Source organism: Sinohyriopsis cumingii, chromosome 8 (genome assembly GCF_028554795.1).
Source record: "Sinohyriopsis cumingii isolate HCF-2022 chromosome 8, ASM2855479v2, whole genome shotgun sequence".
Classification (NCBI taxonomy): Eukaryota; Metazoa; Mollusca; class Bivalvia; order Unionida; family Unionidae; genus Sinohyriopsis; species Sinohyriopsis cumingii.
In genome coordinates this window covers 64,940,914-65,054,672 of record NC_142968.1, presented here as the reverse complement: position 1 = coordinate 65,054,672, position 113,759 = coordinate 64,940,914, and the positions used below count along the sequence as shown (strand labels likewise).

The window sequence follows — 113,759 nt, the reverse complement described above, 5'->3', positions numbered from 1 at the left end:
CGGATTTGTGTAACATAGATATTTATATGTACACTGACTCGTTTACAAGATTATGTACTCATTTATAAGTCAGATCCAAGTCTATGCAGTTTGTTAAAACAACACTGACCTAGACCTGCCAATGCATCATGCGATAACAGATAAGGCTTTATCTTGTCTGAAGAGAGTAAATACAGCAACAACAAGGATAAAACGTGCATAAAGTAAACATGAATCACTGAAAACCTTTTAAGATTTATTAAACAACAAATGGGTTGCTTTCAAGTAAACATTCCTTTACTTAATAAATCTTGTATAGAAGTGACATAAATATTTTCACTATTCAAGCAAGTACAAAATTTGATAAAGCTGAAGCACTACATCTTTGAGATATCCAATCTAACTATGTCCATATACAAACCTGCTGAACTAAACTGTACATGTGTTAGTGTAATATTTTACATCAATACTTTTAAAAATATCACATAGAATTAACTAGTGCAGATAATAAATATTATTCAAAGAATTGGATGTAACAGATATAAAACAAGAATGTTTGATCACAGACGTGCTAATCAACACTAAATTCACTAACTTTATTCATGAATTTGTTTTGCATATTTGAATATCTTCAAATCGTGTCTACATTCAGAGTGCCCGTAGTTGTGTGATTTTTGAACCAACTTCTACCTATTATGAATGCAGTTTAGGCCATGACCTAAAAAGCTTTGATAGAACAACTCAACAGAAGAGCTGGATCTCATCTACTTTGCAGAGAAATACTTTAAATACCCAATGAAATAGATGTACTTCTTCATGACTGTACATTCAAAAGTGTCAAGAAGCTGATTTCATTGCAAACACTTGATGTTCATGCCCATGACAACAACAACAGTGTTGGAAAGGTGATACCTATCAGATATACTCGCATACAAGTCAGGTTAAACTTTTGATCCTGATCTGCATACACATAATGTTCTGGCAGATCAGGGTCTATATTATTTATTCTCCTGATTAGTCCCAACAAACTGACTCGACCCAGTACTGCTGGTGCATTATGTGCCTGCAGATCTGGTTCTATGCAGTTTACAGTTGGATCCAACTTATAAGTGAGTATATGCAGTGTATGTTATAAGTGTGTCTGGTCTGTGCTGAGATTCTGGCTAGATTCCAAAAACAGTCAAGCTTTCTTACCATAGTTTAGTACAAGAAACTGACAAATATTCAAGGTTCACAACCTGAAAGATCACTTTCATTAAAAAAACCTATGTAACTGAAATTGTAGAGTTCCCCACATGCCCACCAAAAAGTTAACTTGTTACAAAGACAAAAAAGTGAAATGTATAATTTTAAAATATTTTTCTTACGATGCAAGAGGTAGTGTTGTTGCAGTTCCACACTGTAGAATCCATGTCCCACGGTTTGAAAAATACGAACTGTATTGACAAACCATGCCAAAAAATGATTATGTCCTCATCACTTACATTATAAAACAATTAAGTGCATATTTCTCTAATTACATATTTAGGCTCTTTTAAAAGAAATAATAATGTCTGAATAAGAGGGTAATACAGTATTTATTCCAGGCAGGACAACATTTCAAATACTATGGCCAGGCAAAGTCATTTAATACTGCCCATAAAATGGTCGTCTTTTGTTACCAAGCAGTCACAATGGTGAAACAATGATTTATTTTTTAAAAAGTATTTTTCTTTCAAAGTCACACTGCAGACAATTAACACCAAAACCAGCCTGTTTTTCTTTCCACTTATTCACTCCCACTGGTACAAATCAAAACTTTGGTTAACATTCCATTATGGCAAAATAAAAAAAAAAAACAAGTATTTACATGAAGCATAAAGAAATTATTTTTATCCTTAGATAACATCCAACTGCAAATCTTTGTTGTTAAAAATGTTATCACAGTTAAAATATGACTAGGAAAACAAGGCAATCTGGACAAGGGAATTAACTCCACACAACCGTTCTTAAAATTATTCAATCTGCTACCTGAAAATGCTGACACATCAAGAGTGCATCATTTAATTCCATTAAAAAACAAAACATTAAAGTGCTCAAAAGATAGAAGATCTTGTATATTTTTTTTTAAAATGCTGAAAGATGCATCACACATTAAAAACATTCATTTCATGTATATCAATAAATTTAATACTTATAAATACAAAAGGTAAAATATACACATGAAGAAAAACAACATGATATTACCAGGTATAATTACAATGGCTTATAAATAATATTTTTGATGAGATATCTACATGATATTTTTGAGATAAAATGTGATATATTTTTTACATTAAGTACATTTCAACATGCATGTGATGATGTTTGAATGCTGATTGCTTATGGAACAAACAGAAACACCTTAGTCATGGACAGGAAGAATAGCATTACAATTATTCCTCCATAAGAGGTGGCTTAACAACTACGAGAGTATCAACATGTGTCTCAGTACATGAATTTTTCTGATGATATCGTACAACAAACAAATTTGGCAGATTTAATTTATGCATTTTTCAGTCTGAAAATCTGTGCTAATATTAGGTTTGGATGCTTATATTTTAATATTTGCCAGTGGAAACAATACTCTGACATGATTTCGACAGCGTAAAAGTTATACTGGCATTTTGTAAGAGTATTTTTCTGCCATTTTTAAACGATAATTCATTCAAAACAATTGAAAAAGTATACATGTTAGAACAGTTACAATCTCTGGGCACTGTTACCAAGTCGCTAAAAAATGTAACTTGGATTTCAAACACTTTTGAAATTCATTCTCCCTGATATTTATGCATTATTTTGTGAATTTATCTTTGGAGGTTACAATCAGAATGCAAAAATAAGCAACAACTAGAAAAATGAAAAAATACTGAGTTATATAAAGGATATTTGCTTGTAACGAGTGAATAATGGATATATTTCAGTGAGTGGGTGAATGTGAAATAAATCCATTGTTCACATGGAACAATCAAATATTCTTTTTATTTTATGCTCAAATGTATTGTATAGCAAAATGGATAACAGACTGAAGTAGCCGATTTCTTACGGTTTGCTGTGTGATAATTCCAGCTGTTTACCATTTTTAATATTTGCTCTGTGCTATTTTGAATGGAAAATATCAGAAGTAATATTATTCTCTTTTGTAATTTAAGGCACAAAAAAAAGGTAATATAACGTAAGAAAAATACAAGCATGTTCCTGAATTTGAACCTGGTACATTTGCATCAAAGGTGCCCATACTTACCACTTGACAATGCAAGTGACAAAGTGGTAGACCACATTTTATGTTAATAAAATATCTGTCTATTTAGTGCAGTGAAAAGTATTTTTGTATTACACTCCAGTGAACAAACATTAAAATTTCTATTGGAAAATCATCTACTAATTCAAAGATGAGGATAAAATAAATAGTATTTTCAGCTTTATAGTTCCTCATAAAGTTACTGTTAAACCAATAGCAACACAGTTCCAGTTTCTCATTCAGTTGTACAGCTCATCATTAGGTTATTGCTAAACCAATGGCTATGTATCTCCTCATTAAAATATTGTTAAACCAATAGCTACAGAGGTCCTCGTTAAGTTATTGTTAAACCAATAGCAACACAGTTCCAGTTTCTCATTCAGCTGTACAGCTCATCATTAGGTTATTGCTAAACCAATGGCTATGTATCTCCTCATTAAATTATTGTTAAACCAATAGCTACAGAGGTCCTCGTTAAGTTATTGTTAAACCAATAGCTACAGAGTTCCAGTTTCTCATTCAGTTGTACAGCTCATCATTAGGTTATTGCTAAACCAATAGCTATGTATCTCCTCATTAAAATATTGTTAAACCAATAGCAAGAGGTCCTCGTTAAGTTATTGTTAAACCAATAGCTACACAGTTCCAGTTTCTCATTCAGTTGTACAGCTCATCATTAGGTTATTGCTAAACCAATGGCTATGTATCTCCTCATTAAAATATTGTTAAACCAATAGCAAGAGGTCCTCGTTAAGTTATTGTTAAACCAATAGCTACACAGTTCCAGTTTCTCATTCAGTTGTACAGCTCATCATTAGGTTATTGCTAAACCAATGGCTATGTATCTCCTCATTAAATTATTGTTAAACTAATAGCGACACAGTTCCTGTTCCTCAGTTGTACAGCTCTTCATTACATTATTGCTAAACCAATGGCTAAATAGTTCCCCATTAAGTTATTGTTAAACCAATAGCTAAAGATTCGCATCAAGTTACTGTTAAACGAATAGCATTAGAGGTAGTGAAACATATGACTATATAGTTCCGAAATAAGTTCCTGTTAACCCAATGTATAATTAGGCCTGCATTAAATTACTGTTAATCCAATAGCTATAGAGCTATTGTTAAAATTTGGCTATACAGTTCCTCATTAAGTTCTTATTAACCCAATGGATACATAGGTCCTCATTAGGTTCTTGTTAACCCAATGGATACATAGGTCCTCATTAAGTTATTGTTAACACAACAGATATGCATGTCCTCATTCAGTTAATGTTAACCCAATGGATACATAGGTTCTCATTTAGTGTTAACCCAATGGATACATAGGTCCTCAATAAGTTATTGTTAACCCAATGGATACATAGGTCCTCATTAGGTTATTGTTAACTAAATGGATACAGAGGTCCTCCATAAGTTATTGTGAACCTAATGGATACATAGGTCCTCATTAAATTGTCAACCCAATAGATACATAGGTCCTCCTTAAATTATTGTTAATTCAATAATTAGATCCAATTTTAATCATTAAAATAGTATATACTTATTTATGAATATAAACAAAATGTGGCACAAAATGTATTCCCAAACAATTCTAAAAGAATAGTATGTTACTTTTTTAATACCAAGGTCTGCAAAAATGTTGAAATAGTATGGCCTAATGATAAGCAACCTAAACTCTTGACCAAATGGTCACAAGTTAATGATCTGTTTGAGGTCTGATCTGTTTGAGGTCTTGTGCTCTCTGAATGAAGCCTTTAACCTCAGTTTATACAGTTTACCAAGCTGTCTTGACCAAACAGTTCAATTTGGGTGCTAAGATACATTAGACTATTGTCACATCAAGAGAAGTCTTGTACCCTTGGCAACATTAAAACAAAATGAGTTCCAAGCATCTGCTTTGGAATCCGCTATTTGCATCAGGAAAGCTACCCTTTTGTGTCTATCTTTATATTATTAATTGCTGCAGATAAAAAAAAAATAAAGCCTGAATATAAAGTCTCAATGAAAAGAACATTCCCTGGGTGTATATTATATGCAATAAATATTTATACACATTTCTAACAGAATAAAATCTTCATTAGACAAAGATAAACTTAACCTGTACAACAGTAGAGATAAGAAATACATTTCAATGGTCAATAGCTTATGTAGAAATATACCAAGGTTGATGCATATAGATATATTAAAAATTCTAGGTAAGAAAAGAGGCTTTGTAGACACAATCCGTTGTATGCAAATAAAAAGTCAGCCGCCCATGGAAGGATTTCGTTGTAGGCTCAGAGCCGAGACTGTCCACTTTTGCCACTCAGCTCATAAAATAAGACATATGCTTCATCTGAAACGGCCTGATTTGCTCCACAAGGAGATACCCTGAAATCAAAGGAAATGACATTTTTTACTGAGAGGACACCATTTTAACAAAACTAGAAAATAATTATTAAAATCAAATTTTTACAATTGTACATTGTGTGGATATGTCAATATTGAATATGGATGTTAATTAAAGTTATTGTTATTGCATTGGTAAAATAGTCTGCATTGCAATTATTCTGACAGCAAGAGGCTCAAGTGGGATTATGCTCAGCTTGCTGACTTTTGCCTGATATCTGACAGCTAAATGCAGAAGCATGAAGTGTGATCTAAAAGGGTGCTTTCTGTCACATTTAAAAAAAAAATAGTCAGTCATGAAAAAAGTAGGTTTAAAGTTTTATCTATTTTTTAGTATCTTGTAATACCTTGGCAAATCTGCGTCTTCTGTATAAAAAAATTAAAAGGTCTTCAAGCATTGATGCTATCAATCAAATCTGGTTAAATTCTTCTGATTAGTTTTTAATGGTTCTATTTTTAGTAACAGTGGCCATACTGCATGATCTATATAAATATAAAAGGCATTAAAGGCAAAGTTTTCTGGCAAATTCAGTTAAATGCTGTAGAGGAGGCTTTGAGAAGTCATTTCAAGGTTTTTCTATTTTTAGAAATCATGCGAGAGCATCTAGGGCATCGGCTCCATTTCATTTGTACCAAGTTAGGCTAAACTCGTCAGTCGTATCATTATAAGAGGCAGAAAACAGGCAACTGTTAACAGGTTAAACCAAAACTTCACTAGGATTAAATGGCTAGGTGAATAACAATACCACAATAAAAAATCAGTCATGTGTAACTTATCTCTCATGAGTTAGGACAAACTGAAAATAATAAAACAAAATTTACTGACTTCCAATCAGCAGGGTTGTGCACATATGAAGATGTATTTTTACAATACAGTCTTAAAATATCATCGGAGTCAAATAGAAGAAAGGAAATCTGTTCCTATTGATTATATTTTTGATGTATGCAAATTATATTGTCTAGTAACAGTAAAGAATGGCTGTCAATTTACGACAAAGAAAAATCCTTACCTAGTATCATTAAAGCTGTGCCATTCTCCAGTGTAGGGGTGTTTGCATTTGGCTGTGTAATGCCCTGAGTGGGTACTACCCGAGTGTTCACTGACAGCATACAAATTGTACATCTGAGTATCGTTACCTGCAATTGAATCAAAGTCTCATACTGAAATAATGATACTAGCTCAAATAAGCCATCCCTTTTTCTCTCCTCATATATTGACACATGCGTTTCATCTTGCATACCAATAATCACCAGTAAGACTGATATGCAGCGACGTTTGTGAAATCCACATTCTAATACAAGCAGTTTTAGTCTGAATGGAATATTTTTTTGAGTTTTAAATTCCATGATTTATTGGAGATAGTGGCAATATGAACAATTGATGAATCTATGACCCTAGTCATGGCTAATTTTCTAAAAATTAAATAACAATTGCAGTCTAGTGTGCTTAAATATTTAGCCATTATTTCATCTCAGTGATATCACTGATATAATGTTTCTTTAAAGACTCCCAGAAATCAGTCTGCATTTGGCTTGTGCAGCATTATAAAGAACTCCCTCAATTTAATGCTGTCCATGGAGGCCACAGATTGTAAGACATTATAATGAGACCCTTGATAATAAAATATATTGTACGCTGCATTCTCATTATACTGATGTCCATGAAAGCCAAAGTATACTGCCTTATAATGAGACCTTGGAATGAAATACACGATAAAGTACTCCCTCATTATAATGATGTACATGGGAGCCATACAGTATATTGCCTTATGAGACCCTCTTAGAATAATGTGCATTATACATTACTCCCTCATTATAATGTCGTACATTGGAGCCACATAACATACCTTATGGTAAGACCTCCCTTAAATGAAGAATATGATTCAAGTAATTTAAAGTAATTTTATTATTGCATAATTAAACTGGATCCATTACTATACCTGCCTTAAAATTGGAATTGTGTTACAATGAAAAGCATTCTAGTGAGAGAGTGCTCTATATTTTTAGAATATAAATGATATAAAAGACCCCACATTGAAGGTCATAAACCAAGGAGACAAACCAGTAATACATTTTTAAAAAGTGCACTTGCCTAGAAATAAATTTATACAATAAAACCATATAACTAATTTCAATTTCTTCAATCAGGTTTAGAATAAAACATTTTAAAATTTGAACAATTACTCATTTTTCTCACTGTTTATGAGTTTGCTCTTTCCAAATATGATGGCATTCACATTTGACAAATTACAGTAGTCCCCCTCTTATAAGGCCACCCCTAATGCACCAGGAAAGTGGCCTTATAATGCGGGTGGCCTTTCTAGAGGGGGATGACAAATGTGAATAGTAAATACATATGAAAAAAGTCACAAGTGCATTTAATTTTAAATATTTAATATTTTAATTAAAAAATCACATGAATGATGTGAAATAAATGTAAAACAAATTTTGTCATCATTTGCAAAAGAATGCTATGAATAACCATTGATAGTTTTAAAACTGTCTTTATAATTATGTTACAGATCACATCATCTGTCACTTTGTTGGTATCACTCTAAAAAAAAAAAAAAAAAAAACAGTCTCGTCACATTAAAAATATCCTTGCTGTCATATCCCCTGCATATTTTGTTTAGTCTTTTGTTCCAATCTTCGACAACTTCATTATTAACATCAGCTGATTCGCCACTAATGACAAAACTCTTGATATTGTGTCGCACTTGAAATCTGTGCAACCATCCGTTACTTGCGATAAAGTCGTCATATTCCAATTCAACTGACAAAATTTTTGCTTTTTCTTGTCTTTCAAATCAGCATACAAACGTCTCCTGGCTCAATCTTCCTTTCTCCGTCCATTTCACCTTTCCACTTCTGCAGAATTGTTTCATTATCTTTTACGATATTGTTTATCTGAGTCTTCCTGACGTTATTTTTCTGCGACATACCCCCCCCCCCCGTTGAATAACTTTCACGTTCTCCTCTAAACTGAGAATTATTTTTTTTTCTCGATGACATATTGATCTTTTTGCAGTATGTTATTCATGTTGCGAACTACAATACTGATAAAACAATTTTGTATGCATCTAAACAAATTGCCGTGTTTTCAAAGGAAGTGATCTTGTCACGTGATTCGTTAGTCGCAGTCTGGTACCCTATTGCATTTATACATTTCTTTACACTAAGTGAGAGAAGCCAAAACGGCTTCGATATGTACCATTAACATCACGCAGATTTGACCTCGCGGCCGCAAGGATTCGTAATTTTGACAATTATTGTCAGCAGTAATAGCCACTGATTACCAAAGTGAACAAGCTCAATATCTTACAAAGGGAAGCCATAAAGGCTATTAAACCATTTTCCTGCTGACTTGGGTATTGTACATCGATACTGCCACTTCTCAGCTGTTACTACTGTATTCTTAACAATTATCAGAGTGACTAAACCGGACATCTTATGATAACACAGCAGTAAGGCTAATTGGATAATATGTACGTACCCTTTTGTATGGATTAAAATTTGAGTCTTTCTCGGTTTTTATGGAATAAATTTGGCTTCTCGTGAGGCGTAAATGATATAATATTAACCTTAGTGGTAAATGTACTTTACTCAACACTTCTTTCAGTAACGAAAACCTGACATCGGCAAACAGAAATCGGATTACTTAACATACGTCATGAATACAATACTGGTTCTGGATACATATTCAAATAAAATGCGGCCGCTTGTGAGGGGTAAATTTTATAATTTTGCACTAATATGCTGGCCGCTGGTCGCGTTAGGCGGGTGGCCTTTCGCGAGGGGTACTTTTGAACACAAACTCGTCGGTGCCAACGGATTCTGGCCGTAAGGAGCGGGTGGCCGCTGGTCAGGGGGGCCGTTCAAGAGGGGGACTACTGTACTGGAATTTATCAATCAATAATAATAATAATAATGAGGACTTTGTATAGCATCTAATCTTTAGAAGCTCTAAGCGCTTTACAACATTAGACAACACCTATAAGATAAAAAACATAATATTATTACAAAAACAAACACCATGAAATTAGAAGAAAAAAACATAAAAAAATAAAAAAGCATGCTGAGAATATTTCAGGTAGGAAACATTATTAGGTCTTTAAGTTTGTTCTTGCAGTCGAAATAAGTGAGTTTTGAGAGCACTCTTGAATGTGATTACTGTGTCTTTGTGTCTAAGTTCAGTGGGTAATTCATTCCACATTGCTGGGCCCTGGTATGCAAAAGAATGCTGTCCATATGACTTTGTTTTCACAGTGGGAATAATGAGTATACGATTATCAGAAGAGGAGTGTAAGTATCTTGCTGGTGTTTACACATGGGTGAGATCGGATAGGTATGTTGGACTAGAGTCCGACAGTGAAATGTAGCACAGAGAACAAATTTTGTGCTTGATTCTGGATCAAATGGATAGCCAGTGTAGGGTACAGAGCAGTGGGGAGGTGTGCTCTGATCGTGGTACTCTAAGTATGATCCTAGCAGCTGTGTTTTGAACTTTTTGAAGTTTCTGGAGTAGATATTGAGATGAACCAGACAGAATTGAGTTACAATAGTCCAGTCTTGAAAGTACTAATGAACACACAAGTGTTTTAGTGGCATCAACTGAAAGATATTTGCGAACTGAGCTGATGCATCTCAGCTCAAGATATGCAGCCTTGCATATGTTCATGACATGTTAGTGCAATGTGAGAGTACTGTCCAGAGTAACACCTAGGTTTCATACCGATTGTGTGAATTTAATGTTGGCTTTGCTGATATTTATTGTTTGAGGTAAAGGATGTGAATGAGAAAGTCTTTGTGTTGTGATCAGAATGGTCTCAGTTTTATCATTATTCATCTGCAGCTTGTTACATGTCATCCATGATTTCACATCAGAAATGCACCTCTCTACACCTTGGATGGTAGCATCAACTTCAGTTGGGTGGCTAGATTTGTATATTTGGGTGTCATCAGCGTACAACTGGTGAGACACTGGATGATGATCTATGACATTTGAGAGCGACTGAGTGTAAAGAATGAAGAGAACAGGTCCAAGAACAGACCCCTGTGGAACACTGCAACATAGATCAACTGGGCTGGAGTGTATTCCATTTGCAGATACAATTTGTGTTCTGTTGACCAAGTAGGACTTGAACCACAGTAACGCTGTTATCATGAATGCCAAATACATGCTGGAGACAGTTAAGTAATATATCATGGTCTATTGTGTCAAATGCTGCAGACAAATCAAGGAGGGTGACGAATGTAATCTTTCCGCTATCCAATGCAGAGAGAATGTCATTAACTACTTTTAGAAGAGTAGTTTCAGTACTGTGGCAATGGCAATGTGCAGATTGTACATTACTAAAAAGACTGTTTGAATTTAGATGAGATACAAGGTGGGATAGAACAACCTTTTCTAAGATTTTTTTATATGAATGGGAGTTTAAATACTGGGCGGTAGTTCTTTAAATCGTTATGGTCTAGTGTTGGTTTTTTCAGCAGAGGCTTTACAATGGCAGTTTTGAAAAATGATGGGAATTCCCCGGATGAGAGAGAGGTATTAATAACATCAGTTAGTGAAGGCAATACTGGATCTAAGCACTCAAGCAGCAGTGATGTTGGAATTGGATCAAGTTCACATGACTTTGGTGCACTCTTCATCAGGATTGTACATACGAAATCCATAGCAAATTCTGTATCCCAACTGTATGGTGATGATGAGTCAATTGAAATTGTGGTGTCAAGCTTATCTCTAATGGTTTGTACTTTGTCACAAAAGAAATCTGCAAACATGTCCGGAAGGTCGACTGGAGAGAACGTAGTTGGAAGTGGTGTTGATTTGTTCCTTGACATTAGCTTGTTAGTAATCTCGAAGAGCTCTTTGCCGCTGGAACTTTCCATGATCTTAGTAGTGTAGTGGGCTGATTTCGCTGCATGGACTATATTTGTGACATTCTTCTTAGCGACTTCATAGATTTGCTAATGAATAGTGAGTCTGGTGGAAAGCCAGAGTCTCTCAGCTTTATGGTGGACTCTTTTAGCAGTGCAAAGCTGGTCCCTAACACTGCTATACCATGGAGAACACTTTTGAATTGATACTCTGCACTCGGTAGCTGGGGAATGTTTGTCAAGCAATAAACGCAGACAGTTATCGAGTTGTTCTGCAGTAGGAGGTAAGCAAGTTGTTAGGTTAGCTTGGATGTCACGCATTAGTTTGGTTATATTTATCATACGGAGGTTTCTCTTAGTAGCAGATAAAGGTGGAGGGTTAGGGACTGATACGTCAAGATGGCATATAATGCAGAGGTGATCTACCTGGGAGGACCGTAGAATGTTATCATCAGGTCTATGAAGAATCCAATCTAAAATGTGACCATGTTTATGGGTGGGTTGGTTAACTGACTGTTTGAGGTTGAAAACATCAATGGAATCTATGAGTTTTGATGTATTTGAGTTTCCGGGACAGTCAAAGTGAAAGTTGAAATCTCCAAGAATAATCAGGTTGCCACCTATCGAAATTCCATAGTCCAGGAGATTCGGAAACTGCTCCAAAAAGAGAGAGTCAGCCAGCTTGTTTTTTTTCTACTTGGAGGAGGTCGGTATAGGCAGAAAAAATGGACTGACCTTTGCTCCAGTGTGAGTGTGGTTTGGACTAGTTCAAACGATGTGTGGTCGAAATTGAATGTTGTGGTGTAGTTAAGACGTTTTATCATGGGGTTCTTTGTCATGACAGCAATTCCACCTCTGCGAGAATTATGGGGGAACAACTTGATGGAGTAACCATTGGGTGTTAGATCCGCACACTTGGGCTCATCGCCTGATGTTTTTAGCCACGTTTCTGTCAGACAAAATACATCAATATTCTGGTCGTTGATAAAATTACCTATTTCTGTGCACTCTTCCGGTGGTCCTACTGACTGGGCATTGAATAATGCAATATGCAGAGGTATTTTTTGGATAGCTGACACAAAGGTTGTCAAATTAATAGGGATTTGAATAAGGTTATCTAAATTAACGGTTGAATTTTATTTTTTTTTAAATTGTTGAGTCAAAATAAGGGAGATAACTGGAATTCTTCTTCCTGTTCTATGCCGGCTAGCTTTGAAATGTTTCTTTTTTTGCTTCTGTTTACATTCAGGTAATGATGAATGTAGTCCCAGTTCGTCTAGACTAGAGCACAATGTAGTGTGGAGAGCCAATGAGTGATCATTTAAAGCAATTAATGAGGGTCTATCATAGCATAAACAGGTTGACTGGCAAGTATCACGTGATGGCAGTTTGTTCAAAACAGTGGAGCAAGACAGCTGAGAAAAAGTCTAATTGTTCTCGTTTCCAAAACAAGGAGATGAAGAAACACATACGAATTTAACAGCCAATACATAATAAACACAATAACGAAGATGAAAACAGGCAACAAGCATAAATATCATGAAACCGGCACAAAAAAAAACAGAACAGCTGCTTCAAGCCGTTTAAGCGATAGCGGCCATCTTGTCTCCATCAAGAATGCCTAAAGGCTACAAAAAAAAATCCAAGCAGAGAAAAGGAGAGATTACTGCTTGTATCTGCCCCTGGTAATTCTCAAATAAAAATATTCTTTTTAATATATTAAGTAAAGAGGTACAAATGGTAATATCTTCGACTTCATTCATTAATGGCTGTACTACACAAGGAATAGGCAAAATGCGGCTTTAAAAATCACTTATCCAGCCCACAAACTTCTGGAAGTTGCCCATGCTGGTACAACACTGTGCTTATCACACCATTTCAAAGATGAAAGATTATCCGAATAGATTACCTAAAGAATCTACCAATGTTTTTTTAATGAAGTGTAAAGTGTATCAATCAAGATCAATTGAGGGTATTAACTTTCTGCATACAAACTGCTTGGATAGAAACTACGTGTACCATATTTTCTGGTCATATTAAACAAGAGTACTATAACTGTATGCATGCCCTGTGTTTAATAGTCCCTATGTAACAAATTTTGTGCAGAAACCACATGTTCCTGAGATGACATTTTGGACTCCCAAGCTAACTGACTTTTTCCTACCTCATGAGTAAGCCATCCACAAAGTTTGGTCTAAATCTGTGATACATAACTAATGCTATTGTGCAGAAATTATTATCTTCTTTCAGTCACAGTGACTGTCATTAATGTGACTTTTGATCACAAACTTCTTTTTTACTCAAAAAGCAAACCATCCACAAAGTCTGCTAATTGTAAATGATGAAAACCCCAAGTTACTGTGCAGAAATAATTTTTGTTCTTTGTCAGTTACTTTAACCATTGGCCTTCTAACCCAAAAATTGATAGAAATCTTTCTACCCCACATTCAAACAAAATTAGGTAGCCGTACACAGTAATGAACTCTCAGTATTCTGAAAAAACTATTTTTAGTAACAATAACCTTGACCTTTAATCTTTTGACCCTGAAATCAATAGGGTTCTCCCTTGCCCGAAGTGCAAGCCACCCATGATATCTGGAAACTGCAGATTGTGTAAAACATGAGCTAATGCATAAAAAACATTTTTCTTCTTTCAAGCACAGTGACTCTGACTTTTAAGCTTTTATCCCTACAATCAATGGGGTTCTTCCTTACAAGTCATCCAAAAAGTCTGGTAACTGTAGATGGTAGACAATTTGGGTTATCATGCATAAAACGAAATTTGTAACAGGTGACTGGATGGACTGCATTGTAACATAATACACTCTGCCTGATATCTGGCATATTAATGTTGGAACTAACACAGTGAACCTAGATTATGCCATCTGGTGGCAAAAATGTCATCAATCAAATCAATATAATGTTCATACGCTAATACCACTGAAGGTTAAGATATATATTTACAGAGACTCTATGTCTATTTTATGTTTCCTAAATTAAAGAAATGAAATTGTCATTGTTGATGAACTGGTATCCTCTGTCCATCATCTTCATAGCTCAGCAATGAAGATTAGACACCAAAACATGGGCTTAGGCTTATGCCAATGAAGTAGGTTTTCTTTTGAAAAATATGCTGTCAAAATTATGATAAAAACTGCTTTTATGGTAAATAATGTGATTTAAAATATTAAATTCCATTTGTTTTAACAGTACCATAAAAGTAGTGTATTACAGATTGTGTTATATACCCTATTCTCTCACACTTTTCTCAGCAATGAAAAAGCCATATTTGACACAAGAGATTGATCCTATATAAATTAATATAAGTTATATAATGCCACTTATCTATACCTGACAAAATAAAAGTCCTGAGTACTTGAACAAATGTTCAAATTTTTACATTTCAAATTTTATGAAATATTTTTAGACTAAAATGTTTTTTCAACAATATATGTCATTAGGAGTACATCCATTACCTAGCAAAAACATCCCTCCAAAGCTAAAACAGGCATTTGCTATTTCTTTTGACCTTTTTAAGCAACAGAAATGCTAAAAGATCATTTGCATAACAAGAAGGAAGTCAGTCAAAAATCAAGGAGGAGGATGGTTTGGATATGGAAGTGAACCCTCCTGTCTGATAGAGTGTCCTAGTCACCCCAACAAATTCAGCAGAAGTAGAAAACCTTGCTTCATCATGAAGCTGCCAAACTATCTGGAAAGACAGCTGCACTAATAATACATGTCCCAACAGGTCAAACGAGTCCTTTGGGATAAATGGTCTCTTAAGTAAACGCTGGAGAATGTCATCTCAGACCTAGCTGGGATCATGTCAGTTTGGGAGCAGATGTGCTAAAAAACTATGCTTGTGGCAACTGCCCTAACCTTGTGAGTCCACACGTCATCTGGATAAGTTGGCTGATTGGATCACCTATCATATCCAGGACGACAGAGTCTGAGTAAAAATATCCTTTCCTTCTTTAAGTGGCAAACACAAGCAAGATCTTCTTCAGACTGGCTCATTTTCACCATAGTACCACGAAAGAGTCATAATGTGATGGTGTTCTGCAGACACCCCTGGGACAAAGGGTACAACAACAACTTCAAGACAAAAGGACTGATTACCCATAAGAAGTCTATTTTCGGCACTGAAAACAGAGACAATTAGGAGAGAAACCGAACCCTTATGGTGGAACTGCACATTGGATCAACCTACAAGACATTTATCTCACTAAATCTTCATGCTGTAGTATTTCGACTAGAAAGTAGTTTTATATGAGTAGTGAGAAACGCAGTTTCCTCATAATGGTTTACGGGGTGTCTTATTCAATCACATCACAACCCAAATAAGTTTTCCTTTGGGTGAGACAAGTCAAGGTTTGCGAGGTCTTTGTTCTGGAGTATATACTTGCTTCCTTAATGTCAAGATTTGGATTTTCATGACTTAGCACTACAATGATAGGTACAACAGCGTTGTTTCACAGTCAACAGCATATGATGCTCTCATCGGTTTTAGGAAACCAGCCAACAAACACAACTCCTTCTGTCTTTTCTTCTTTGTCGGGGTTGAAAACAATTTGTACTCTATCTGTAGACATTTCTCAGCCATCATGGTTTTAAAAAAATAAAAAGTCAGTTTTGTGGAATAATCAATGTAGTCACTGACTGCAGTGCTAAGACATCAAGTAAAACACATTTTGCCTAAAAATTATGGACGCTGGTAGTGTTCAGCTGGTGGTCACTCACAGCAGTGAATTTATATAATAAAACTACAATAATGATTTTGGTGTAAATGATGTTGGTTGCTCATAGCAGTGGATGCCTCAGGTTTTACTGTATAAGCATTAAATGGCCTATAATCATGCATGCATTACAAAAAAAACCTACGTAAGTATATAACTGAGGATATAGCTAATCCTAGGTTATAATATGGCAAGAAACATGCAACCTCCATAAACTGACCATCTCCCCTCTCAAATCCACCTTTAAAAATTGAAATTTTATGATTCTGTCTTCAGGTTATTTCAGTATTAAGATTAGCAGGTCCCAGTTTCTTAAAATGAAAATTTGTAGGTCTCTGCACAATAAATCTCTAATATATGACTTAAGGTCTAAGATTGTAAGAGTTTCTCATATATGGAGATATACTAAAACACATACCTTCTGCTGAGAACTCTCTAAGATCCAAATTCGTAATTGGAAAATTAACATGTGTGGACATCTTGCGACTGTATCTTTCTTGGCTAAATCTCTTCAAATCTAGCATGTGTTAAGGAGGCACAAAATGCACTGGTTCCTATGACAATTGTGAATGCACTGTTTAATCTACGGATTTCACCGACATGGAATCCTTAACAGTAACAAATTTATTTGCACACTATCATTTAAATTTACTTCCAGGCCTTACTAAAGGATTGTAATTTGGACATTACAGGTGGATATAAAAGATTTCTTGTTCCGATTGTTTTTAACAACTGATATAGAAGATACTTCCATTTAAAAGACACCTACCCATGCAGAGAAATTTAGGAAAACCTTTTCTTAGTTGTACTTTCATATTCAACCATTATATAGTTGTCACCCATCTACAAGGGAAAAAATGTTATGGTCTCTGCAATGTCATTTATGGATAGACTGTGCTGGACTAAAGAAAGACATCCTGTTTATGGATAGACTGTGCTGGACTAAAGAAAGACATCCTGTTTATGGATAGACTGTGCTGGACTAGAGAAAGACATCCTGTTTATGGATAGACTGTGTGGACTAAAGAAAGACATCCTGTTTATGGATAGACTGTGCTGGACTAAAGAAAGACATCCTGTTTATGGATAGACTGTGCTGGACTAAAGAAAGACATCCTGTTTATGGATAGACTGTGCTGGACTAGAGAAAGACATCCTGTTTATGGACAGACTGTGCTGGACTAGAGAAAGACATCCTGTTTATGGATAGACTGTGCTGCACTAAAGAAAGACATCCTGTTTATGGATAGACTGTGCTGCACTAGAGAATTACATCCTGTCCAAGATCTTTATTGTATTTGCACAACTGACTCAGACTCATAACATTGCTGTACTTACACAACTCATCCTTTACTTATCAAGTTTTACATGTCCCACACTATTCCTGTACTTACACAACTCAACCTAAATCAGCTCTGCTCTTCCTGTACCATTACTGTACTTAACAACTCAAACATCCTCAATCAAGTTCTACGTGTCCCATACCATTAATGTACTTCCACAACTCATCCTTTACTTGTCAAGTTTAGGGGCCCCAAGTGACCGAGTGGTCTAAAGCGCATTGTGTTACGGATCACTGCCATCTCACCTCTGTCTGCGTGGGTTCGAGTCTCGGAATCGGCCAATGTGGGTATGTGAGAAAGCTTGGCAGTAGCTTCTCGTGGGTCGGTGGTTCTTTCCGGGACTTTTCCGGGTTCTTCCTCCACCATTAATACTGGCCGCCATGTATAGCCTATCGTGTGCTGCAAAATGGCGTTAAACTCCACAACAACAACAACCTGTCAAGTTTTACATGTCCCACACCATTACTGTACTTACACAACTCAATCTGAATCAGTTCTACTTGTCCTGTACCATTACTGTATTTAAATTCTCATCCTGAATCAGTTCTACTTCTCGCATACCATTATTGTACTTACACAACTCAATCTGAATCAGTTCTACTTGTCCTGTACCATTACTGTATTTAAATTCTCATCCTGAATCAGTTCTACTTGTCCTGTACCATTACTGTATTTAAATTCTCATCCTGAATCAGTTCTACTTCTCGCATACCATTATTGTACTTACACAACTCAATCTGAATCAGTTCTACTTGTCCTGTACCATTACTGTATTTAAATTCTCATCCTGAATCAGTTCTACTTGTCCTGTACCATTACTGTATTTAAATTCTCATCCTGAATCAGTTCTACTTCTCGCATACCATTATTGTACTTACACAACTCAATCTGAATCAGTTCTACTTGTCCTGTACCATTACTGTATTTAAATTCTCATCCTGGATCAGTTCTACTTCTCGCATACCATTATTGTACTTACACAACTCAATCTGAATCAGTTCTACTTGTCCTGTACCATTACTGTATTTAAATTCTCATCCTGGATCAGTTCTACTTGTCGCATACCATTATTGTACTTACACAGCTCAATCTGAATCAGTTCTACTTGTCCTGTACCATTACTGTATTTAAATTCTCATCCTGAATCAGTTCTACTTCTCGCATACCATTATTGTACTTACACAACTCAATCTGAATCAGTTCTACTTGTCCTGTACCATTACTGTATTTAAATTCTCATCCTGAATCAGTTCTACTTCTCGCATACCATTATTGTACTTACACAACTCATCCTGAATCAGTTCTACTTGTCCTGTACCATTACTGTATTTAAATTCTCATCCTGAATCAGTTCTACTTCTCGCATACCATTATTGTACTTACACAACTCAATCTGAATCAGTTCTACTTGTCCTGTACCATTACTGTATTTAAATTCTCATCCTGAATCAGTTCTACTTGTCCTGTACCATTACTGTATTTAAATTCTCATCCTGAATCAGTTCTACTTCTCGCATACCATTATTGTACTTACACAACTCAATCTGAATCAGTTCTACTTGTCCTGTACCATTACTGTATTTAAATTCTCATCCTGAATCAGTTCTACTTGTCCTGTACCATTACTGTATTTAAATTCTCATCCTGAATCAGTTCTACTTCTCGCATACCATTATTGTACTTACACAACTCAATCTGAATCAGTTCTACTTGTCCTGTACCATTACTGTATTTAAATTCTCATCCTGAATCAGTTCTACTTGTCCTGTACCATTACTGTATTTAAATTCTCATCCTGAATCAGTTCTACTTGTCGCATACCATTATTGTACTCACACAACTCAATCTGAATCAGTTCTACTTGTCCTGTACCATTACTGTATTTAAATTCTCATCCTGAATCAGTTCTACTTCTCGCATACCATTATTGTACTTACACAACTCAATCTGAATCAGTTCTACTTGTCCTGTACTATTACTGTATTTAAATTCTCATCCTGAATCAGTTCTACTTGTCCCGTACCATTACTGTATTTAAATTCTCATCCTGAATCAGTTCTACTTGTCCTGTACCATTACTGTATTTAAATTCTCATCCTGAATCAGTTCTACTTGTCCCGTACCATTACTGTATTTAAATTCTCATCCTGAATCAGTTCTACTTGTCCCGTACCATTACTGTATTTAAATTCTCATCCTGAATCAGTTCTACTTGTCCCGTACCATTATTGTACTTTAGCAACTCATCCCGAGTCAAGTTCTATTTGTCTCATACCATTATCATACTGAAAATCATCATGAATCAGTTCTACTTGTCCCATACCATTACTGTACTGAAACTCATCCTGAATCAGTTCTACTTGTCCTATACCATTACCGTACTGAAACTCATCTTGAATCAGTTCCACTTGTCATCTTGTTTAATGGAATGCAACTAAAAGCAAAGTCTGGTCAAAATCCATATGAGCAAGTTACTGTGTTCATAAGCTCAGTTAAGTTCAAACATGCACACAATGACCTTTAACTTGACCACAGTTATTTAGGTTTGGTTTTTAAAATTTCTTCACACAGTGTGGATATGATGGTGGTCATGTCTGCACATTTTTCATTTAGAACCATTTAAAATATGGCAAGAAACCTTTCAGTGAAACTCCCATGTCAATGCCACCATTAATGTGATAGCTGGTGTGAAAGGATGTTTGAGAAGGATATGGCCATGGTACTGTTATAAGTCTGGTGAGCACCATTTTTATTCAGAATTAGCGACATACTGCTCTAGTCCTTATAGCAAAAAAAAACCCCATGCTGATATGACATATCTGTTTAGGTGAGGTAGTCATGTTGATATGACATATCTGTTTAGGTGAGGTAGTCATGTTGATATGACATATCTGTTCAGGTGAGGTAGTCATGTTGATATGACATATCTGTTTAGGTGAGGTAGTCATGTTGATATGACATATCTGTTTAGGTGAGGTAGTCATGTTGATATGACATATCTGTTCAGGTGAGGTAGCCATGTAGATATGACATATCTGTTCAGGTGAGGTAGCCATGTTGATATGACATATTTGTTTAGGTGAGATAGCCATGTTGATATGACAAATCTGTTCAGGTGAGGTAGCCATGTTGATATGACATATCTGTTCAAGTGAGGTAGCCAGAGAAAGGTAATATTAGCATCAGTCTAATACAGGAAAAACCATATATTTTAAGACAGAATAAGTTTAAAAAGAAAATGTTGAGACTTTCCATCCTGGAGAAGTAATCATTACATGGTTTATCAAATTTTGGTCAGTCGCATTTGTATCGTATTCATTTAGATCCAACTAGTGAGAAGAGTGTCCACCAAATTTGGCTGCAATTTGTCATGTGGTTGTTTACAAGAAGATTTAATTAAATAATGTTGACAGACAATGGACAACACTCACTGGATGCAGGTCATACCATAACCTCAATTGGCCTTGTGGGCATTTAAGCTAAAAACTGGATATATTTTTTTTTACCAAGTTTTATTAGATATGACTTTATACCGATCAGCAACAGAAATGAAAAAGGATACGCAAAACCAAAATCTGTGGAAACTTCTGTATAGAGAAACTCTTTGTACACGCTCTTCTTGTTTTACACTTTGTACAGGTCTACAATGAAGAAATGTATTATGAATAAATGTAAGAGACCATAATATATAATACAAAAACAAATAAAGGCCAAACATTTGATTAATTTCCACAATTTGCAACATATACACCATATTTTGGTACTTTACATTTGCAAATTTTCCATTTTATATCCAAAGATGAGGTTCATCCTTTACTTACATCTAATCATATCATTTAAGTTTTGAATCAAAGCAACAGCAAAATACCATTCAGAAATTATAAACCAAGCTCTCCTATTCTAACAAACTAGCTGCATCTGAGAATTATTATTATTATTATTTAATCTTGTACTTACTGGTCTCTCATCATCGTCAAGTTTTTCAGCTTTCATAAACAGCTGTAGACAATCTCTAATGTCAACTTCTGAACGTCCCTACAAGTATACATGGATTCAGGTGTGAATAATTAAATTTGTCTTGCTTCATTACAATTTCCAGCAATCTAATCAGTCAGGTGCTTTTAAATCTTTTTGGTTCACACACGTATGAATAGAAGAAGAAAAAAATAATTTGTTAGTATTAGGATATGGTACTATGTTTCAGACCATTATGGGGGCCCCGAGTGGCCAAGTGGTCTAAAGTGCTCTCCATTACGGATCACTGCCATCTCACCTCTGTCTGCGTGGGTTCAAGTCTCGGATTCGGCCAATGTGGGTATGTGAGAAAGTTTACCAGTAGCTTATCGTGGGTCGGTGGTTCTTTCCGTGGGTTTTCCGGGTTCTTCCTCCACCATTAATACTGGCCGCTATGTATAGCCTATCGTGTGCTGAAAAATGGCATTAAACCCTACAACAACAACAACAACAACAATCAGACCATTGTAATTATAATGACTAAACAGTTTACTTTTTAACTGAAATGGCTCATAAGCAAATTAAGAAGCTGTAAAAAAAATGTACTATTATATCATCTGTACATCATACAGTTGCAAAACACAATGTTTCAGCCCATTCACTTAACTAAATAAAGTTTAAACGTTGATCCTTAAGACATGTGAAATACTTGCATGATTTTTTTTAAACATTAAAAAGGAATGTCAATGTTTTAAGTACTTGGCTGGAAGTGTATTATTATCCTGCAGCAAAAATATACCATCATTTAAATTCTTTCACATAACTTTGAACTGGAGGCATAGGGGAACGGCTTTGGTTTTTGCTCTTTTAACAATTCTCCCTTTGGACCCTTACTTTTTTTTGGCACTGATAGATATTCCCAATTAAATGCATGTAGACAAGTATTTCACACCATAATGTACTCTGGACCAATACAAACTTCAAAGCAAAATCCCTGGATGATTGGAGAAGAATGCTTTGATTCAAATTGGTCTACTTTCAAAAGACATCCTACTGTGTATTGAAAATGGCAAACGTTTCCAAAGTAGAAGTTGTATTGTTTTGTATGGGATTTTGTTTTATTTTTAATAAGGAAGCAAATGGTCTAATTGAAGATCTTGGTTACATGAAATCAGTGATAAAATGGTCCAAGTTAAGACACTGGTTACATGAAATTAATGATACAAAAAGTCCAATTTAAGACCTTTGTTACATAAAACCGATCATATAATAATAATAATAATAATAATAATAATAATGAGGACTTTATATAGCACCTAATCTTTAGAAGCTCTAAGCACTTTACAACATTAGACAACACCTATAACATAAAAAACATATAATGATATGATTACAAAAACAAGCACCATGAAATTAGAAAACATTAAAAAAATATTTAAGGTAGGCAACATTATTAGGTCTTGTTATAAGGGGTAAAATTTCAGACCCTGGTTACATGAAATCAATGTTATAAATGGGTATAATTTAAGGTCTTGGTTATGTGAAATCGATGTTATAAAAGGTAGAATTGAAGACCTTGATTGTATGATATTAATGTTATAAATGGTAGAATTTAAGACCATGATTGTATGATATTAATGTTATAAATGGTCTAATTGAAGACCTTGATTGTATGATATTAATGTTATAAATGGCAGAATTTAAGACCTTGATTGCATGATATTAATGTTACAAATGGCAGAATTTAAGACCATGATTGTATGATATTAATGTTATAAATGGTCTAATTGAAGACCTTGATTGTATGATATTAATGTTATAAATGGTAGAATTTAAGACCTTGATTGCATAATATTAATGTTATAAATGGTAGATTTAAGACCTTGATTGTATGATATTAATGTTATAAATGGTCTAATTGAAGACCATGTTTACATGATATCAATATTTACAGAAATGAAGGTACTATAAGAACCATTAAAATAATAGACAGAACCCTTTTTTACTTGTCTCAGAGCCAGGATTGTGCTGAGCTTGTCAAAATTACCTGATACCTTTGTAGTTCAAGGTTCAACCCCAGGAACCACCATTAGTAAGAAAAAAATATTGCACAAAGTTGGTTGGCAGTTTTCTTCAAATTTTCATTTTATGCCATAAACTTCGCCATCTGAGATATTACATGTAAAAATCAGTCTAATTAACTGTGCATTGTTTGGGATCATAAAAGATCATGCAATAATGAGAAAAAATTACAACATAATTGTTAAAATTGTTGTCAACAATGACAACAACCCATGACCAATTCCAGATTTGTATTTCTCTAGTTAATTTCTGTACATCTAAGATTACATCAATAGTGATAATTTGATTTAAAGAAAACAGTGACGAACAGAAGTTACCTTCGGAATTGGAAGTGAAAGATCCCAAAAAGGATCAAATGTCACTGAGCGATGTCCACATTCTTCAAATTTCAATTCACTTCTTAACTGGCCAACAAATATATCTAAAATAAAATATAAAAAAGATTAATTATTCAGTATAAGTGAATGCTGTGACATTAAAAAAAAGACTCATACAAATATATGTACATTATAAGGGCTGTTTAAGTAAAAACTATGTTGGTCCAGGGAAGGTATTTTTCAATGTGGCAAGTCAACCACAGGTGCAATTTAGAATTTTGTTTCATTTTCATATGAACTCTGTGAAATCAAAAGTACCATGGCATACAATTTGAAAAATGCCTTCCCTGGGTACCATGTATATTTAAAGGGAACAGTCCTTACGACATCTCATAATGTGCTGATATGAACACTGATACAATTACATATACATTATTATGACATCTGACACTTGTGTGCTAATCTTAACACTGACATAGCATACATCATTATAACATGACACTCAACTGCTGATCCAGATGATACAGTTGTATATAAATCATTATGATATCTGAGATTTATGTGCTGATCTGAACCCTGACACAGTAGTGCATACATCATTATGACATCTAACTCTCATGTACTGATCTGAATACTGACACCATTGTATATACTGCACAACATTATGACATCTGACAATCATGTGCTTATCTGAAACACCAACACAGCTGTATATATATCAATGACATCTGACTCTCACATGCCGTTCTAAACAATATAAATAGATAGACTGCTCTGTTGCTACCTAATACATTAAAACCTGTCTTAAGAGACCACTGCTATGAGAGACCACCTGTTCTGAGAGACCATGATCTCCATGCAGATTTATTGATTACATAAAGTTATGACCTGTTATGAGAGACCACCTGTCTTGAGAGACCATTATTTTTTGGCAGAAGGGGTGGTCTTTCAAGACAGGTTCTACTGTACAATAGTAAACCAGCCACTACAGTTTTACACAGACATTTTTATGATTTCATGCCAGTGAATCAAGGGTCTTCACTGTTTACAGTACACTGCATGTTAGTTGATACAGTATAATATGTGTGAGACATTCTCTTTAGCAATAAATGAATGACTGGATGGGACTTGCAAGGCATTCTAAGTTCCATTATTATAAACCATGCATATGGAAGACTGTTCCACTGGTACCACTGTTGCATCTGCATGCAGTGTTACTATAGCGATTTAGTTGCCTCAGGAAATCAATACTGCAATTAAGTTTATTAACATTTCAATTGTCATAACCCATTAAGATGATTTCCAGTGGAGCCTTAATTCCATTAAGGTTTCTTGCCTTTTTTCACATTTCAAAGAATAGCATAGAGTGTTATTAACACAATTGTCATACTGGTAGAAAAACAAAACCCCTTGAGGAATATGGCCAATAGCATCAAATTAGATTTATTTATTTTTAGCTTTTCAAAGGGGACCATAATTATAGAAATTGCCTGTGTCATCATGTAGCTGTTTACTACATTTTACTACATTGTCCAGCATTACAGCCTTAAGTGAAACTCTTTCTCTTCCCCTTTTAAAAAAAGAACACATTTCTAGCATAATAATAATTTGATATAAGGCACAGAGTCATGATCAGTAAGCGTGTTTTTTCCATTTCCATCATCAACAAAATGTAAACTTGTACATGAGAGAAGAATTTTGCACCTGATAAAAGGAAAAAAAGCATTTTTTTAAAAAAATATTGCTTAAAGGTTCCTGATAATTGTGAAAATTCATCTACAGTGGAGCCTCGTTAATCCAGGTTCCGCTTATCGAGAAACCTTGCTATCCGGACATAATTCAATGGGAACTGAATTCCTAAACGTTAATTTGCTTCGTTAATCAAGAAATCTGTGTTCCAGATCCAGAAATCAAAATCTGGGACCATAATGTAAAATTACTTTAAAACTTGTATCGATAATCCGGAAATACTCTGTCCAAATATAAGAAAATTCAAAAAATTGTATATGAAAATACAGTTAGTCGGATAATACAGATTCATCTACGCAAATCTGGAGGTGTGTAAATTCAAGTGTTATGTTAAAGTTATCAATTGATCATGTGTGTGGAAAAACTAAGTAGTGTGACCAGATTGTAACCAATGTCTGTTTAAGCTAGTCACCGATGGGGTGTTAATAATAAAATAAACAAACTGGGCTAAAATCGTAAACGCTTTTTGACATAACATATGGTAAATAAATTAAGTGTGTCATTAAGCCTCTTTACCAACTGTATGTAACAATACAATTTATTGATGGCTGTACAAATACAGTTGATTGATTTAAGCTGTGGACAGTATAGGACTTCATTTCCGAATAAAATGGTGACATCAATTATCAGCTCGTTAGCAGCTATAACAGCTGTAAAATACGACTTATAAAAATGGCAGCATTTTATTAGTTTACCATAACATATTTAACTGCGAGATATCAGTTTGTATTTGTTGTACTTTTTACATATATTATGGTGACACCATCAAGCAAGCATAGAAGAGTAGAGATACTGGCCAGCATAAAGAAGATTTGCCAGCACAAAGATCACCCAAAAGTTGCCATTCAAAATATACACCAGCACATACATGTACATGTATACAGTGCGATGACATCGTAAAACATAAATGTGTGTGATTCAATTATCTGGAAAACTCGTTAATCCGGACATATTCACTGGGAAAGAATGTGTCAGGATTAGTGAGGCTCCACTGTATATAATCATAAATATTGCCATAATGGTACCTAAAAAGTAGAAAAGTTCCCCTGCCTTAACTCATTCGGCCCCAGAGGTTTTTGTTGTTTTGGGCTGAAATGTGCATAAGAAAGACATTTGGGGGGCTATTTCTGAATACATCGTAATACATCAACTTTCAACAGATTTTCCATGAGACTAATGCCTAGTTGTATTAGAAACATTATTTTCCATTGTTTATTTTGCTTGTACATGAGCAGAAGAGTAAAAGTTGGAGGGTGTTTTTTTTTTTTTTTGCTTAATGGACCCATCATTTTCGTATGGAGACCGCAATTTATTCCAAATGCCCACCTTATCTTAGTTTTTGCAAAGGTTCACCTGTCTGTGTGCAGTTAAGACTGGTATGCCTTAGATCCAAGGCCAAAAGGTCTAAAATCTGGACGCAAAATCGCATTCCATCTCAAGCGAATTTTGGGTGGAAAAAAAAAAGGGTCCAAAAAAGGAGGTTTTTCTCTCTGTATTTTGTAGTGCAACTAGAACTTCCTGATTATTTGATACCATTTTAGAACTATATCTGTCTGCTTTTTTTTAATACCATATGTACTTTATGTTTCACCTATTATATATTTACTTGATGTTTCATCTATTATATATGTACTTGATTTTTCATCTACTCTACATGTACTTGACTTTTCATCTATTATCAGTGTGCTTTATTTTTCATCTATTCTACATGTACTTGATTTTTCATCTATTATATATACTTGACTTTTCATTTATTACAATGGCATGGTTCATTTAAGCTGGTTATGATGCATTATTTGTACTGTGTATACATTCACTGAGAATGGAAGCAATCTACACAATCACTATGTAATACAATGGAAACTAAAAATTGCATATATATATATATATATATATATATATATATATATATATATGTGTGTGTGTGTGTGAGAGTGTGTGTGTGTATATATATATATATATATATAGAGAGAGAGAGAGAGAGAGAGAGAGAGAGAGTGTTTGTGTGAGTGGTGACTTAGTTAAAAAATTGCTGGCCAATATTAATAACCTAGTATATCAATTTGTTCATCAAACAGTGTTTTCAGTTTTCATTCAAAATTTTAAATGAGCATGCTGTGGTTGCATTGGATTGTAACAGGTGAGCTGAAAATGCATCACACTGATGTTTTTTAAAATAGATGACTGTACTGCATCACACTGATAAAATCTTACTGTTTTGTAACCAGCTACTGACTTGCATCACAATGTCTACAAAATCCTTGCGATGGTATAAAAATCAATATATATTTTTCTCCTGGAAACTGGACTTACCAACAATTTTGCTATCATCACATCTCAAGTAGGCTTTCCAGTATTCTCTTGCTTTATCAGAGTCACTAAAACAAATTAAAATATTTGATATATCTATTGTTCATTCACACTCTTAAAAATATGTTAACCAAACTGTGTTGTCTTATGTGTAATAGTAACACCTAAGGCACCCTGAACAGCTCTGCCTGAGTAGAAATGTGTGTTCACGGAGCACAGATGCCCTACCTCAGTGCCTGAATACTAATTTAAATGCAAAACTTCAGTGGAAAGACAATGAGAGATGGACAAGGGTAGTTCTATATGTCCTACCACATTTGGGAGAGGGCATAACAAAGCTAATGCAAAACTTGACCTCATGTGATGCTGACGAAATGTTGCTGTTGTTGTTGTAGGGTTTAACGCCATTTTTCAGCATAAGATAGGATACACATGGCGGTCAGTATAAATGGTGGAGAAAGAACATGGGGAAAACCCTGGAAAGAATCACTGACTCACGGGAAGCTACTGGCAAGCTTTCTCACATGCTCATATTGGCCGAACCTGAGACTCGAACCCACACAGACAGAGGTGAGATGGCAATGATCCATAATGGTGAGTGCTTTAGACCACTCTGGGGCCCCCTGACAAAATGATTTCTATGTTTCGATACAATTAGCTACCACAGGCATGTATTATTCAACATGTTGTTAATCTAGGTATTAGGAGTGAGTATTATCAGCTGAAATCATATTGCAATACAAATGATCATATTGCAATATGTATCAATATGTATTTTTGTACTAAACTGACCATTTTGAAAGTCAATATGATACCAACTCTCAGTGTAATTTGCCGAGCCTGAAAGTTGTATTATAATAAATAACAAGCTGACAAGCTGTTTCTCCTTAATGAGGGAAAAAAATGAGAAGGACTGTCAGTGCATTAAGAAATTAAAGTCTGCAGCTTAAGACCAACTTTTGCAGATGGATGATATTAACAGGTTCATGGCCAGATTACATGTAGTCCCTTCAGAATAGCTCAATGGCATACTGCTGACGATTTATTCATTTCACAATCTTCCTTTCATTTAAAACTGAAGTGAGTGCAAACAGTGCTCTTTGTCTGCTTTTGGAATATATAAGACCTGGTTCAGGTTTGTTCAACAGTGATTGACCCTCATGATCACTAAACTATGTGCTTAACTGGTTATAGTGTTCTTTCATAATCTTAAGAAATATTCTGAGTAACATATCCACAGCCAGTCTAACAGACAGACAGGGTTAAAGTACCTTTATGGAAGACTTTGTACAGATACAAATTGGGATACAGTAGTGTACTGATATGCACTGATACACTGATATATCTCTACACCACTACTAGGTATATTCATGTTCCAATAAGATGCATCTAAAAATAGAAATGAAAAAAATCCTTTTTATTAATTAAAGAAAACAACACATGTTAATGGAAGTTTCTTTCCTGATAATAGTGAATGATAAATAATAACAATTCAAATAAATGAAAAAAATTCAGAAAAAAATTAAGTTGAATTTTTTTGCATCAAAACATATAATGTTAAAGTTTCAAGTTTCACCTCCCACCTCCAATTAATGATTGGTCTTCCAGGTTACATTTTATGGCCATCCATGCTTAACTCATTCGGCCCCGAAGGTTTTTGTTGTTTTTGCCTGAAATGTGTGTAGGAAAGACATTTGGGCCTCTATTTCTGAATACATCGTAATACACCGGCTCTCAACAGATTTTCCATGAGACTAATACCTAGCTGTATTAGAAACATCATTTTTCATTGGTCATTTTGCTTGCGCATGAGCAGAAGGGTAAAAGTTGGGAGTTCTTTTTTTTTTTGCTTAATGGACCCATCATTTTCGTATGGAGACTGCTCTATATTCCAAATGCCCACCTTATCCTTGTTTTTGCAAAGGATCACCTGTCTGTGTGCAGTTCAGACCAGTCTGCCTTAGATCTGAGGCCAAAAGGTCTAAAATCCAGACACAAAATCACATTCCGACCACGAGCAAATTTTGGGTGAGAAAAAAAAAACTGGTAAAAAATTTTAGGTTTTTCCCTCTGTATTTTGTAGTGCAACTAGAACTTACAGATCATTTGGTATCATTTTAGAGCTATATCTGTCTGCTTTTTTTTACCTTGATGCTGCAGAGCATGGAAGTAGGGTACAGCCTCATCATGCCTACTGACGGGATAAGGGCAGAATCGGTTAAAGCAACACTTATGTGTCAAAAATCCAATTTGTTTAAAATGAGTTTTCTTACAAAAGATAAATAAATGTGTGGAGACCTCACCAAAGAATGTCAGATGATAAACATTGTAAAAAGAATCATTCAGCTTAAAAGGAAAAGGAAAATGGGGGAAAGAAAGAAAAAAAATTGACATGTGATCGTAAGTTTAAATTTCAGCCAATCGTAAGCTTAAATTTCAGCCATAACTATTGGAGTCCAACATTTTCCCCTTCAAAATTTAAAAACAAACTTCTGTCCAAATCTGTGCCACTAAATGTATCACATTTGGAATTTATCGAGATAAGGGCAGTTCTTTTTAAACATACACAGTAGCCAGGGAAGGCAGTTTTTAAAAAATATATGCCAGGGTACTTGGATTTCACAGAGTTCATATTAAAATCATAAGAAAATTCTAAATTGCATCTATAGGTGAGTATACCACATTGAAAGGTCTTTCCTGGGTCCCATGTATGTTTTACTAAAACAGCTGTAAGATGATCATTTGTCAGGGATCAACATCAATAGTTGTCCAATCTGCCCAAAGCACTGTGCAGGAGATGTTTGAATACTACTGTGAAAATAATAATGACCCTGAAGTGGGTAACATGAACCAAGAATGGAATGCAGAAGGAACTGAGAATGCACATGTGAAAAAAACATAAAAAACAGATTAATGACTGATCCATAAATTGTTCCTAAAACAGCCACTGGTAGTTGTATCTGTACAATTTTTATTTAAATAAAACAAAATATAATTTTCTGACAAATATTCTACAATTATATTTCTACAATTACTGTGGTTGTAGTTATATATCATAAATTTATTGCTATTACTTTTAGTCATTTTCTATTTCAATAAAGAACACTTTTAACAAGACAAAATATGAAAGCAATAATCCTTACTACTGAATAATAGTACCTACCAATGAATACAATCAAAAACAGAAATCCTATCTTTGGTAAAAGCATTCCAAATGAACAAAAAAATGAAAGGACGAGATCCATGGAAGTGTTAAACACAAAATCAGAATTTATTACTGAGACCAAAAACAAAAATCTGACAAGATGGTAGCTGAAATGCAACATAAATGGAATGGAAATGAAATGAAAGTGCAAGCAAATGAAGTGCAAATGAAATACATATTTGGTAACATTACCCATTTCTGAGTGTGAAAGAGAACAATGCTTGTAGAAATTGTATTTCAATGATATGATATAGGAAATTTTCATTCCACAACATTCTGCCCTTGCTCACTTCATATTAATTACAGAACCTTTGCTGAAATATTCCATTCTTTACTCAAAACAAAGGCCAACTCAAAACTAAAGCCAACAGACCTACTCAAAACTAAAGCCAACAGACCTACTCAAAACTAAAGCCAACAGGTCTACTCAAAACTAAAGCCAACAGTCTACTTAAAACTAAAGCAAATAGACCTACTCAAAATTTAGAGCAACAGGCCTACTCAAAGTTAAGGCCAATAGGCTTACTCAAAACTAAGGCCAATAGGCTTACTCAAGGCCTACTCGAAACTAAAGCCAACAGCCTACTGATAAGTCATTTTTACCCATATAAATCTGACTGACACTTTCATATCAGACATGTGATAAAAAGGAATCACATTTGTTCTGACGCTTACACTATTTAAAGTCAATATAATTTAAATATGAGTTTAATTCTTGCATTTAGATTTATCTGAATTAATGTGAAATGGTTAAACTTGTCTCCCTCAATCAAACCCTCAGAGACATACATTATTACAATGGTAAGAATTTAATTCTACTCACCTTGAAAAGTTGTGATCTTCAATTGTGATAGGTTTGGGTTTCTTTTCAATTTTATTGACATCCTCGTGAAGACCTTCTAACAAGTAGCGCAAAAATTCCTGAGCATCTTGTTGCCTGCACACACAAAAACCAAACAACAGGTTGTATTAATCCACAATTATGGATGATTCATGGCAATAAGATATGATTTCATGTAATTAATTAATTAATTAAGCTATTCAATACAATATAAACACTCCCTCTCAAATATAACATCAAAAAGACTGGAATGAAATGGAAAACAAAGCTGCTTGATTATATTAGCCAAAACAAAACTGCTAGTTCAAATATTCTTTAAAATAATAAAACTGATTACGAGGTGTCTACAAACTTTTTCTTTTTCCAAATAATACTTTTGGTGGCCTTTATTATTTTACATGTGCTTTTAATCTACTCATTTCTATTATTCCCTCAATTATGTTCAGGCTTACTGTATATACTCACTTATAAGACAAATTCAACTGCAAACTACACTGACCCAGATTTGCTGTTACATAATGAGTCAGCAGACCTGGGTATGTGCTTTTTTTTAAGGAATAATCAGTAGAACAAATAGCACAAACCCTGATATGCAGGTGCGTTATGCGATGGCAGTTCAGGATCTATGTTGTTTGCAGTTTGCGAGTATATATGGTACTACTCAAATTAACTACTGTATATACTCACCTATAAGACAAGTCCAACTGCAAACTTCACAGACCCAGATCTGCCATTGCATAATGCACTGAATCTGGGTCTGTGCAGTTGATCAGGAGTAATCAGTAGAACAAACAAGAAACACCCTGATCTGCAGGTGCATTGTGCTATGACAGATCAGGATCTTTGTTGTTTGCATTTTGACTCGACTCACAAGCAAGTGTATACAGTAACTAATCCTAGGAGTCAGTCAGATTTTAAACCTCAGCGCATATCTACAAACAGATATCAATCATATACTTTAGACAAAGCCTCTTAATACATATATGGGTGGTGGGGTGAGGAGGGGGTGGGGATGAGAGGGGAGGTGTGGGGCGGTTGTGAGTGTTTAATATATTTAGAGATAGCCAGAGTCACTTAAAACCACTTAACCAGCAATATAATGTGGATTAAAATATAAGCAAGAGGCCCAAACGGGCCTGAGACTGCTCATGTAGTCCAACACAAATGCAGTTGGCCAAGAAATCTGTAGTAACAAAAGATACATACAGTCAAAATATATGTGAATGATTTTCTGATTTTTCTAGGCTGGTATTTTCATCTATATGGACAACCAATCAACACTGTGTTTTTTTTAACACAGCTTAAAGATCTTCATACCAAGATGCTAATTTCCTTAGATCTGGTGAAGCAATTATGGAAAAATGTAATTTGCTAGTGCTTCCATGATGGGATAGTTTCTATAACATTTGGTCAAATTCTGTTCAGCAACATTTAAAGAATTCAATTTGAAGTTTTTCTATTTTCATTTTATGAACAGCTGCCATTAAAGATGGTAGATCTGCATCATTTGTATAAAATGTAATGACATTTATATGAGAATGTTTTCTATCAAATTTGGTCAAGTGCTTTTTGAAATGAAGTCAACAACAGAATTATTAGTCGTGGCCATATTTAATGGCAGACTTGCATCATCTGTATAAATTTGAAAAAGCTTTGTTTCAGGATAAATTCTCAACTTTAGCCAAATTCTGTTCAGCAGTTCTTTTAGAAGAAGCTGTTTAAATGTTCTTGGATGCATGACTTTTCTCAAACTTAGTCAATTGTTTCTGCAAGGTCATCTTTAAACAGGTTTTCTAATTTTAGTAACAGTAGCAATGTTGGCCTCAAAAGTACAAAAAGGGAAAGGTGTTTATGAGAAAATGTTTGCTTTTGGTATTCATATGAAAATGTTAGCTGTCAGATCAAATTCTGATGCACAGTTTTTGAGAAGAAAAAATATTTTTTTATAGCAATGTTGGCAATATCTGATAGTGGATCGATATCGTTGTATTTAACTGAAAGGCCTACATACCATGACATGTTCTGGTAACTTTGGTCAAATTCTGTCAAAAGTTTTTGAAAAGAAGTCATTATAGTTTCTTCCATCTTTAGCACTGGCACCCATTTTTGATGGTGGATCGATATTATTTTTAGAAACCTGAATAGTCTAAATGCCATCATGCTCTCTGTCAAATTTGACTTAATTCTGTTGAGCAGTTTTTGAGAAATCTTTTTTAAGGTTCTGAAGGTTCTTCTCTTTTAGTAGTGGTGGTGGTGGTCATATCTGATGACAGTTCGAGATCCTGTTGAACAAACTATAAGAACCTCCATTACAGAATATTCCCTGCCAAATCTGGTCGAGTGGTATTGAGAAGAAATTAAAAACAGCCAACAGTCTCATGACGGATGATGCACAATGGATTACATGGCCCAAACATACTCACTCTTGGAAATCACTTGCCCTTGTCCTGAAAAAAGACATACAAATTATACCATAAGAGTTCTATGTGATACTTACGCATAGCCTGTAAATCGAGGAGCAAACTTTTGGATCTGTGACTTGAATGAGTTGGGAGAAACATAGCTGTTGGCTGTGTTCTTGTCCTTCCACATTGAGGTCATAATATTTGCATAGGCTACAAATGGAAAAATGACAGTGTACATACAAGCAATCATTATGCAGTTTACAATCTTATAACAGTAAACACAATAGGGATTATTATGCAGCTATTCTAATGACAATGTACATACGAGGGATGATGATGCATTTACTATCTAATGACAATGTACATACAAGGGATCACTGTGCATTTACTATCTAATGACAATGTATATACAAGGGATCATTATGCAATTACTATCTAATGACAATATACATACAAGGGATAACTGTGCATTTACTATCTAATGACAATGTACATACAAGGGATCACTGTGCATTTACTATATAATGACAATGTAAATACAAGAGATCATTATGCATTTACTATCTAATGACAATGTACATACAAGGGATCACTGTGCATTTACTATCTAATGACAATGTACATACAAGGGATCATTATGCATTTACTATCTAATGACAATGTACATACAAGGGATCATTGTGCATTTACTATCTAATGACAATGTACATACAAGGGATCATTATGCATTTACTATCTAATGACAATGTACATACAAGGGATCACTGTGCATTTACTATCTAATGACAATGTACATACAAGGGATCATTATGCATTTACTACCTAATGAAAATGTGCATACAAGGGATCACTGTGCATTTACTATCTAATGACAATGTACATACAAGGGATCATTATGCATTTACAACTTAATGACAATGTGCATACAAGGGATCACTGTGCATTTACTATCTAATGACAATGTACATACAAGGGATCATTATGCATTTACTATCTAATGACAATGTACATACAAGGGATCATTATGCATTTACTATCTAATGACAATGTACATGCAAGGGATCATTATGCATTTACTATCTAATGACAATGTACATACAAGGGATCATTATGCATTTACTATCTAATGACAATGTACATACAAGGGATCACTGTGCATTTACTATCTAATGACAATGTACATACAAGGGATCACTGTGCATTTACTATCTAATGACAATGTACATACAAGGGATCACTGTGCATTTACTATCTAATGACAATGTACATACAAGGGATCATTATGCATTTACTATCTAATGACAATGTACATACAAGGGATCATTATGCATTTACTATCTAAAGACAATGTACATACAAGGGATCATTATGCATTTACTATCTAATGACAATGTACATACAAGGGATCACTGTGCATTTACTATCTAATGACAATGTACATACAAGGGATCACTGTGCATTTACTATCTAATGACAATGTACATACAAGGGATCATTATGCATTTACTATCTAAAGACAATGTACATACAAGGGATCATTATGCATTTACTATCTAATGACAATGTACATACAAGGGATCATTATGCATTTACTATCTAATGACAATGTACATACAAGGGATCATTATGCATTTACTATCTGATGACAATGTACATACAAGGGATCACTGTGCATTTACTATCTAATGACAATGTACATACAAGGGATCATTATGCATTTACTATCTAATGACAATGTACATACAAGGGATCATTATGCATTTACTATCTGATGACAATGTACATACAAGGGATCACTGTGCATTTACTATCTAATGACAATGTACATACAAGGGATCATTATGCATTTACTATCTAATGACAATGTGCATACAAGGGATCACTGTGCATTTACTATCTAATGACAATGTACATATAAGGGATCATTATGCATTTACTATCTAATGACAATGTACATACAAGGGATCATTATGCATTTACTATCTAATGACAATGTACATACAAGGGATCACTGTGCATTTACTATCTAATGACAATGTACATACAAGGGATCACTGTGCATTTACTATCTAATGACAATGTACATACAAGGGATCATTATGCATTTACTATCTAATGACAATGTACATACAAGGGATCATTATGCATTTACTATCTAATGACAATGTACATACAAGGGATCATTATGCATTTACTATCTAATGACAATGTACATACAAGGGATCATTATGCAGTTTACTATCTTATGAAAGTTACCAGTAATCAAGCAAAGATGCTGAACCTCAAGGTAAAAAGTATTGGTATAGATCTATCCTCAGCAGTTACAGGAAATTATACTTATTTTAAAAGATTGCTAACAACAAATTTAAAAATTTTAAAAGATTGCTAACAACATATTTTACAAATTTTAAAGTTCACTGACAACAGGTCTCAAAAACCATTATTGTGTATTATATCACTGTTTTTTGATGTTGTTGATTGACACTTAAACAAGGGCCCTTTTTATCAAAAACAAGGGACATTCATTTTATGAAACAACTGTCAATGTCTAAACTTAATACTTTTTATTATTTTCCTATTAGTAAAATACTGATGCCATGACTTCATTGCAAGTAATAGCAAAACTTCTAATCCTTGAGGAAATCGTGCCAACTCAATAATTTTAAGTTACAACAAACTCTGGAATTCACTTCTCCATTACGAACTGTATCTGTGAAACAAAGGGTTTAATTCATGAGGTACTCATTTCGCTTGGTTGCCTGGCTATCTTTGATCACATCTGTGAATGAGTAGGCTAATTTAAGGTAGTTTTAGTATATTAATTACATAATATATATTTATAAGAGTTTGATTGATGAAATGAAATGAGTTGACCTAACATACGACTGTGACTGCTTGCTCTTACACAGGTAGGATTTGCATGCCTTTTAACTTTTCTTTTATTCCATCTCAAATACCTCTGCCAACTGGACATCAAATCAAGGTTGGCATTTAATTGTGACCGTAGAGTGACATTTTTCACATTTGAATACAAAAGGGCATATTGCATTTATGAAGATTACACTGAAACCAAATTTGTAAAAAAAATGGAATTAAAGCATGAATTTCACCTAATAATATGAATTTAACTGGTATTTATTTATTAAAGTGTTGCCACCTGTAGGTATTATTGCCATTTTCACTGACTGAAATTTTGTCAAATAATGTTACATGTATTTGCAGTGTACTAAGAATCTTGTTTGGAAAGAAAATTTAACAAAATATATAACATCTTATTATATTGCTGAGAACAACATGATGTTGATAAAAATGTCCAGGTACAAACCATTTTTGATGATGTAATAAATGATATATCTAGGTTTCATTTACCAATTATGACCATGATTTTCTTCCTATTCATCAAACAGGGGCCAACATTTTTGGTATTTTCAAGAACAAAATATGGTCCGCATGCCTGACCCACATTTATAAATAGGTATGCAAGTTATCTAGACACAGGTTATTGTGAGACTGGTGAATATTTCACACCAAGTTTCATTAAAGTCTCTCCCAGCATTACAAAGTCTTATACTAAATAAACAAGTATTGATAGATGGATAGATAATGTCATAATATAATACACCTGATTTAAGATTTGCATTAAAGAGCATACTGAATATTCATGTTTTGTTAAAGGATATATAAATCTACCTGTATGTGAGTGGACATGTAGTCATATCTCATTCTTTGGTGAAAATAGAGAGATTATGTCAACTGAAAAGTCAAAACAACTGAAAATTCAACAGTCAAAAGGGTTTTCAGTTTTAAGAAGTTGTACTGTAGATGGATATAGACTCTGTCATATATGTAAACAATTGATCAAGACGTTTTAGTTCCCAGCTAATAGTGTGTGTGTGTGTGTGTGTGTGTGATTTGGATTTTTAACACAGCCTTTAAATATTTTTTAGTCATATTGCTAAGATGTTTGCAGAGTGGCATCTATAGTGACGTCAAGCACTGGGGCATCGTGCCGCAGACATGTAGCGTGATGTCCCACCCAGTCACATTATCCTAAAACCAGGCCAAATAGTCCTAACACTAATGTCTTTATGCTGAGAGCCTAGTGAAGCAGCTGTTAGTACCATTTTTATAACTATATGGTATGACTTGGCCGGTGCTCTAACAACTAGACCACCGGAGTGATATCTCAGCTAAAACAGACACAGTTACAAAACATTATAAGGATTGTTACCAATCATGAGAGCTCCCTTCATGGTACTAATGGTGGTGTTCTTATCCAACATGTAGTCTTCTTTCAGGATGTACTCTAACAGTGGGCGAGTGTTGCTCAAGCATTGCAGGACTGAATTCATGAAGCACTGGGGGAAAATGCAAAATTAATTTATTTAATCAAAATTTGACAATAAAAAATGAATTTCAATACATTTCTTGAATATATAAATGATCTCTTAAAACGAATGACTTGTTTAACAGTTTCTATCAATTTTTATATTAAATCTGTAATGTTAACATTTATTACATGTTGATAAACAAAAATTTATAACAAATGTTGATGAGATATTACTAATATACTTTAATGAGCAACAACTGGAGTTGCACAGAAGACTGCATCAGCTTAATTAAGTTAATGATTAATAAGATAATTGAATTATCTGCCAAAGGAGAAAATTCCATTTGGGATTAACTTGTAGCCTGACCCAAGGAACTAATGCAACAGCTTGATGTCTTAAATGCGCTCTCTTTCTGTTAACCAAGCATGCCATATTTTACTAATAATTTACAATGATGTTCATTTTTTTTTACAGTTCTTTACATTACAATCACTACAAAAGTTCTGCATTTTCTTAAGTACAAGTGCACATACTTTCAGATCAGGATGGTTGACTCCTGAAACCAGAAACTGGGGATTACAATCAAAATTAGGGAAATATTTTTGGGCTATTGTAATACCCCATTTTAACACATTAACCCCTAGCGATGACTTAACGAGGCAGGAGGTAGTAGCCTACTGCTGAGCTCTGTAGCATCATGATCATGCATGATACACTAAAGTGGGTGGTAATCTAGAAAGGTAGACAGATGTAGCTCTACAATGATACCAAATAATCTGGAATATCTAGCTGCACTACAAAATACAGATAAAAAATCTCATTTTTTCGATCCGACTTTTTTCTACCCAAAATTGGTTGGAATCCGATTTTGTGTCCTGATTTTAGACTTTTTGGTCTCAGATCTAAGGCACACCGGTATAAACTGCAAACAGACAGATGAGCCTTTGCAAAAAGTAGGATAAGATGGGCATTTGGAATATAGAGTGGTCTCCATACAAAAATAATGGCTCCGTTTAGCAAAAAATTTTTTTAAAAAAAATTCCAACTTTTATCCTTCTGCTCATGCGTGAGTCAAATAGCCAATGAAAAATGATGTTTCTAACACAACTAGGCAGTATATTATTGAAAGATCACCAGGGATTTGGTGTTTTCGAGTCTATTCAGAAATAGCTTTCAAAATGTGTTTCCTATTCGACTTTCAGGCCCAAATGACAAAAAGCTCCAGGGGTTAATGTGTTAAGAAGCATCCCTCTATCAGTCACATTGTGGCTACAAATGCAGCACAGTCTGTACTATTATCTCTTTATCCACATGATTTATCTCTTTATCCACACAATTTGTAAATGAAGACAACTGATAATTCAATAAGTTTGCATCAGTGGAACCTGAACCTGACAAAGTCATGATGTCTGCACACAATAAACAGAACTTGAATTTTAAAAAATCCAAGAAAAGAACATATCATGTCAACAGAAAATAACAAAACATGACACATATGTCAATACATAAACAATAAAATAATTGAGATAAATTATGGTAGATGGTGGCTAGTGGTTATCACACTGGCCTCTCACAAAAGAGGTCCCAAGTTTGAATATCAGTGGGGGCAAGAGAGGGGTATGATGCTTAAGTCAGCTACACATTGCATGGGTACATTAAACAGTGGTTCACTGTGCAAGGAGAGTCATAAACCGTGCAAGTAAGAAATCCCTCTCACGATGTATTAAAAAACAGAGTAGGTTTATGTTGCCGCCATGAAAAATTCTCCCTGTACCCCAAAGTATGCTTAACCACACTACCCATAATTCCATATATACAAAAGGTTAGGCAGGTTTTCATAGATTGATAGATAAATACATAGATAGTTTAGATGGATATACAAAACATCACAATTTTAACAATTTAAGCAAAAGTTGAATTTTGGGGAGAATGGGATCTATCTGTACAGTACTGCTATTCAGAATTAGCGAATTTCTCATTTAGTAAAGTTTGAATTTACATTGAATATATAATACAAACAAAGGTACCATATGTAACCGCTTATAAACTGAATCGAACAGCAAACAGCATAGACTCCAATCTGTCACAGCATAATGTACCAGTGATCAGGGTCTGTTGTTTGTTCTACTGATTACTCTTTAAACACTGCATAATGAAATCTGCTAGTGCATTATGTAATGGTAGATCTGGGTCTGTGTGGTCTGCAGTTGGACTTATAAGCATGTACATATGGTATATACCAATATATTGTTCTTTATTTACTTTACAAGAAATTCAGTTCTAATGAAAAATGTCCAGAATTCACTTTACGTTTGAATAGGTACTTTCCTTGTCATTATATAAAGAGGTTAAACTGGTTCTAATGCAAATATCAAAATGACCCTGCAAAACCTCTACTGATATGTGCCAAAATTCCGTGTACATATACATTTTTCAATTTAAATTACATGTACGCATACATACACGAGTTCAAATTACCTCCACATATACATCAATGAACGTAAATTACACATGTACACCTCACCAAATTTAAAAGCAATGCAGTATTTTCTAAACTGAAAGGATCAAAATGCCCTGCAGACATCTAAATGTAAGTAAATATAAACATACCGTGTTGCCAATATTCCTCAGACCTACAAGACCACCAGATGCATATTTTGGGTTGGAATATCCCTGAAGGAAAAAAATCAAGACACTAAAAATTAATTTTTTTTTATCAATTGGATACAAGAAAATATTACATTCATAATTCAAGATTCCAGACCAATACAAGTAGGTAAATGTAGACAGACAAAAGGAAGGACACACAAAAAGATAGATACATGTAAAGGATAGAAAGACAGATGTAAACCAAAGAAATATTTTAAGAAATGAAGATATTTTTCTTAATACTGCTGTTGACAGGATCTACAAAAGTATGTTGCTTTATAGACAGTCCTGTGAAAAAAGTCAAAATGATGAGTCTAAATCAGTAGAAGCAAAACTCTTTACAAGCAAATGGTAATTATAGTAGCACAAAAAGTAATTTATTTAGCAATACAAATGGTAATTTATTATAGTAGTACAAATGGTAATTTATTATAGTAGTACAAATGGTAATTTTTTATAGTAGTACAAATGGTAATTTTTTATAGTAGTACAAATGGTAATTTATTATAGTAGTACAAACAGTAATTTATTATAGTAGTACAAACAGTAATTTATTATAGTAGTACAAATGGTAATTTATTATAGTAGTACAAATGGTAATTTAGTAGTACAAATGGTAATTTATTTAGTAGTACAAATGGTAATTTATTTAGTAGTACAAATGGTAATTTATTATAGGAGTACAAATGGTAATTTATTACAGTAGTACAAATGGTAATTTATTACAGTAGTACAAATGGTAATTTATTACAGTAGTACAAATGCAGATTATGACTCAGGGTATGGTCCTGTGACATTACACATCCCACTCTGGCAAAGGTTGACACTTGGTCAGTGATCACACATCATGTCTGAGTTCTCTCAACATATGAGACATACGACTCGGGAGTTATTTATCAATTTATCTTCTTAGCCCACCCACCCATCCAGGGCATGATCAAGTTCTACAAGTATTGGCAACATCTGTACCCATAAGATCATAACTGACCAAAGTTTATATCCTTATTAATTAAAGAGTATGTACACAATATTAAACTCACACATTTTCAATCCTATCAATGAATTTTAACAAAGAAATTGAGTGGTCATATAAAGAAAAATCACATTTCTAATAATAGATGCACCCACATGGCATGAATGGCCCCATAATTGTTTTTGGGATGCATGCACCATGTATTCTAGCCAGATGAATTAACACATAAAAATAGACACTCTATATTTTAATTAATTCTAACTAACAGGAGTACCTATATCAAATCATGCTAATTACAAACAGGTATACAGTAATACCTCGAACATTCGCGAGGTTAGGTTCCAGAACCAGTCGCGGATCAGGAGGAATCGCGAATGTTTGGTATGAGTCACTAAAAATGCTAATAAATGCTTATTTCTAGGGTTTAAACCCTAAATATGACCCAAATCATGCTCCCAAAGCACTTTAATTTCATTTAAAAGTTAGCTTAATACAATACCCTTAAAAAGAGAAATAAATGGTTGACGTAAAAATAGAGTACAGTATCGCCTAATGGGTATTTGCCACACTAGCACATTTACAGTACAGTACATGTATACTGATATTACCTCTATACTAATTCATTGGCTGCCGTTTTCTTTTGCACTCACAGTAAGGTAAAACCAAGTAATGAATGAGACTGTAAACTTAATGACTGATGTTTTCTTTGTCATTGTCAGGAAGGTAAACTAGGTAAACTTCATATGTCACAGAAGTCATATAACAAAGGTACAATTCAATAAAATAAAGAAAACATGTACGTAGAGGGTACCAATGAAAATTTCGCGAATCCGTGAATTCGCAAATCCAGAAATGCGAATTCACGAGGTATTACTGTCAATAGTTAATCCAAAAGTAATTGAATATTTCTACATGCACATTTCAAAACTTCACCAAAAAATAAGTCCCAATGATTCACATTTAATTTTGAAAGAACACCCTGAACATGTAATTGTGAAGTTAGTGTTACCTGTCTTGTACAAGAGAATTTGTTACCTATCTTAAATGAGGGGCAGTATTAACCTGTCTTATATGAGAGACTTTGTTACCTGTTTTATATGATAAACTTTGTTACCTACCTGATACAAGGGACAGTGTTATCCATCTTACATGAGAATTTGTTACCCATCTTTTTACAAGGGACAGAGTTACCTGTCTTACATGAGAGACTTTGTTACCTGTCTTATATAAGGGATGGTGTATGAGAGACTGTTACCTGTCTAAAAGATATAACAAAGTCTTCCATGTAAGACAGGTAACACTATCTCTTGCATAAGACAGGTAAAACAATCACTTGTGTAAGAAAGGCAACACTGTCTCTTATACAAGACAGGTAAGACAGTCACTTGTGTAAGATGGGTAACACTCTTATATAATACAGGTAAGACAGACCCTTGTGTAAGACAGGTAAAACTGTCCCTTGTGTAAGACAGGTAACAATGTGTATATGCCAAGTAATAAAGTGTATAGGGGGTTTCACGGTTAGTATCTCCCCATGAAAACACCAGAGGGCATACCAGTGCAACTCACTTCCAGGTAGTTCAATCAATTAAGATGGCAGATGTAGATCAAGAAAATGTAACACACCGCTCACATTATGCAAGCATGATCGATATCTCACTATCTTAAAAAGAAATTATATTATTTTTACATCTTTTATTTTTTTCTCACAAACTTGTGCTGCTCCCAGCTTTCAAATAAATATTATCTGCCCATTTCAGAACTGCATTATCTTTCCATTACTACCTTATGCTCTAGTTTGTATTATTCGATTGTGTGAAAGTGTATCGCTGCGTAAAAAGTTCTTGCAAGTGATCTCGGTTGAAGAATATTGAAAATATGTTTGTTTTGTACAGCTTCAATTATAGCAGTTAATGGAGGTTGAACGAAAACGAGAAAAAAATTCTAACTTCTGAAGGTTCTTTTATTATTGATTTTGAATGTTGCTTTTCTATTAATGTTCATTATATTTTTCATGAAGTAACTTGAGTTTTTTCAAAATGCACAAATGTCAACCACGCTTGAACAGACAGGCGCATGTACGAGTCTCCTTGATGATTATTTTAATTTTATTTCCTTGGCTTTTGTATTAATGTTCATTATACTTTTCATGAAATAATTTGAGTTTTTTCAAAATGCACAAATGTCAACCACGCTTGAAAAGACAGGCGCACGTATGAGTCTCCTTCATGATTATTTTAATTTTATTTCCTTGAATGGCTGGAAATTTTAGAGTATACAATTTGGAAAAATATATTGATGGTTAAAAACGAGTATAAAATGATGCTAAGTTAGAAAGAGTGACTGATAGATAAAGACAACAAATATGAATATTTGTTAGTATCCATTCATTACTGACTTGCTAAGTATGTTCTTACAAGCAGTCTCTTTTTTAAATCATACTGTTTGTAATGTCACATCCGGTCATGTGGATCAATATTGATTTAAAAGGCGAACCAAAGTAATATGACGGAATCTGTGAAATAATTGGATCTTTCAAACTTACATATTTGATGCAAGGAAAGTTAAACAGAATTAAACTAATTTTAAGAAGGCTGTTCTAGATGAATTTGCTGGTGGCAATCAGAAATGTTGTCTACAGACCCCAGCAAATTTGAGTTATTACATGTCAGCATAAGCAAAGAAAAATCATGCTGAAAGTTATTTCATGTACCGTTCGATACTTGATGTTTCAAAAGTCAAAAAGAAAATGAAAACTAAAATCATTGGGCATGTTAATTAATCTGAATATTGTATGATATTTACACCCAAATATGAATAAATATTCTGTCCGCATTAATTACACTCCTTTATCGTTACGATAGCTACTGTAATTATTGCTTTGTTAAGTTCCTCTGAATACATTAAAATACTGTGTTCCATTTTTTTTTAAATAAAAAACTTCTGGTTTAAAAAATTCAGCATTACAAATCAGCTGACGCATCGAATTCATATTATAATTTTCTTATCGAACTTGATTTATAACTTTCTTAACTCGTGTTATAAACGAACTATTAGCCTTGCGAAAGTAACTGAGAAAGAAAGATATATCAATGTACGAAAAATGCAAATTGTTGAGCTTGTTTTTGTTGAAGTTATATAACTAAAAATGTGCAATAAATGGTTAAAATCGGAGAGTAGAGTGAAATGTTCCTACAAATGTATCTGAAATTATGGATAATGAATCTATATTATCAGGTATGGACAGTGTATTTAATTTATTTATTTGATATCATTTAAGTATGGAAAGTAAATATTATTTAATTATCTGATATAATTTAAGTATGGACACTGAATCTAATTATCTGATTTAATGTCTATAATTATTCTCCTAGTATGAACAAAAGATGTTTGACATATATACTTGATTCATTCGTTTAACCATAATGATCTGTAGTACAGCTAAGATACCTTCCTTCATTGACTATGGTTCGCCAACCAAGTGTAGAACGGTGAACTATCCAGAACTGGAAATTTTGTGTAGGCATGCGCATTGGAGCTAAGGGAGGTAATTTTAGGCGCTATGATCAGTAACTCCGTTGCAACCGTGAAACCCCCTATACCACAGGTAGCACTGTCCTTTGTACAACATAATATACAGGTATATACTGGCTACATTTTGATATGGAATTTGTAAACTGATACCTAGTTTATGTGTTTACATGGATTGTATTTAACTTAATTGTACTAACTGGTTTGTTACAATTGATTATAACACGATTTAACATAAAAACGACCCTATAATAATTACATTTTGCATACAACACACCTACAATGATGTATGACATCATTTTCCTAATAGTCTACCACAGAATTCGAAACCTTGCCTATAAGACAGTACACTTCTATGACTTCCCTTAACTGCACTATACCACTCTGTCAGGCAGGTGTAACTTAGTAAATGAAACACATTATTAGCTCACTGTAATTGGCTGCAACCCAAAATTAAATTGCAAGGAGGTGCATGTAACAGTGAAATGACCAAATCTTGGTCATACTTAGATAATGTGATCTAGTGGAATAAAGTAGGACTTAAATCATTATCACTACTGAGAACTCTATCTACAAATGATAACACTTCAGCATCACTCCTTTTGTACACTTGCTTTATTTAGTATGCATATCACTTTTTAGGTACTGATATGTGACTGAAATGGCTTATAGGTCTATCAGGGGACTGTGGGTTATATGCTTGACAAATAGTATGGTGGATATGACTAAGAGGGCACTCACCAGTTATTGTGTACTTTTGAGAAAATGATGTATGTAAGGTGAAGCTGTTTGCATTTAAAACATGCACAATGGAGAGAATGGTGGCATACCTTTATGCTACATTAATGTAATGTGGATGATATTTCTTTGGATATTGTACTTTTGGAAACTGTACATGATTTAAGCACATTACTAACTAAAATGACTGCTCCCTTGTGCTAAAAAATCAGCCTGAATTAGTCTAAAGTACACTATACATAGCAGCTATTAAAATAGGGAAAATGAATTTTGCCAGATTAGACAATACCAGCTTCTGAAAGTGCAATGAATGGGTTACCAAATATATTAAATGTACAAAAAGTTATCAGCTCTTTTTTTATACAATTTACCTCTGAAGTTCAGGATGTGAAAATGACCAAGTAGAGCTAACACTCTGCTACTTTGATGTAATGTGGCTGACGTTTCTTTGCATACTGTACCATTCCAGTGGTACATGATCCAAGCACACTGCGAACTAAAAAAAAGTGCTTCCTTGTGCTAAAAAAATCAGCCTGAATTAATCTAAAGTACACTATCTTTAGCACCTATTAAAACAGGGAAAATTAATTTTGCCCATCTAGTCAATACCAGCTTCGGAAAGTGAAATGGATGAATTACTACATATATCAAATGTAAAAAAATGTTATTGGCCCTTTCTTTTTTTTACAATTTACCTGTGAAGTCAAGGAATTAAAAATGACCAAGTGGAGATAGCAGTTTTTGAAAGGTGCAAATCCGGAGTAAAGCCAAGCTGTATACTCTATAACCCATATTACACCCATCAATCATACACCAAAATAAAGGGAATTAAGATTCTATGAACAATACCAAAGATATACAAGGTCTTTTTTAAATAGCCAGTATAACCAATGAGGACACCCAGGGAAATTCTTTTTCTTTAAAATTTTAACCTATGCAAAATACAAAACTGTAGAGTGCCATCTTACTGAGACTGCATTTCGTGAAACCATGAATGAACTCCTATCTACCCCATATTTCTCCAATGATAAGTCCATTTCAATCTTTTTCAAAATGTAGGCCAATTTTTTAATGTAAGAAAGCTAAATTTCCAATAATAAATAAACCCCTACCCCAAGTTTTCCCCACATTTACCAGGCTGGATTCATGGGCTTTTTACATAAGAGATACTGTTAACATATTTGGCTTTTAAGAAAACTCACAATCTGGACAAACTATGACAATAAACATCCACACAATTTTGAAACAACAAACCAGAGAAATACCAAGTTTCATGGCAATTTATCAAAAGCTGTGGGACTACTATCCATACAAGTACATGACATACTGGTACAGATTCAACACAAACAAGGGCAAAACTGGGGGAAAACACATCAGAGCATAACAACATAACCATATGCACATATTCACTTATGTCAATAATGTCTGCAAAGTAACAGAGCAATTCATATAAAACTAGGGGCCTGCTTGCGTACACAATAATGAGCATATTGGTAAAATAGTACATGTACAAAAATTTAACATAAAAAGGGACATAACTCTGGAGAAACTCACCCAAAAATGACAACAGAACCATGAACACATGGTGACTGCAAGTCAATAATGTCTGTCATGATTCAGAGAAATTCGTAAAATGATGTAAGACAAGTTACACACCTATCAATTATCATATACAGTACATACACCAAACAAAAGAAAGGGGCATAACTCTGGAAAACTGCATCACAACATCTTGACAGAATAATATGTGCATGTTGATCTCATGTCAGTAATCTCTGCAAAGTTTCATGGCACTTCATTAAAAGCTGTGCAACAAGCTGCACAACCAAGAATTATTATATATAGCATCAATCAGAATGTCCTCGACCATCACATGCTATAAAGAAAACCTTGGACATAAAAATGTCCTTTCTGAACTGCCATCAAGCCCATGGTTATTATTTCAGCAAAATAACTTCATAACAATATGTCATCACTAACAGCAACGTATGCAAAAGTTGCCGACAACTGGAAGCAAAAGATTTCTTCAATTTGTTTTCAGCACAAAGTTTCAGAAATAATATTAAATTTGCAGGTATTCTAATGATTGTTTTTGACATGTCATTGACTGTTATTTTCAAGACCTTTTTGATATATGACTATTTTCTTCACACACAGATGCTCATCCACCAAAAACTGAACAATCTGGGTAATATTACTACAGTTACCTGAAAAGACCAAAATGGAAATAATTTTGAAGAAACAAAAACACACTGGAGCATAAAGACAAAATGATATGTACTTGATGATTATGAGTCAACAATATCTATCAAGTTTCAAAACAATCCAAAGAAAGGTGCATAAGCACATTGAGATATACATACAGGATGGAGACAGAAACATTCATGTGAGACTGATAAATAGCTTCAAACACTTGGCCAATGTAGAATAATAGGGTCTGTATTTGTAGATTTCAGGAAAGCTTTTGACATGGTGGATCATGAAATTATTTTGAAGAAACTGAAAATCTACCAATGTGATGAAAATACAGTTTGATGGTTTACTCCATACTTAAGTGAGAGAACACAACATGTTTATATAAATAATGTTCTGTCAGAAACCTGGAACAATTAGATAAGGAGCACCACATGGCTCAATTCTATGTCAATTACTGTTTATTTTATTTATTAATGACCTACCTCTTTTACTAAGGGACTCAATATCATCTACAGACACAACATTGTCAGACATCCAAAACACAAAGCAGGAACTCAAAATTTCTTTAAGTTTATAGAATGAAAATAAACAAACTGGACAACTGGTGCACATGCAATGGCATGGTGGTAAATACTGGTAAAACTAAAATATTACTTATCTCAACACAGCAAAAAAAGGATAAATCTTGATAGTGATGAACTATGTCTGACATGGAAGGATAAAAATTTGCAAATGCAAATGTCTGTCATGACAGACCACTTGCGTTTTGGTAGATAATAACCTATCATGGACTGAACATACCAAATATATCGGCAAAAAACATCAATTCAAGTTTATAGCTTCTCAGTAGGATAAAACATTTTCTCCCTGAAAGGCACAGTAAACTATTTTATAACAGTTACATACAACCCTATTTAGACTACTGTAATACAGATTGGGGTAATTCAAATTATAAAAACATAGCATAGCTGGCACATCTTCAAAAAAAAGCAATTAGGCTAATATCAATCCAGAAAGAAAGCAAGGAAAATTTAGCTTGTAAGTTAAAAATATTACCTAATAAAGACCGAATCCTTTTGAGAAAAGCCAAATTAATGTACAGGATATCCAATAATAGTACTTCAGAATATCTGCAATCACTATTCCAGTATAGGCTACCTGGTAATACTCCCCACCTGCGATCGATGTCTATCATACTGTATAAAATTCCCAACCAAATAAGGAATTATTTAGAAAAAGTTTCCTATACAGTGGAAATTTGCTCCGGAATAGTTTTCCATTTGAGATTAGAAATGCCCAATATATTTCCTTCTTCCAAACCCAATATATCCAGTGGCTTCAGAGATGCAGCTAAAATAAATAAATTCCTTTTTATGAGGGCCTCAAGGTAGATTAGTTCCCAGCTAATTGTTACCATCTTTAAATAAAGTCATTATTATTTTTTTATTATAAATGTACACTATATGCCTCCAATATTCATTGTCACATACACAAATATTGTGAATACATATCTGGAGATAGCTTATCAAACTCACTATCTTTTTTTATTTCATTCCACAAAACTTTTCTTTTGTTGTTTGTAAAGATCAAGGACAGCGCTCAAGTTAAACAGTGGGGAGAGGACATAAAAATATATATTAAAATGTCCATGTAATTAAATATTTGTACATATGATATTTGACCACATCCCAGTGACCCCAGTCACTGGAGCCAACAAAGACACAATTCCTGTAAATGGTCACCATGCAGCCAGGAGTTGGAATTGTCATGACAACCTGCATTAGCTGGACCAGTAAATGCTGAAAGCTTAATACTACAAGCCAGTGGTAAGACTAAGGTGCAACATAACTACAAAGACTTGTGAATTTCCACCCAGTGGTTAAGGAGTTATGGAAATGGCAGATGCAGGACATCTATACTGCCAAACACTATGTGTCACATAAAAAAATATTTTACTCTCAAACCCAAAGACATGGTTGCATTTAAAAAACATGCTTTTCAATAATCTTGAGAGAAAAAAAGACATTTTTTGACCAACACTATACAAGTCAGAAGTATGCATTCTGTATATACGGTAAACAGTCCTGGTTAGAGCCCATATCAAATGTTCCCCAGGGCACCTTATATACCTCATTATCATGGAGTCAGCTGAAAGGTAAGGTGGACAGAGATAAACAAACGCAATATCACGGACTACTTAAGTGTTTGCAGATAGCTAAGATCATGCCATGTCAAGTCCTCTGAACACTGGTGTGGGAAAGCCCATTAGGTTAACTTTCATAGGTAAAGTACACAAAGTGGAACAAACCATTTTGTAATATGTATAATACTACTTTTGGTTTGTATATACACTATTATTTTCTTTATTCTTATCAAATTTTAATTTCCAGTAATTTTATATTGGCTTATATGAAAAGATAACTTATTTTCAATCGGATGTGGTTTCATATACGGATCCCTATAAGGACCTCAAAACATACTTTTTGAGTCCTAAAATCTTGTTGTTGTTGTTGTAGGGTTTAACGCCATTTTTCAGCACATGATAGGCTATACATGGCGGCCAGTATTAATGGTGGAGGAAGAACCCGGGAAATCCCCGGAAAGAACCACTGACCCACAAGAAGCTACTGGCAAGCTTTCTCACATACCCACATTGGCCGAATCCGAGACTCGAACCTACGCAAACAGAGGTGAGATGGCAGTGATCCGTAACGGAGAGTGCTTTAGACCACTCGGCCACTCGGGGCCCCCCTAAAATCTTCGCAACACTGTCTGGAATATGGCAGGTATAGATAACACAATATGTCTCATGCATTTTAAGAAAAAGTGGGGTTAGTTACTTATTACGTGTTTAAGTACTATGGAAATAAACGATACTGAAATTTAGCATCATACATACCCCTGATAAAGAACTGCTTGAGCTTTGCCTTGAGAGAGACTTCACTGTTGTTGAATCTATTAGACTAGCTCTTCTTTTCATACCTGAAGGTTCCAGAATATCTTTTGAAGTGGTGCTACTACCTAAATTACTTTCATTCTCATGACGTGTAGAGATGTAATTGTCTCGTTGCGATGTACTGAACCTATCCGTAGCTACACTTGAATGCCTACTAGTCCGTGATGAAGTTCTTGACAAATCATCATTTGTACTTTGCTCAGAATTGTATTTATCACGTCTTGATAATCGACTACCTGCATTTTCTGTATGAGAATCAATATGATCCGTACCATTTAGTCGTAAATTCTGCAAATCAGAAGAAGCATCATTTATGTTTGCAAGACTAGATGAGCGTTTTCCTCTCAAGGAACTACTGGCAATGGTTGTACTTGTTCCTCCATAATTACGTTTATGAGGCATTGTTCCATACATATTTGAATATGAATAATCTTTGGATAAGACACTGTGATCAGCCTTTACAGGACCATTTCGCAGGGATGAACCAGATCCCTGCCTTGAGCCAACAGTATAATTTGGTAACTTTCTTCCACTGGCATCCAGGGGTCCTGGTCCAGGAGGAAGGGTTCTGGAACCACTAGAACCATAAGGTATTTTACTGACCGAGGATGATCCATTATAGACATGTTTGCGTGCTGTAGCTGAAGGCGTTCTGGTTCGATTATAAGATGAATTGTAGGTGGTGGAATAGGTTGAGCCCGGCATACTTGCCATGGGTGAATATAAAGTTGCTCGGTAGCTCATTGAATATGTGGGTTTACGCTATTTCTCATTGACAGCTCTTAGTGAAGGTTCTTTTGATGCATGTATTCGTATGTGTACCTATATGCTATAGATTCTTGTCAGGACAACATCTGAAAAATTAGATATCAAAATATATCAATACAAATGCTCAAAACAAAATGAGTGGATTTTGGAGAAGAACACATGTTGCATATTATTAATTGTCTTTATGTGATAAACTGTAAAAAGTTATTTTAACATGTGGATTAGAGATGGTTGCGATACAAAAATACTGTAAAACTTCATGTACTATGTTCCAGAAAAAGAGCAAATTCAACATCAAAAAGAGGCAAATGACAAGAGAAATTGAAAAATCTACTCAAATTATCATAAGACAGTGTCAAAAAAAGAGTGTACACTTATGATTACTATAAATAGATTTGGAACCAAATATCCCAATGATTTAAACAGTTTACTTGTTTATTCAATTAATAACTTGAACAAGTTTTACTTTATTTGCTCTCAAAAATGACTAAACATTTCTAAAATACTGTTACACAAATAAATATATATAATATAGTATATAAGTGATACAGGAATGTTTATTAACAGCTACAGTTTGTATTACATGACCTTTTCTTGTTACATTACAAAAAAAAAAAAAAACCTGCTGACATTTGTATGAAAAGCCAGAACCAAGCCATGTTACACTGCACTAATAATATCGAGTCACAACGAAGCTGATAATGCATAAAACAGTGTTAAAACAATGAATAAAAAGAGGTAAGAAAATATGGTTCCAATGTCATGAAATCCAATATCACATTATCACTGGCAAGAATTCTCTATTGGCTCGACATGTTTTGTGTACTAGATTAAAAACTGACACTGAGTTGCCCAGGTTATTACTGGACAGTTTTTTGAGGTTTTTTTTCCACCAAGTAATAAATGTTACCTTTGTATGATTATATTCCCAAAACATGGGAGATATGATGCAAAACTAATTAATGGGGCCAAGAAATCAATGAAAATAATGTGAATTAATATTGTATATGTAGGGATGCATGTATAATTTTTTATGACTACATAGTACCAATTACATTTAGGTATCCCACAAAGAAAAGGACAAAAGAGGATGAAATCCAAAAAATATCAACTCAAAATTTCCATGTAAAACACACCCTGTTAATATGTCAGAGTGCTTCTATATAAACAAAATGTTAAAAAGTCACAGTTTCTATATAAACCACACTGTTAAAATGTCAGTGTTTCTATAAAACACACTCTGTTAAAATGTCAGAGTATTTTGCTACAAAAAATACTTCTAAAATGTCAGTGTTTCTAAATAAAACATACTACTGAAATCTCATCATTTCTATATAAAACACACTCTGCTAAAGTGTTTGAGTGTTTCTATATAAACACTTCAAATGTCAGTGTTTCTGAATAAACACACTCTGTTCAAATGTCCAAGTATTTCCATACAAGCACAATGTCAAAATGTCCAAGTGTTTCTACATAAACACTCTTAAAATGTCAGAAATACCACTGATCAGTTACAATAGTAAAAAAACTGAGGGTGACTAGACCACCCCACCACATGGGAGGGTACGCCTCCATATCCTACAACTTTTTCTTCAGTTAATATTTAATCGAAAGTGAAGGCAACCCTCTGCGGGATACCAATCTAACAGATCCTAAAACCACATGGAGAACAATGAATTTCTAGGGAAGTGCATGTGAACACTAACAAAAAGAGAAAACTGGACATTCTGGTTTCAAAATGCTAACAAGCCTAGCTTTTGCTACCACCTAAGTGTCTATACACTTTAACCTATCTGAACACAATATAAACCATATTCTTTAAAACTTTAACAAATTTCTCCACAGCAGGTTTAGGATCAAAATCTTGAAGTTTGGGACCTGGTGTTCCTTGGGTTGCCAGTGCAATTTTTCCTTTCAAAGTTGCAACACCATGTGCATACATCTAATATTTTATTGTTTTCTCATTTTTCAGCCCATGGGAATATAATATACAATGATTCATTCCATAACCATCTGTCTCTCTTTGGCATTACATTTTCATTATCAAAACAAGACACTTAGCACCAAAGAAATTATGTAATTTTCAGAAAAGAGCACATAAGAAAATCACTCAAAAATAAAAGTATATACATATATCACACTGAAAAACAGCTAATTTTATGATGATTTACATACGAGTTTGTATTCATCCAACAAACAAGTCCTAAAATCTTGGCAAATAATGTTTCTTAATATGGTATTCAATAAACACAAGTGTTCCAAATATCGCTGAATAATGTTTATCAAGGGGGTACTGAAAATCAATTAGCAAATGTCTAAATCTCCTTTTCTGCTAAGATCTATTGTATTTATTTGCTTATAAGTAGAGTTAAGCTGCAAACAACAATGATCCTGATCTGCCATAGCACAATACACATGCAGATCTGGGTCTATGTTGTTTGTCAGTGCCAGATTAAGGCCTTCTGGGGCCCTAAGTACTGAAAATGTTATGGCACCCCCTCCCCCAAAAGATGTGAAACACCAAAAAATAAACAAGCGTTATAAGCTAAAAAGGTTGGAAAATGCCAGTGTTGCCATCATTCCAAATCAAATAACTTGAAAATGTTGATCAAAATGGTCATATATATTCATGCAATTTTATCATCAACAACTAATTTGAACTTTTTCTAGTGCCCCTGTTGAGCTGGTGCCCTAAGCACGTGCCTAATGGGTAATCCAGTTCTGTTGTTTGTTCTACTGATTGCTTCTAAGAAAATGTACAGACTCAGATCTGCTGGTGCATTATGTGATTGTAGACCTAGGTCTGTGCAGTTCGCAGTTGGACTCATCTTATAAGCAAGTATATTCATTAAGTGGCTTCACCTGATTCCATTACTACTGCTTGAATTTCGTTTGAAGTTTGCAAACTACATGTACATGACTGGTACTCACTTCATAGAAATGGACCAAATAACAGAATTTAGGATAAAACTAACTAGTATACCAAGGTCTCAACTGTTGGTATTTTCATGAAAAAAGCGTATTTTATGAAGATTTTGGCATCCTGAGGAACCCAGGCCATTCTACTACAAACGAAGAAAAACTGGACTATTTTTACAATAAAAATTACTCTGTTCATGTAGAAGGTGATGAATTTTTCATGAATATGGAATTATTGCATTGCATTAATCAAATTTCACCAAAAAGGCTACAAAAGTCAAAAAATTATGGCATCATTGAGGGATTAAACCACAATATTACGCTGCTTATCACAGATACCCATTCCCGATCCTCCATAAAATCTTGATCTTTGGTTTTCAAAGATTACACCAGAACTGACATTTATACAACTATACATATTTGTTGACAGTTTTATCTGTTTGTATGTATGTCTGAAAACAAAATGTTTTAGCTGGGTTCTCAGCATATTTTCAGGATAAAGAGTCCTGGACTCCAGTTTGTTATGTATATTTAATTTGTATTATGTGTTGACTTTTGTTCATGATTATGTGTTATATATATATATATATATATATATATATATATATATATATATATATATATATATATATATATATATATATGCACTGGAGTTATCGATACTTGAGGGTAGGAGCTGGGTCTATGTCTCTAATGTCAAGGAGAATAAACATGTTTACTAAGTTAGAGTTCTGGATACAGCTTTCATTCTGACCTTAGAATTATCTATACACAAATTTTGTTTACAGTTGGACAGAAATTTCCATTAAGATAACAGAGTAGTAGTGATCTATATAGGATTGTTTATAATTTAAAACTGTCTGGAAATGAACTTTTGCCCCTCATTGTGGTTCTCAAATTGTGTCTAAGTGGAGTCAGTCTTATTGTTGTGTTTAGTTTTATTCTGAGAGGATTATTTATTTAAATTATTCAATGGAATTACAACATGACCATTAATATGCCTTGGACTAAATCACTGTGAATTCATTCATCCTTCATTACCTAGTATAGGCTTTATAATCAACAAATATTGGAGCCTCATGCTTATAGAAGACTCAAGAATTTGCAAGAATTTCTAATTAGAACTAAACAGACAGAAAATAAAAAACAATTTTCATCAACAGACACCGTTATACTCAATGTGTAAACATAAGAGAAAGTAATTCTTTTAGTAGCGTTAATACAAAAGAGATATTTTCCTTATGTTATAACACTAACTGCTTATCAACTGATGTGATTTATTTGATAACCTGTAAAAAATGTAGCAAGCAATATGTTGGACAAACACTTCAACAAGTTTCTAAGAGAATGAATAATCATCACTTTCATATAAAAAATATAGAGGTCCTCAGTTTTCCTCTAATATTTCAACACACTTTAACACCAGTAATCACTCACTACTCAATTTTTCTTTCATACCAATAGATATTGTGCACGAAGACATGAACAGACTCATAAAAGAAACTTGTTGGATTCATAAGTTAGATACTTTGTATCCTAATGGCCTTAATACCAATGCACTATATAAAATTGTATAATTTTTTTTAATTTTTATATTGATAAATTGTATATCATGTATAACAGTATAATTAAATGTATGGCTGTTTGTCTCTATTTTATTATTTTACGAATTCATTCAAAGGCATTTTGAATTATATCATTATGATACATCAAGACTGTTGGCACATTAGCACACTTAAGACAACTGTCGAATCAGCACATTCAATTTTGGAATTTATTTGTAACACCACCACTGGAATTTATTCAGAACTCTATGATTTGGACTTGTGATAGAACTTTTAGGATTTTTTTTGGATTCAATTGACAATAAAGTTTATTTCTGATTCTCACTTTGTATTCTAGGGAAATAAATTATCTGCTGAATTTGACAAAACATGTTGGTTTTAACTCTTTTCTGTTACTTAGTTTAAGATGATAGCGTTGTAACAAATTATGGAACTCAGGCAGCCACAGCTTAGTTCTGAGAGTCCCTGGCAAACATGCAAGAGTCCCTCACTTTCAAAAGGATAGAGAGGACAATGAAAAAGTATATATCATTATTTATTACATATCAGGATTTAATTACTGGCCATTTATAATATCACACTAAAAAAAATATGTTTTATTAATTAGAATGCTTTAGTTAAAACATTATAAAAGTAAATTTATAATTTTGTACCCATACATCAACATTAAAAATAAAAATAAACCACAACAATAAATCAACAACTCGTTTCAATCCAAAGAAAAATCATTTGGACTGCTGTGTTGTTTTCTCTGCAAGTAAAATAGATTTCCCATCATACCAAAGAAACTTATGTGAGTACACATAAGGCATTACATAAGTTCTACTTATATGAACGTAATTTTTTATTTAAAAAAATTAATGTAAAACTAATATAAAACTAACTGCTAATTTGCAAACAGTGTTAAATGTCTTAAGAGCTGGCTCTAAGGATTACAGGTGAAATATAACATGGACTTTATAGTATAAAAGATGATTTGATCTTGGTGTATGTATCATACCTAAGCAGGGTATGACTGCAGGTATGAACTGTTGTCAAGATGAATTCACACAAGGCTTAGGCATTTATACTCAGATCACCAGCCAAATGAAACGGTTGCATATTAATTGTCTTTTGTTGGCATTAGGGTCATTTTAAACTAACTCTATCAAAATCAGATCTCTACTATCCTAGGTGAATATCTGACAGCAACCGCTTAGGGGTCATGTTCTAGTGACTTTTGAATTATCAAGTGGAAATGCAGTTTCAAAAATATGAAAGAGAATCAAATCATTGGGAACACAATGATGCACTTCAACCACACTGCTCCATCTCCCAAACGCAAAGAAATAAGACTTCATTGGACTAGCTGATAAAATTAGTGATTATGATAATAACATAGGTCACCAGAACATGACCACTAAGCAGTCACTGTCAGATCATCACCTAGGACAGTGGAAATCTGATTTTAATCAGATTTTAAACATAACTCTCCTGAAAAAGAACTGATTTAGCTGGCCCATATTTAGAAAACAATGTACTTTTCTGCACTCTTTAAAAAAGTCTCTACTGGTACTATAGTGCCATAGCCTAAATCACACATACTTAAATAGCAGTTATAATTATTATGGTGTACTGATGTGCCACAAAAATATGTCCTTAAATTACACAACAGAAAAGACCAAAACCAACCATTTTTTGTAAAATTCAACAAATAATTTATTTTTCAGAGATACAAATATTACAAATTTAAAAAGAAATGCAGTATTATGAGTTAACTCTAAATAGTCCTAAAAGTTCTATCAGAAGTCCAAATGAATAGAGATCTGAGTGAATTCCAGTTGTATTCAAAATAAATTCCAATTTTCAATAGGCTGGTCTGTCAGCAGCATCAAACGTGCTAATGTGCCAACAGTCTTGATGTATCACAATGATATAATCCAAAATGTACTAAAATGAATTCACAATAATCCCAAAAGTAACTGACTCCAAAAATCAAAGAGTATCTTGTAATTCCAGTGAATAATTTAAATAAATAGTTTCAAACACTAACTGAAACATAACTAAAACTGAATCCTATAAGTAATTTTGTTTACTTCTTCCTTATATAAAAGAATTAAGTCCCAATATGAGGACTAGGTTGAGAGTTAAAAGTTAATTTTTACTGTTATTAAATATTTCTTTAAACATCTTGAATAATGCAATAACAACTACACAATACCACCAAAAAAATCAAAATACCTACTCATCTGTTTCGCTGAAATCATTTTTTTTGGGTCAGTTTTACCTTTTTATCTCACCTCTGGCAAAGATCTGTCAACATTTTATTAAAAGACTTCAAAGCCATCATGGACCGCCTTTAATCCCTTTATTACTTGTAACAGATTTGCCTTAAACTGACAAGATTACAACATCCATGAAATCAATTACCAGCTTGATGTGTACATATTACCAGCTTGTTGTATACACATTACCCTACATAATCTGATTACTCAGTCACACATCAGCAGACTGGTTTCTGTAATGTGGCAATAGAACACACACATATACCAATATTTTGTCTAAAAACATATATAATAATAATAATAATAATAATAATAATAATAAATATCTTATTTCAAATGTTGTACATTTCAATTATAAAATGGTATGTGGACCCAGTCACTGATTATAACACTCCCCAAAAAAGGCAATCTCCAGCTGTGCCAAAATTACAGAACAATCAGTTTGATCAGCCATGCAAGTAAGGTGATGCTGAAGATCATCTTGACCAGACTGAAACCACAAGCATAAGAAATAATCGCTGAAGACCAGGCCGGGTTCCGGAGTGGAAGAAGCATAACAGAACAAATATTCAATCTCAGGGTTCTGTGTGAAAAGTACTCGCAATATCAACAAGACATCTATCATGTGTTCATAGATTTCAAAAAGGCCTTCGGCAGAGTGTGGCATTAGGCATTGCGGGCCACAATGAAGAAGTACAACAAGGGTCAAAAGTTAACCAATACCATCAAGCAGCCATACGCCAAGGCTACTAGTGCAATAATTGCCCAAGGTTCTGTGGGAGACTGGTTCCAGACAACAGTCGGAGTACATCAAGGCTGTCTCCTGTCACCCATGCTTTTCAACATTTACTTAGAGCGCATCACGAGCAAAGCCCTGGAAAACCACTGTGAAACAGTCAGCATTGGAGGGCGTAACATCATCAACCTCTTCTTTGTCAATGACATTGATGGGCTGGTAGGCAGTGAAGACGAGCTTGCCACCTTAGTGAAGAACCTGGATGAAATATCTTCCAGATTTGATATGGAGTTAAGTGCTGAGAAGACAAAGCTAATGACAAATAGTGGCAAACAAATCTCAACCAAGATTAAAGTCAGAGGACAGGAACTGGAAACAGTAAACCAGTTCAATTATCTTGGTTCCATAATCACAAAAGAGGGATCAAGAGCAGAAATTTTGTCAAGAGCAGCACAAACAATGGCAGCTATGTCAAAGCTAAGACCCATCTGGAGAGACAACAATATGTCTGAAAACTAAAATCAGACTATTGCGAGCACTAATCATCTCAATCTTTTAGTATTCATGTGAGGCCTGACCCTGACAACAGAATTACAACAAAGAATCCAGACACTTGAAATGAGATGCTACAGAACCGTCCTTGGCATCTCTTACATGGACCACATCACAAATGAAGAAGTGCAAAACACCATCAGGCACAAAGTATGCCAATATGAAGACCTCCTCACCACCGTCAAAAAGAGGAAGCTGAAATGGTATGGCCACGTCACTAGAGCCAACAGTCCCGCAGGGCAACATCCAGGGTGGCAGAAGGAGAGGTAAACAGAGAAAAAACTGGACTGACATCACAGAATGGACCAGGAAAAGTTTTGTGGAGACACAGGCACATGATCGATACAAGTGGAGGGAACTGGTCAGAGGTTCAGCAGCACAGTGCCTCGACGACCACACTAGGTCAAGAATGATGATGATGTGGAGTAGATGACCTTTAAGATGGTATTTTTGTCCCAATGCCAGTAGAATCATGCAAGCATGTATGTTGATGGGCAATCAAAATAATGTCAATATTTGATGAAAGGTTAAGTCAATCAAGTCATAATTGATCTTTTCTTCCTCTGACTATCATAAATGTCAAAGACAATCTCAAAACAATCTAACCTTATGCCCACCTGACATCAGTGACCTGTCAACACTTCCCTGTTCATATTCACGTGTGTGATATTAATGGCCAATAAGGTGTAAATAGTATTCTAGCAACTGTTGATCACTCAGTAGAAAATTATGCCAGAGGCAAATCAAAGGTTAATAGGATCAATGCTCTGGCCCAAATCAATGTGTCTCATAATAACACACAGGTTGGAATTTCCATGTGTCAGAAATCCATCTAATTAAATTCCAAGTGTCAAAAAGCATGGGTACACATTTAATGATAACTGCGTCCTGTCCAAATCATACTCTGAGAAAGCTTTTGGTTACTTTCATGATCTATATTTGCAATTTCACCAATTTAATTTAAACAATTTTACAACAAAATTAACGCACTGTTTATTTCATGACTAATTAATTACATAAACATTCAATAGAACATCAGTGTCTTTGAACTCATGCCAGAGTAGCCTTCAGAGAGGAAGTCCTTTTCACAAGATAATTACAGTTATATAGATTGTTTATTAGTCACTATGGCTTGGCATCTGTTTACATGTACATGGGGCCCCGAGTGGCAGAGTGGTCTAAAGCACTCTCCGTTATGGACACTGCCATCTCACCTCTGCCTGCACTGGTTCGAGTCTCGGATTCAGTCAGTGTGGGTATGTGAGAAAGCTTGCCAGTAGCTTCTCATGGGTCGGTGGTACTTTCCAGGGTTTTCCCGGGTTCTTCCTCCACCATTAATACTGGCCGCATTGTATAGCCTATCGTGTGCTGAAAAATGGTGTTAAACCCCACAACAACAACAACATGTACATAGGTCTAGCCTTGAGCTATTCTGCAGAATGGTCATAGCTGACCAAAAAAGCATCCCAAGGGTGTGTCCATTAAGAATTTCAAGCATATTTGACTCAGAAGTCAACAAATCTGAATGACTCATTCATGACACAGAAATATTTTCTCACTGAAATAAAAAGGCAAACAAACAACAACATAAAAGACAAATTTCTTGAGATGACCTATTTCTGTAATGTTAACAAGGTTTTAATAGTTTTACCATTTACCCTATGATTTACTTTGCTAAGTCTCATTTTACCTAACATTTAACTTACTAAATCCTGCATAAATATACTTTTAAGTGCATTTATTGGTGATAACTGTTTATATATAGACATCTAACTTCTCACAAAGGTTGACTGGGTTTAAATCATCAAATAATTAAATTATACAATAGTAACTTGATAATACAGCACTTAGCAACATAGTTTTGCAGAAATATTTATCTTTATCTCTAGCAATGAGTGCATTTTAACGTGTAATAGCAGGAAAGGCTTTGAATAATGAAAAGCAGTGTATTACTTAAAAACAACATACTTCACTGTTTACTTTTGTTGTTCTTGGGTTTGACACCATTTTGCATGATAGATGATACATGGTGGACGGTTTAACTGGTAGAGGAAGAAACTGAATATACTGCAGTAAGAATCACCAACCCACAGGAAGCTATTGGCATTCTAAAGCCTGGTAAGAATCCACTATAAACTACTGGTAAGCTTTCTCACATACACACACTGACTAAGCCCAAGACTCAAACCCAAGTGGACAGAGGTGAAATGTCAGTGACAGGTAAAGGGAATGCTTTATACCACTCTGCCAGGTGAGACCCAACTTTATACAGGTAAAACCCATTACAACGCAATTCATTATAATGTGATTCTGCTTATAATGCCAGAGGTCTCGCTAGGATTTTAAAACTAGGAGTCCAGGATTCCCAGTTTGGTAAAAATAGGAGTCCCACCATCAAAAGTTGCATTCTTTTCTACAGAATCAACACAGACGTGAGTGCATCTATGTTTAGATGGAGAGGTTTTTGTAATGTAATCACTCACTTTAATATAGCTTCATTACAACAGTCCATTGACAGGACTGCAAATTTATGGCTTATTTATTTGTCTATGTCCTTGTAATAATTTTAGGCAATGGTTAAATAATATCTGATTTGCTGTTTTTTCCCTGCATTTTCGCAAATAAGTGTCAAGTCGGAAAACAGCTTAGACCTTAAAGCGCATCTCGCGAATTTCACAACATAGCATTGTTTTATACGTTTCTGACCTACATAATTTGCAGTTTAAAGTTAAGTCTTTAATAAAATAATACCTTGGCTTTGCTTTCAATGATTTGTATATTTTTCTGAAAATATTTACCTGATGATTTACGAAAACAGACAATCTAATAAATTGGTACATCCCAGACTAAGCGAAGTCCACAATTATTTCCTGTAAGGCCTACTGGTTTACTTACAGTTTCAAACTATTTTTTTTATAACGAAATAGTGTACAGGAGGCAGTTAATATATATCCAGATCACTGATTCTGATCTTAAAACACATGTTTGTATGTTTTATCATCAAAGGATATCATGCAGGAAATTGATAGTTGCTACCTTACTCGGAAAAGGGTTAATGGTCAATCAGCTATCAAAACATAAATCTTGTGAATGGGCAAGAGTTTGTTTGTCAACATAATTGATATGAAAACTAGGCCTAGCTACTGATACCTTGATGAATACATTTCGCTACAACACTATAACTAACTGGGCTAAGGCGAGGGGCTTTTAAAAAAAGTATGGTCAGTCAGTATACCTCTTAAATAGCTCTTGTTCATCCGTCCGAGTGATACTGAATTTTGCCAATCGGAGTAAGGACTTATTCCACACACTAAGCTAGGAATCACACACTTTCTTACACGCAGCTAGTGTCCTATCCGAACTATCATATCTAGCAGCTTTAGCACTCTTCTGAATCTCGTTACAATCTTCATAAGTTTGCTGTTTAACCACAACATACTTATCCAAATTTACGAATGGCATTTGGTCTAAGTCTCAACATGTCTTGATTCTTGTGCACTACTTATTCTGATACATTCGGAAATGAAAACAATAACAAAAGCTAAAATTGTTTATTTGATGTATTTTTATAAATGACCACATGTACGTCTCTGGTTCTTTCTGACTTTGAATTCAATCACTGTAAATATCAGTACATTTTCCCACCCGAGCACCAGTCAAAGCCTTTGAAATTGCCGCCTAGCTATTGCATCATGTTCTTTTTGATGTACTCTTATAATGGCCTCATGTATGTACATCAAGGGGTCTTTCACTCACTGAATTCTGTCATTGTAAATATCAGCACAGCTAATTGATCAACACATTTTCCCACAAAGCAGGTGGCTGAAGCAGGACTGGCAAGTCTTTGAATTTTGCCGCACACCTATTACATGCATACGGAAGACTCCCACCTCAGTAATTTTCTACGTCCCAGATAAAAAAAATTGGCATCCAAATATGCTTAATTATGCGTTTCCGAGATCTCTGAATGCGATGGCATCATGGCTCTCATTTTTTAATTTAAGTAGAGCTCTCTTTTTAACTTCCTAAATACATGCTCTCAGAAAAGCCAATTATTTATATCCATCTTAGATTTTTAATCCCAGCACTGAGTTTAATGTTCCCCTAACTTCCAAAATTTTCTTAAATATATTGCAGTGTTATATTTAGTAATGAAAATAAAGAAAAGCTATCAAGTTCAAACAAGTTAAAAGATTTCTTAATATAGTCAACACCGTTTAATGTTTGAAGGATGTAACATGTAGCTCGTTTGACTTCTTCAAAAACTATCATACTGTTCAAACATCTGAATTTGATGATCTCTTTGTAGCCACTGACTGAGAAGTTCATTCAGATCCAACAATGAGCCGAATTTTGTAATTTTGTTTGATCCACCACCTGTGTTAAATGAATAAAATTGATACCAATGATTGTCATGTATACAATTAAAAACTGAAGTATATTTTATGTCTGATGAAACCCAGCAAACAAAGCAAACTATATATGATCAATAGGTTAGTTAAAACTGAAGACACTGAAATTTCTATGCACATTTTCTATGGGGAAGTTTTTTGAAAAATTTGTTAACGCAATCCCACTTATATCACGATGTTATTCTCTGGACCCTGAGCATCACGTTATAATGGGTTTTACCTGAGCAAGCTGTAACATATCATGAAATTGTTGTGAATGACCACTTTACATAATTAATTCCTAGTCATGGCAATAAACTTAATCTGTCAACTAAGGAGCCTCAACATAGATGGCTACAATGACACTATGCAAAGTCAATGATGGGCACAGCATAAATCGATTAAATTTAAGTAATCGTACCATTGATTTCTGAAATGATAATGTATGTACAGTAATGAAGTAAAGTAAGATATGACCTTTAAATGTGATACAAGATTTTCATGCAGTTTGTTATATTTTTGGCATCATTAAAAAAAAATAACATGAATCTTGCAATTGTACAAACCCTGATATTCTAACATACTGAAGACATATCTCAAGATGTTCCTTTGAAAGTCTGATAGCTGGGAAAGAACTGAAGCCCTGATCATCAACCAGTTTCTCAATAAATCATCTGATGGAAAATTAGAACATTCTTATCAAATTAGCTTTTGTGAAAATGAAACTTACCAAAAATGTAAAGCTTATTTAATTTTTTAAAACTCAAAACAAAAATGAATATTCAATCATACAAAATTCCATCTATCCAGAAACAAATGTTAAATCCAAATAATTTCATCATTCTTTTGTAAATTATGTTTTCTTTCAGGGCATCTTTATGTGTTAATCAAAAGTTATTAGACAAACTAAAACAAGCGTTAATATACAAACTAAAACAGCTGATTATGTGTTTCTGGCATCTCCCAATCCATGAGTGTCAGTCAGCACACATTAATTCAGCATCAATTCCAACATGCTTTAACCTATGATAAATATTTTCTAGTGTTTTGTCTTCAGACTATTCTCAACCTTTCTGGGGTTAAATTCACGTACCCTATCCATCTTCAGGCCTAGGCTGACCAAACATATTTTGGAAGCGGGCCAAACTTGAGGGCGGCAACTGACCCTTAACTTTATATATCTACATTCTCATGTTTACTGAATGACCCTTAAAAGGTAATGAAAGATACAAAATAGTAATACTACCAAATTCCCTTTATATCAGTTCCTCTTATCACTAGATCATGACTAACCCTATATGGTAATGCTGGCTGACATGCTACAGTAGATTCCTCCAGTTATGACGAATGTGTGCAAATTTTGTACTCCCATAACTCACGTTATGAACTCCTTTTCTACATGTTAATAATTTATCTCCAATGAAAAAAAGATTACGAATCGAATCCTTCTTGAATGAGATGAACAAACACACTCACAAGGACTCTTTAAACCTAACTCTAGGCAAGAGAGCGACCATAGTAATTCGTCTTCTCTGACATTTCTCCAGCTAGTCCGCCATGTTTTACTACGATTTTTCGAGGCTGTCCGGATGTGTAACCATAACAACAACTCTTGTTGTCTATCCGTTATTTAAAACTAGTAAGAATCGAAATGATACAGATATGATTATTTATTTAATTATGAAAATACGTCAATACAATAAACACGTTTAGTAACTGTAATGGAACGATTATTTCAGCGAATGGTTTGAAGACAAAAAATTTACTGCAATATAATCGTATCCTATTAATTCGTTCGACGCAAAATCCGAGAGTATAATCTACTTTTGTATGACACTGCATACATGATTTGGTACAACTGTATAATATTTAAAAGCAAGAAGCTAACAATTTAATATCAAGCTCCATATATATATATATATATATATATATATATATATATATATATATATATATATATATATATATATATATATATATATATATATATATATATATATATATATATATATATATATATATATATATATATATATATATATATATATATATACAACTGTATTACTAAATTATACATGACCACAATAATTACATCCATGACGATCCAAGAAAAGATTATTTTTGTTTGTTTGTGTGAAAATGATATAATAAATGTATTGTCCAGGAAAATCGATTATAGAAACGTTTGAATTGCGCACGTAAAGACCTTGCTAGGACCAGGCACAATACAAATAATGAACTGATCCATAGATAAAGTCTTGGTTGGCAAAAGCTCCAAAGTTCCATTATGTATGCATGCATAACATGAACACTATTGGAAGTAGAACAACAACTATCTACTGGTATCGATAATTTACCTCCATCCATACATTTTCCCCAGTTTATGACGAAAACCACACCCTAAAAATGCACATAAAATTTTAGCAGAAAGTCGATAGTAATTATCATCTATCGTCTGGTTTGGATAATGTAAATTAAGTTTGACAAAATAATTGGAACTGTCAAATCTGGCCATTGCAAAAAGGAAAAAAGTCGTTAAAAAGACAAAATGAAATAAAATTAATATAAAAGTGAAATAAATTATCCAAGACGTCACCATACTGCATACAAATATGAGAATGGTCGTGGTTATTCTATGACTTTAATCAGAAATTAAGAAAGGTTTAATTGCAAATATGTTGGGCTGATAAAATATATATCGTTTAACAAGCATCGCAAAACGCAAGCAGTATACAAAAAGAAAATGATAATAGCATACAGGGACGGCACTACCATATAGGCAAACTAGGCAGCCGCCTAGGGCGCTGATTTCAGGGGGCGCATTTTTTTTTAAAAAAAATATTGTTTTTAAATTCTGAAATTGGTATTTTCCGGGGGGGGGGCATGATCTAACGTTGCCTAGGGCGCCAGATAGTCTGGCCGGGTCTGGCTCCGGCCCTGATAGCATACACATAGAGATAATGAAACTGATGCCTTAAAGATTGAGAAAGGCTAAGGCGTAATTCCGCAAACGATTAGAAGAGGAAAGAAAGCAATACAGAAATGTATTATTGCCCTTGACTTAGGTGACGTACGGAATCTTTATATAATTTAATAATTACGTTCAGATTAAAAAAATAAAAATAACAAGCAAGTAGTTAAGTTGGATACTCTGGAGTCGATGGGAAAAATACATTACAGATCCCCTTGGGAACGTTTAGTGTCAAAACATTTTAGCACACACTGGGAACGTTTAGCGTCAAGGGGAACTGAACATGGAGAATATTGGGTCTGTATAGCGACAAGGGAAAGCTGGATTGTTGTAGCGGGTAGCGGGTATGTTCAGCTAGTTCAGTGGGTAGCGGGTAGCGGGTGGCGGGTAAGTTCAGGTAGTTCATAAACTATACCAATAAAACAGCGATTGTCGAGGCGGGACATAGAACTTCTTTATAGACAGAGACATAGACATACGACACATACATAGGTTGATGAACATCAATCTATCACACAAACAGCTATACAACCGACTGAAAAATGTAGGCAAGAAAGCAAATCTTTCGAGGCAATTGAGTGGCCTTGAAAAGGGAATTTGGATTTCTTCTAATTTCTTCTTTTCCTCCACCAACTTCTTTTTTTCTCTCCTACATTCTTCTTCTTTTCTTTCTTCTCCTCTTTCTCCTCCTCCTCTTTTTCCTCTTGTCATTCTCCTCTTCTTTTTCTATTTTTCCAGTCCAGTCTCGCATCCTCTTTTATCCTCTTCATCATCCTTCTCCTCCTTTTCCTTTTTCAATAACTCTCATAGTCTTTCTCTCGTCTTTCTCAAAATATCTATTTCCTTTTTCACTCGAAGATTAGTGATCATCATTTAGTTTGACGAGCATCTCCTCCACCATACCGAGATCATCTACTGCTTCATGCAACGTCTTCATTTTGTCAGTTGTGTTGCAAGCCATCTTCTTCTTTGGCTATTCCGTAGAATGGTGCGATTCAATCAATCAATTTTTCGATTTAGGTCGCTTTTGCCCATTGAGCATGTGCGATCGGTTAATACACTCACGGAGAATTGGTTAATTTTTTTGGGGGGGGGGGCGGAATAGTGCCACGTATCGCAATACTTTATTACACATCCTGTGTGCTATTTGATTAGTCCGTTTTCGAGAAATGTTTTTCTCATGGGACTTTTGCTGAGTGGGAGTAGACCGCACACACTCAGTCACATGATACATGTCCAGCAGGGCAAGAGATGTCGATCTGAGAGGAGAGGAGGTGCAATTGCATCCGGGATCATTTAATTTTGGTCCCAATGTTCCGAATAGTAAATGGTGTTGTCTTGTCACATTTATTAAGTTTGAAAAACATTATTTGTGTTGTTTATAGAAAGGTGGATCTGCCTATTCTAGTTTGGGGGTGTTAATTATCATATAGGCAGTCTTACTGTCATTAACTTTTCTGCCTTGTGAAGGGTGCCTGATGGCTGCGATTTAGTAATCTGATATTGCTTAATTATGGGGACCATACATCATAGGTGTTTAATTTTTAGTGCCACGTTGTGCGGCAGGACCTGATTGGCTGGAACACTCCCCTACTTTGGCTGTAAACCGTATACCACTACTGCACCTAGTTCTCCACCCAGACAGATCCATCGGGGTGTCAGGGGGTATATGCCCAACTATGTGGAAATTGGGTAGTTGTGGAGAAATTTACGGAGTTATGTGTGTATTTGAACGGTATATGGTTCAACAATAGTTGCATTGCAATGCTTATATTTGATTAATGGAGTGTCAAACCGGTCAAAATATGAAAGGTAGTATAGATTTGTCCAATTTTGTCTATCTCCCTAAGGAAAGTCAATAAGGCCTCATTAGTTGGATTAGGGTTTGGGTTGTTCAGATATAAAAAATCGGGATAAGTGTAGAGTGAGCCAATGTTCTTAAGAGAGTTGACAAGCTTTCTTCTTGATGTTATGTATTTAGGGCAGACGTTGAATACATGATGGAGGTCTTCAGTAGTGGAACAATAGGGACATTTTCCTCCGTTTTCCCTATTTGCTTGATTATGTTTCCCCATACTACCTGCAAGTAGGTTTTTTTCCTTCCAGTTTTGATCCAGTTTATAATCCGTTGATTATGTTTGTTGTTTTTTGGTCGAGCTTTGACTTTGCGATTCACTGTTTTTGTGTAGAATACAGCGTACGGCCGTTGCAGCTTGAATCTCATTCAGTTTGCCATTCGGAGGTATTTTTTTTGGATATCACGCTGTATAATTCTGGTATACTGTATTCGATCTGGGCCGGGTTCGGGTCACTGAGTTTGATCTTTGCTTCTGTGTCGGCCCATTCATTGCCGGAGATGTCAATATGGGACGGCACCCACATGAGTTCTACGATTTGGTGTTGTTTCTCCATGGTTTTGAGGAGCAGATTCGTTTCTTTTATGAGATTTTCTATCCCATTTGAGTTTTCGGTTTCTAAAGTTTTAGAACGCTGAGTGAATCGCTGATTATTAGTATTTTCTGGAATTATCGGAGGTTTGCTTCAAATAGGGCCCAAAATTCTGCTGTGTAGATGGAGCAATTGTCCGGGAATCTGCTTCATAATTCCATGCCTAATTCCGGGATAGCGAGGGATGCAGCAGTTCTGTCTGGGTCATTTGATTTGGACCCGTCTGTGTTTATTTTGACATATTCTTTATATGAATTTCGTTTGGGGCCAAGAGTTGTTGCTAAAGTGTTAATGTTTGGTTTTTGGCTTGCAAATTGGCGTGGGATCTGGATACCGAATGGGCTCTGCTTGCAGGCAGTCAATATTGAGTTCTTTGCATAATATATGGATGGATCTTTTTCCCAGATGGTGGGTAGGGGACGAGTCTCTGACTAAATGGAATGTTGCATTTGCTGATAATGTCTCTTGCAGTGTGGCTAATGTTATGTACTGACGTTCTGCATGCATATCTTAGGGTCGAATGTTTGATCTAATCTAATTCAATTATAGTGGTGTTCGTCCAACTAGGGACATGTGCCACTGGTTAGTGATGCCACCGGCATCTTTTTAATTACTCCTGGGGGAAGGAATTAGAGCCACATCCCTCAGGATTTAATGTACCCATAGGGTACTATTTAATTTAGCCTTCAGATTGTAGGACTAATAAGTCCCTAACAATCTGACAGAATGACTGTTACAAGAGAGGGAATAGTACCACACAGCTCATGTTACTAGAAGGTTCAGATGCATTGAAAAGAGCCAGGTGTCAACCCAAGCAGTATGTGATGCCCGCTACGATTGGTCGGCAGCGATGACGTCACATTAGGACACCTGGTCGTGTGGCAGGTGGAAATCGTTCCACATACTGCCACGTGTACGTTGTCCGAGCATGGTAAAGGAGGAAAAGGCACTCGGCAAGCCAGCCATGGACGCAAGTCAAATTATAATTTAAATAGAAATATCAAAAACGGTTTTCAGCCAATTGAAAACCGTATTCATTAAGGCAATGGTAGCAATCTTCTATCACTCAATCCTTTCATTGACTGCTATTGTTGTGCAGGCTTCTCTCGGTATTTTTTTAGCTGTTACGGTGTAGAAGGGACGTCACATTCGTCTCTGGGAATCACCCCAGGAATTACGTCTTTCCCATTAGGAAGTTGACCAGGTTAGTTTTCTTCGTTCAGCTAATAATGTTCATCACCGGTTAGCAGACATGGTTCAGGTAGTGCGTAGTCACTGGCTGCCCTCCATCTTGGAATGCTGCCACGTGTAAACCGCTCTCCCGTCTCTCTATGTCAGTTTCGGTGATTTTCCATATCAGCAGCGTTGTTAGTGAAGGTCAGTAGTCGAGCAATATAGAGCAAATTTACTCTTTTGAATTTGTGCTATGGACACATACTTTGTTCTGTGTTCCTACTGCACGTGTTTCTTGCCCTTTCCCGCCCGTTCACCGCTCCTGGTATGCCGGTCCTGCTTCTTCGCTGTCCACTGCCCGAATGAATGGAATGTAGGGTCGAATGAAGAACGCTTCCCTTTATATTTGTCAAGAACGAACGTAAAGGAAAACATCCCGTACACCCACTTCACATATTATCTACTATCCACACAGAAGGGAACGGTAAAAACCCAATATCTACTATTAAAACCCCAACATCTACTATCCATACACGGGAAGGAGAAGAAACCCACAATATCTACTATCCACACAAATGTACGCGAACGCATATAAACTCAAAATATACTATCAAAAACACCAATATTTACTATCCACATACGGGTAGGAGAAATAACCCACAATATCTACTATCCACACAATAGTACGCGAACGCATACAAATGCCAAAATCTGCTAGCCACACAAACGTAAGCGCACTTATACAAACAAACACTCTACTATCCACACAAACGTACGTTGGTATCTCCCAGGCCTGGCCCCACAAGTACAACGTCTACTCTACTCTGGTTCCCAATTTGCATTTGTTCTTCGGAACTCAAATGCGCGTGGAATGGCATCATCATCACAGTCTTCACTTTGTGGGATAGTGAAGATTTTCCTCTGTCTTCTATTTTGCAGCCGGGGATGATGAGGTCTCCTTGTCTCTGTCGCTGGTACTGGTGGCTGTAGCTGATGTTATTGTGGTTGTGGTGCTGGTTGTAGTGGTGGAGGAGTCCTCATCTCAGGCTTGACCTCACACAGAGGTCTCAGTGTGAGGTGAGGCATGATTCTTTTTTCATTCTCTTTCTTCTTTTTCCTCTCCTCCTCCTCATGTTCTATTCTCGCACATTCTGTAATTGCCTCCATAGCCAGTTCATCCAAGAGGCGCGTGGCATACTCCAGGTGCATTTGGAGTTCCAAGAGTTTTGTGATTCTCATGCTCATTTCTTCACAGTTGATTAATCAACGATGGATAGCCAGACTGACGAGTGTTCCCCTTCATATTTGTCAAGCAAGGACGTGAAGGAAAACATCTCCCTGATACCAAAACATTCAAGACTCATATCATCACCCAAAACAAAATGGAACGCGCGGACCTTAAAGAAACACTCACTCACATTTTACTTACAAACACTAGCTACAAACACAAACACATATAGACTATTTCTTGACAAGCTACGGAAACGAAGTCCTTATAGACACACTTCTATTTTTTTTTAACTTACTAACATACAATTGGTAATTGAATTAGTATGTCTTTTCTAGAGCATTGAGGAGTCCTGAAATGTGCTGTTTCGTGGACGGGGATTACGACAATTTTTTATCGTCTAAGATTGTGTCCCCGTCTGGCGGCAGGGTTTACCACAGGATGGTGACTGCTTCTTTGGAACGAGAAGGAGAACTCTTTCGTGTCCACACGGAAGTCAAAAAATCATCTGTCCGGTTCCTGCAGTTGCTATTGCTGCTGCTGCTGCTCTCTCTCTTCTTCTTCTCCGTCCACTCTTCTTGTTATTCTTGATGTTCTTTCTGAAGACCTCTCCTATCAGGTCTTCGACCACTTTAAAGATTCTGACATTCTCTATCTCTTCAGGCTTCGGTATCAGGCTTTATCTGACACGATTTAAATTCACGTAAGCTTCTTTCAGTTTGGTTAGTCATGAACACGTCTTCATAGGAGGATGAGTCAACAATGGATGTTAGTTAGTTAGTTGGATTATAGTGGTTTTCGTTCTTTTGAACATGTACCACTTGTTTATTCACGCACTGCGTGATTTTTAATTACTCCTGGGGGAAGGAAAAGGAGCCTCATCCCACAGGCTTTTATGTACTCAAAGAGTACTTTTTAATTTAGCCACTCAGATGTAGGACTAACTAGTCCTTAACAACCTGACTGAAAGGCTAATAAACATGAGTGGGAATAGTCACACCACACACTCGTGGATGGTCAGACTGGAGACGTTATATTATTCAGGCACGGACGCGATAGGAAACATCCCTACAATGTTTAGAATCGGAACGTTATGATAGTTTGATTTTAGGGTGAGGGATATAAAGAATTCAAAGAGCATGTATAATGATAAAAATTGAAAACAAACCACAGACACATTTTATCAAGACATATTTTTATGCAAGCAACAAACAGCTAACAATTAACAATAAAACAAACAAATATTCAAACAGATTATTTTTGACAGGATTGACAAAGTTATGAAGTCAAGTTAGACTTCTACTGATGGAAGTCATTAAGCCATTAATGTATACTAAGTTTCCTAGCTAAAGACAACATATAGCCATAATGGACACAAAACCATAGATCTAACCTGTCATAGTTTCTAGAAGAGTGACGGTCACAATAAGTCACTAAATGTTCTGAAGAATATCCATGACTGCGTTGATGAAGAAAATACACACAATATTGTCAACACATCATGGAATCTGTGCCTTATAATTTCATATTATTGAATCGTGTCGTCTGGACATTTATTCTAATAAAGTCAACGATGTCGTCTTCCAACGGTGCGAATCCATACGAATCAAAATATTCCACACAACCATCACGGGGAAAGTAGACGCCTACCCAGTGAGTTCCTGGGAGATGACTGTCGTCCATGTTGATGATATAAGATTGAAGGTCTTGAGGTTTGCGATGAGGCAGTTCATCTTTAGTACACACGACAAGATTCCAAGAAGCAGTGTATGAACTGTGGTTCAAAATATAATCCAGTTCCCAGATATCCATTTTTGTTGTTGTTTTTTCTTGTTTTTTTCCCACAGGTAATGATAAGTAATCAATTCAATCTGAACCTTTTGTCTAAAAGTCTCTGTCAAGTACCGCTTCTTTGTTTCGTCTACGCACTCTGAGCCAAGACAGCTTCGATGTAATGGATCTCTAGAGCAATCAATGGAGGAAAGGAATGTTCACGCAAGTCTTTATACCGCTGATGCAACAAGGCTTCTTCTGAGATGAGACTCCAAGCATCGTTCAGATACTCGTCCAATTGTTCTTCTTGACTCAGCATCATACATGTATCTTGTTGAATTTGACTCGGATGATCGTTTTGACATCCATAGCAATCTTTCTTCATCAGTTCTATAATTTCTGCCAGGTGTTTGGCAAGACAAGAAGGCTAAATATTGTTCTTGTTCTGGCCATCTGGACTTCATCACTATGACCTCTTCGTCTTTGTCTTTGGGTTCTGTTTCCACGGTATCCTCCCATTCCATTTCCCAAGATTCTCTATCATTCAAAGAGGGCTTACAGTCTTCCATAGCATCTAATAGTCTAGAATTACTTCTCTCAAACTGTTGATTTCTATGGTATTATCGAATTCGGCATACAGGATGACGTTAACCATCTCAGGTAGAGCTTTGCAGACTGAAGTACCATACGCATTTGACCAGATTTTATAGGGTGGAAATGTCTCTCGTCAATGTCTTGGTCAGGAGTGAATTCAAAAGCCTACAAAGTGTAATCTCTTGCATAACCATCGTACGATATGCCGTGACTGGTGTTGGTTCCCAACTGTCCACTGGCTTCGTACAGGATCACGTACGACCTCCAGTCATTCCTGTCACCAAACTTATGCTCGAAAGGTCGGGTACACAAGGTCATGCCATTGCGACTGACTTCGATTTTGGACAATCTGTAGTGCTTAAACTGGAAAGGATTTTGATCGTGGGCTCCGTTGAAGGCTGCATTACTAACGATACCAGTGATTAAACTTTTGGGTAACTGTCCTTGGAGCAGATGATATTTGATCTTGGATCGGAGTCCAGCAGCAATGCAGACAGTTTTCACTTCCACGCGTCGTATCGGATACTTGGCAGTCGTTCTGCTCAAAGTGTGACTGGTTTCGTTTCCCACTTTAGGCAACACTTCCACATGACGCACGTAAAGCCAGGCTTCTTGGACAATGGTTTTGTATTCGTTGGCATGGGTCATCATATGGAATGTGGAACTGCTACGATTCCGTCTCAAACGGATATCCACCCCGTTCAGCAAATACATGCATTGTAAGCACATATTCAAATGCAAACGATCCATCAGTTCTAAACTACGTCCTTGCAGGATTTTCTTTCGACGGTCGTTAAAGACAACATTGTGATGATCGTAATCAGCTTCAGGAGTGTCGTTAAACGTGTTCTCACCCAATTTGTCAGGTTTCCATACTATGCAAGCATCCAGATGAGCGTTCTTGGCCTCTTTTCCGTACGTCAAGAGATTTTCCAGGTACGCTTGGTAAAGGTAAGTATCCATGCTACTGTTGACCAGTTTGTTATTCAAGTACAAATCCACTTCACTGAACAAGGAATGCATAAAATTGTTGACGAGAGCTACTCTAGCATCAGCTCCTGGAGCAATGTCGTCCGTTTTGATCACTTTGACTTTTAGGTGCAAGTAACTGCTATTCAGATCGATGTTATCTTCTGGCTGTCCTTTGATTTCAAATTCGACTGTAGCTGAATCCGTCAAAGAGGAGACGGAATGACATTCGACCCTTTGGAATTCATGCATCGTCATCATGGTGGGTGGGCAAACAGATCCAGTTCCGACTTGGAACAGGCACAAGACTCTAAGCGTCATTTTCTTTCTTTTTTCTCTCTGTATTGTTTTGAATAATAAAAAGCGTCTAAGTTTGGGACGGTTCTTCTTTTCTTAGTCTTTCTAGCTCTAGGAGTGAGATTGGAATATTTTGCCCTAGTCCTACTTTTATAGCAATGTTGACAGTGTCGAAATACGACTTGCTAAAGGACAAACAAAGAGGATGTACAAATTCGTGGTGAAGTGGATAGGTGTTTCCACCATCCTCGTCAGACTTCGGGGCAGAATCCACTTTGAAAGGAATGACACGTGGTAACTGTACGGAGGTTTGTCCCACCACGTTTTACTCAACCACATCGGAGAACACAAACATCAAATTCCGTCCTTGGTTCATTTATACAGGGAATCGAGTATATTTTGCACAATCAAGTTGCTGAAAATGTTGGTATTTCGTTTTTAGTCCTGATCATCTTGGGGTCTCCAACCAAAATATCATACAATTCATGGCCAACACTTTGTCTCCTAAAAATTTCACCAACAGGCGACGAGCTTATTTTATGGTACTCGATTGTGACAATTTGTTTGGTTTTGTCCAAGGCTTAGCCAAACAGTGCATTGAACCTGGTAGCAATTGCTTTCACCAAATGTTGACCGCTCAAATTATAGCCTGGTTGAATTTACAACAGATAGGTGAACCGATTAGTTTTGTGGTTATGTGTTTTCATGGAGTCACCTGCAGTTGGGTTTTCATTCAGGTTTTGTTGCATTTGTTCGTCATGAACTTCGACCTTAAAAGTGTTTCGATGTTCGACGACGTTTTTAATTGTGTAGGGTTAATTATTTCCACCAAAGCCACTTCCCAATGGGTTTCGTGATCCAATTGGATGGCCTGAGATAATTTGGCCGTGAAACAGCACAAAGTATTTTTGGGAAACACCTACATAGAACTGTCACTGGGTAACGTTAAGAAAAATTGGTTGTTGATGTTCTAAATTCCGAGTTTTGCTGTCCGCGGGGTCACCGAAGTCAGAGGAGTGTATAAAAGACGATTGTTGTTGATGTAATGCTGTTGGGAGGGTAAATGATGTTGGACGCAAGACTCTCGTTGTTCCTGTTAGAGGAGTATTTCATGGAAGGATTGACAAGAAGGTAACCGATGCATATGCTCAGTAAAATGGTCCATAATTGTTTGTCTCCATGTTGCAAACTCACATTGGCAATAGCAGCACCGATGACATAATACACCACAAAGATTTGGCAGAAAAAAGACGATTTGCGTTTTAGGCATATGTTCTCCACAGAACACCCACAAGGGTTGCTTTTCTAGATCTTTCACAGAAGAACTGGGTAAAAGAGTAGCCACTGCATTGGTAGCGGTTGAGGTCGTGTGGAAAGGCACGATGGTCACTTCTTTTTATAGTAGATGACTTGCGAATCGTCGATCCATGATTCAAAACTGGGAGGATATCCTTTTCACAGTACTTTAACTTCTTTGACACGTCGTTTTCCCACTTTCCGGGTTCTTCGTTCGATAATGTATTCGATGTCGTACACTTCGTCTTCTTTTTTGGTCACGCGTTGTAACTCCGGCAAGAAAAACATTCCATTTAACAATTCCCCGTTCATGTCTTCCAATTTATAGACGACAGGATGACGGCCACGCACTCGTCCATTGACACGAAAAAATTCGGTGGTCCATTTGGGTAAGTAACCTTTGTCGAAAGTGCGTTTGGTTTTTCCAATGCGCACTCAATAGCCTGCTGCCAACACTCCAATTTTCTTGAGGCTGTCACCGTAGGGTACGTGCCAAACAGGCGTCGGGAGTCACTTCTTGGGGTACACGTCCAATGCTCCGATGGTAAGATTTGTTGTAAGTTTGAACTAAATGCGGTAAGACGTCAATGTACTTGAGAGTATGTTGATGCGTAAAATATTTCCACATGCGTATTTTCAAGGTGCGTTGAAAACGTTCCACGATGCTGCTTTTGGTTTCGGGATTCTAGTGGTGAAAGATGAATGCCACGTTTCTTTAATTCTTTTTGGAAAGCTTGGTTGAGAAATTCGGTGCCTTTGTCGGTTAGCCAACGAAGAGGGTGACGACTGCTTTGTTTCAACACCAGTTTGAGGGCTCACACTAATTCACTGCTCAATTTGGAGGTTAATGGCACGACCCTAGCAAATTTGGAAAAGACGTCGATGACACAAAACAAATATTTGTAGCCACAATTGTAGGTGGCCAAATGAGAGACATCGGCTAAGTAGGCTTTCGTCAAATGGGGATGTGTAAAGTGTACGTGGCTTGTTCTTGTAACCATTGTTGCACTTGAGGTACACGGATACTTTTCTGTCGAGTTTTGGCTGTACGATACAATTTCTGAACTCCTCCGTAACCTGTAGGATGGGAAGGATCGTAATAAATGCTGGCTAACACTTTCTTCATTTCTTGATAAGTCACCCACTCTTCGCTGATGCTACTTTGGATGGGGCGAAATGGAGATTTAGAAATGGCTTTACGTGTCAGATGTGCCACGGGAGTAGAAGTCAAGGGTAGTGGTGGTGATAATGGGATGGATTTGGTCTTCTTTTCTTTTTTCACTTCTGATTTCCCTTATTTCTTTTAGACTTCTGTCGAAGGCGGAATGGACATCATCTTTTAAACCCAAGCTTTCACTTCTTCTCGTTGGGGAGTGGTTCTCAGAGGTCGACAAGGATGCTACAATCTTACTAGGAATGGGAGCTGCTGCCGGTGTTTGAAAGACATCTCGTACCTCTTCTTCCTCTGGAACCCTTGATACTGCGTCTGTCTTGACCTCTGGTGGTGGTGGTGATAGTGATGGACTTTTCATCAGGGTCTTAAAAATTTTCAGAGTGGGAAGAGCTGTTTCATCTAAAGCTTTATGGTGAAAGAGTTGCAGTCATTGCAATAGTTGACCGTACGTTTGCGATTTTTAAACTTCGGACAAATCGTTGCAATCCATCAATGACTACAATTTGTGTTTTAAATGGGACATCTCGGTCAAATGAGGATTGGTAGATAAATGCGGAGTCCATTTTTCTTGCCAACGATGGTATTCTAGCCATCGTTTGTAAGCATTAAATCCAGTTCTCATCCTTCCATTCGATTTCAATGGTCACATCTTAGATATTTTAACTTAAGAGGTCCCTTTTATCTTCCTGGAAGCAGTGGTAAAACACTTCCCAGGAGCCCCAATGGTTTCAAAATGATTTGATTTTTGGTTTCAGTGTCGACGCGGAGATCGGCCAGTTGCGTCAAGGCTACTTTGTTTCTCTCAAAATTAAATGTTATCATTTAACACAATATCTACTAAAACAGAAAAAAGGACGCATGCAGAATTACAACATCTAGAATCAAAAGATTTAATCAGGAAACAAGTAAGAGTTAATATGGAATATACATTAAACAACTGGCGAAAATAACCATTTGACGAGCAAGTTAAAGGTGCAGAGATTTATATGAATAAATACTTCGGAAGCATTGATAACCAAGAACCTTTTATTTACACTTCTAGAAGAAAGAGAAAGATAACTCCTCAAAAGGAGCTAATACAAAAATCAATGAAAACATCCGTTAATTCACATCACATAGCAGATGTTACAAAAATTACGTTGCTAAAGCAAATGGGAAAAATGTTTGAAGAAAGCTCAGATTTAAAGATCACAAATAGTTAGGCATAGGATAGTGAAAGTCAAACAGTCACGGTGCTCTTAAACATTTTAGCAGAGCCAAGGGGTTTTGTATCATACTTCTTTAATACGACCCAAAAGAAAAAGACCTTCCCGAGCCAAACATCCCGATCCTGTTACTACACCTGAGATACCCACCCTAGTGATATCTACCAAATCAACATCGACAGGAGCAAGTCCAGAAGTAGGCCTTGGCCGTGGGAAAGACTTAAGGCAGTTAAAGCTGATTACGTACATTTTTTGATTTTATTTTTGAAAAAAATAAATACCCAACGGTCCTTTGCTGGGCTACTCACAACTCTCGAAAAGTGATAGCATTCCTTTTGCCAAAATCAATTAAAACTCAAAATCTCTTATTTTACCCATGATGTACGTATGTGAGTCAGTGAGTGCGTGAGTGTAGGTTCTTATTATGATTATAAAAATTAAAACCAAGAGACACTTACATTTTCTGTCTGATTTATTCTTGTACAAATTTTACAATCCAATATCACAACACAACACTTTAAAAAGTTCATAGATTTCTTCTGTGTTCTTGTTCACTCTTTCTCTGTTCTTTTTACATTTCTTCACTTTCAGAGGCTTTTCCAGCTCTTCTTCCTCACTTTCTACTAGGCTTCTTTTCTTCTCTTTTTTTTTTCTCTTTCTGGACGTGTCTGGGTCCTTCCTTTGGGGAGGTACCGCTTCTCCTTGTTCGGAACCCCTCTCTTCCTCTTGCTCCAGTTGTTTCTTAGTGCATTCTGAAGACCAATGTCCTTTCTCTTGACAATAATAATAAGTATCTTGACTTTTGTCTCTTCTAGCACCTGTCTTGCTTTTTGGCGGCCTGGACACTACGTAGCTCAATGCCTTTTCTTCTTACAGATATAGCAAGTATCTTGATTTTTTTTTAAATCTCGAAATGACGGGTAGCAGTCCGTCGGCTTGTATGAAGAAAACTTTCGTATGACACTTCGCAAAGCTCTGATTAGAAGTTCGATCTGTGTAGGCTCTGCCATCGTTCTGATCGGTTTTAGAGTGAAATGAATACTGGAAGGGAAGACACTAACCCACTATATATATATATATATATATATATATATATATATATATATATATATATATATATATATATATATATATATATATATATATATATATATATATATATATACTGGTTTAAAAATGTAGTCATTTGACTTTTTGCAGTCAAGATGAAACGATTGCATCATTTCGTGGAGAAAGGAGAAGAAAGTAAAAGGTAGAACTTATCACTTATCACCTCGCATCGCAGCTGAAGTCTTGGCTCAAATTCATGCCAGCGATTTTGAAGATGACATGAGGAAGCCAGACTCCAGACCCAGAGATTCAACAACCAACCAATGTCCACCACCATTAACCCCTGAGAACTATAACACATTTGAGAGAAAGAAAAACGCTCCTCTAGAAAATGTAGAAATACCGCCTACACTTATACGGTGAAGTTTAAAGATTTCAAGTACAAAGCACCGTAGGAGAAAGCCGAGTGGTTCATCACCGAGGTGTGTGATTCTTTGTTACCCACACTAAAACGGCAATGTCAAGGCAAAGAAGGCGATCGACTGAGACTTTCCATTCATCACACAATTTGAAATCGCCGTTTCGGTAGAGTTTAGAAGCCTAGCAGAATTGACACCTTCCAAAGTCATCGACAAGATTCAAAACGTGCAAGAATCCAACGACAAGGTTCACATCACCAATGGATAAGTGACACTGTTCATGGCCCACGTGTTTCTTCCTCAAGGGACAGGACGCAAAAAGGTGTTATTGGTGGACTACCTTCTCAGCATTTTAAAAGAGTCTCGTCCAAATAAACAACGCTCAAGACAAGATGTGCTTAGTTCGTGCCATCATCGTAGGACGATCGTATGCCGACAAGAACGACACTTTAGAATGGAAAAGAGCCTGGAAAACTATTCAACAATAAGACCGAGCCAAACAATAAAGAGAAGCAGAATTCCGTTACAGCAAGCGGGGCTATCAAAGACACGCCTTGTGGCATTCCTGAAATGCAAAAATTGCAAGACGTCTTAGATTCACGCTACACCATGAAAGTACATCCTCAAGAAGTGCGTGGACCTCTGTTTTTTCGAGGCAAAGAATTCAAAGACGGAAAATACATTCACGTCTATTATCACGATGAACTTTTCGATGTCATCACCAGTATTGCCGCATTCCTGAAATACGGTTATTAATGTGAGAAATGTGAGTATGGCTATAAAAGTCGAGAGCAATACAAACATTGTGGATATAAATGTTCAGGATGTTTGGCCTCTAAACCCTGTCCTGACGAAGGACAAGAACGAGTGCATTGCCCTACTTGTCAGTGCACTTTTGTCAGTCAGACCTGTTACCATCAACATCTAAAGATGCAAGGTTCACAGCAGAAAAGTGCTTGTCAACTGCTGAGATTGTGCCCTACTTGTGGACAAATCATATGTAGCAATAATGTCAGAGCGCACGTACGTTCACGAAAGAAACGACGTCACATTTGTCACCAAAGCGTGGACTTGGAACACGCACGCTGCATTCAAAAATATCAGCCCAAACATGAAAAACATGACCAGAAGAGAGGAAATGTCATCTTTTTCGATTTCAAATGCATGAAAGAGACTGGTATTTACATTCCTAATTTCTGCGTGGCTCATCTTGCGTGCGAGAAGTGCATCCAAGAGCTTGACTTTAGTCACTGTCTTCACTACAGCAAGATTCCTGGAGGACGTGGAAACATCTTTCAGGGACCGAACATGCTAGCCGATTTCGCCCAATGGATCTTAGACCCCTACAACGAATCGTGGCGCTAAGAGGACATCGATCATTACGGAAATTGTCATCGCTATGCCACAGTGATGGCTTACAATTTCTCTGGATACGATGGGCAATTTCTTCTCAGATACTATACTGAAGAAAGTACCGAACGTACAAAAATGACTTTGAATGGAGCCAACATCGTTTCCATGCAAGTGGGACAAGTGCAGTTTTAAGATTCGATGAGTTACTTGGCTACGTCTTTGATCCGAATGCCTAAACCGTTTGGAATGACAGAAATAGTCAATGGCTTTTCCGCACTTTTTCAATACCGAAGCCAATCAACACGCCATTCTACTCCATTTGCCTGAGGCTCACAACTACGAACCCGACAACATGCGATCCGAACAACGAGAAACTTTCTACGCTTGGTACCACACTCACGTTTCGGACACCTTCGACTTTCAGGAAGAAATGTTAAAGTATTGTCGCTCCGACGTGGACATTTTACGGCATTGCTGTAAACAATTTCGAGAATTATTCATGGCGCACGGAGAAATCGATCCTTTGAAAGAAGCCTGCACCATCTCCGAAGCATGTTCCTTAGTGTACCGCCAAAGATTCATGCCCGAAAATACCAAGGCTATCATTAGCCCTCAAACAACAAACTTTGTCAAACGTAAAAATCGGTGAAAGCCCTAGGCTGGTTACATTACTTGCTTATTTCACGGATGTCCCCTCTGTTACCTTCAACGCGACACCAAAAATCAGTTTTTACAACGGACCATGAGAGACTTGTGCGAGGCTACTTCTCATCGGCGCTTGAAGTTAGAACAAGGATACCAGGTGGGTGAAATGTGGGAACACGAGTACGATCGCCGTTTGAAAACCGATCCCGAGTTAAAACGCACTGTGGAAAGTTACAAGTTGGTGGACCCACTGAATAAACAGGATAGTTTGCAAAAAGGACAGACGAACACCACCTGTTTGCTCTACCCAGCCGACGAGTAGAAAGGAGCAGAAATCAAATACTTGGACGTGTGTTCGTTGTATCTTTACGTGTGCAGATATTGTCACTTTTCCGCAGGGGACCTTGAATTGCTGACGAAACAAACTGACCTGGACAACATTCAACAATACGAAGGATTGATAAAGTACAAAGTCTTGCCACCCACGGACTTGTACCATCACGTTTTACCTCACCATTGCCAAGGAACACTGATGTCTCCCTTGTGCTGTACTTGTGCCGAAACGTGCAAACCAAGACTGACCATGTCAGCACACTCAGAAAGGCCGTGCCTTGACGGGAACGTGGGTCAGCTTGAAATTGTTTAAAGCTCTGGACCCTGGATACCAATTGTTAGAAGTGTACGAAATTTACCATTTTCCCAAGACAGAAAAATACCATAAAAGCAACGAGACTCAGAAAGGCTTTTCGCGGACCATGTGGATGCCTTTTTAAAACTGAAACAAGAAGTCAGCGGTTATCCTTCCTGGTGCCACACTCCTGAAGACCAAAATAAATTCAAAGATAAATACTGGGAGCCGGAAGGCACCATTTTAGACCACATCGAGAAAAATGAAGGAAGGCGATCGTTTGCCAAAGTGATGTTAAATTGCTTGTGGGGCAAAATAGCACAACGGTAGCTGCTCACAAAGTACCTGCCCCCCAAAATCAAAGTCCAAGAGAGATCGGGGATGCTACTAACCGTCTCTCCACGTCGAGTGATACATGTCATCGAGTTGATACGACGTAAAGACAATCCTTGCCGTCGCATTTCAGAATAAATAACAACTGCGGTAAAGAATGGGAATCAGTGTTTTTGTGCTCCAGAACAAACAAAATTGCCACCTCCCATCTTCTAACCCCAAAGGAAAGAACAGGAAAGGACTTCCTCCTCGTTTAGCCAAACATTGGGACGTATTGTCCGTAATGTCTACAGACCCTTTACCCATGCGAAAATAACTAATTCAAACATCCTCCAAAGACGTCGATACCGTGTGTGAATGTTGTCTGAATGTCTTGAAATAAACGGTGCCTTTGTCTCAACATCAGAAAGAATGCTTACCCTAGCATCGACACGTTCTTCGCCAAATGGTCAAAAAGAAAATACCATCCGTCAAAAGAAGATATTGGTACAAGCGGATTAATTTTGCCCCTGTAATTCGGACCCTTACTAAAAGGAGTATTGGGAAGAATGCTGGGATGACTCAAGGAAGCAAGATAAAAAAGGACTTTTGGAATCTGATGGAAGGACGAAAACTGATTTTAGAGCCTTACTAACGATGGATGGAATTCCATCGTTGACAAGAGTAACGGAACCCGCATTTACCTCTCAATCCTCACTTGACCGAGGTGTCGTAATTACAACACGAAATGAAATCGTTGATGGATCGCAGAAATATGTCAGAAACGGAAAAATCGCAACATTACGTTCAAGTGTTGCAACGACTACAACTCTTTCACCAGAAAGCTTTAGACGAAACAGCTCTACCAACATATTTCAAGACCCTGGTGAAATGTTCATCACCACCGCCACTACCCACAGTGATCGAGACAGAAAAAGAAGCAGAAAAAGATGTTCCAAATCCACCAGAAAAAACACGCAAGTAAACAACACCACTTACGTCAAGAACTGGTTGGAATAAAAATATGATGACAAGGTAAGATAAGGAAGGTGAAGACAGACGTGAAACAAGAACAGATTAATCTTTTTTTTAGACATCCTCCTGTTCGACATATACTGTCGCAGGACACGCAAAGCACTACATTCCAAGAAAATATCACACAAATAAAAAGTAGCATCAGTGAAGAAAGGGTGCCTTATTAACAAAAATGAAGAAGGTGCATCCCATCCTGGAGGTTACGGAGGAGTTCAGAAATTGCATCGTGCTGCCAAAACTCGACTATAAAGTCTCTGTTTACCTCAAGTGCAATGATGGTTACAAGAACAAGCCAAGTACACCTTACAAAAGCCCATTCGACGAAACGTTTCCAGAAGTCGCACCCGAGTGAAGAGCATCGATCATAAATGGAAGGCCGATTTATTCGATGTCTCTCAATTGGTTTCCTAAATTCGAGGCTACAAATATTTGTTTTGTGTCATACACGTCTTTTCCAAATCTGTCTGAGTCGTGCCATTGACTTTCAAATCAAGCACTGAGTTAGTGAAGGCCCTCAAACTGGTGCTGAAACAAAGCGATCGTCCCCTCTTCGATGGCTAACCGACAAAGGCACCTAAGTTGTCCAGAATAATTAAAGAAACGTGGCATTCATTTTTTTACCACCGAGAATCACGAAACCCAAGTCAGAACCGTGGAACGTTTTTAACGCACTCTGAAAAAAAAAACACACTATCAAGTACATCGACATCTTGCCGCACCTGTTCTAAGCGTACAGCCAATCCTACCATCGCATCATCGGATGTGCCCCCCCCCCAAGAAACTCCTGACAACGAAGTGACTGTTTTTGAAGGCCTGTTTTGTATGTCCCCGACGGAGGCTGTCCCCAAGAAAAGTTGAGTACTGTCAGCAGGAACTTTGGTGCGCATTAGCAAAAGCAAACACATTTTCGACAAAGGCTACTTGCCGTCGTCCTGCCGTCTCTAAATTGGAAGACATGAACGGGGAAGTGTTTTTAAAGGAACGTTTTATTTGCCCGAGTTACAAAGCATGACCAAAAAAGAAGATGAAGTGTACGACATCGAAAGCATTCTCGAACGGAGAACCCAAAAGTGGAAAACGACGTGTCAAAGAAGTCAAAGTACGTTGGAAAGGATATCATCCTAGTTTTTATTCTTGGATCAACGCTTCGCAAGTCATCAACTATAAAGAAGTAACCATCATGCCTTTCAAAACTACAACCGTGAACACTCCATCACCTAGTTCTTCTGTGCAAGATCTACAAAAGCAACCCTCGTTGGTGTGGTGTGGAGAACGTCTGACTAAAACGGAAATCGTCTTTTTCTGCCAAACTTATTTGGTGATGTAATGTATCATCGGTGCTGCCAATGCCAATTTGAGTTTGCAACAAAGAGACGAACAATTCTGGACCATTTTATTGAGCAGTTGCATCGGTTACCTTCTTTCCAATTCTTCCCTCAAATACTCCTCAAACGTGAACCACGGAAGCCTTGCGTCCAACATCAGTCACAGTCCCATCATTCAACACTAAAAGAACAACAACACTCTTCTTTTAGACACTCCTCTCACTTCCAATGACCCCTCGGACAGCAGAACTCTAGACTGATGAACAACAACAACCGATTTTACTTAACGTTACCCAGTGGCAGTTCCATGGAGGTGTTTACCAAAAACATCTTGTGCTGTTTCACGGTGAATTTACCTCAGGCCATCCAATTGGATCACGAAGATAATCGGAAAGTGGCTTTGGTGGAACTCTTTTACCTTACACAAATCCGAAACATTACTGAGACTAAAATCACTTTCAACGTCGAAATCCTGAAAGAGCAAGTGCAACAAGAGATGAATAAAACTGGGTTTTCAGGTGACACAAAGTCTGCAAGCAATCCATTATTAAGCATCTATGCCGTGAAAATTCTGTCAGGCTATTTGTTTAGCGGTAAAGATTTGGAGGACACAATTGCTGACAGCGTTTGGCAAAGCCCTGAACAGAGCCAAAAACAGTGTTAAGATTGAGTACCATAATGTGGCTCGTCGTCTAATGATGAGATTTCAGGATAGAATAACGTTGTCCATCAAGTTTGTTTGAAGTTCTGGGTAAACATCTACAGATGATAGCACAGAATCTGAGACCGAAGATCAACAGCAATAAAGATTTTACTGGGCTTTTGGATCCCCTGCAGAACTGAACGAGGGCCTCAGTTTGATGTTTGTGTACTCCGATGTGGTGGAGTACAAAGTGGTGGGACACACCTCCGAATCGTTAATGCGTATCATTCCTTTTAAAGTGGATTCCAGCACGGCCGCTGACGAGGAAGGTGAAAACAGCTATCATGTTCACCACGAATTTGTACATCCTCACTATTTTTCCGCCAGTAAGTCGTATTTCAACACTGTAAACATAGCTATAACAAAGAGATCATGGACAAAATATTCCATTCTCCAAAGGAAAAGTCACTGTGAAACGCCATTTTCGAAAACGATTCTCTAACGAGTTGTAAGTCACGAATTCAGTGTACCGAGGACTCTCTCAACAGCGAGGACATGGTTTTGGACATATGTTGAAATCGGCCTTTCGTTCGGTGGCCCCCGTTTTGAAACCGATTGTGACATGATGATTGCACGCCTTGGAAGATGTTGCATTGATGCACGGTAAAGAATTTCTCCACAATGCCACGATTGACAAGCAAAACCCAAAATGAGCTTTCTTGAGAGTGGGCAAAGATATCTTGCTTCAGATGGGTACAGAAATGTGGGTCGGGGAGAAACTAATATATATGCCCTGGACGCTACTGAGTCGGGTATACCTTTTCCGCCGACGCTACAGGAAGGACAAGGCAGAAAGAGACGACGAAGACACCTTTCCAGAGGACTTCATACTCATAAAGGTAGAAAGACTAAGAAATGAAAAACTGCTCGAGACTTAGATGTTTTTGATTATTAAAAAAATCACAGAGAGAAAGAAAGAAAGAAAATGATGCACTGAGTCTTGCGCCTGTTCCAAGTCGGAACTGAACCTGTTTGTCTTGACACCCACCATGATGACGATGCAAGAATCCCGATGGGTCGAATTTCATCCCATCTCCTCTTGGACGGCCACAGCTCCCATCGAATTTGAAATCAAAGAACAGCCCGAAGATTACGTCGATCTGAACCTGTATTTGAAAGTCAAGGTGAGCGATACAGATGGTGGAGATCTAGATACCGATGACGCAGTAGCGCCCATGAACAATTTCATGCATTCATTGTTCAGCGAATTTTATTTGTACTTGAATAACAAACTGGTCAGCATCATCATGGATACTTACCCTTATCGAGCGCACCTGGAAAATCTCTTGACGTACGGAAAAGAAGCCAAAACACCCATCTGGATGCTTGCGTGGTGGAAACCTGACACAGCGGGCAAGTTCGATGAGGTGGCAGATAAAGATTGTACAAATAAGGGATTCGACGCACGTCAAAGGACAATTGCTGCAGGCCGAAGTTCAGAACTGATGGACCTCTTGCATTTGTACATGTGGTTACAATAGAAGTGTTTGCTGAACGGTGTGGATGTCCGCCTGAGACCGAATCTCAGCAGTACCTCTTTAAATTTAATGGCTGGTGCTGACAATATCAAAACCTACATCGAGGAAGACGCGTGGACGTGTTACCTAAAGTGGGAAACAACATCGGTCACGCTTTGAGCAGAACAACCGCCAAGTATCCGATATGACGCGTGGGAGCGAAAACCTTCACCATTTCCATTGGACTCGGATCCAAGATCGAAGATCATTTGTTCCAATGACAGTTACCCAAACGATTAATCGTTGGTATCGTTAGCAATGCATCCTTCGACGGAGCCCACAATTAAAGTCCTTTTGAGTTACAGCACTACGACGTGTCAAAGATGTAAGACAGTCGCGATGGCATGACCTTGTGTACCAGACCCTTCGAACCTGACTTTGGTGCCAATACTAATTACTCGAGGTCATACTTTTCCCTGTACAAAGCCACCGGACGGTTAGGGACCAACACCAGTCATGGCATTACATACGAGGATTATGGAGGAGATTATACTTTGTGGGCTTTTGATTTCGCTCAAGACCAAGGCAGCGACAAGGGACATTTCCACTTAATAAAATATGGAAAGATTTGTGAGGAACTGAGATGGTGAATGTCATCATTATGCCGAATTAGATAATATCATAGAAATCTACATTTTCTTTCAACCAATGAGAAGACAGTATTTCATTCAGCGGGATCTCACATGCATATTAAGCGGGCGCGATCACGCCCATGTCGAGCAGAATCTAAACAGCTAATACTAGCTTCATCATTCTCTGTTTATGAGCTTATAATCAAGATTATTATTCAGGTAAACAAGAAGGCGTGAATATGTTGATCAGGGTCAGTGTTTTGGAGATTCTTAAGTGAATTTTGTAGGCTATTATGTTGTAAATTAACAATGCTTATTAGATCATTCTAGAAGGTTATTTCCCATTTGTTAATGGTTGTTTTTATAAAATGCTAATTGTGACATGAGGTCAAGTAGAGAACTATATTATCGTGTGACTGTGAAGATTTTACCAGTCGTGCTTTAACATCTAGCACTTTAGGTTGTATTATGTTGTGGCCATTTTGGGCTGAATTTTATTCGTTTCAAACTACTGAAGTCAAACAAATATTTTCTCTGGAAATATAAAAGTGCTCTGACAAAATATTGGATAAAGATATTATTGGAATTTATACTGAATTTAAACCTGGAATCATATTTCTGTGATTCAACAAAAGACGGTGGACACATCAGCATCTTGCAGGTTATAACAGACACGTCATTGCCTTCAATTATCTCGTCAGGACTTGAATTGAGTTTTATTCAGGACTTTTATTACTAGGACTTGTGTCTTTTAATTTTTGGGTTATTTTTGGATTTAATTCGCAATACCGCATGTTCTTTTTCTCATTTTTTACTTTGAATTCTAGGGTAATAAATTATTTGTTAAATTTTACAAAGCTTTTTATCTTCACCCTTTTCAGTTACTTACTTTAAGAGCCGATTAACACATTATACCATCAACACACCGTTTGTAGTGACCTGCTGCCTACTGGCTGCATGTATATAAAGAAAATCTCATGTCCATTTAAGTGTTATTATGAGCTAATTCACTTGATTAAATCTATTTATAATATCGGTACAGTATATGCAAATCTATTGACACTCCCAACATGATCTGTGGTGTAGGTAATGTTTTATATGCAAATCTCGACTATATACATATAACCACTAGGCAGCAGGTCATTTCAATAGTATGTTGATGGCATAATGTGGGTGTTGGATATTAGATGGTGGGTGCTGATATAATGTGAGGTGTTAGAATGTAAATGACAGGGTATTGGTCATTATAGTGACGTTAAAAATCCATATCACACAAACTACAATGCACGTAAGTGTTTTCATGCATTAATTTTTAATTTCACACCTGATTATGACCAGGGGACTCTAACACTGTTATCCTCTGTGCGTTTCATACCAAACGGATGTTTTCAATGTAAAATACGAACCTACTCGCTGATCATTTCCAGGTCAAGGGACAAATCTATTTTCAGCGAAAGGGTGTATCCACAACTACACGTGTATGTACAAAGAAGGTAATTACTACGTGGACTGCTTCTGATATTTACAATGTCGAATCAAGCAAAGGAAAAGAATGACAAGTACAAATATGCCTTTCTCATAGATTTAACAAGTGTGTAATTTCTATATTCATGTGTGCGAAGTAGTATGAATTCTGTTGTCGGAGGGAAAAAGACTCGCCGATAGTGTACGCAATACGCAGTATGGCGCCATGTGAACATGAAAACTCCGTTAAGCATGAAAGGCGCTAAAGACGCCAGGTTAGGGCCACCCTTGTCACAGTCAGGTTAGAAATTATAAATCATTGAATGAAATGACCCAGCCCTGTGGAGTTTTTTTTTTTTTTTTGTTGCTGTTGTTGATCACATTCAAGATTTTCATTACTGAAATCGTTGGGGTGGGGTGGGGGTAGGGTTAGTACTAATATTAGTACCCTTACTACTACCTTGTAGATAGGGTACTAACATGAGCATATACGTGTCAATGGCGCAAGCCGGGTGTGATTCACACCAGGCGCTCTTTTAGCCCAATAATAACAATTTGAACATATTCCTTGTATATAATCCAATGAATTTAGTAGTCCTCTTATTTAATACCGGAAATATTGTAGAAATAGTTGTAACATCTCGTTTACCTTTTGTATCCGATATTTTCGTTGAGATCTCGTCCGCCATATTAGTTCAAATAATGATTACTTCCGTTCTTATCCTCGCTTGTTTCTGTGCCATGTAAAGACATTGAGGCCTTATTTGGAAACGTAAACAAATCGTAGTACAAATTTGGCTCGGTTTGAGTCAGAAATTTTGCGCATTAAAAGTAAATATGGTTTATCGGCAAGTTTGAAATTCCACCAAGAAGCGATTATTCGCCACTTGATTGATAATAACAGCGTAGAACATCCAAATATGGTCTGGCAAGCCATACGTAGAAAAGGGGTCACGGCGACAGTCTCGCGTTATCTGTCATGTCGGACACGGTGAGGTCAGTGTAACCATGCCAATTTATTCTACCGTGTAAGGGTTAAAAATTCAAAATAAACCAAACTTCTTTCACAACATAATTATGTTTACGTAGTAGATTTCCACACTGTTTGTTTTTCTGACTTTAGTGATGATATTTTTTGCTCCATTACATGATATGGGATCAGTTCGTAGCCTCAACCACAACAAATCAGGTTGAGGCTATGACATCGTAGCTAGGGGTAGGGTGTACAAACGAACGGGGATTTATGCAAAAACTATAATATATTAATTGGACAATTAATGATAGCTCTCTATCTCTCTCTCTCTCCTTTTTTTTGCAAATATTATTCGTTTAAAACATGGTCAAGGTACTGTCGATATGTCTTTTATTAACGCCTTTTTTTTGGGGGGGGGGGGCGGAAAATTATAACAGGTTTCTTTTTAATTCGTATGTGATCCATTACCTTTTCTTGCCAATAAAATATCTTTAATATTGTTATTGTTTTTTTTAGTACTAGTAGTAGTACTAGTAGTAGTAGAAGTACGTGTAATAGTAGTAGTGTAATACAAATAACTTTTATGTCTGCATGGCATTATGTTTGCTGTCGATGCATGCACATGTTGCCATTGAAATCAGCATCCAAGACAGCACGTATGCTTCTACCTTGTACAATAAATTCTGACTTATTAGAGACTTGTCAGTAAGAGACGTTTGTCGGTAAAGGACATAGCGAATTATACCATATCAAAACCTTTATGTAATTGTCTTTTGTTTAAAGATATCTTGTCTGAAATAGACAAGAATGCTTATATTTGACACAAAATATTCTTTTTCAGTAAATATCTTATGAAATACATGTAGGATCTCAAGTGGATACTGATTTAATATTGAATTTATGAAATACATGTAGGATCTCAAGTGGATACTGATTTAATATTGAATTTATGAAACTAGTTGAATCAAGTCCAGTTTTTGCTAACCTTGGCGAGCAACAACTGTACGTTATTTAACGAGTTTAATAAATTTAATACTAAATCATTACTCATTTGAGATTATTTTTATCACATGGTCTTTATTTCAGTGGAAATTATTTAGATAGATGATTAATTTCGTTCATTCAGACAGACGTTACATCCTCATTTGTTGTGCATAAAAAATAGAAAATTGTACTAGTAAGAGTAGATTATACTTTTTTTTATACAAACTATAAATTAAATAACAATTGTCAATCCGAATAAACAGAACATTTTATAAAGAAAAATTGATCTTTCGACACATAATGTCCAGTGCGTGTAATGTCACATTGTTCGAATCCATATTTACCCAAACATGTCTCTTTCACAACTAAACTTTTACATTGTTGCGATATTTATGTGAAAAGAAGACTACTGGATGCAGAAATGTCCATATTGGTGACTGGATATTTGCAGTTTTTTATTTGAAACATTAGACTGTAGAGAAGACGTAAACAAATTTCTTTTTAGTCGGATTTGCTTTCCATATTTACCGTGCAAGATTGTGTGGTTGGGTCAAGTTTTGTATGTTGGGAGACAGGTTTATGGCCACATTCTTCTGTGAACAGAGGTGAGCTTATTTACTTTTGTAAGTTAATATTTAAACCACGCTTATATATAGGGTTGATTCTATGTTACAGATATATCGCCGCCGCCCCACCACCACCTAACACACCCAGCTATGAAATGAGCAATACCCTTAGTTTTAGTTCTTCTTGTTGTTCTTGTCTTGTTATTTTACGCCCCATTTTTCATACGATGATGATCTTATCCATGACTTAACAAATCCCTGTTGGGGTAACTTGGCCATATTCAGACAGACGAAACCATTTTCCCCGAATTCCCTTCCGTGAGTCGAGTCGAAAAATGGCCGCCAAAATATTCGTTGAAAAAAGTTCCAGAAGGTTGGGTTAAAAATGTTTCCCACGATCGCAGCCACTCAGTAAAGAGAATCCTGCAAACTGATTTCATTGGCTTATTTGGACCAACCAGAATCACATAAAGCGATATGTTATCATGTTGTCATATCAAAAATATTAAACAGCACATACTATAGGAAAACTTTACCAACTATATGATTAAAAATATTTAAATATTCGGAGCACATCTGAGATCTGATAGACCCATCAATACAAATAACGTCTACCTTTACAGGATAACAAGTTTTCCTTATTAGTAGGTTTACTGTGTATTCATTATTTTAGCTTCTACAACGATCTTGGCAAGCTTTGCACATCCATCGGTGCATGTTTTAAACTATCGTGAGATAAAATTGCTTACTAGAACTGAAAAGAATTGAGAGAAAAATGTCAGAATAATGCACAAACCATAAAGATAATGTCATCAAACGGTTAACAGAATGACATTACCTTCTCTCTGTTGTGGTTTCTATTTTGAAGAGAACCGGATTAGATTTGAATGATTTTTTTAAACCGACTTTATCATATAAACAATTTGTAATTTGAATTCGATGTTATTATATTTTTTTTTCTGAAAGTTTTCTTCCATCTATTTGTCTGTCTTTTCATTTATAATTCTCCTTCCTTCCTTAATTCAGATTCTTTGTAAACATCAGTTTTTGGTGTCATGTGTATTATTTAGCAGGTTGTTACAAATAAGGATTCTCAATGACCCAGTATACTGTAACGATTTTCTCTTTTTATTTTGTGTTGTTGAAATTAAGCACATACATAGCGAAATATTAACGAGCCGATTATGTCATTTGCCAGCTGGGTGCATTTCGTATTTACATTTTCAATTTTGCCTATGTGGTGATGACGGGGGCCCATTCAAATTATAAAATTATAGTAGAATCTGCCAGTACTCAAATAAATAAAAATATAGACTTCGTCCTCACGGGGACAAGCCTGCTTGCTGGAAAAGATGGTTTGAAAATAAATGTTAGTATGGCAGTCGTAATCCGTGTACGAACCTGTCGAGTGTTCGTCAACGTCAGTTTCGGTCAAGCACGGCGGATCATTAGTAACCTTTTTATGCTGCTTGTATTAAGCTCAAACATTGTTATCAATATTTGACTGTTCATAGTATAAATGGTACCAACAACAAACAACACGTTCTCTTTTATCCTTTACAGTTTGATTAGAAACGCGACAGTCTCGCAATGAACCTATGCCCCTTATGGACATTTCTGCACGCAAAAGCTAATATCATATGAAATTGGTGCTGTTGTTGATCTAGGGCTTAACGCCATTTTCCAGCACAAGATAGGCTATACATGGCGGCCGGTATAAACCATGGAAAACCCCTGAAAGAAGCACCGACTCATGAGAAGGTTTCTCACATACCCACATTGGCCGAACCCGAGACTCGAACCCAAACAGATGGAGGTGAAATGGCAATGATCCGTAACGGTGAGCGCTTTAGACCACTCGGCCACTCGTCCCCCACCCCCAATCATGAATTTGTGGCAGAAAGGTATCTTTGATTCTCAGAATATTCTTACATTGTATACAAAATACCTTTAGGGATACTACAAGCGCAATCAGTGACAAACAGAATTTAATGCATTTGTAATCGTGAACAAGGGGGATAAATTATACCTGATTTTAAAATTAATTAACAAGTAAATTACTTATTTTACTCTTAACAGGTAAACGATGGCAAAATTTATAAAACAAATTTGCCTCGAAAAATAAAAACGTTTGCGAGAAAGAATTTAAAAATAAAAAAGTAAAACCCCGTAATTGTGGAAAATCACTGTAACGCCCATTGAATTGCACAGGAAATGATAATATAGTACCCATAACACGACAAATGTCGAAAGTAAAAAGATGCAGATGAGAATACTTGTGTAAGTTGCCAGAATACTTCTTTAATTTGTGTCACTATTTACATTAAATATAACGATTTTCTTCAATGTAAAAAATCAGGAAAATAGTATAATAACGGAGATGAAACCGTTGACGACGCAAAAGACGAGCAGAGGAAGCTTCATATAGTTTTACCAGAGTACAGATAAATGCAACCTTGCTGTATTACAATTTTGTCTGTATAAAGTACATCATAAATGTGGTATGAAATTGAGTCAACACATAACTGGGTTTTTGGCACATCTCCTCTCTCAACAGGTAGGACAGAAGCTTCTGAAAGGTTACAATAATGCAGGCCAGACAAAAGCAGACAAAGTGGAATTTTAACGATATTTTTCCTTAAAAGTCTCAAACAAATTTCATCATACTTTCCGAATCATCTTCTCTGGTACCACCAATATTGAAAACTCCCGACATTAAAGACTAAAAATCAATGGACATAAACAGGACACATGTTTTAGGCAACTTAAAAAATTGGAGACAGTATTAGAGCTTTAAAATATGGAATAATAAAGGTCTGCTGCAACAGCCAACCTGCCCGGAGTACTCATGGCTTCTTATTATATATATATATATATATATATATATATATATATATATATATATATATATATATATATATATATATATATATATATATATATATATATATATATATATATATATATATATTCTGCATTGTTTGTTAGTTTTTTATTTAGTTTTTGTATTCATTTTATGCTATGGATAATTGTATTTTAGACTTAACCTGAATCCTTTATTTTTTTTAAATTCTGTAAACAGCTAATACATGGCTATATTTTTCTCTATAAGTATGAATTAACTTTTAGGATTATTATCTTTGCCTGAGTTAAATACATTGCATTTAATATGTTCTTTATTGTAATAGACTTTCTAAGTACAAAAACGATTTTATCTTATAAAAGTGCGGAATCTTCCAGAACTACATTTTCCAATCAGGTAATAGTGTTTTTTAATTTTAAAAAATGCTAATTGTGACCTGAGGTGAAGTAGAAAACTATGTAATCTTGTTTTGCTAGACGTTATTCATTCGTACTTAAAGGTCTGAGCAGAATCAGTTGTATCATCGTTGTGTCCAGTATTTAATTTGGGCTGGAATTTATTTATTGAAATTCATTATTCATTGGAAATACAAAGTGCTCGTCAAAATAACCTTCTTGGAAATTGAGACTGGAATTTATAGTGAAATTTCAAATACGGATCTATTCTTTGATTCTGTTATTGTGATACAACAAAAGACTGTTGGCAAATTACACTACACGGTCAACCACATGCAAATCAACAATTCCAGCGTTCGATTTATTTTGGATTACCATCACAGTTTATTTTGAACTTTAATTATTAGGACCTGTGTCAGTAATTCTATGATTATTTGGGATTCCATTCCCAATGTCGTAACTTCGTTTTACATTTTTTTATTTTTTACGTTAGGGAAATACATTTTGTTTGTTGAATTTTCAGTCTGTTGCTTCTCACTTTTCTGCTACTTATTTTAAGACCTTAGAGTCGTTATATATATATATATATATATATATATATATATATATATATATAATCAACTCGTGACTAGAGATCATTCTGTGAGATTAGTTGACCATTGTGGTCAGAAGGCTATATATATATGGAATAGAATTTGTGTTCAGAAGGCAATATTGATGGTATAAATATTGTGGTCAGAAAGCAATATCTATGGCATAGAAACCGTGGTTGGAAGGCAATATGTATGGTATAGAAACCGTGGTTGGAAGGCAATATGTATGGTATAGAAACGTGGTTGGAAGGCAATATGTATGGCATAGATACTGTGGTTGGAAGTCAATATGTATGGTATATATTTGTATTTAAAATAAAACACGTTTCGATAATACCATGAGACAAATAAACTGGTATGTATTGGTAACTTAAATAAATAACCTTTCTATAATACCGTGTACAAATTAACTGGTATATTTGTAACTGAGACAGGAATGTTCAATTAGTAGCATAATTTTGTATTAAATGTTCTTTTCTTACATTCCATAAAGTCACAAAACCTAATGACGTGTACATGGATAGCCAGAACCAAGCCATGTGGTATCGCAGTAATTATAATTAATTTGAGCCATTCAGCTAGTGGGCATTGTAATGTGCTCTCAGATACACATAACAGAATTAAAGATATCAATAAATGATGAGAAAAGTATGGTCCTAAACTGATGAAATCCAGTATGGCATAACCTTGGCATGAACTCTTCTATTTTTGACATGATGATATATACTGGACTGAAAACTGAAATTGACTTGTCATGCTTTTTACAGTATAGTGGTATTTTTTTTAAAATCGCTTTGTATTTGTAACAAGTTCTTCGTTTACTGCCTATTCGTGTATGATAATTTTTTTAACAAGAAAACTGTTCTTTTTATATCAAATTCTGTGCCTCAGATCACCATCTTTATCAACACAGGAATTAAAACAAATATCAAAGGTAACTTTCTTTTAAGCTTAAGCATGCTTTGAACTAAAACAAAACGAAGTTAAAGTTACACATTTTAACTTACACGAGGTGATTATTATTTCTTATCATTATGGAAGGTATGCCATCCCTTAACTTATTCAGACAATAACCGACATGCTAAAATTGACATCAGTAATGGATTGTTGTGACTGTTGTATTAAATTGTATATGCAAGACTTATATAATGTCATTAGTATCAAACCATTTTATAAAATAGTAATTTTTAAATTTTCTTTTATAGTAAATAAAATGTATATTTCTGCAATAAAGTACAATTATTACCTATATAAATAATTATCAATGCATTACATCCAGGCCCGGACTTTCCTTGACAGTATTACCTATATAAAAATGATCATTTTATTATTCCTGCCCATGATTTTTCTTTCCAGTCTCTATACTGTCAGTCTGAAAATGATATTTATAGAAATTAAAAATTGATAAAGATCCGTTAAAATATGTATACATTAAAACAAATAACGCTCAAAGTCATATCTTGGAGAAAATATTTTATCACTGTCACAGTATATATTATTTAAATAAAGTTCGTTCGTCGAAGAATCAGGAGACTGCCTTTTCTTACAGTCGTTCTCGTCGTTCCTCCTCTATCCATATTCCCCAAGACTTAACCATATCTACACCGTTATGAGTGACACCCCTTTTGTTAAGAGAGCCTGAACTCACTCACTCACTCACTCACTCACTCACTCACTCTCTCTCTCTCTCTCTCTCTCTCTCTCTCTCTCGGCATAGACATTTCTTAGCTTATGAGTAATTCCTTCTCATAGCTAGAAACGAGAATCCGCCAATACTCCGTCCACCTTTGGCGAAGGACCATAGAAATAGCGAAGAAGGAGTACTGGATGTCACATTGTCAGGAAACCCAGTCCAAGAGCGGTGGAACAGCCGGGATATGCGGAGGGAAATAACTTTACGTAAATAGTTAGGCAGTTAAAATTTTGACAGGGTAAATTAAATGTGTAGGGTAGCATAAAAAATGATAAGCTTAGCTAGGGACAGTAAGTATATAAATATGTAGATATGTGAATAATATAGTGTCAGGCTAAAAGTAATAAAGGGTCACCTGGGTCTCGCCATATGTTAAATGATCAATAATTAAAATATTATTATTTGGTAGTATATAACAGAGTTGTTTGTGAGGTAGTAAATTTAACAGAGTGCATTGTGTATATAGGTAGGTACCACATCACTTGACTTTTGTGCAATCTGTGAATTTGTGTTCTAACCGACAGTACAAGTCACGTGGGTCATGTATGATCATTTACTCATTTTAAATTAAATATGAATTGTTCTTTTAAAATTTAACACTATTTTCTTGAACCAAAGTCTATTCAATCCTGCTTATTGCATGCTTTGCACCTTAACTGTCACCGAGAAACGTCCAGACCAAAATTATCTATCGCTATGAACTTTTACAACTGTGGTCATGTACTAAACTTGGGTCAAAATAAGAGCGCCTCGAGTGTAATCGTCACAATCGAGAATAGTACGAATTTGTTTATCGATTGCAAGAATAAACTTAAAGACCTAATAATGTTTCCTACCTTAAATATTCTCAGCATGTTTTTTTTTTTGTTTTCTAATTTCATGGTGCTTGTTTTTGTAATCATATTATTATGTTATTTTATCCTATAGGTGTTATCTAATGTTGTAAAGCGCTTAGAGCCTCTAAAGATGAGGCGCTATACAAAGTCCTCATTATTATTATTATTATTATCATCAATATATACGTAGCTTTCAGTGTGACATCACAGCGTGCGACATTGAATTCGGATTGTACTGGATGACACCTTTAGGTTAATTTCGTCCAAAAATGTACGTACTTTAACACTGATAACACTGATTTTGCTGTATGCACCTCTCGGGGCGTCTAAATAGTGACTTCCAAACGAATATGGATGTATATGAATCCAAATGAAGTGAATAATTCCGCTTAACCGGCTTGAAGCAGCTGTTCCGTTTTTTAGTGCCGTTTCCATCATATTTGTGCTTGTTGCCTGTTTTCATCTTCGTTATTGTGTTCATTATGTATTGGCTGTTAAATTCGTATGTGTTTCTTCATCTCCTTGCTTTGGAAATAAGAACAACTAGACTTTTTCTCAACAGTCTTGTTCCATTGCTTTTGAACAAACCGCCATCACGTGATACTCGCCAGTCAAACCGTTTATGCTACGATGGACCTTCATTAATTGCTTTAAATGATCACTCCTTGGCTCTCCACACTATATTGTGCTCTAGACTAAACGAACTGGGACTACATTCATCATTACCTAAATGTAAACAGAAGCGAAAAAAGAAACGTTGTTTCAAAGCTGGCCGGCGTACAACAGGATGAAGAATTCCAGTTATCTCCATTATTTCGGTTCAACAGTTTAAAAAAATAAAAAAATTGAACCGTTAGTTTAGATAATCTTATTCAAATCCCTATATATTCGTCAACCTTTGTGTCAACTATCCAAGAAATACCTCTGCGCATTGCATTATTCAATGCCCAGTCAGTAGGACCACCGGAAAAGCGCACAGAAATATTTAATTTTATCAACAACCAGAATACTGACGTATTTTTCCTGACAGAAACATGGCTAAAAACATCAGGCGATGAGCCCAAGTGTGCGAATCTAACACCCAATGGTTACTCCATCAAGTTCCCCAGGAATTCTCGCGGAGGTGGAATTGCTGTCATCAGAAAGAACTCCATGATGAAACGTTAACCATACCACAACATTCAATTTCGACCACATATCGTTTGAACTAGTCCAAACCACACTCACAATGGAGCAAAGGTCAGTCCGTTTTTTCTGCCCATACCGCCCGCCTCCTAGTAGAAAAAAAAGTTGGCTGACTCTCTCTTTTTGAAGCAGTTTCCGAATCTCCTGGACTATGGAAATTCGATAGGTGGCAATCTGATTATTCTTGGAGATTTCAACTGTCACTTTGACTGTCCCGGAAACTCAAATACATCAAAACTCATAGATTCCATTAATGCTTTTAACCTCAAACAGTCAGTTAACCAACCCACCCATAAACATGGTCATATTTTAGACTGGATTCTTCATAGACCTGATGATAACATTCTACTGTCCTCCCTGGTATCACATGACCTTGCATCAGATCACCTCTGCATTATATGCCATGTTGACATATCAGTCCCTAACCCTCCACCTTTATCTGCTACTAAGAGAAACCTCCGAATGATAAATATAACCAAACTAATGCACGACATCCAAGCTAACTTAATAGCTTGCTTATCTCCTACCGCAGAACAACTCGATAACTGTCTGCTTTCATTGCTTGACAAACATGCCCCAGCTACCAAGTGCACAGTATCAATTCAAAAGTGTTCTCCATTGTATAGCAGTGTTAGGGACCAGCTTCGGACTGCTAAAAGAGACCGCCGTAAAGGTGAGAGGCTCTGGTTTTACATCAGACTCACTATTCATAAGTAAATCTATGAATCCGCTAAGAAGAATGTCACAAATATAGTCCATGCAGCGAAATCAGCCCACTACACTACTAAGATCATGGAAAGTTCCAGCTGCAAAGAGCTCTTCGAGATTACTAACAAGCTAATGTCAAGGAACAAATCTACACCACTTCCAACTACCTTCTCTCCAGTCGACCTTCGGACATGTATGCAATTTTCTTCCGTGACAAAGTACAAACCATTAGAGATAAGCTTGACACCACAATTTCAATTGACTCGTCGTCACCATACAATTGGGATACAGAATTTGAGCGGCAACCATTAGCAGCATTTGACCTGTCTCTATGGATTTCGTACGTACAATCCTGATGAAGAGTACACCAAAGTCATGTGAACTTAATCAATTCCATCATCACTGCTGCTTGAGTGCTTAGATCCAGTATTGCCTTCACTAACTGATGTTATTAATACCTCTCTATCATCCGGGGAATTCCCATCATTTTTCAAAACTGCCATTATAAAGCCTCTGCTGAAGAAACCAACACTAGACCATAACGATTTAGAGAACTACCCCCCCAGTTTCTAATATCCCATTCATATAAAAAAAATCTTAGAAAAGGTTGTCCTATCCCAGCTTGTATCTCATCTAAATTCAAAGTCTTTTTAGCAATGTACAATCTGCATATCGCCCTTGCGACAGTACTGAAACTACTCTTCTAAAAGTACTTAATGACATTCTCTCTGCGTTGGATAGCGGAAAGATTACAGTCCTCACCCTCCTTGATTCGTCTGCAGCATTTGACACAATAGAATAGACCATGATATATTACTTCACCGTCTCCAGCATGTATTTAGCATTCATGATACAGCCTTACTGTGGTTCAAGTCCTACTTGGTCAACAAGACACAAATTATATCTGCAAATGGAATACACTCCAGCCCAGTTGATATATGTTGTGGTGTTCTACAGGGGCCTGTTCTCTTCATTCTGTACACTCAGTCGCTCTCAAGTGTCATAGATCATCATCCAGTGTCCCACCAATTGTACGCTGATGACACCCAAGTTTACAAATCTAGCCACCCAACTGATGCTGTGGCTACCATCCAAGGTGTAGAGAGGTGCATTTCTGATATGAAATCATGGATGACATGTAATAAGCGGCAGATGAATGATGATAAAACTGAGGCCATTCTGATCACAACACAAACACTTTCTCATTCACATCCTTTACCTCAGACAATAAATATCAGCAACACCATCATTAAATTCACACAATCAGTACGAAACCTAGGTGTTACTCTGACAATACTCTCACATTGCATCAACATGTCATGAACATATGCAAGGCTGCATATCTTGAGCTGAGACGCACCAGCTCAATTCGCAAATATCTTTCAGTTGATGCCACTAAAACACTTGTGTGTTCAGGGGCCCCGAGTGGCCCAGTGGTCTAAAGCGCTCTCCGTTACGGATCACTGCCATCTCACCTGTCTGCGTAGGTTCGAGTATCGAATTCGGCTAATGTAGGTATGTGAGAAAGCTTGCCAGTAGCTTCTCGTGGGTCGGTGTTTTTTTCCGGGTTTTTCCTCGGGTTCTTCCTCCATCATTAATACTGGCCGCTATGTATAGCCTATCGTGTACTGAAAACGGGCGTTAAGCCCTATAAACAACAACAACTTGTGTGTTCATTAGTACTTTCAAGACTGGACTATTGTAACTCAATTCTGTCTGGTTCATCTCAATATCTACTTCAAAAAGTTCAAAACACAGCTGCTCGGATCATACTTAGAGTACCATGATCAGAACACACCTCCCCGCTGCTCTGTACCCTACACTGGCTATCCATTTGATCCAGAATCAAACAAAATTTGTTCTCTGTGCTACATTTCACTGTCGGACTCTAGTTCAACATACCTATCCGACCTCATCCATGTGTACACACCAGCAAGATACTTACGCTTCTCTTTTGACAGTCGTATACTCATTATTCCCACTATGAAAACAAAACGTCATATGGACAGAGTTCTTCTGCATACCAGGGCCCAGCAACGTGGAATGAATTGCCCACTGAACTTAGACACAAAGACACGGTGATCACATTCAAGAGGGCTCTCAAAACTCACTTATTTCGACTGCAAGAACAAACTTAAAGACCCAATAATGTTTCCTACCTTAAATATTCTCAGCATGTTTTTTTAAAAATGTTCTCTAATTTCATGGTGGGTTTTTTTTGTAATCATATCATATGTTTTTTTTTTATCTTATAGGTGTTGTATAATGTTTTACTTAGAGCTTCTAAAGATTAGACGCTATACAAAGTCCTCATTATTAGTATTATTATTATTATTATTATTATTACGTAGAATCCAATTCTAAAAAATTGATACATCTTCCATAAATAGTCGGTGTTGAATGCCTACATGACCCGTATGACTTGTTCTATAAAAGTATTGAAGTAGTAGAGTACGTGTATTTGATGATTGAGTAATGTACAGGAGATGGGGCACCTCTGTTTATAATAAGTGTTTTTGTGTAAGGCAAGGGTGATGCTTTTTATAATTCCTTCCTAATGGTTGGTAGTATTTCGGGGACGAAATGCATTTTAGGTTGTGGGGAGGGGGTAGTGTTGAGAAATTGGAATTTGTGCATTGCACATGGTTTCAATGTGTAATGAAACAATATTTCACTGCCTTAACTTTTTGCCTACGATTTACATTGTGCTGAAATTGGGACTAGTCATATTTGCTACATGGTTTACAGTGTATCCAACGATCTAGGTATGTTAACAGTACATAGTGGTTGATAGAATGAGTGTGCTTAGTGTTACGTTTAGCGGCCGATAATCGGTGCAGTTAGCTAGTTCACAGATGGGAAATATCGCTAGAAACAATGGATTTTCCGATAGTGATTGAAGCTAATATTTATACGTTACTGCATGTAACTCCGCCCAGATAAATTTCAGCTTAGTCGCGCGCTCCATATAAATTTCGAAAGAAAATGGCGTGTCTAGTTAAAATTGAAAGTTGGAGTCATATTGTGAATGAATGCGCATTGCAACAACTTTTCCATTTGGTCTAAATGAATAGATTTTGGTATTTTTTTCGATTCTACGAAATTTCGTGATTATGGACTGGGATTTATATGTGACAGTTCCACATGAAGTACATCGGACAAGGGAGAAGCGTGTTTACATCTGCAAATGTGTTTCTGTTTCTGTCATTGAATATTTGAAATCATAATGTGGGAAAAATATGAAGTTTTTCAATTGCAATTATCAAAAAGACGCTATGGAATGTAATGCTTATTTCATTTTGAGTGCAGCAAGGAGGATGTAATTGCACTTATATTCGAAATTACAGTACAATTTCGAAATGTGTAATCAAGATTGAGAACCTATGACATATCTCATATAATTCGGATTTGCAGAACTAAGAAAGTACATTATGAGGAAATTCAGGATGTAAAACTAAGTATATTTTTTGGCCATTCTTATTACCAGCTAAAGAAGACAGTGTATCCCTTGTCGCTGGTATCTTATTTGTAAGGACCCTTTCTGGCGTCAACTGTACAGCTAACCTAAATCCGATACATTGTATCAAATAAGTTAACGCGAAATGTGCCAATCCATCTGGAATGTGGCAATCCACGAAACATCTGCTTTACAGCATTCTTTGATCGTTGAAAATGCTTTTCCGGCAACATTACCAACAGCACCAATACCTGTATCGCGAATAGCATCAATAGCTTTCATTCCTAATTGTTTTGCAATCGGTATTGCTTTTGGAACCATCCTTCTGATCAAACTCATAACGACATCACTAAGTCCATCTCCGTAAATCGCTTTGTAAGTTGGCAATCGTGAGTTTACTACACTAACTATTACAGGCCCACGTCGAGCAGTGTGTATAATCATTTTTAATTAACATGCTGATTAATTGATTGTTTTCCGTTGCTGTAATAATCATCAACAATTTCATGATGAGAGAATGATAAATATTACGGCCCATAACACCGCCTTTAAACAATCTTCGGCAAATATCAGATATTTCATTAATAATTTCTGGAGAATTATTTCCTGCACGTTTTCCTCCGATCAAAAGTTCTAATTGGTCAACATCGGCGAGAACACTATCAGGACAAGTTCCTAATCCACGCCCGGTTTTTGGCTCAGAGCTTTGCGTGTATTTTGACAATTCACTAAGAATATCTTTTCTTCTTTTTTTCCCTTTATAATTGTCATATTTTTTCTCTTACATCTTCGTAATATTTTTTTTAGCAAAACTTCGATCAGATTATTTTTCAGAACCATATTTAGCAATAAATACTCTAGTAGCCAAAATCGTTTTTGACATGAGTAAATGTTCAGGTTTCAAATATTTCTCTTTCAGCAAAATTCGACGGAGTATTTATTACCTCAGAATAATCTTTATCCATGACATTTTAAACCAGAAATTGTGAATTGGTTTGTAACCACAGCTTCATATTCAAATTGTTGAGGAATTTGAGGAAGTTGTCTTCGAGGGGATAGTGGTTGATCTTCAGCTACAATTTGCAGTTGTTCAGTATGTTCCATTTTTCTTAATTCTCTTTTAAATCTTTGAAAATCAGGATCATTATCTTTGAGAGAACTTTGTCTAGTAGAAATGAGATATACATCTTTAACCCAATCATCTTCCGTCAAAGAATCAACATATTTTTTTTCTTACATTTCTACCCCTATATTTATATTTTTTTTAGCAATATCATAAACTTCTTCTGGTTTTGCATTCGTGATAGTATGAAAACCTTTTTTCGTCAATTTATCTTAAAGAACAACTTTAAATTCTTATTCTAATATTTTATTTTTTTTCACTTTTTTATGCAATAAAATCAAAATCACTTTTCCTAGCTTGCCTATCTCCTTTGTATTATCGAAATATCCAACTTTCCCATGTATCTTTTGAAACCGGCTTATCAACATATTCAGGTTTTAAAAAAATAGCTCTATTACTAAAACTTGCAAGAGCAAATATAGCTAAATCTGCTGCTGTTGTTGTTTTCTTTTATTAAATTAATAGTTTTTTCAGTAAATTTATCAGATAATTTAACTTTTTTCTTTTTTCGTTGTTGGTTCTCCATCAACAGCGCCTTCGAGTTCTTCAAGTTTAGCAAGAAGAGGTTGAGCAGCAGCTATTTCATCCGGAAGACCTCTTAAATATTTATTGTTTGTTTAGTTCTTCTTGCTATTTTTGCAATTTGCTCAGCAGTTTGTTTTAACGTGGGAAGAAGACTTTTAGTGACTTCTGCAACTCTTTCCGTAACCTTTTTCTGTACCTTAAAAAACTCAATTTGTGGTTCTTTACGTTCCTGCAGTGTTTGTTTGAGATCATCACATGCAGGAAGATATTTCTTTGATCTCCTCTAATCTTTCTCTAGCTAATCTAGCTGTATAAGACTTCGCACCCGATGTCATTATTGATATAATAATAATTTAATTGTAGCAGCAGAGAGGGTGCGACGTCAATGAAACGTCTGGCGGGTAAACAAAAACGCGCATACTTTAAAAAAACAAAACAAACACTAACGACAAAAATAAAGTAACAAAATAACTAACCCAATTAGAGAAACTCTCGGTCAGTTAGAGGCTTTGATTTTGGCCTTATTGACCTTATTTGTTTCGTTTTCTTAGGAAAGCTTTATTTTTCAAAAATGATATTTCAGGAAAAGGTCTGTTCACCCTCTCTGCTGCTTCTTACTTTGTATAACTTTTATAGGACTCCATCTTCCGCCAGCATTGATGTCAGATTCATCTCTTTGGTGTTCAAGCCCTTTACATGTCAGTTTGCTTCCAATCGGTCTGTTGACGGGAGTTTAGAGATTGAGTGATCAATGCAAAATGGATGATAACTTTGTGCAGAGGCGGTATCTCTTTAGCTGTTTCTACAGTTTTTGCACCCTTTGTAAGGATTTCTTTGAGTTCCGTATCTCATTCCATGATGTTATTGGAGGACACATATGTTTCAGGTCTTGTCGTTGAGAAGGGAACTTTTGCCCGTGAGGTTTGCCTGAAATTAGCTCTACATACGAGAAACATATTTAACGCTCGTATTGGAAAATCTTCATGTTCGAAAGTATGATGAATAGCTTCCCCAGGAACACATGAAAATTCTTGAGGTCATCCACGATCTTTCTAAATCCTCACACATTTTTGTCATCGCTAGCTCCATCTGAAATTCTAATAAGCTTCTCTCTCTCTGAAGTCAGATACTTTATTGATCCTTGGGAGAGGAATTCCTGGAAGGGTCTGTACCTTTACACCAGTGAATGACAGCTGCCCCACATTCCGTTTTGTCAGCAGAATAAGATGATACCCTACTTCTCCAAACTAAAGATGTCTTTATAAAGAGATTCCTGAAACTCACCACTGACGAAAATTGGTCGTATAATGGATGGCTGAAGATTGAGTTGCGCGGAAATTCCTGGGGAATATAACAGAGCTTCGATAAAAGAGCTGCAACGAATTCCAATAGATTTCAAATAAGCAAACGAGCTAAATCAGGATTTTGGTTCAATCAATCATTTGCCATCAGTTATTACTGCACACGGAAAATTAATACAATAATAATAATAATAATAATAATAATGATAACAGTAGTATGCAGTATTCATAAACCCAACCTGTCTCTAGTATCGGAAGGTTGGCTATGTCGTGCGTTTTGAGTGATAGATTCTTCAGGAGTAACTTTGATGTAGTTAAGCCCTGTTTAAATAATAACATTACATGGCAAATTTTAATGTGAGAAATCGAAGTAAATCTCTCTCTCTCTCTCTCACACACACACACACACGCGCGCGCGCGCGCACGCACGCACATACATACATACATACATACATAGGGCCTCGAGTGGTCTAATAAGCGCTCTCCGTTACGGATCACTGCCATCTCACCTCTGTCTGCGTGGGTTCGAGTCTCGGATTCAGCCAATGTGGGTATGTGAGAAAGCTTGTCATTAGCTTCTCTTGGGTCAGTGGTTCTTTCCGGGGGTTTCCCGGGTTCTTCCTCCGCCATTAATACTGACCGCCATGTATAGTCTATTATGTGCTGAAAAATGGCGTTAAACCCTACAGCAACATAGACACACACACACACACACACACACACACACACACACACACACACATATATACATACATACATACATACATGCATACAGACGGACGGACAGACAGATAGACATACAAAAAGACATGCAGACTTACATTGTCTAACTGGCACAAAGACGAGTTCGTTTTCCTCAGACTCCAAGTTATTGTCACCAGAATTAACTTCCAAAATATATTCTGCTGGTCCATAAATTGCCACAATATCTAGAAAATCTGATCAGATTAAGGATTTTGATTGACAGATTCCCTTTCTGTGCCCTTTCTATCGCGATAGAATTGAAGGCTAATCCATGGAAGTCAGTAGAAGGTTTCTGTGATTTCGTCTAAAGCCTTCCCCCTTTTCCATCGGAACGACAAAAAATAAAGATTATTGGAGTGGGTTGTATCGTTACCACGTAGCACTTCGACGTCATCTATCAGTGATTGCTTTACAGAGATGCCGCATTCTTGACCAGGACTTATTCCCAGATTTAAATGTAGACTCCTTTTCAGGTCGTTTTTATATTTATGACCTGCTTTCTGAGCTTCTCTCGATGCAGCTTATAGGCAAAATCTGGTGGTTCCGATAATAACTCTGAATTGATTTACCTGAAGATGTCATCTATGGTACGCATAAGTTTGTCGCCCAAACATCAGATTAAATTGAGAGGACCCTGAACTATCCTATCTGGATCTGCTTTAGGTATGGGTGAGTTCTGGAACATATGTCTTTGACTCCTTTCTCTTCTCTTTAGCCCATATTCCGTGCATATTTAATAAACTTTGACCAAAGCTATCGCACATTACATTTTCCAAATACGCAAATTAGTACATCAACTAAACATTCCTCACATAAAAAGATCGCCTGATAAGGCAATTCAGAAGATACTTACTTGAAAATGGATGTTCATAGAATATGTTGAATGTTTGTTCAACATGCGTTCCTTGCGAACGTAAAATGTTTTATGGTTTAGCCAGAACCAGGAGATGCAAACCGTGGGTACTATATGCATTACACTGGGTACAATTAATAAGATAGATACGTACGATCACTTATAAAAATGGCTACTAGTGTGCAAAACAATACTCTCTCTAGTGAAATCTAGATATTCCTATGAAATGTACGATCTGATAACACACATGCTATCTCACCTACGTGAGCTAAAAGGTTTAGTTTTACGCACAACACCATCCCTCGAAGGAATCGTGGTGCAGATTGTTGACGCACTGATTCGATTTTTCATGCACGCTAACGTCCGTCCTACTTACCGACATCGTCACCATTGGTTTTCCACTTCGGGTCATGTTGGAGGTTCATGGAATCTGTACTATGGGGGGAAATTTGTCTCAAGATGCACGCCAAAGACGTATGCAACATGGCCATACACTCTTACAGAGGAGAATTGCCCTATGATCTTCAAGTGTTGTACTCATATAAACCTCAGAAGAAAAGAAATATATCTTCGACTATATCGCATAAAGGTCACTCTTGGAAAGAATTTTCTGTCACTAAGATCAAGGAAACCGCGTAACTAAACGATTTTCCACAGCGCATACCAATCACACTTGCGTTCTCGTGTATTTCGGGTGCTTTCAGTGCGAACGCGAGAAACGTGCTTGCACGGGCCTTTACTATGTTGCACTATGGGAGTGAAGAATGGCATGATGTTTCAGAGATATTTGTCAAAGCAGAAAGGGAAATGTTGTCTTGCTGCTGTTTGTCTGAACGTCGCCACGTAGCCTGACCCGAATTCTATTAATGGTACAGCAAATCAACTGTTAATTATAGAACCATGAAATCAGGCTAAGTAGATAGTTTGAATGGAATTTATGCCATTACAGCGATTTTCCAGTTTTTCGAAAATTTGGACCGTTTTTAATACACCCTTGATTGCACGATTAACTAAAATCCGATTACGGTAAACAAATAAAATTTTTTAAGCATTTTCACAATGATATGAAAGTAATCAGGTGAGATTTTCAGGCACTTGAAACAATTTCTTAAACTTGAATGCAAACACTTTATGGCAAAAACTTAACATAACTAGGTAAAAACCATTTGACACAGACAAATTAAATTTATTAAGCATATTTTGTATTGAAATAATAGCTAGAAAAGTTTCTACTTTTACATAATTTTCAATTCTTAGGACTTACACATCCATGACGAAATAATTGTAAACACTGCTAGCAATAGGCACCGAGGTTTACAAATAAAATATGATACATACATACATACATACATACATACATACATACACACACACACACAAATACACAGAAACTTACCCCGATTTTGATGTAATGTTAATTATTATCACTTGCCATCCGTTGTAATTACTATCTCAATTTGAACTACGTTGATAATAATAATAATAATAATAATAATAACAGTAGTAGTAGCAGTATTAATAAACCCAGCCTACCTCTATCATCGAACGTTCACCTATTCGTGCATTTTGAGTGACTTTAACCAGGTTATGACACCAATATGTGGGACTTTTGATACTCGTCACGAGTAGCTTTGATATAGTCACACAAAAATAGCACCATATTATTAATGTATATTTGATTTAATTTATATTTAATTTAATTGTTTGTTTGTTAGTTTTATTTTTTTTATATCTCCATTACATGTTATTGTTATGTAGCTTTATTTATTGGATTTAATATTGTCCAGAATATAGTTCAGTTCGGACTGATATTTGTTTATTTTTGATGTAAACTGCTAATAATAGAGACATTGTATCTAATGCTGACCTAGTTCCTGCCCTGGATTCAGAAACAGTGGCAGTTCTAGTAAACAACTTGTTTTCATTTTTTTTTATAATTCTTTCTCATAGTAAGAACGAATGATTTCAGTTAAGACCACATGATGTTAGTCATGTAAAAAGCTTCTGTTTTGTTCTAGAAGAGTGATCCCGTGACCCTCAAACGGGAATCTGTTTTGCGTTTTAAATTAGTGTATAACTGTTTCCTCAATATAACTGGGTCATTCTCGAATATATTGTTTTTGATTATTTTAAATATAATAAACTGTCACACTGCAGACATCGTAGTGATATGAGTGAAAAAAATTTAAAGCTACATTAGAAAATCCAAATCACACACACACTTTGTATTCTTGTGAGTTTTTACGTTTTTGTGAATGATTCCCATGTTGTTTTCAGGGTTTGTTTCTACGACGATCTTTTGTCATTTGTGAACTTACATTATCAATTTTCCTTCTCCACCTTCCATTTATTTTGCAACCAAAACTGAAGCATTCCAAAGCAGTTATTTGAGCTATTGTCAATTTGCCTTCAAGTTGTTGTAAAGCTACTTTCAAGTTACCTTCAGTACATTTTCAAGTTTTTTCCACTTACCTTCAACACTATAGCAGCTAAAGTAGGTTGACGTGGTTTTGTTTGTGCAAGACTTGGGTGGGACAAAACAAGACGGAAGAATATGGTATCACTCAGAAAAAGAAGCATGCAACGTTACAGCATATAGAACCGAAAGATTTAATCAGAAAACCTACACGAATTATCGAGGAAATATAAATAAAACCAGTTAACAAAATTGTCCATTTGTCAAGCAAGTAAAAGATGCAGAGATGATTTTAATAAATAATTTTTACGAAACATTGATAACCAAGCACCTTCAAATTTATTTACACCTATGGGAGAAAGAGAATTAAAAGGTAAACCAGCTGTAGTTGATGTAGATAATTAAAATTAAGCCCATGAAAATATATGTAGATTCACTTCACAAAACGATACCATATATGACAAAATTACGTTGCTAAAGAAAAAAGATTTGGAATAAAAATCCAAATTGGAAAAACTTTTGAATAAAGCTCAGATTAAAAGATCACAAATAGTTGGACATACAAGAGACATGGAAAACAACTTCTGAGAAATTATTAACCACATAAATCTCAAACTTAAAGAAAAGATGAATGCAGTTGTTCAAAAAAGGTGTAACATGTGGTACTGTTCTTGAAAAGATTTTTTGTGTGATGCCAGAAATTATTGGTCTAACCATAGCAACGTTTGTAAAACATTTAACAGTAGGAAAGTACAATCACATTTGGTTAATTCTTGCATTAAGTACCTTGTTTTCTGCAGTTTCATTTAAATGTTTATTTGGAGTAACAGAAAGATTAGAGATTAATTAGCTAGCTAATTTATTTCAAAAATGAATTCTCTAGCTCCTAGAACACTATCTATTTCATAATCGATATATTTTTAATCCTTAGTAGCGGTCTTTATTTCATAATCGATATCTTTTAAATCATTAGTTATGGCATTTATTACATAATCGATATCTTTTAACTCGTTAGTTTTGGGTACTGTTGTTGGTATTGAAGGCATTGAAGGCATTGTTTGCATAACCATCAATAACCTTATCTTGTCCGAGTTATGTTACCTCATATTTTGTGGCAGATTCTTGGAAATTGTTTGTCAGTATAGTATTCAATTCTTAATCATGATGATATTTATAAGTACTATTTATTCCTCATAGAAATTAATTTGATAACTGTTGTAAATAGTTATCATAACCCTCTGTGCTACTCGCTTGCTCACCGTGTCTCTGGTTAATTAAAATGTCATCGCGACTGTTATGCACATTTAATTTATATTGTGTTCTTAACTTTTGTTGTCCATGATTGTAATTTGTAAAACAGAATTTTATATG

At 35.9% G+C, this 113,759-nt stretch overlaps 1 protein-coding gene across 2 annotated transcripts; it reads right to left on the bottom strand.

Annotated features, from left to right (window-relative positions):
- Positions 1-222: 222 nt before the first annotated feature.
- LOC149793700 (ubiquitin carboxyl-terminal hydrolase 2-like) lies at positions 223-66,593 on the bottom strand. 2 transcript variants are annotated; one of them, XM_089967696.1, is made up of 13 exons: positions 66,499-66,593; positions 51,771-52,681; positions 41,395-41,457; positions 38,685-38,811; positions 34,546-34,663; positions 32,031-32,144; positions 28,006-28,070; positions 23,944-24,047; positions 21,548-21,625; positions 21,153-21,231; positions 16,666-16,764; positions 6,639-6,765; positions 223-5,610 (listed from the first exon to the last, which is right to left on the bottom strand). In XM_089967696.1, the coding sequence occupies exons 2-13, from the start codon at positions 52,569-52,571 to the stop codon at positions 5,517-5,519; spliced, it is 1,869 nt and encodes a 622-aa protein (XP_089823822.1). In that variant the 5' UTR covers positions 52,572-52,681; positions 66,499-66,593; the 3' UTR covers positions 223-5,516. The 2 variants fall into 2 exon arrangements, with proteins under 2 accessions (XP_089823822.1, XP_089823824.1); XM_089967698.1 differs by having other exon boundaries at positions 66,316-66,580.
- Positions 66,594-113,759: the final 47,166 nt, after the last annotated feature.

Bases quoted from the DNA above. Each gene is read 5' to 3' on its own strand.
- LOC149793700 (XM_089967696.1), bottom strand. From the start codon at position 52,571: ATGAGCTACCGAGCAACTTTATATTCACCCATGGCAAGTATGCCGGGC. The intron at 41,458-51,770 runs GTATGTATGATG...TTTTTCCTTCAG, and splicing joins CAAGCAGTTCTTTATCAGGG to GGATATTCCAACCCAAAATA. The intron at 5,611-6,638 runs GTAAGGATTTTT...CTTTGATTTCAG, and splicing joins CACAGCTTTAATGATACTAG to GGTATCTCCTTGTGGAGCAA.